The 124718-nt window shown below is 36.5% G+C and overlaps 5 protein-coding genes across 8 annotated transcripts; 3 read left to right on the forward strand and 2 right to left on the reverse strand.

Moving 5' to 3' along the window:
* Positions 1–15156: 15156 nt before the first annotated feature.
* Positions 15157–18687, forward strand: LOC113108882 (tubulin alpha chain-like). The gene is made up of 4 exons (XM_026272286.1): positions 15157–15365; positions 16909–17131; positions 17351–17499; positions 17594–18687. Exons 1-4 carry the CDS (start codon positions 15363–15365, stop codon positions 18569–18571), a joined length of 1353 nt encoding a protein of 450 aa, XP_026128071.1. The 5' UTR covers positions 15157–15362; the 3' UTR covers positions 18572–18687.
* A 3409-nt stretch (positions 18688–22096) lies between these two features.
* On the forward strand, positions 22097–32098 carry LOC113108884 (dnaJ homolog subfamily B member 6-like). 2 transcript variants are annotated; one of them, XM_026272292.1, is made up of 11 exons: positions 22099–22390; positions 23005–23091; positions 23883–23992; positions 24083–24136; positions 24207–24323; positions 25147–25239; positions 25526–25643; positions 27469–27539; positions 28401–28661; positions 31566–31627; positions 31910–32098. In XM_026272292.1, the coding sequence occupies exons 2-10, from the start codon at positions 23027–23029 to the stop codon at positions 31592–31594; spliced, it is 918 nt and encodes a 305-aa protein (XP_026128077.1). In that variant the 5' UTR covers positions 22099–22390; positions 23005–23026; the 3' UTR covers positions 31595–31627; positions 31910–32098. The 2 variants fall into 2 exon arrangements, with proteins under 2 accessions (XP_026128076.1, XP_026128077.1); XM_026272291.1 differs by lacking the exons at positions 31566–31627; positions 31910–32098 and having other exon boundaries at positions 22097–22390; positions 28401–31248.
* On the reverse strand, positions 26350–59821 carry ptprna (protein tyrosine phosphatase receptor type Na). Of its 3 annotated transcripts, XM_026272289.1 has the most exons (25): positions 59392–59467; positions 56463–56513; positions 53886–53996; positions 52743–52836; positions 51740–51893; positions 51349–51658; positions 50762–50887; positions 50504–50535; positions 49984–50228; positions 49169–49255; positions 48998–49077; positions 48827–48891; positions 42003–42212; positions 40784–40996; positions 40272–40419; positions 39592–39665; positions 39354–39431; positions 39041–39160; positions 38785–38951; positions 37316–37369; positions 37142–37206; positions 36990–37063; positions 36799–36907; positions 31240–31244; positions 26350–26362 (listed from the first exon to the last, which is right to left on the reverse strand). In XM_026272289.1, the coding sequence occupies exons 1-23, from the start codon at positions 59465–59467 to the stop codon at positions 36836–36838; spliced, it is 2706 nt and encodes a 901-aa protein (XP_026128074.1). In that variant the 3' UTR covers positions 26350–26362; positions 31240–31244; positions 36799–36835. The 3 variants fall into 3 exon arrangements, with proteins under 3 accessions (XP_026128074.1, XP_026128072.1, XP_026128075.1); XM_026272287.1 differs by lacking the exons at positions 26350–26362; positions 31240–31244 and having other exon boundaries at positions 36167–36907; XM_026272290.1 differs by lacking the exons at positions 26350–26362; positions 31240–31244; positions 56463–56513 and having other exon boundaries at positions 36836–36907; positions 59392–59821.
* A 3731-nt stretch (positions 59822–63552) lies between these two features.
* LOC113108885 (desmin-like) lies at positions 63553–69489 on the forward strand. The gene is made up of 9 exons (XM_026272293.1): positions 63553–64106; positions 65695–65755; positions 65872–65967; positions 66778–66939; positions 67043–67168; positions 67507–67727; positions 67834–67877; positions 68375–68475; positions 69111–69489. The coding sequence occupies exons 1-9, from the start codon at positions 63553–63555 to the stop codon at positions 69150–69152; spliced, it is 1407 nt and encodes a 468-aa protein (XP_026128078.1). The 3' UTR covers positions 69153–69489.
* A 5450-nt stretch (positions 69490–74939) lies between these two features.
* On the reverse strand, positions 74940–120988 carry LOC113108886 (transmembrane protein 198-B-like). Its single transcript, XM_026272294.1, has 5 exons — positions 120672–120988; positions 107112–107397; positions 105088–105663; positions 76886–77133; positions 74940–76783 (listed from the first exon to the last, which is right to left on the reverse strand). Exons 2-5 carry the CDS (start codon positions 107278–107280, stop codon positions 76631–76633), a joined length of 1146 nt encoding a protein of 381 aa, XP_026128079.1. The 5' UTR covers positions 107281–107397; positions 120672–120988; the 3' UTR covers positions 74940–76630.
* Positions 120989–124718: the final 3730 nt, after the last annotated feature.

Consider the following 124718-nt stretch of genomic DNA (forward strand, 5'->3'; position numbering starts at 1 on the left):
GTTCTGTATCAATCTGTGTTGTTGTTTTTTTATTTTCATTTTTTTATTTTTCATAGGAAGATAACTGACCCTTTACTCTCCTTTTTAATAAATGTGGCTTATAAACCAAGAACAAGCTATTTATAAGCTGTATTTATAAGCTGCTTACTACCTGACTATTAATATTGGACAAGGCTTTATAAAGCATGAACTGACTATTTACTAATGAGTGCAGTTATTATAAAGTGTTACCCAATGCATTTACTAATGTTAACAAATTAGACATTATTTTACAGTGCTATAAAATCCTTTAATGACTTAACAAGCATTTGTGAAAGTTCTGCTTGCATTACAGCTTAGTCTTCATCTGTGAGCTGAACAGTTTTACTGTTACATCCATGAGATTATGTAAATTAAGATAAATGTCATGTCACAGGATGGAATAGGTCAGTATCAAATGAGATTTAAATTATTATTTGCAGCACAAATAAGTATTTTTAGAATTTTGTTTTTAATTCCTGAAACTGTCAGAAAAGGATAAGGCCTAAGAGATTTCTTAAGCTGTAATGAAAACAGCAATGTTAGCAAAAGCAACAAAAAATAACAATTTTAAATACATTTTTTTTTTCTGGTGATTAAAGAGATGATTAAGTCTCTCTCTCTCTCTCTCTTTCTCTCTCTCATTGTGTCTGCCACTCAGCTCATGCCCATCCCCCAATCACAGACACACACACACACACACACACTCAGTCAGCACACATACATTCCTCAAACAGAGGGACAGAGTGAGTTGAGATGTCTGACAGTTTTTTAATTTTCTTTTAATCATACAGTGTTGTAAAGTCATGAAACTATGCATATGTCCTCAGAATGATTTGATCTCTGTATGATTTTTTTTTTTAAGTGTTTGGAAGCTGCAATTTAAAAATACAAGACAATTAATGATTCCCTTTTTACTGTCATTTCAAAAAATCACCACGACAAAACCGTTCAAGCTAACCAAAATCCGTTCGCAATTTAAGTTCCTCAATGTTTTTTCAACATGTAGACAAAGTTTGGTGAGTATAGTGAACATTTCCTGTGAGGAGTATGCATTAAATCAGAGCTCAATTTAAATATTCAAATCAAAATAGCCGACTTCCTGTTGGTCGTAGCTGATGACTGTGAATTAGAAAGTTGTCCGTCTTGAAAAGAACAATTTATGTACCAAGTTTGGTGTCTGTAGCTAAAACTAACCCCCCCCCACTTTTGACAAAAGGTGGCGCTATAGAGTGCCTCCTTCACGCCCTTTTAAAAGCTTTTGCCATTGTCTAGCTATCACTAATACTGATATGTGTTTTGAGTTTCATGTAAATCTGAGCTTGTTGTCTGCCTCAAACTCACCATAACAGAACATTCAAGTTTGACACGTTGCCATGGCAACACTATATCAGATATCAATATCCCCACAACAGATTTACATCGGCCGTGTTTTGTCATTATTCTGATGAAGTTTTAAGTAAATGAGTAATAATAAGATGCTGAATTCAAAGCATTTGGAAAATGACACACTTCCTGCTGCCAGTTGGTGGCGCTATAACTGTTGACTCTTAATAGTCACATATATGCGATCGGTATCATACAACGAACAATCTGATGAAGTTTGATCAAACTCAGGAAATGTATGTGGATGGTATTAGACATTTCCTGTTTCTCATTTCTCGCCATAATTTCAACGCCTCGCCACGGGCAAACCGTTCGAGATATCAAAAATCCCCTCGCAATTTTCCATCCCCAATGTCTTGAGATCATGTTGACCGAGTTTGGTGGCAATCAAGTAAAACCTATGACAAGTATATCAAATTCCAGAGCATGCTTTTTATAAACAGCCCTGAATAGCTGACTTCCTGTTGGGCGGAGCCTATGACATAGAGTGCGAAAGTTGTTCGGCTCAATGAGATCTATAAGTGTACTGAGTTTCATATAAATACATGAAAGTGTGTGTGAGCTATGGTTCAAGATTTCTGACTGTGTTCCAGGGGGCGCTGTAGAGCCCCTGTGCCACGCCCGGGTCCCAGTCTCTGTGGCGTCCTGATGGCCGCAGATTCCAATGTGTGTGCCAATTTTCAAGAGTTTTTGAGCATGTTAAGGCCCCAAAAAACCCCGGAAGGTTTAATAAAAAATAAAAAAAATAATAATAAGAAGAATAATCCTTAGAAGAACAATAGGGCTCTTCGCCCCTTCGGGCTTGAGCCCTAATAATAATAACAAATAATCCCAAGGGAAACAATAGGGCTCTCGCCCTCCAGGCTTGAGCCCTAAATATAGCTGCAAGCAGCGATGGCGGGCTCAAGCCACCAATGCCATAACCCCCCCGTGGCATCAGGTAAACTGTGCCCAGAGGGCACATGCATTCACAATATCCCTCTGGCAGTGAGGTTTTAAAGGATACGGCAGTTAAAGGGTTAATCCGAATCATCTAGACTTTAAAATCACATTCACAGAACAATATATATATATATATATATATATATATATATATATATATATATATATATATATGTATATGTATATGTATATGTAAATATATGTATATATATATATATATATATATATATATATATATATATATATATATATATATATATAACTTTAGTAACACTGTACAATAAGATTTTATTTATAAACATTATGTTAACATGAACAATATTTATATAGCATTCATTCATGTCAGTTAATATTCCAAACTTAAACATGAAAACATTGTTTTATTGTGATTTTTTTCCAAGTACATTTTACCAATTCCAAACCATATCAATCTTAATAACTACCATTATTTTTTATTTAATCATTTATGAGTGCTATACAATAGTCCAGGAAAGCTGGAAGAGAAAAACTCCTTGGGCCCTATCTTGCACCCAGCGCAATTGACTTTGTACACCGACGCATGTGTCATTCCTATTTTGCACCTGCGCAAAGCGCGCTTTTCCCTCCACAGAAGAACGTCGCTAAACTAGTGAATGAACTTGCGCTCCCTGGGCGGTTCAGCGCAAAAAAGGAGGCTTGTTCCGGCGCAAACAATCCCTGGTGCTATTTTGCTGTTCCATTAAACAATTGCGCCACTGACCAGAAAAAACCTAGTCTAAAGTCAAACGCGTTGTTCATTATGCTGTTTTAAGGGCGCATGCTTGACCATAATGTATAGCGTGCACAACGCGCATACACTTTGCTCATGTAATCTACACAGATGCAACAGTTATTTTTGCAAATCATAAATTGTTACACTAAAAAAATATTAACACATGAGATGACGGAAATCATGACGCTATTTTGGGTGGGTTTCTCCCATCCTCATACAACACAACTTCTCTGTCTTTCACTGCTCTTACAAGAACATCAGTCTCCTCGGCTGTGAACCGCTCCTGGCGTGCGCCTGGTAAATACGCCATAATAGCAATCCATAATGGAACTTGCGCACCTGCTTTTAAAGGGAATGTTGGATGACGCTCTGATTGGTTTATTTCACGTTACGCCCAAACCACACCTATGAATAATGAAGCTACTTCAGACCAACCCATTTTAGATTTGCGCCGGGCGCAAGAGCCATTTATCCCGCTGGGAAAATAGCAACAGCGCTGAGACCCGCCCACAAAGTTACTTGCGCTTCGCGCTTTGACACTTGCGTTTCAGATCGTTTAAATAGGGCCCTTATATTCATGTGTGCAGAATTATTAGGCATGTTTTCTTTTACAGATGAAATGCGCTAAAATAGAGTTTTAACTCAAACTGTAAGGTCGAAAATTATGAAATACCCATGAGAAATATCAAACACAAATGCAATACAGAAATTGATAAGTTAAGACTTGACCATTGTACAAAAAATGCTGACTGGGTCATGAGGTCAGAAAAGAAGAAGAAAAAAGCAGGTCAAGAAGAACTGACAACACACACACACACACACACACACACACACACACATTACCCACAGTGACAGTGGGACTGAGTGACATCAGATGTATGATAGTTTTTTAATTTTCTATCATCCATATAGTGTTGTATAGTCATGAAACTATGCATATTTCCTCAGAATGACTTGTCTTCTATGTGTACATTTTTTTTGAAGTGTTTAGAAGCTGCACTTTAAAAAAATAAAAAGACATTTACTGGTTCCTTTTTTACTATTATTTCAAAAAATCACCACGACAAAACCATTCAAGCTATCCAAAATTCATTCACACCTGTTGTGTAAGATTAATTCTTTAAACAGTGGTAAAAGAGGATGTGGTGCTGAACCTTCAAGAGTCACTCAAAACGTATCTGTCCATAAAGCCTATAAAGAATTATTCTTAATATACAGTTCACAATACTTCAGCTTGTTATTCTAATTAAGTGAGGGTCACTTTATCAGTAAAATACATACAATTCATATTATTTTTTTGAAAGATTTCTATAAATGATTTAAATTATACTCGTTTCTACAATAATTATTTAAAAGTAATCCTATAGTTCCCTCTGGTGGCCATTATTGGTACTAAGAATTGCAAGCTTGATTTATAAGTTATGATAGTTTTAATTTTATGCTGGCTCTTGAAAATGATAAAGCTATGAAACTTACTGTGCTTCCTTCAAATGATGACTTCTACTTATATAAAAAATTATGAAGAGTTAGAATGAAACATTTTAAAGATATAGTAAAATAACTATTGTATTTTTTATGTTACTTTAATAAATCTCTATGGCAACACCATTTAAGCTATCCTAAACCCATTCACAATTTCAGTATATTGGCATCATGTTGAAAAAGGAGTATGGAGTAGTATGAGGAGGAGTATGAATTCATTTACAGGCTGATTTTTTCATAAATCCACAATAAAATTTCTGATTTCTGTATCAATCTGTGTTGTTGTTTGTTTATTTTTATCTTTTATTTTTCATAGGAAGATAACTGACCCTTTACTCTCCTTTTTAATAAATGTGCTTATAAACCAAGAACAAGCTATTTATAGCTGTATTTATAAACTGCTTACTACTGACTATTAATATTGGGACAAGGCTTTATAAAGCATGAACTGACTATTTACTAATGAGTGCAGTTATTATAAAGTGTTATCAATGCATTTGCTAATGTTAACAAATTAGACATTATTTTACAGTTATCAAATCCTTAAATGACTCATAAGCATTTGTGAAAGTTCTGCTTGCATTACAGCTTAGTATTGATCTGTGAGCTGAACAGATTTACTGTTACATCCATGAGATTTTGTAAATTCAAATAAATATAATGTTACAGGATGTCATAGGTCAGTATCAAATGAGTTTGAAATTATTATTTGCAGCACAAATAAGGTTTTTTTTAGGATTTTTAAAAATCCCTAAAACTGTCAGAAAAAGGATAAGGCCTAAGCTATTTCTATGTGAGTGGCTAAATTTATTTTTGTTTTTATAATTGTTATACACAAACTATGAAATTATACAAAATGTATAAAAAGGTAAATAAATAAATACGTACACACATTAAAAAAGCAGCCACGATGAATGAATTTCATTTTTTATATAGATTAAAATTGAAGACAGAAGCAAGTGGTAAATGTGGTCACTTTAATATTCAAATCCAGTAGATCCACTTCAGATTTATTTCTCAACAGTTTATGTTCACGTGGCTGTTTTCGTTTATATTCCTCAAGCTATTATGTGTTTTGAAATAATCTTGTCCGTGATGTGTTCGTTCGTACGACGAAAGGCAGAAACCTGCAGCTCGAGAGAAATGTTATTCTGCCAGTCACGCTTTCAAATAGTCTTGCACACTTAAACGGGTCACAAACACCTGCATTTAGCTCTTGTTGTGTTATAATCGGTGTATTGTGTGCATTGGTGGCAATATTTTATTTAAAAAAGCTCTTATACAAGAATAAATTCGTTTGTTTTCAGCTCGTAACACTATGCGCTGATCGGAGCGGTGATTTCAGATAGGCAGCCGCAAATATTTAATTTTCACACAAACAGTTCAAAAACATCTAAATTTCTAAAAAAACATCTGAATTTAGCTCTTGGTGTGTTTTAATTGGTGAATTGTGTAATATCGCTGCAATATTTTATTTGTAAAAGCTATAAAACAAGAATAAACTAGTTTTTTCTGAGCTCGTCATTCCACACGCTCATGCTCAGAGCGGTGATTCATCTCTCCTGTTTCTCACGTATCACTGACCACACATCAATTATTAATGAGCCCTGACCCGGTAATAATCAGATATGTTGGTTTAGCTTGTCAGTGTGAATTAAATCTAAGTATTTATTTGTATTTTAACCAATTTAAAAGTGAAAGTAAAAGTCCGGGAATTGAACCTGTAGGGGCGCAATTTCTCTCAGACAATGGAAGTCTAAGCACACACACTCAAACAGAGGGACAGAGTGAGATGAGATGTCTGACAGTTTTTTAATTTTCTGTTATCCATACAGTGTTGTAAAGTTGTGAAACTATCCATATTTACTCAGAATAACTTTTTTTCTGTATGAAAAAAGGTTTTGAAGTGTTTGGAATTTAAAAATGCAGGACAATTAATAATTCCATTTTTACTGTCATTTAAAAAAATCACCACGACAAAACCGTTCAAGCTATCCAAAATCCATTGGCAATTTAAGTTGTTTAAAATGTTTTGGCATCATGTAGACAAAGTTTGGTGTGTATAGTGTTGCTCTCCTCTGAGCAGTATGAATTAATTCACAGCTAAATATAAAAAAAAAATCCACATTCAAATCAAAATAGCTGACTTCCTGTTGATCGTAGCTGATGACTGTGAATTAGAAAGTTGTCCGTCTTGATAAGAACAATTTATGCACCAAGTTTGGTGTCTGTAGCTAAAACTAACCCCCCCCCCACTTTTGACAAAAGGTGGCGCTATAGAGTGCCTCATTCACGCCCTTTTAAAAGCTTTTGCCATTGTCTAGCTATCACTAATACTGATATGTGTTTTGAGTTTCATGTAAATCTGAGGTTGTTATCTGCCTCAAACTCACCATAACAGAACATTCAAGTTTGACACGTTGCCATGGCAACAATATATAAGATATCAATATCCCCACAACAGATTTACATCGGCCGTGTTTTGTCATTATTCTGATGAAGTTTGAAGTAAATCGAGTAAAAATAAGATGCTGAATTCAAAGCATTTGGAAAATGACACAGTTCCTGCTGCCAGTTGGTGGCGCTATAACGTTGACTCTTAATAGTCACATATATACGATCGGTATCATACATCGAACAAACCGATGAAGTTTGATCAAACTCAGGCAATGTATGTGGATGTTATTAGGCATTTCCTGTTTCTCACCTGTCACTCAAAACGTGTCTGTCCATAAAGCCTATAAAGAATTATTCTTAATATACAGTTCACAATACTTCAGCTTGTTATTCTAATTAAGTGAGGGTCATTTTATCAGTAAAATACATAAAATTCATATTATTTTTCTTTGAAAGATTTCTATAAATGATTTAAATCATACTTGTTTCTACAATAATAATGTAAAAGTAATCCTATAGCTCCATCTGGTGGCCATTATTGGTACTAAGAATTGCAAGCTTCATTTATAAGTTATGATAGTTTTAATTTTATGCTGGCTCTTGAAAATGATAAAGCTATGAAACTTACTGTGCTTCCTTCAAATGATGACTTCTACGTATATAAAAAATTATGAAGAGTTTGGAATGAAAAAATTTAAAGATATAGTAAAATAACTATTGTATTTTTTATGTTACTTTAATACATCGCTATGGCCTCACCATTTAAGCTATCCTAAACCCATTCACAATTTAACATCTCAGTATATTGGCTTCATGTTAAAAAAGGTTTGGTGTGAAATACTTGTGTCTTCTTGGAGGAGTATGAAATCATTTACATGCTGATTTTATCATAAATCCACAATAGAATTTCTGAGTTCTGTATCAATCTGTGTTGTTGTTTGTTTATTTTTATTTTTTTATTTTTCATAGGAAGATAACTGATCCTTTACTCTCCTTCTTAATAAATGTGCTTATAAACCAAAAACAAGCTATTTATAGCTGTATTTATAAACTGCTTACTACTGACTATTAATATTGGGACAAGGCTTTATAAAGCATGAACTGACTATTTACTTTTTGAGTTTGAAATTATTATTTGCAGCACAAATAAGGTTTTTTAGGATTTTTAAAAATCCCTAAAACTGTCAGAAAAGGATAAGGCCTATTTCTATGTGAGTGGCTACATTTATTTGTTTTTATAACTATAATGCATAAACTATGAAATTATACAAAATGTATAAAAAAGTACAACAGCAATTGTTTTCCAATGTTTTTTATTAATTAATTATTATAATTTTTATTTGGGATTTACATTTAAAAAAATTAGCCTACTGCAATCATTCTAAACAGCTTGAATAAAACCTGTTAATATTTATTATAGACCACTGTAACTGTGTATAATCTAACAAACAAGTTTATTATGAAAATAAAAGTGTGTACAGAAGATAAATTGGACGATAAAGAAATTGCTAACAATAGTATAATAGAGCATGTTTTATGTTTTTAGGCGTTTAGATGCAGAAATGGACAAATAAAATGTAAAATAAAATGTAATTGATTTAATTAAATATAGATTAATTCTTGTTAGAGCAAAATAATAAATAAATACGTACACACATTAAAAAAAGCAGCCAAGATGAATGAATTTCATTTTTTATATAGATTAAAATTGAAGACAGAAGCAGCTGGTATATGCGGTCACTTAATATTAAAATCCAGTAGATCCACTTCAGATATATTTCTCAACAGTTTATGTTCACGTGGCTGTTTTCGTTTATAGTCGCCAAGCTATTATGTGTTTTGAAATAATCTTGTCCGTGATGTGTTCGTTCGTACGACGAAAGGCAGAAACCTGCAGCTCAAGAGAAATGTTATTCTGCCAGTCACGCTTTCAAATAGTCTTGCACACTTAAACGGGTCACAAACACCTGCATTTAGCTCTTGTAGTGTTACAATGGGTTTATTGTGTGCATTTGTGGTAATATGTTATTTAAAAAAAGCTCTTAAACAAGAATAAATTCGTTTGTTTTGAGCTCGACACTGTACGCGCTGATCGGAGGCGTGATTTCAGATAGGCAGCCACAAATATTTCATTTTCACACAAACAGTTCAAAAACATCTAAATGTAGATCTTGGTGAGTTCTAATTGGTTGATTGTGTGATATCGCTGTCATAATTTATTTTTAAAAGCTTTAAAACAGGAATAAATTCGTTTTTTCTGAGCTCTTTACTCCAGACGCTCATGGTCACAGCGGTGATTCATCTCTCCTATTTCTCACGTATCTCTGGCCATAAATTATTTATCCATGAGCCCTGAACCGGTAATAATCAGATATGTTGGTTTAGCTTGTCAGTGTGAATTAAATCTAAGTATTTGTTTGTATTTTTAACCAATTTAAAAGTGAAAGTAAAAGTCCGGTAATTGCACCTGTAGGGGCGCAATTTCTCTCAGACAATGGAAGTCTAAGCACACACACTCAAACAGAGGGACAGAGTGAGATGAGATGTCTGACAGTTTTTTAATTTTCTGTTATCCATACAGTGTTGTAAAGTCGTGAAACTATCCATATTTACTCAGAATGACTTTTTTTCTGTATGAAAAAAGGTTTTGAAGTGTTTGGAATTTAAAAATGCAGGACAATTAATAATTTCATTTTTACTGTCATTTAAAAAAATCACCACGACAAAACCGTTCAAGCTATCCAAAATCCATTGGCAATTTAAGTTGTTTAAAATGTTTTGGCATCATGTAGACAAAGTTTGGTGTGTATAGTGTTACTCTCCTCTGAGCAGTATGCATTAATTCACAGCTAAATGTAAAAAAAAATCCACATTCAAATCAAAATAGCTGACTTCCTGTTGATCGTAGCTGATGACTGTGAATTAGAAAGTTGTCCGTGTTGATAAGAACAATTTATGTACCAAGTTTGGTGTCTGTAGCTAAAACTAACCCCCCCACTTTTGACAAAAGGTGGCGCTATAGAGTGCCTCATTCACGCCCTTTTAAAAGCTTTTGCCATTGTCTAGCTATCACTAATACTGATATGCGTTTTGAGTTTCATGTAAATCTGAGGTTGTTATCTGCCTCAAACTCACCATAACAGAACATTCAAGTTTGACACGTTGCCATGGCAACACTATATCAGATATCAATATCCCCACAACAGATTTACATCGGCCGTGTTTTGTCATTATTCTGATGAAGTTTTAAGTAAATCGAGTAAAAATAAGATGCTGAATTCAAAGCATTTGGAAAATGACACACTTCCTGCTGCCAGTTGGTGGCGCTATAACGTTGACTCTTGATAGTCACATATATACAATCAGTATCATACAACGAACAAACCCATGAAGTTTGATCAAATTCAGGAAATGTATGTGGATGTTATTAGACATTTCCTGTTCCTCATTTCTCGCCATAAGTTCCACGCCTCGCCATGGGCAAACCGTTCGAGATATCAAAAATCCCCTCGCAATTTTTCATCCACAATGTCTTGAGATCATGTTCACCGAGTTTCGTGGCGAACGGGTTGAAAACCTCAGAGGAGTATTTCAAATTCCAGAGCATGCTTTTTTTAAACAGCCATGAATAGCTGACTTCCTGTTGGGCGGGGCCTATGACATAAAGCGCGAAAGTTGTTCAGCTCAATGAGATATACAAGTGTACTGAGTTTCATATAAATATATGCAAGTGTGTGTGAGCTATGGTTCAAGATTTCTGACTGTGTTCCAGGGGGCGCTGTAGAGCCCCTGTGCCACGCCCGGGTCCCAGCCTCTGCGGCATCCTGATGGCCGCAGATTCCAATGTGTGTGCCAATTTTCAAGAGTTTTTGAGCATGTTAAGGCCCCCAAAAACCCCCGGAAGGTTTAATAAAAAATAAAAAAAATAATAATAAGAATAATCCTTAGAAGAACAATAGGGCTCTTCGCCCCTTCGGGCTTGAGCCCTAATAATAATAACAAGAATAATCCTTAGAAGAACAATAGGGCTCTTCGCCCCTTCGGGCTTGAGCCCTAATAACAAGAATAATCCTTAGAAGAACAATAGGGCTCTTCGCCCCTTCGGGCTTGAGCCCTAATAATAATAACAAATAATCCTAAGGAAAACAATAGGGCTCTCGCCCTCCAGGCTTGAGCCCTAATAATAAGAAGAATAATCCTTAGGGGAACAATAGGGCCCTGCGCCCATTGGCTCGGGCCCTAAATATAGAGTTAATGCTCATAGGTGTGCAGAAAATGTAATGTATCTTTTCAGAAATAACTGAAAGCATTTCAAGTTTCCTTTTTGAAAACTAAAGGCTACTAAAAAATAGTAGTAAATGAAAACAAGAAAGATGATCAAATGCACTGTAAGCATGAGACCCAGGGTCGTTGGTGAGGATGTAACTGTGGCAAACCTTAATCAAAGTGTAATTCATTCATCTGTGTGTGTATGAGCTACAGGGTTAAGGTCACTCTAGTGATTAATTAGGACAAGGAAAGAGGTACGACGTCACTTTGAGCTTGCTGACCTTGATGGCTGTAAATCTGTTGCCCAACATATTTCTTTGTGATGGTCTGAGACCTGTTGGCCCCTGCTTAGTGGATTCTTTGCCTAATTTCAGCAGCAGCATATAAATATTAAATGCATATATTCTAGCAGATTGTGAACCTGGAAACAGGATTATTATGTGTTTGCATTTACTATATTATGTGTTTGCATACACTATACATATACTGTATTGAAGAAGCTTGGAATTGAAAATATGAGAGAAGTATGCACTATTTTTCAAAGGATAACATTACAAAAATAAAAAAGCTTTGAACTGACACACCAGGTGATTGAGTTTGAGTCCTGGTTAGTCCCCCTTTGTCTTCCGCAATGCTTCCTGTCCACTCTCTTGTACTATACAAACTTTTTTCCTTAAAAAAAGGTTGTTATGAATTTGTCATTGACTAATTCTTAATGTTTTCCAGTATTTAATATTGGTTTAGCTTTTTCCCATCAGCACTTTTTGATGGAATGTGTTGTATACAGTGCATATTGCTATATTTATTCATTCATCAACCCCAAATAAACTTATTTTAATATTCAGTCTTAAGATTAATGCAGATTTTTAACACAGTAAATTTAGGTCTGCATGCAGTCACACATTTTCACTTTCAATTGATTTCTTAAAAAACAAACAAACGCAATATTTCATATAAATTAGTTGTCTTTCACATATACTATGATGAAAATTCTCCTTAATCAGCGTGACTATACTGCCCCCTTGTGGTGTTTTTGCCACAATGCACGATAGATGAGTTTTCGTCAGAAACATGCATATGGATTTTGGTGAAGGTGAACTTTAACACTTTCCTAAGCTAGTTGCTATAGTTGGCCTTTCAATGTATGATGAGGATGTTTATGTAATTATTTCAGGAAAACTAACAATTAAATATTTTGTTGCATTTGCAAATTCTATAACAAATAACCACGAAATAAAAACTAACTACTGGTTTAAAAATCTGCTTGAAGAGAAAAATCTATAACCTTTCTGCCAAAAGTTTATTTTTTTTAATGCCATGTTTATCGTACCTTTTACAACCACTAGGGGTCGGTATAAAAACTTATCACATCTCAAGAGTTCACGTAAAGTTAACATTAAAATTGAATGAGTTTAGACAGTAGACATATGGAGTCAGTATTTATCTGTCAGAAGAAGAAATAGATTACCAAACATTATAGAAACCAACAGTATATAAATGTGAAAAACACTATTTTCTGAGATCCAGACTAGTCCATAAAACAATTAGCTAAATGTTGTTTTTTTGTTGTTGTTGTTGTTTTTCTGGAAGTTGTTTAATTGTAATTATAATACATGCTGGAGGAAGGCTGGAAGCAGAGTATGAAAGTGAAATTCAATCTTTTACACACATTAAGAGTAAAAGTCTTACTTCTGAAGTAAGGTAATCCCCGTACGGTCATGTTTAAGTATATATTGCCTTAAAATGCACTTTGGTAAACTGATACATAGTCACATAGACATAAAATTGATAAATGAAGAACTATAAAATCATCTTATTCTGCTCACATTCAAACAGGCTTTGCCTAAGCAGAAGATACTCAGGCCAAGATTACAAGAAAAAGAATGAGATGCAATTATCAGGAAGCCACGTAAAAGAAAATTGAAGGTACATAGTTCTCAGTGTCTACGAGTCAATCTGAGCAACTATTGGATTACTATTTTGTACTTTCTTGCAGCAAACCTCATTTTGAGCACACAAAGGATATAACATTACTCTCTGTAATGAGAGGAGCCATTATTAATTCATGAAAGTGTTTCCTCTGCACGAGTAACTATACAGATTCTTTCTTATATGCTTCTTTGTGTTGAGAATACATCAACCAAGATTTTGCACAAGTAAAGCCATACAGTTTGCTCAGCTGTGCTTTGGTCAAAATGCTCCCCAGAGGATTGAAAAGGCTTTCTGACATATTTTTCACCAGCCTATTCAAATTCCTAGCTTAAACTAACAGTAAACTATTCCTATGAGTGTAGGAGGTGCTAACCTCATTTTTCTTTTTGTCTTCTTCTTTTTTCCTCCTGAAGATAGTATCAACATCAGTGGCTTCTCCGATAACAAAGTTCACTTTTACTGCATGATGCTCCAGGTATAAGTATGTTCTGTGTCAGGCTTTGACACATTTAGAGCTTCGTTCCGAACCCTGAGCATCGGCTAGAAGACAAAATACAACCTATATCAGCTTTTCGTCTATTGCACATTACTTCAGTATTGGTATATTTAATCTGTGTGATTAAAATAATTAATAATGTGAAAATAAATAATTCTCAATCTGCAGCGTGAGTGCATTTCCGTCCATGTTGGTCAAGCTGGGGCCCAAATGGGAAATGCATGCTGGGAGCTTTACTGTCTGGAGCACGGCATCCAGCCGGATGGACAGATGTCCAGTTATAAGACAAGGAGGAGATGATTCCTTCAACACCTTCTTCAGTGAGACTGGAGCAGGGAAACATGTTCCACGTGTGATTGGTATGTGAACATTTTTGGTTTAAAAATGGTTTAAAATAGCTTGTACCTGAGAATACCACAATAATGGTCTTTTAGTGAATTAAGGGGGGAGAAATCTGATTAAAATAGCCTTCTTTGAATGTAGATGAAGTACGGACACTTTAAGATATCACTTTATAAAGAGATTATAAGTTAATACAGTAGCTGACATAAAATATTTATGAATACTTATTATATATTAAACTTATATATTAAAGAATACTTTTAAAGCATTTATTAGTCTTTGGGAATTTCTACATATACTAATATATTTAAACATCTGAAGTTGTTCAAATGAATACGTGTTAGTGAACTGTTTACATGCATATGATCACCTAGATGAATAATTGGTTTATAAACTTACAAGGTTAGTTCATTATATCTGATGTTAATGCATTAACTTAATGTTCCTAATTATTTTTCTGCTTTTTGTGTTTTATCATAAAGTTATATCCCTCTCTAAAAGTAAAAATGAATTGTAAAAATGGAATAAAATAAAGAAATAAAAAGTCTGGTGCCAAGCTCTGTCTAAAAATGTGTTGTTATTTACACTCCTTTCGTGATATACAGTTGGACATGTTATCTGTTTCATATCTGTATATATTTGCTCATGCAAAAGTGATAAAGGCCTAATGCAATACATCACGACACCCTTCCCCCCAAGGGTATCTATGCTGCAGCACAAAAATGACCACCTGCTAGCTGTTATTCATGATTCAGCTGTCTGTACATGTCAATGGACATCACTATGAGAGGCTGGATAATATCTGTGCTTTCATTATCACTGTAGCAAGAAATTAAAGTCTGATGACAACTGGGTCAGTGTCTCTTTCTCTATAGCAAAAACCATCAATATAAAATTTTAGTCAATAGTACTTTAAACTTGCTTTTCTTTATGTATGAATCGCAAAGAATACAGAATCCTGCTGTAAGCATTATATTACAAATAGATATCAATTTTCCTGCAGTTGTTACGCAATGTTAACACGTGACCGTGGAGAACTTTGACATATAGCCTTTAAATTTCCATCCTGGCTTTTAGCATTATCGAATGCCCAAAAAGCTGGTAAAGGGGCCAGATGGTTTTCACAGACCCAAATGTCCCAAGAGGGAGCTATTAGACTATACTCGTGCAGGAAGGACGGCCCTTCTGAATGACTATCCTCACTCCAACAGGCGATCCCACTTCCTGTTAACCCCCTCTCTTCCTCCTCCCTCTTCCCTCTCTATAAAAACCCCACCTCTCCTTTCTTCTCCACATCTTCCTTCTCTTTCCGAACCCTCAAGTCGGCCTGAAGGGAAATCTGACAAGATGGTAAGTTCATAGTGCTTGAGCGATTCTTAATTCTAATCTTTTTATACATCACTCCACTAAAATGTACATTATTTCACATTTTGTGCACTTAAGGCATGTTAAGAGATTTCAGTAAACCCAATAATATTAAATAAGCAAATTTAGATGAATGTATTCTTTTTGTGTGAAAGACGAAATTGGCGGCACTGTAGTTAAACTATTGAAACAGTTTATATATATATATATATACATTATATACATTTTAAGTCAGAAGTGAAGCGTTGAGCCAAGCTGAGTTTCAGTTATAAATCTGGCCTTTCATTATACAGAGGATGTGGCTACGGCCTTCAAAGCCTGATCCCAGACTGTGACACACATGTCAGCAGGAAACTGCAGTACTTTGCCTTTTCTGGATATAACATTTATCTATGTTTGGTAGGTCTGCTGAGCCAAAATAGCTCACTGAACCTCTGTCAACTAAAAAGGAGAAAAAAGGGAACTACAGCATGAGACATGCAGTTGTTACTCAGAGAATGAATACATTCATGCCTTTATGACATACAGCGAGGCATTGGTAGTAGATGAGATAATGAGTGACAAAATCTGCAGCATAGCAGAATAATAGATATAACTGTTCTAGCGACAAGCCCGAGTGAGATATCTCTGTGCTACACAAAGGAGAGTGTACAGCTGGGACAGGGAGGGGGTGGACTGAGGCCTCTAAGGAACGCACTCAGTCTCTTCTTCTGTACTCTAGAGATCCTATGACCCAGTCTAGAGGAGAGGGTAAACAGTGCATGTTAATGTAATTGAAAAAAAAAAAAAAAAACTGAGTTCTGCACTGAACAATAGGTCCAAAAGTAAATTGCATAAAGTTGTTACAGTATTGAGCTTTGGGTAAATCAGCATGCCAATGACTAACATAACAGACCTAACTATATACATTTCTCATTCAAAACAATAAAAGAACAAATTTAGTTCAGGGGTTCTCAGGCTTTTTGACTTCAAGGCCCCACATTTTCAAAATTAGTTTTAATCTATGGGCTAGTTTCTGTATATATACAGTATATATATATTTTAAAAAAATGTAATAATTATCATTAAAATAATTAAATATATGAAAATCCGGGTTGTTTTCGGTGTAACTAGGCAATATTTATATTCATTATAAAAATGTCATAGCATTTTAAGATTTTATAAATTTAAATGACTCTTCCAACCTTTGTTGACTTTTTCACAGGTCTTACAAGACTTTGGGAACCCTGATTCTTCAAAGTAAATAAACAGTTATTTAGGGAGTAAATTAAAATAAGGAATATCTTGATTTCTGTTTTTTAATGCATGTTTTGTTTTATTTAAAATCATTTTAAGTCACCTTGTGGTCCCCTTGTAAGTTTACTGAGGACTCCCCCCATCCTTAAATATCACATAGTTAAAGGAATTTTAAATAATAGGATCTAATATGTTTCCGTGTCTTATTAGCTCAGAGTATTTAGCTAAAATATATACAGCTGCCACTTACATTCATATATATAATTTATTTTTACCCTCCTTCTCCCTTTAGCGTGAGTGTATCTCTATGCATGTTGGCCAAGCTGGGGCCCAAATGGGAAATGCATGCTGGGAGCTTTACTGTCTGGAGCACGGTATCCAGCCGGATGGACAGATGCCCAGTGACAAGACAATAGGAGGAGGAGATGATTCCTTCAACACCTTCTTCAGTGAGACTGGAGCAGGGAAACATGTTCCACGTGCCATCTTTGTTGATCTAGAACCCACTGTGATTGGTAAGCTGAGCCTGAGGAACATTATAAATAATTGTGAAAAACATTTTACAAAATACTGGAAAAGCAAGTTTTATAAAATATATATCCGGATAAGAAGTAATTACCTTGGATTTATTGTGTAATTTCTTCTTCGTTTTCTTCCTATTTGCTACTGTGAATAAATAATGTAAAAAACACAGGAACTTAGATAATTAGGTTTTTCCATTTTTTCCTCTTCAGACGAGGTGCGCACAGGCACATATCGCCAGCTGTTCCATCCTGAGCAACTAATTACTGGCAAAGAAGATGCTGCCAATAACTATGCCCGTGGTCATTACACCATTGGTAAAGAGATTATTGACCTAGTGCTGGACAGGACTCGCAAACTGGTGAGGTTCAAGTCTTTTGAATACAAACTGAATTTGACTTTGACATTAATAATTATAAAGATGTTCTTTCTAATGAGCTGATTTACTCCAACAGGCTGATCAGTGCACTGGCCTTCAAGGGTTTCTCATCTTCCACAGCTTTGGTGGAGGCACTGGCTCTGGCTTCACCTCTCTGCTGATGGAGCGTCTCTCTGTCGACTACGGCAAGAAGTCCAAGCTGGAGTTTGCCATCTATCCTGCTCCTCAAGTGTCCACAGCGGTGGTGGAGCCCTACAACTCCATCCTGACCACCCACACCACCCTGGAGCACTCTGACTGTGCCTTCATGGTGGACAATGAAGCCATCTATGACATCTGCCGTAAAAACCTGGACATCGAGCGTCCGACCTATACCAACCTCAACAGGCTCATCGGGCAGATCGTGTCCTCCATCACAGCCTCGCTGAGATTTGACGGAGCTCTGAATGTGGATCTCACCGAGTTCCAAACCAACTTGGTGCCCTACCCACGCATTCATTTCCCTCTGGCTACATACGCTCCTGTGATCTCTGCTGAAAAGGCGTATCATGAGCAGCTCTCTGTGGCTGACATCACCAACGCCTGCTTTGAGCCGTCTAATCAGATGGTGAAGTGTGATCCTCGTCATGGGAAATACATGGCCTGCTGTCTTCTGTATCGTGGAGACGTGGTGCCCAAAGACGTCAACTCTGCCATCGCTGCCATTAAGACCAAGCGCACCATTCAGTTTGTTGACTGGTGTCCCACTGGATTCAAAGTAGGTATCAACTATCAGCCTCCAACTGTGGTTCCCGGTGGAGATCTGGCAAAAGTACAGAGAGCCGTGTGCATGCTGAGCAACACTACAGCTATTGCTGAGGCCTGGGCTCGTCTAGATCACAAGTTTGACCTGATGTATGCCAAGAGAGCCTTTGTGCACTGGTATGTGGGTGAAGGAATGGAGGAAGGAGAGTTCTCAGAGGCCAGAGAAGATATGGCAGCTCTGGAGAAGGATTATGAAGAAGTCGGCACTGACAGCATCGGAGAGGAAGATGAAGAGGGAGAAGAATATTAAAGAAGCAGAATTACAGCCTGGAAAAATAAAATCTGACCATTAAGACCATTTTTGTAAATTCAGTTCACAATTGAATTGGTTTTATATTAATAAAATTTGAATAAGAAAAGAAAGAATCTGTTCTTTTTTGTGTGTTTTCTCTCTGGTCTCAGACAAAATATGAAAAATATTTTAAAATTAAGCAAGTTCATATTTTAGCACCTTTTGTTAGTTTTTATGCCTTCTCTGATTTCTTTCCCTTACCTAGACTAAAGGTGGCCAAGATGAAGCAATCCATTTAAGACATCTTCTTCCAGTGTTTTCAAAGCATATAAAATGGCATTGGAAATATATTTTAATTTTGAAATATTAAATGACTCACATGGCAGAAATAAATTATCAAAAAGCATTAAGGAAGTCTATTTCTGGAGAGATATCTAATGAATATCAATCTGGAATTAAGAATTTAGAGTTGCACTAAATTCTGGATTTTTTTTCTTTTTTCTTTTTTTCTTTTCATTTCATCAGTGTGAACTCTTCAGTAAATATTTGAACCTAAAATTGATGTATTCTGAATACAGATACTTTGGGATAGCCATTAACAGAGATACTGTACCATGGGATCAAGGTAATGCTGTTCAGAATGGGCAGTTGGCTGCTGGTAGAAGTTTTAACTAAATTCTTCAGGCAAAAATTGAAAAGGTTATAGTCATTTTCTGCCAGGATGTTATCCATTAAGTTGTAACCCTGTATAACCTTAAAATGCAATATTGAATTTAATACACAGGTAAAACACCTGTGAAAAATAAATACGTATTGTTCCTTTAAACAAACAGTACATGTTAGCTTGGTTGGCAAAAGTTAGCTATACTTGTTTCTATAGACAAACTGAATTTTGCCAATCAAAACTTAAAAAATGAAAGCCTGTAGACTCATTTTTGTACAAAGGACTGAGAGCGGTTTTACTGGGAAAATCCAAGGGAAGCTATCATTCATAACAGTGTGATTAAATGAACCTCATCTGTTGACATGATGTCGGTGAATTCCCCTGGCCATTGCTCGCTCACATTAGGTCTAATGTGGAGTGTGTGCAAGAGCATGAGCAATGAGTTACTGACCACAGCCACCGGTGTCACTAATAACAAGGGTTTCTCAATTCTACATAGAGCCCTTTAACAGCTACTGTTGACAGTAAAATAGCTTATGCCATTATCTCGAGTAGGATTAGGTGATATGATAGTACAGTTAAAAATTTTTGACATGCTTATAAAGGAGCAATAAACAAACCTGAAAAGAAAAAAAAAAGTACAGAGATGCTTGATGTTACTTAAGTAAACATATATTAGAATGGATCAATATATTGGATATTGTCTAGTATTGTCTCCTATAGGATTAAAGAGTATGTTGTATATAAATATGTTGTTTGTAAGTTGTTCAAGGAGGGGAAATCCCTTATCTTTCTCTTAATGGCACTGTCTCTTACACTTGATTTCAATTAAAAATTGTTTGTATTTCTGTATTTTCAAATGATAAATTACTTGTATTTTAATTAAATACATTTCTCACACCAGTATTTTGTATTTTTAAATTAAATAAATTTGATGAGCAAGTATTTTTAATTTGTAATTAAATAGTTTTTTATGTAGGCTAATTGTGCCCATCTCTGCTGACAACAAGTGTGTGGAGCGCATATATAGTACATATATATGTATCCACATTGTAGATACATTCACTATGTGTTTTAAAAGCTGCGGAATACTATTAAAATATAGAAAATAAAATGGTTCTGTCACATAGGTGATTCCGTAGTTTGTAGCGACTCCTTGTGGATACATTCATTAATGCATCTAGATCTTAGTGCCTGGGTACATTTATTTATTTATTTTCAATTTGGACATATATTTTGGTGAATTTGTTTAGTTATTTTATTGTTTATTTATTGCGCTGATAACAATAGATGTTACCTGAAAGTGATAAGTCCAATTATAAAAGCTGAAGCAGTGCACAGGATTCTGATGTTGATGCTCATGCCGGAATCAGCTGGAATTAGTGGTGCATGTAACAGCATGATCGATGCCCTGTGTCTTCCACCAGGCCTGCTGTTCATTGTATGGTACAACTAGGCTTTGTAGGTCCACTCTATGATCTTAGAACAGGTGGTTTCTGTTTTTAGCTGAAGTGAACCAGCAGATACACAGAATCTCCAGTAAGGGTGTAAGTGTTTACTCCTTTTTGTATGAAAAATATATTTTACTTGAGCAAGCTCAAAGGGTCATTTCACAGCAGGTCCAAATGGGCTGTCGGCCGTTAAAAAGTGATTTGACATAAAAAGGCTGCTCAAGCACTTTCAGTGGCTTCACCACATTCTGGGCAATTCTAGAAAACTAACATTGAATCTAATTACAAAAAAATAAAAATAAAATGTCATACACTATCGGAGGATTAAACTGAAATATACTATACTAATATGCAGATATAAATAATCAAGCGTACAGTAGTATAAATATACTGCACAATATAAAAAAGTCACATGGGAAAAACCTTTTAAGAAGAACTCAAACTTACTAGTTTTATATAATTTGAAACTGCTGTGTCAGCATATGGTTAATTTTGAGTCAGACATGAGCAATTCAGAAAGATATTAACAGGAGACTCTGAATGGATATTTGGATCAGTGAGTTGCTGACTCGAAAAAATAAGAAGGAAAAAAAGTAACAAAACATGATTTGTTTAGTGTGATTTGTGAAACTACTCAGCTGGTTCATTAAAAAGATTCTGCCAACTCCAAGTGTCTTATAGTGAAAACTTAAAATGGTGTAAAAAGAAGGGAATCATACTAGGCTTTGGAATGTGAGAAATAGTTTTAAATAAGCTTGCTGGAAGAGAATAGCACTGGAATCGTAAGGACATTAAGACAATTAAGAAAATATTGGGTAAAGAGTTTACTAAAGCAAAGCTTAGCATTTAAAAAAAAAAATGCATTCTTTATTTCAGCATTTTTAAAATTCATACCCACAACAGGATCAGCTGTCAATTTACAGACTGATGTGAAATCTACTCAACATAAATGTGTAGGCTTATCTTTTATCTTATATGGGTTTTAAAAGACATAAAGGTTGAGTGAATAATGACTATATATATATATATATATATATATATATATATATATATATATATATATATATATATATATATATATATATATATATATATATATATATATATATATAAATTGGGGTTAAAAAAGAGCCTTTATTCATTCAACAGATTAAAAAGAGGCTTTATTCATTCGGTTAATTCAAATATTTTTTCAAAGTCAGTTTTAGCGTAGTCCCTGTTTTTATGAAATTTTTTTAAACTAGTAGCTATACAATCCGTTCAGTATTCAGAGTCTGAAGGGCTATGTTCTTTACACATTTAATGTAGTTTAACTAAATGAACACACGATAGCTGCATTAGTTCAATGTGTCTAGCAGTTTGAGCAGTTCTGCACATGGCTCCCTCAGGCTGAAGTAGGCGGGGCTAGTGACGTAAACAAACACTGGCAAGTTCTAGACGGGGCTGTGTTTTTGGGTCGTGACGCACCGCGTTAGAGGGCGAGGGACAGACTCATATAGAAGTTGGGTGTCGGTTTCACGCTGAAGTAATGAATCCCGGCGTGCCAGCGGCAAACGGGCGATTCTGACTGAATTCTGTACTAAAGCAGACGTTAAAAGAGCGTCAGTTCCTGTGATCCGCGTCCTGGGAGTCGGGACCGACTGACGTTAGCGCCTCTCCGAGATACCCTAGCCCTGTTTACAGAAGCACGGCTCCTCCTGGCTGGATACAGTTCTAAAAAAGGTAAAAGTTGTTATAATAGAGCGGCCACAGGCACTGCTGGATCTCTAAAATGGTGTGTTATTAGGGAGTTGTGTGTGTCTCTGTGAAGATTACGCGTGTTTCAGCAGCACCAGCTGTCAGTGGACATATGGCCCACACAAATCGCTTTTCAACTTTGGGCTTGAAATAACATCACATTGTGTCCGGTTTCCAGAGAGTTCCAGACATGGGCAGGCCAGACTCCAGGGGAATACCAGTCTATATTCAGTCAATTAATCCAAGTCCAGCACTTTGTGATAAACTGTCAATAGAAGCAACAGTTCATTGAGTCGCTGTCTTCCTTAGCATTGCGTTTGAGCATGAACAAAGTCCAATGGGAAACTGGTCTTTCTGCCATTAAAGAGCGTAGAAGACTAAAGTTGTTCAAATAAATGCTTAATAATTACCTGAAAAACACAAGAACTTGTTATGTTTGATCATGTCATGGGGTTTGATTTGAATGATCACAGATGTGTAATTGTGTGAACATGACTGTAACTGACATGTTACAACAGTTCTGGAAATCGTATGAAGGGTTTCAGAAACACTTCTTGACACATTTTGATGATTTATGATTTTTCACATGTGTGTAACAGGTGGACTAAGCTGAAGGCCGCGATGGTGGATTACTATGATGTTCTGGGAGTGTCACGAAATGCTTCTCCAGATGACATCAAGAAAGCGTAAGTTAAAACTGAAGGCACTTATCAGTAGCCTCCAGTATGGAGGGGCCAATGACATTGTAATTGAATGCAACTAAATTTGTCTCTGAGTAAATTATTAACTGTAAGCGAAGACTTAAGTATTTTGACACATACTGTTTACCTTTATAAAGTATTCATTAGTAGTGAAATACACTACCATTCAGAAACAGTTGCTTAGCAAGTTTGCATTAATTATTTTTAAATAAAGTGAAAACAGTAACTAATTCTGAGTTTAATTCTATAATTTTAATATATCTTAAAATGTAAAAAATTACTATGCCTAAGAAACATTTATTATTCTTATTATTATTATGTTGAAAACAGCTTAAATATTTTAAAAATGAAGTTCATAAACAACGTCATGAAATGTATTTTCTGCTCGTATTCTGTGGTCTCTTACCTTGAGACATGCTAATATCTTTAATAAAGTCACAAAAACTTTTTTTAACGGATTTTATAGTTTTGCTGGTCATTTTTATTTTATGCTTTTCCTTCAAACTAAGTAGAACAATCAAGCTGATATGCCTGAATTGGAAAAAGTGACCACTCACACATTTTAACTTGACTTGGCTCTCCAAAATTTGGAATTCAAATGGCGCAAGATGCTAAAAAAACAGTCTAACATGTCAGCCTAATGTTTATATAGAAGAAGATGGATGCAAGAATGTGTCATATGTGAATGACCCCCTGATCCTATATGTCACTTCATCACAATCTTGAGATGCCAGTCAAGCTAAGTTTACTTATGTTTATTTATGCTGTGTATACAGTTACAGGAAACTGGCTCTACGGTGGCACCCTGACAAAAACCCAGACAACAAGGAAGAGGCAGAGAAAAAATTTAAGGAGATAGCAGAGGCCTATGAAGTTCTTTCAGACAGTAGGACGCTGGAAATTTGATTTCTACAGCAATTTTATTAATAGTTAAATTACGTGCATTTCACTGTTGTTGTTTTTTCTCATTTTTAAGAAAGCAAACGAGATGCTTACGACAGATACGGTAGATCAGACATGCCAAGCTCGGGTGAGGAGAACTTCACACTGCTTAATACCATCTTAGTGTTACATGTGCTTACATGAAGTCTGTTTTATAGGCTCTAGTGGTTCTTCATTTCCTGATGACTTCCCAGGATTCAGCTTCACATTCCGCAGCCCAGACGAGGTGTTTCGAGAGTTCTTCGGAGGGCAGGACCCATTCGCAGACTTCTTTGGTGGGTTCCCAGGGAGTTTGAATCTTGCTAATATACCGCTGTGAGTGTTTCTATCACACCAGTGGCTCTCAATCAGGAGCCCGGGGTCCACTAGGGGGTCTCTGCAAACTTCCATGAGTACATCATAGCATTATTTAAATGTAGTTATATTATGATGATTTCAATTAAAATGATAAAAACTAAAAGTAAAAATGTACAACATTAAATTGACATTGTATTTTTGAATTGATTTGTTTTGATTACAACAGACGTACCAGAGATACATAATCAGTTTAGATATTAAGGCCACAGATAAAATTGGTTGAGAACCACTGACTTACACTTTAGTGGGCACACTCTGCACAAAGTCGTCAGATTGCTGTTCTTCTCACACTACATGACTGTCTACAAACTAAGTTTTAAAACCAAACAACCAGAACCAGAAGTGATCCAGAAAATAACAGAAGATCACACATGAGACAGGAGTTCTCACACAAGACTGGATTTCTTCCTGGTAAAAATTGTAGCTACTTGTAATACAAGTTGTCTGTACGCTGATTTGGAATGGAAAAAAGGAAAAGAAGAGAATGGTTGCTTGCTGATGTTCTGTTGCAGGTTTATGACTCCTCCTCCTGAATTTTTTCTTGCCATTTATCTTGCACTCATATTGGTTATGGGTCTTCGCTGATTTAATTTCTAGTCAAAACACATTTTCTCATAGGTATCAGAGACTCATTGACACTTCTGTTAGATCACAAAAAGCTGATCTAAAATTGTGCAGTGTGTACCCAGCAGTAATACTCTTTAACTTGCCATTTTCTACACTCTTCCACTTTGCCACTAGATGATTTCTCATTTGGTGGAATGCACAGTGGGTTTCACAGCTCCTCCTCCAGGCTTGGGCCCAGTCGCTTCTTCTCCTTCCCCTCAGCAAATGGTTGGTTTTTCATGTTTTTTATTTTTAATTTTTGTATATAATTAACGCTTATGTGTTCAGTCTCCTCCCAGAATAATACTTAAATGAACACTCCGCTATTTTTGAAAATAGGCAAATTTTCCAACTCCCCCAGAGTTAAACAGTTGAGTTTTAAAAATGATTGTTGCTTTAATTTAGGTGAACTTTACTGAATACATCAATTTGGTGAAAAACTCCAAGGCACGATGTTGATATGAAAAGAATTGTATTTTTTACTTATTAAGAGCTGCATTTTTTGGATCAACAGCTGATTTCACCTCCTTCTCTTCTTCGATGGATGGGATGGGCAGCCTGGGAGGAGCAAACTTCAAGTCTGTTTCTACTTCCACCCGCATTGTCAATGGAAAACGTATTACCACTAAAAAGTCAGTTTGCTTCTCATCATACCTACTATTTTTCCTACTGTTACCTTTGTTCCATATGTGGTATGATATGCATTTAACATGTAATATGCATACAGAATCTATAATATGCAAAGTATAGATTCAAGAGATCCAAGATCCAAGATTTTATTTGTCACGTTCATGTTATATGGCATACAACAAGCAGTGAAATGTAGGTCTGGCATACTCGTTTTTTATTTATTTTATTTTTTTAGACTGTGCGGAAAAAAAGAAGAGAAAATTAAATACAAATAATGAAATATATACAATATATTAAACTACTACACAGATGATGTGTAGAGATGCTGCACGGAAACTCCTACACAGATACACAGTGCAGAGATGTAAACAATGTGCAGTGAAGATGAGTTGCATAACTAGGTTATCTCAAAAAAGTGCAATGTGCATAGATTTATTGGGTAACCCTACACTAACAGAATCTCTAAAGTGCAGTGTGTTATATGTCCATGTTTAGTAGTCTGATAGCGTGACGGAAGAAACTCCTCCTGAGCCTCTTCGTTTATGCCTTCAGACTGCGGAAGCGCCTGCCTGACTGTAGCCAGATTAAAAAGAGGGTTTCCAGGGTGGGGTAGTCTTTTGAGGATCTTAACAGTCCTAGATTTACATCTCCTGGTGTGGATGTCTTGCAGAGAGGAGAGAGATGTTCTGGAGATGCACTCAGCTTCTGGAAAAAGGCTGAGCTGTTTCCATAACACGATGAAATGCACACTGAAAGTCAATACACTTTCTATAGCCCCGATATAGAAAAAGTTTTCAGGATTCCAGGGGAAACCTTGAATTTTCTCAGGAGGTTTAGATGGTATGGTCATAATAGCTTTTTTAACTTAAGCTTGAATATGATTAGTCCAAGTCAGGTCCTTGGAAATATGTACAGCAAGGTATTTGAATCTGCTCACTCTCTCCACTGGGGTCCCGTTAATGATGAGTGGGGTGTAGATTCACTGCTGCCTCCTCCTGAAGTGCACAACCAGCTCCTTGGTTTTGCTGACATTCAGAAAGAGACAGTTTATTAGGCACCATGATGTCAGAATTTGTACCTCATCAAGGTAGGCAGCTTCATTGTTGTTGGAGATGAGGCCCATCAACACTGTATCATCCTCAAACTTGATGACAGACGTGGAGGTATGAGTGGACACACAGTCATATGTGTAAAGGGAGTAAAGCAGCAGGCTCACTGACTGCGCAAGGGACTCGTTAAAGATGGACATAAACAATCCAGCCAGCTGATCGGTGCATGATCATCAATACACGACTGGAAATCCTGTGTGGGCCAGCCGCTTTCCTGATGTTCACATGCTTCAGAGCTCAACGAACCTCGTCCTCCGATACAATGATTGCGCTAGCGTCACTGACGCACCTGTTCTTTTCCTCTGTGCATGTCAGCAGACTGTTGATATCGCTAGAACGGTTTGCTTCCAAACATGCATAAAAGGTGCTCAGCTCATTGGTTAGTGAAGAGTCGGCACTTACTGCGACGGAGGGTTTACTTTTAAAAGAAATGATAGTTCTCAGTCCCTGCCACATGCGCCTGGAGTCATTCATTTGGAAATGAGACTCAACTCGTTCTCTGTACTGTTGTTTAGCAGTTCTCACAGCGCGTCGGAGAGCGTAACAAGCAGTGCATCCTGCACATCAAACAAGAAATTTGATTTTGATTAAATAAGCAATTTAAACGCAGTTGATGAAAATGAGTAAAAAATGTTGAAGGCCTGGCTTCCAGAAAATCTGAGTTCGAGTTTGTTTATGATTGATAAACTATTGATAAACATTTCATTTCTTCCCTCAGGGTCAGAGAAAATGGCCAGGAGAGAACAGAGGTTGAGGAGGATGGGGTTTTGAAAACAGTCCTCATCAATGGTAATTCATTTTTTTGCTATCATTTAATAATGATATAGGACCAGAAGGCATCTCTATAGGTAATGCACATATTCTGGGGTGTAATAAAAAGTTATCGTTTATCATCTCAGGATGAATCTTCCTGGGAAAGTAGATGCATTTGGAATACTAATACACATAACCTACCCTTCAAACATCTGGGGTCAGCTAAATTTTGTGAAAGAATGCAACAAATGCATTAAATTAATAAATAAAAATAATATAGTAAAAGTATTTTGTTATAATGCAACAAAATGTTTATTACAAATAAATGTTTATTTTATTTTATTTTTTACTTTCTATTCATTAACAAATCCTGAAAAAAAATCAGCACAGCTTCCACTAAACATAAAGCCACACAACTGTTTTCAACATGATAATAAATGTTTTTTGTATCATTTATACTGTATTATAACATATTATAAAATATATTTTTGGAGATTAACTCAAGACCCTTGCACTCTGGTGTGTCTTTAACCTTTATCTTTGCTTGTTGTCTAATGTCTAAACTTCTTGCGTTATCTTTATCTTGCTTTAAAGATTTAAGGATTTTTCCTTTTTTAATTACAGTGAAAACAAAGTAATTTTTCTCTAATTCATCCACTTGTCACTGTACATTACAAGTTAAACTATTTATGTTTAAATCCAAATTTCCTGTTTTTTTTTAATGGTAAGAACTTCTCAAGTAACTCTAAACCACTTATTTAGTTATCTTCTTATGAGGCTTGCAGGTAGATTAAGCTAACTCATTACATTTCACACTATAGCTTCTTGATTTGATATATGCAGATTGCAAATTTCCTGTAGAACTGATATGACATTCATCTGTGTTTGTGTGTCCAGGTGTGGAGGATGAGATGGCCTTAGCTCTGGAACTGAGTCGTAGAGAGCAGTCCATTCAGCCTCCCAGACAATCCCAGCATCCACTGCTCCACCCCTCAAACACCAGCTCTTCAAACCCCGCCCTTCGCTCCTACAGCGCCGCCCCGTTCTACCACTGTCCCGATGCCGGTGAAGATGAGGAGGATGAAGACCTGCAGATGGCGCTGGCCTACAGCTTGTCGGAGATGGAGGCCCAGCAGCGGGCAGAGGACGTGATCTCAGGTGCTGGGGGAGGGAGGGGGAAGCAACCAGGTGGTGGGATGGGTACCGTTCAAAAAAACCCAGATCAGAAAGAAGTACCAGATAATTCAACACAAAGCACCCCCTCGTCTCCTGAGGATAGACTGACAGAACAGGGCCGGGCTAGAGGTTCAGAAAGTGTTGTTGTACAGGACAAGGAGAATGACAAAATGGCAGCCAATGGGCCTAATGTAGTAAAAAAGAGGAGGAAGTGTCAGTGCGTGGTCTGTTAGTAAGAATATGGAGAATAATCATGCTTGTGTGAAATGAGCAGAGTTTTAACCTTATGTTTTCATCTTATGGTTGATTTTTTTGTTAATCCTTCCTGAAGTTTTTGACTGTGCTTTGACTTACAGCTCTGTTTTTTATGGCATTGCACAAATGACTGTTGAAATTTTATTTTCTTGCATTGTGGTACGAGTATTAGGTGCCAATATCAAAGGCAGGAAATTTTACAGGAGATTTTGAAGGAACTGTTTGCAATATTTCAGAACCCCATGCACAAAATGCCCTTCTTTCTGACAGATATCACTGAAATGGGTGTCTTGGGATATTATTTGCCAGCATTTATTCTGTAAACGGTGAAAATTGTCACTAGTCACTATTTTAGACAATCAGAAAAACTGTCTGCCTGTGAGTTGTCTGGCATTGCTGGCATCAGGTTGACAGACATGTTTTTACAGGGTGCGATTTGGGGATTTTGGAGAGCAGGTATATTGTTAGCAAAATGGTAAAAGTTAAAGGGTTAGTTCACTCAAAAAAAAAAAAAAATTGCCAGTGTTTTACTCACCCTCGAGGCATCCGAGGTGTGTATGACTTTCCTCTTTCGGACAAATCCAATCAAAAGTTATATAAAAAAAATAAATAAATTGTCCTGGCTCTACCAAGCTTCATCATTGACACCAAATAAAGTGCGCGCATCTATAATAAAAGACACGACTTCGGGCGTGAATAAAGGCTTCTTGTAGTGAATCCATGCATATGCATTGAAATATCCATATTTCAAACGTAATAAATACTTCTCTCTCACACATCTGACTGTCGTATGCAGAAGCCGTTCCAGCGGACGTATGTGCAGCGTACGCACCTCTGAGATATGCTAGTCTCGCGGGTTTGTTTACAGGAGCAAAGGAAGCAACGTTTCCTTACTTTAGCAAAGGAAAACCAGTCTCCTCTTGGCTTATATTGAAATCCTCCAACATTTTCCTCGGTTTATACTTCTCAATCTTGACCATTTTTTTTTTTTTTTTTTTGTTCTCTCTCTGAATCATGCAACGCCAACATCTTCAGTCATCCACTGGAACAGCTTCTGCATATTACAGTCAGATGAAGTGAGAGAGAAGTTTTTATTACGTTTGATTTATGGATGCACATTTTATTATGGATGCACAAGTTTTATGTGACATCTTGTGGACTATTGAAAAAATAAAACCTCTAGGATGAGTAAAACATAGTCTTATTTTCATTTTTGGATGAACATTATGGCTGAAATCTCGCAGTCTTGGAAAACCTGGATATATGAGGTTACCCTAATTTAATTGTGATTTAGTGTGATTTCTAAGATTGGAAAAGTAATCTTAATTTTAAAAAATCATATAACTCCATGGGATAAAAAAAAAAAAAAAACTTTATCCAGTAAATTCTGAAAAACTGTAAAAGTCATGAGACTTTTTAATATTGTTTAGAACAATGGGTGGTTCTGGATTCAGAAAGGTTTAGTACCACTGCTCTAAACAGTTTTTATGGCTTGAAAAGCATTTAAATGGATATCTTTTATCTGATTAGTTGACGTCACATCCCATTCCCAATGAACCTTCCATTTATTTTTTCAGCATGAAACTCCGTTTCATTTCCATCCATATTCATTAGTATTGTTCATTCTAGAAGGGAGATTCTCTGTTTCGGGTCTCAGTGAGTTATATTTATTTATTGGGCATTTGTTATTCCTTCAAAGGTACCTGTTGAATGTGAAGGTGATGTTGTTTTTTTGTGGGGGGCGTGGATAATCAGCCTCCGAGGACTCATGTGATTAGCAATAAGTCAGTGACTAACGGCTAGTCACTAAAATAATGTAGAATCCAGAATGATCTTAGTTATGAGGAAGTGCCAAATAACTGACCGTAGAACTTGCATCATTAGTTTTATATGTATCAGAATTACTCAGTATTGATATTTAGTTTGTGCCTTTTTTTTTGTTAGAATAGGAATGCTAGGCTATTGCTGCCAATGATACAGTATATATAGTATTTCACTTGCCAGTTTGTGTTTAAGTTAGCCAAAGAAGCACTTTTTTTTACTTGTTTGTGCATTTTGTTCCATAATAACTATCAGCTTTGTGATATAAAATATACAATCAAAACATCAATACATGAACATTTGTTTTGATTTTAATAAAAATAAATAAATAAGCACAGGAAGATTGAATGTAATGCTTTGTGAATATTAAAAAAAAAGTAATATGCTCAGTGCTCAAAGTGCCATTTAAATGACTAACTTGTTAATAAATGCTGTTTCAACATGATGTTGTAAGGAATGGAGAAAAGGTGAGGAAAAAATAAACTGTAATATACATTCTGTTCACTACATTCAATTCATTTTCAATTTTAAGGATACGTATTTTTGATGGACTGCTAACGGTTATCAATTTACTACCAGTTCACCTGATTAAAACAGCAGATTTTATTTTATAAACTACTAAGCCTTTAAATAAATAAAAAAATAAGCAGCGGAGATGCTTTGCATTATTGAAATCCCTTTCCACTAGCTTTCACAAGCCACCATTCACTATTCAGCATGTAATTCTCAGATTTGATCATTCCCACTCCTCATATGCATTCATTATGTTTATAATTTTTTCTTCCTGACTCATTCTCCCTGCCGTTACAGAGTCCGACTTCCAGGCCTTCACAGGCTGACCCGTGGCTGTGACCCCCTCTAACCCCCCCGAGGTAAAACGAAGTGTAGATGTCTCTGCAGCTCTTCAGCATAGTTATCAACTCTTCTCCCCATTCATAGTTCATTAACATTTGTGTAATTATCTGATAGTTTGCTGCAGCATTCCAGGAAAATATTGAACTCTACATTATTCCTTTGTGTAGGAAAATACTTAGTAGAGTCAAAATAACGAACAATCCTCAATTTTATTACTTGTGTAGTTTTAATTCAGCAAACACAACACAAGAAACTGTGAGGCAACACTAATACTGGATTCATCCGTCTGCTCCTAACAGGTGAAGCATTTCCCGGTGCTCTGCTCTCTCTTTCTGCTTCTCTGTCTCTCTCTGCCTGGCACACCTGCTGCTCAGAGCCTTTTCAAAGTTTTATTTGGAAAAAAAAAACCCAGGCAACACTACATAAAGGTCAAACTTGTACGTGCTACGCATGTATGTGTGTTTGTGTATGAATGTGTTCTCAGTCTTGAAGAAGGAATACTGGATTGCTTTTATATATATAAATTCAATTTATGGCCTGCACTGATCAAATATATGAGCTAATGTTAAAGATCAAGTGTCTTAAAGACAAAATTCTTCATTAACATTTTAATAATGAATGATTCAAACCTGTGATAAATGTATAGTTGCACTTGACATGCAGTATTTGAGAATTTAAAGCCTTCATAACTTATGATAAAGGTTTATTATTTATTCAGAAGGGTTTCTTGTGTTTTAATTGCAACCTCTGCTTCTTCATGTCTCGTTATTTTTTCATTTTTTTTTTTCAATTCACTACTGTCCAGAAGTCTGGGTCTGTGTGTTTTTAAAATAATCTTAATCTCGCCAAAATTTTATGTATTTGATCAAAAACACAGTGAAAATAGTAGTATTGTCAAACATTATTACAATTTAAAATGTGTTTTCAGTGTGAATATATTTGTATTCCTGTGATGCAAAGCTGAATTTTTAGCATCATTACTCCAGTTTTCAGTGTCATATGATCCTTCAGAAATGATTTTAATATGCAGATTTTAAGCTCAAGAAACATTTGTAATAATTTATCATTATCACTGTTGAAAACAGGTGTGCTGCTTGATGTTTTGTGGTAACCAAAAATGTTTTTATTCAAGATTTTAGAAAGTTTAATAGAACAGCATTTGTTTGAAATAGAAATCCTTTGTAACAACATAAATGTTTACTGACTCTAAACTTCTAAATGTTAGTGTAGATTAGACATTAACGGGTTAAGCCCCGTTCACCAGAACGATAACTATAAAGATAACGAAATTATCGTCCACACCAGCGAACGATATCATCTGTTTATTCTGAGCGCACGTGAATCTGTCGCTTTAAAGGTCCCGTTATTCGCGCTTTTTTGAAGCTTTGATTGTGTTTACAGTGTACAATATAACATGTGTTCATGTTTCAGTATTTTTCACACAATTCACCTATCTGTATACCGCTGTTTTCACTGTCATAAAAATGAGCTGATGTCTTCCTTGTTCTATGAAGTCCCTCCTTCAGAAATATGCAGGCGGCAAGGAAGTCGACCGGAAGTTGAAGTCGGCCGCGAGCTGCCATCTTGTAGCAGAACTTCACTTGCGTTGGCATCCCATTGACTTTGCATTCATTTCATTTTGGCGTCACTTTGACACCGAATAACTTTACATCTGAGGCGTTTAAAGACTCCATTTGTCCATTATTTATTTCTAAAGATACACGACAATGTATAAAAAGCTCCTTTACCTTCTATGTTACATTATGGCCCCGTAGAAACAGTTTTTGTAAAAAATAGGCTAACGATTGCATCATAACCACTCGACTCTCTGTCGCATTACCGTACAGACAGGAGGAGAAGCTCGCAGGCAATTAACTTAATATGGCGTACTGGCATTACATTTTAAAATACTATACAAAATAATTAATCAGAATACTTACTCCTGCTCACTCACGACAAAGAACTCCCCGCTCAAGCTCGCCGTCTCTGCAAGATTAACGATGGCAGTTTGAACGCACAGCTACTAGAAGATTTACATCTGTCAGACAGGTTGCTGACGTCGTCAAGCTTCATTTGAGTCTGCGCGTCAGAAACGGAAGTGCTAAAAATAGCTAAAAATGGGCTTCACTTGTCTCAATTGAGTTCCAATGGGGTCGCTGTGTCCATTTCTTTTACTGTCTATGGAAATACGTAACGAGTTTGATTGTGCCAGCGGTTCCTGTGTTGTGATTCGGCAGCAGCTGAGTGCGCGCTGCCCTCCTGGTAATGTGATTGGGCTAGAAGGGACGTGCTGGAGATGTATTTATAATTACAGGAGCGTTTTTACTTACGAGATGAGCATGAAAACCGCAGTCGTTTTTTTTGCACAGTCCTAACATCTAGTTAACAAAGCTAAACAGTGTTGCCTTTTGTGTAATAAGTTACAGAAACTGTTAAATGCACCAACTTCAATAATAAAATACACTTACTGGTTGTGGTCCATAAACAACGCCTTCTCCAGACAAAGAGGGAACTGCTCCATCTTTCAAGAATAATCGAATCCGGAATTAAACTGATTGAGATTGAGGAAGTTGTCCTCAGCAAGTTGTCCTCAGCAAAATGTGCTGCACATAGTTTTACATGTGCATTATAATTTTCGGGAACCGAGTTAAACATAAATTGTAACCATTAATCTCCAAGTACAGCGTCCCTGGGAAACCCAAACAAAGGTGATTGGACTCCGAGATGAAAATAACAGCGTTTCAATGACATGGCAAACACAAACACAGCTCTTCCTTCTTCTCCGTCGGAGAACAACAAGAACACGCCCCCCTTTTTGTGAATTCATGTGGGAGGAGGTTAGTCAAAAAACTGTTTTAGTGACGTCATTACTGCAGGAACTAGAGGGATGTAGTCCAAACGGGTCGTTTTTTGTAGGCGAATTCTGTTAAATAAAATATCTCGCTTGGCATTGAACTTTGAGCTTTAGAATTTTACAGATATTATTTATACTCTAACAAGAACATTACACACTAACTAAAGTTTAAAAAAGGGCCGGCCCGCAGCATAGGCGGTATAGGCAAATGCTAAGGGCGCCACTCATCCATAGGGGCGCCAGAATGAGTGAACGAGTGAATTTTTTTTTTTTTTTTTACATATATATATTTTTTTATAATAGGCTACTATTTAAAAACCATTAATTCGAAATACTACCAAATAAAGCAAAAAAAAAAAAAGAGTCCGGCTCTTCAATCTTCCCCCGCCCATCGAGTGCTTGAAGTGCGTCAGAAACAGAGCGCGCGCACGATCAGTTGTTGGTAATTTGTTGTGTAGCGTGCCCGACGCCGCATCCAATGTAGACAGCACTGCTTTTGTTAACACACAGCTCGTAGAAACGGGCCTGGCAGCTCGCGCCAGCTCTAGACACGGTGAAAGTTTCCTGATTGTGACGGAAGGCCGAATTTACATGACACATTATAAATGAGCATAGTCTGCGATAGATACAGTGCCAAAAAGAAGAGAAAAGGATAAAGACAGAGGTAAAGAGATGTAGTGAAAGAACAATTTATTGCATAGGAGTAAGATACTATAATTTCATGGCAGTTATTTTTACCTTAAACTTAATGTTAGCAGTTGTTCTGAGTTCTGAGTCCCCAGACTGTGATTTTGTACAATCATGTCAGTTTTAAGACGCATTTTTTATTATCACTTTTTTTTATTAATGTTTTACTCTACAGTTGTGCAGTTTTGGGGGGATACAGTACAGGCCAAAAGTTTGGAAACATTACTATTTTTAATGTTTTTGAAAGAAGTTTCTTCTGCTCATCAAGCCTGCATTTATTTGATCAAAAATACAGAAAAAAATGTAATATTGTGATATATTATTACAATTTAAAATAATTTGTTTTCAATTTATTATACTTTAAATTATCATTTATTTCTGTGATGCAAAGCTGAATTTTCAGCATCATTACTCCATTCTTCAGTGTCACATGTGACATCCAGTCTATCACATGATCCTTTAGAAATCATTCTAATAGATGATTTATAAGTGTTGGAAACAGTTCTGCTGTAATGTGTGTGTGTGTGTGTGTGTGTATATATATATATATATATATATATATATATATATATGCTAAATCATGAACACAATGACAGGGTGAAATGGGCTGTGATGCATGGGGCGCCAGGTAAAATCTTGCCTAGGGCAGCAAATTGGTCAGGGCCAGCCCTGGTTTAAAACATGTGATCACGAAGAAGGGGACCTTTAAATTTTAGAGCTCATTATAGCAGGATGGATTCTGATTGGATGTCAATGTTTGTATCATTCATCAGCTGGAAAAAAATTGTTTTGAAAATGATTCCAACGATACCGTTTCTCTATGCCTTTATCGTTATAGTTGTAGTGTAGACTCTGCTATTCTTTAATATTGAGAACGATTTCTAGAACTATATCTTTATAGTTATCTTTATAGTTATCGTGCTTGGTGTGGAAGGGCCTTAACAAGGTTTTTTTTTGGGGGGGGGGGGGGGGGGTTGCATGGTCATAATGAAAGAGAGAAGCCAAACACAACAAGCAGTGCTGCTACACAGATACACATTTAATTCCGAAACATTTAAAAATTATAGTCATATACTTCTCTCTTTTTTTTAATAATTTTCTACACATTTGCTACAGGAGTAAACAGAGCTCTCAGTGAATTATTAACAGTGATCACATGACGTAAAGGCGGCACTAGACATTACAGATGTGTAAGCACTGTATGTTTGTTAAAGTTTGGACAGGACCCTTAAGATATTACAGGTGCCTTTCAGGTACATTCCAACGAATTCTGAGTTCAGACATGACTGTGCATATATGGTCTCATGTTTGACTGCATGAGACATGGTCGCTTCTTTTGTCATTTCCACATTTGATACATGAATTGCATTTTTGGCCATGATAAAGAAAGCATTTTAAGAACAAAATCTGCATTTTTCAACATCAAACATTATATGTATGTATATTTATAAAAAAGACAACCTGATACTGTCAATTTACAGAATTAGGACACTTTAAATGTGATGCTTAAAACCACCATTTCCCCCTGAAACTCAATTAGGACTGAAGCATTTGGCCCCTGCAAAGTGTTTCCAGCATTGGAAAGCTTTCATAGTCTTTCAAAAAGTGACAATATTAATTTCTGATTAGTGAAAGGGAGTGAGGTGCGTGAAAAAGATGTAAAAGTGACACAGTGGGATGTGGCTCACTGAGGAAGGGCTTTCAGAATGGCATTCACCTCTTCTGCCACAGCTGTCAGGGCAAACTCAAACTGGTCCTGAAGAAACAATCAAGCTTAGTGTGTAAATGAATTCACTCAACATCCACAATCATATGCTGGGAAAGCACTTAGTACATACCTTAGTGCGTACCATACTTGGTCTCTGGTCACGAATGTGCTCCAGTGTTGCAGCAATGTCAATCTCCTTCACGCCTAAAACACACAAATAACCTGTGAGCATGCGGCGCGTGCATGAAATTAAACGGCTAGATAGAGAAGCGAGGTGCTTACCTTTCGCCATGCGGTTAAGTACCATGTCAATAAGAATATAGGTGCCGGTTCTGCCAGTTCCTTCACTGTGTGAAACAGGAAACCAATTTAAATCATTCATTTTCAATGATAACAGTAATAAAATAAAATAAAAACGCTCATATTGTGAACCTGAGACTCATTGTAGCCGTTTACCTGCAGTGCACAATGATTGGGCACGAGCGTCCTCTGTAGCACTTGTTCACTTTTCTAAAAAAAGAAAAAGAAAAGGAGGATAGAGGAGAGAAAGAAAATTGAAAACTAAGTATGTAATAAGGAGCATTATGGTCAATTTGTCCAAATTTGTCAACAAAGAGGAACTGAGCAACGTGTGAGGTTGGGGAAGGATGGGGGAGAGAGGAGATGGAGCATCCGTTAAGCCTCGCTCCTGCTGCACTCACACCTACCAATGATCATTTTTGTGACTATGCAACTGGACCCAGACTACTAGCTGCAAATCACAAAAATGACACTGGGAGGTGTGCTACGTCCAGGGACCTACCGATCTCCATCAGAGACAGAGAGTGTGACGGTGGGAGGAGGAGGAGAGGAGGACATGGTGTCGAGCACAAACGGGGAAGGTCCAAAGTGCAAATGCATTCAAGGGAGAGGAACGCTGGAAGGACTGGACTTTAAGGTAAAGAAAACATCCACAGATATTCAGGGAATCCCAAGTGTGAAGCAGATCCTCATATTCGGGTGAGACAAGCAGTATTTGCAAAAAGATGTGGATAAGACACTGTGTGTGTCTAAACTGATTTTTTATGTTTATTTGATCATTGAAATAAAGATCATTTTAAACATTTGTCAAAGCCATGTGGAACACCTTTTACCTTACAGTCATCAGCAAGAAATTTTAATTTTAAGGTGTCCTTGTTACACTGTTACATGTACTATACTTATAAATAAATCTAATAAATGACACATAATTAAATTCAAGTAACCCTAAGCCAAACCCAAACCACATAGTAAGCACATGCAGTTCATATCACTCAGCACTTAAATGCATAATGAGACCGTAACAAGGACACCTTAAAATAAAGTGTCATTTTTGAATTTTTGGATATTGTTAAATATGCTTTTAAATATAATGTTTACTCATTACTTTTAAACCCTTTTTTTACACTATCATCAAGAAACTTTTTATATGTTTTTAACAACAACATCAAATATACTATCATCCAGTTAAATGTAACCTTTACTCACTGTTTATGCAGTTTTTGAATAATTTATCATACAGTATCAAGCACATTTAATTGTTTCAAGCTGTTTTTTTTGTTAAATCAGCAAATCTTCAATACAGATATTGCGCCTTTAATTTAACCGAGTGCTCACAAAAAAATTGTTTCAATCACAGTCCATTTTGCATTCAATATCAATTCTGTGGAAATGTTCTTTATTCTTTAATTATCCATCATTTCCCACCGGTTTTACCAATTTTCTGCAATTTTCTCCTGTGGTGCTGCTATTGGACAGTATTACCTTTTAGTACATTTGTTTTGCTATTACTGTGTTGTGAATTATTTTCGCACCTGAAACTTTTGAGGAGCTACCACTACCTGCAGTGTGTGTGATCTGTTTGTAGTTGTATGAGAATGCGAGTCGGTGTTGGGTTGTGTCAGTACCTGCGGAAGTCCAGCAGGGGGCGTGTGGAGGAAGGGATGCCTTGTGCAGGCCAGCTCAGCAGATGAAACTGGGTCAGAGTGCGAGTCTCCTGAGTCTGAACGTTCTTCAGGTAGAAACTACGAACCAGGAAGTCTTTACACCAGATGTGTTCAGACACAAGGTTCACCTGAGACATACAAGAACAAACAGGTAGTAAAGAGTAAAAACTAAAAGCATCAATGGCCTTCGAGGGCAATGAAACTGAATGTTTCTCACCTCATAGATGTTGTATAAAGATGATCCTTCATCAGGCCAGTAACGTTCACATTGTTTCTCTCCATCCTCCACTAGAGCGGTCATCATCACTATTACTGTACACCCGTTCTCCCATACCATCTAACACATGCACCAAAACACAATGTCAGTACACAGAGAATCACTTACCATATATAGGAGATGCATATTAACAATCTAAAGCATTTTAGTGTTGTTCTTTTATTCCATTTATAACCAGTTAGAATTTCACATTTTAAATCTAAAAATTCTAAATCTTAAAATTGCATCACTACTCTCAACGTGTGCACCTCACCTGCCAGAAATCCGCAACAGTGTGTGCTAAAGGTCCTTGAGTTGCAATATAAGCAGGTAAACGTGGATCATGGTCAATCTAGGGGTAAAGATAGTAAAATGAAGATTCTTTCCTGTGACATGATCACATTAACATTTGTTTATAGAGAAACAAACATCCATTTACTTATCCAGCATGCATATTAGTGCTAGAAGCAAAAACCTTGTTCTATAGTGGAATAAAGATGGTCACTTCTTACTATAGTGCTGGCATTTATGTAGTCCTCTTTGGAAGGATTGACCTCTGCCTTTAGTTTCACTCTCGAATGGTCATCTAAAACAGAATGTTTAAATTAAACATACCGAAAACTGAAATGTATATGTTTAACTCATTTTAGTTTGCCAATATTTGCATTTTTCAGTTATATGTTGTCTTTCTTGCCAGTGTAATCTACTTTTTTTTAAAGTCTCTAATTTAAGATCACCAAGGCTCCATTGGTTTGATCAAAAATACGTTAAAACTTTAATATTGTGAAATATTATTACAATTAAAAATAACTGTTTTGTATTTAAATAGCTTTGATATCACAGCAATAAATGACATTTTAAAACATGTCACGTGTCACGTGATCCTCCAGAAATCATTTTGATATGCTGATTTCAGGAAATATTCATCACTGTCAAGGATAGAAACTAAAATGGTTGTTCTGCTTAACATTTCTATGGGAACTGTGATAAAATATTTTTTAATTCATCTTTGATGAATAGAAAGTTCAATAGAACAGAAATTATCTGAAATATAAATCTTTAGGCATTATAAATGTCTCTACTTTCACTTTTATTCAATTTAACGTGTCCTTGCTGAATAAAAGTGTTTCCTGTAATGTAAATGGATGAGATCAACGAAGTAAATGTTTTTTTTAAGACACACTGCTCTTACAGGGCACAAAGTCAGGATAGCGGTTCTTCTCCATGTTGCTTTCAGACTGGGAGACAGAGACCGAGCTCGGCTCGGCCTGGTACGAACACAGAGCCTCCCACTCTTTCTGTAAGCGGTCCTTATTCTTCAGATGGTCCTCCATATATGCCTGAACAACAGAAATGGATTTGAGGCATTCCACTGGCTGCTCATTAAATGGCTATTTTCCTTCTATGCAATTAATACACAACTTGACATGATTCCACAGCACACAGTCAAGAAGACACGAAACTCCAATAGTTCTTCTTTCCTTAAATTTGCTGAAGGTTTTTTCTTCTATACAAGTTTAAATATAAATTTGGTTTGTGCAAGCAGGTACTGCAACCTATTTACTGATATGTGCTGAACAGTCAGAAATTGTAATGCAATAATTCCTGTTAATTAGAGTATGATTCTCACTTTTGTTAGCACACAGAAAGATGCAGCATATTGCTAGCAAAGTGAAGTCTGAATTATAATTTGTGTGTGTGTACCAGTATCATGTGTCCGGTGGAGATGTCCATGTTGGACTGTGCAGGCTCTTCGCTCCAGGACGGTGTGCTGCTGTGAGAGCTGGGACTATGCTGCGGTCCATCGCTGAACTGAGACGACACACTGCTGACTCGAGATGTGTCAGTCCCCCGTCGACCTCCCGGCTCCGGACGGGCGAACGATGACTTGGCTGCCATGTGCTGGCGACACAGCTCCTGAGAGATGCAGAGAAACCTGCTCATCACTGACTGAGCATTAATGTTTCAAATGACATTTTCAGATCCATAATCATCACTGTTAATAAACAGCAATACTTAATGTCAACTGAATTGAAATGCAATCGCTGTGCTGATTACATGCCAGTTACACCTGATTAAACTGATCAAAACATTTATGTTACTAAAGATTTCAGTCACGCTTTATTTTGAGGTTCAATTCTCACTGTTAACAAACCATAAACTATGATTTTGCCTCAATAGACTCCTATTTTGCTGCTTATTAATATTAAGGTAGTTGTTAAATTTAGGTATTGGGTAGGATTAGAGATGTAGAATATGGTCATGCAGAATATTGCTTTATAAGCACTTATAAACAGGCAGTATGTTAATGCTAATGAATGCATTAATGCATGCTAATGAACAAATAGTTAATAATGAGAATTGGTCCCTATATATGTAACCAAGATTTCATAAATGCTGTTCTTTTGAAAATGTTTCTGTTTTCATAAAAAAAAAAAAAATGAATAAAATCTTAAATGCAGCACAACTGTTTCAAACATCAATGATAATTAATGTTTCTTAAGCATCAAACCAGTATATTAGAATGATTTCTAAAGGATCATTTGACACTAAAGACTGGAGTATGTCTGAAAATTCAGTGTGCCATCACAGGAATAACTTAAATATATTTCAATAAAAACAGCTGTTTTAAATTGTAATAATATTTCACAGTTTTTACTGTTCAAAAGACCCCAAAGGCATTTCAGGCTCCTAAAGACATGGTGATATGATTTTATTCATCATGCAATATTTCAGGCACTATATGACGATATTACATGTGCCATTTTATTTCTGTGAAATGTATTTTCCATATTTCTTTTATTTTTATATACCTTTTAGTTCCTCTGACTACATTTTCCTTTTTGGGCGATACAGTAAACATCTTTCAATCATTCTGTATCTTTCTCTCTCTCTCTGTATTTGTGTGTGTTTAACATTGTACCTGGTAATCAAAGTGGGTTTCCGCACCGGCCTCTGGTCCCAGACCCAGTTTTCCAGAGGCTAACTGCCGGGTGTGGTGTCGGAGACAGGCGACCGCGAGGGCGACCAACAACACCGTGCCCACACAAGCCATGGCCACCATTGTGAGGACGACCCCACGTGAACCCTCCCCGACCCGTGTGGCCTGGGGCAAACCACGCCCCTCGCTCCTCTAAAACGAGAGAAAAAGAGAATTACAGCAAATCATACAAAGAATCATTTGAGAGATGGCTTTCATCGCGGGGCGTTTGTATGGTCTCTCTTTCTTCCCTACACTCTCTCATCCCTCTTTTGTCTCTCTCTCTGTTTGTGTAAACACGTCGGATGTCATCATCGACTACTAATTACCCTGGCAACCCAGACGCACACGCACAGCCACGTGTCACCCTGCAATAATTAGAGGAAGTCAGTGACCCACCCGCTCCGCTGAATAATTAAGGAATTAAGGAAGCCCCCCAACACAATGCAGGGTCAATCACTCGGAGGGGATCTTTCGGACACTCTCATTTCGTTTTATTCCATCCTTACTCTTCTGCACTTACAGCGCATCGAGAGAATGATACAACGCACGGACGCAACTGCTGATGTCATGCGGCCGCTGTCCCGTGTCTCCAACCCCTGCCTGCTGGTGTTGCCATGGTGTCTGGGAGCCTCAGCAGGGGGGAACAGGCCGTAGCGCTACCATGGCAACAACGGAATGCTCAATGTAATCCATGGCCATCACGGTGAGCGAAGGAAATGAGAGGAGAGCAGAGGAAACATGCCACTGTCAATACGCCTGCATTATTACTCCGAATAATACGTGCTGTTATCTGCAGAAACCACCTTAGGACCTAAAACTGACAGCCACTGGCATCTGTTTTATCCACCTGCATTCTAATCTAGTCTTTCTAATCTTTGGGTGTTAAAGGATAATGTTTTAATGAATATTTTAATTCCTATTATTCTCCTATTATAGAAAAGAACATCCTCTTTACTAACATAAATGTGACTCTGTAATACATAAACACACACACACACACACACACACACACACACACACACACACACATATATGTATACTTATCTTGAAGTCCTACAGAAACTGTAGTTTATTATAATATAAAATAAACTACAGCTTCTGTAGCACTGCGAGATAATTAAAAATACTTAAATCAATAATCAATACAATACAACATCATGCAATAATAATCAAAATAAATAATGTATATTTAGGTGCCGTTGTCTGATTACCTAGTTATCCTTTATTTTATATTTATGTCAATTTTTTTATTATTAATAACCAGAGTTAATATTACTTTCGTCCAGAATATCAATTTATATTTGGCATGAAAAAACAAATTTGAAAAAAAAAAAAAAAAAAAAAGTATAGGTAATTATGACAAAAACAGCAGAACTTTTTTATTTCAAATAAATTATTTTAACTCCTGCATTCAGTTACATTGAATGCCTCTGATATCTACAAAATCAAAGAATTGTTTTAATTAGTTTAGTGCAAAATGCTCAATATTTAATAATATTTCGATGATTTAAGTTAAACTATATTGCTCTCATATCAACCAAACCTAATTAAAGAATTATTTAATTTGGTGTACAATCCTCAATATTTATTATTATTTTAATGATATTAATGAAATTATTTTGCCACCGCAAATTGACTGAATATATCTGAACACAATCTTTAGAAAATTAAATAATGGAACTTTTCATACATTGATATTTACTTTTTCACCAGCATATACAAAAGACTAATTGTTAAAGTTGTAAACTAAAAATAAATCTCACCAAGTGAAATAAAACAGCAATGAATGCAACAAGTTTTAACAACCTATTCTAACACTGCCTATAATTTTCGCTCGGGCACCCGCTCTTTTTTTCTGAAAGTGGAACAGACCTTTAGGCTGACACCTCAGCACCACTCTGCAGCTCACAGGCAGCTGTTAGAGCTGAGCTAGCAGAAGAAAAAGACTGAGTGAAAGAGCTCTTAAGTCTGACCACAAAGAGGTCAGGACGCTTTCCCTTCTTTTCGGTCCTTTCTCGAAATTCATCAACCATTTTCCCCCTCGCTCCCTGTCCTCCTCACACCCACTCTCCCTCTCTTTCTCCTTCTTCATCCCTCACACGTTTCATTCTGTCCCTCTTGTTCCCACTCAAATTTGGCCTTTTCTCCCGAAAAGCTAGAAGAATGTTCCGCAGGAGAGATTGAAGGAGGTAGAAGGAGGGAGGGAGAAGGCGGCGGCGTTGAAGCAAGGGTGCACGACTGGACGGAAGGACAATGGGGGAGGAGAGATAAAGGGTGCGGGGCGCCTCACCTGCTACTCCAGAGAGGCCCCGAAAGGAAGACTGACAGGCTTTTAGAATGGAGCACGGGAGCAGGCAGAAAAAATGAGCTGGTTTAGGACAAGAGGACAAAGGCCCCCCAAGGTCTGAGAGGGGCAGGCGGAGAAATGAGGACGCAGAGAGAAAGCGGGAGAGAAGGCAACCGATCGCAAGAAGAGAAAGCATGGTTACAGGGAACGAGAGTAAAACTCTGCACAGGAGGGATAAAAAAAAAACGGGTGATACGTGAGGAATAACCTCACGACATAACGCTCAGTTCAGCACATGCTCAACATGTCGCTACGAATACTAATGTGCATTTGAATCACAATAAGCTGTTGGCCGAGGAAGCATAATTCAAACATCTGTTCCTCAAGAAGCGGGAAAATCAGATTCAGGGTCCCAGGACCCCTCTGCCGTTCCCCATGACCCCCGAGCCCTTTGACCTCAGCCACAAAAAAAGGAGATATACGCACACACAAACACACACGTATGGCTGTGTGTGCACTTGTTTGTTTTGGAAGATCCCAAGGGCAGAGATCACCAAGAGCTTCGCACTCAATAGATGATTACAATAGATGATTCAGACACAGCCGAACACGTCCGAGTCAGACATAAAGCACCGACCATCTCCGAGGGTCTCAGTGATCTAAGATTTCATCAGGCTGTCTGTCCCATTATGTATCTTCTGCTCAATTCGCTCGCTGTGAATTGATTTCTCAATTCAGCAGGGCTCTGCTGTTATCTGATAGAGGCGTTCAGACTATGACTCGTCAGAATTCACAGCACCGCCGTCGTCTCGCTGCCTTTATATTGCACAGCAGAAGGTGTGCGGTTTTCATTAAGTTTCCTCTAAGAAAAAAAAAAAAAACCTTCAGAGAGTTGTTTATAATGGATGATTTTTCTTCCTCTTGCATCTTTCAGTACATTCCCACCGGCTGTTTTTTTTTTTATGAATAATATTTGAAATAACCGTTCAATCTAAATGGAAACTCGAAAATGATTAAAAGAAAATTATCTAACTCTGTTAAATGAATGCAATGAAATGCAATTCAAGGTAACATGGAAAATTAACATCCACTCAATTCCAGTCACTTTAATGAATGGTTTAAGACAATATAACTTTTTTACGACCTACTCAATATATCTTATTAGTACACAAAACCAAGAGAAATAGAATGAACTTAGGTGCACCTGCAATGACTACAAACGGATTACATCATCTCACTCATCCAGTCTGCTCTGCCCTGTTACCACAGCAACCGGTCCACCTGACATCACTATTCAAGATAGCACACAATTCTTAAAAACAGCGGTTAACCAAAATATTTCATTAAGCGCACATATGCCTTACACATGCAGCACATGGCACTGCGCATGCACCACACACGCATTTATGTGTATGCCAAGCTGAAGATATGAACTGAGATCAAATGCATGTGGGTAAATGGTATTTTAGTTGTAATTTGTAGTCAAATATTCAATTAAATATTACCAAAGACACATTTAAAGATTATCTATATATTAGTTGTGTTATTAAGGTAAGATATGTTAACATGATACAGATGCAAAAGAAAAATAATAACATACAAATATCTTAGGTTTTTGAATAAATATTTGCATCAAAAAGTTTAGAGTTAGCTTACACATGAAGACAATTCAGTTGATAATAATCATAATGTATTTAGACCATTTATTTTGAAACTGGTGAGAGAGAAATATTTTTTATTCTAGTGATTTATAGTAGTTTAGTGTTCTGTAGTATCTATAATGTAGAAGTTTGAATTGTTATGGTATATTTGTTTCAGAACATATTTATAGAACTGATAAAGCCTACAATATATATTTCAGATTTCCATATAAAATACAGCTTTATCCACAACTGTCACAGTTGTTAACTGAAATTACAATTCAAGTGTATGAGTGTGCAAAAAAAAAAAAAAAAAAAAAAAAAAACATTTTTTTTTGGAGCTGTGATCATTTTTGAATGCAATAGTTTCTATGTTCTTTAACAACTTCTACATGTGAATAGGAATATATTTTGAAAAAAAATTTTTTTTATATATATATATATATATATATATATACACACACACACGCACACACCCACACACACACACGTTCACTAAATTAAATCTGAACAAACAGGATGCATGATTAATTGCATCAGTATGTTGGTAGACTATTAAAGCAATGAGTAGCTTATGTCTATTCCATTATTCATAAGGAAAACATATCATGATGTCAAGCACAACCATCAGAAAAACACCTAAATAAATAAATCCATCCTACATAAAGGCCTACAGAATCAGTAGATCTAGTACGAAACAGAACTCACCGGCACACATCCTGTGTGCTCTCCGGACGCTCAGACCTCTTTACCTCACACGCGCCACAACATCATGAGCAGGACCGTCTTCAATCTCACATTTTCAAGCCTCCAAACAGTCCAAGCATCTCCGGTCAGACAACTTAAGAAAAGCATCAAACAAGCGCTTCAAAGTAGCCCTTAACGTTTCAGAGCAGAGAAACCAAAACGGTGGGATAGAGTGGCATACGTGTAGTGCCGGAGCGAAAAGGTAAATGAATGAAAATAAATGGGAAGGACAAGAAAAGGGAGGGGAAAGAGAGAATGTGCCTCCCCGAGAGCTGTGTCCGACTCGTATGAAGGCCTCGCTGCCTCTCAGCCCCATTCAACCAATTCTGCCACTTGTCACATCAAACGTTGTTGCCTTAGAGACAGCTCCACATGTTTCTGATGGTGAAATGGTAGGGTAGGGGGTGGTATTGATGCCCTGGATAGGTCGTCCGTGTGAGAGAGAGAGAGAGAGAGAGAGGAGGGGAAAAATGGGCCAAAAGCAACAGGAGCAGGAGGGGGTACAACGAATGGGGTGTAAGAAAAGTGCCATGGGCCCAAAAAGGGGTTTGTAAGTAATATGGTTTGGCAGGGACACAAACACTGAGCCTTCACATCTGGAATAACCGTACAACAGAAGATATATGAGATCGCACAAGTTGGGGACAATACGGGTAATGGTCCCTGCCCAAGATTTATAGAATAACAAGTGTTTAAATTGACATGTCTGATAAAAATGCTTTAAACTGGATATATTATATTTTAAGCTGAAAAGGATTTTCAGGATGTGTCATCCAATAAATATATAAACCCTAGGGTACATTAAAGTAATAGTTCATGCCAAAATGAAAATTCAGTCATCATTTCCTCAAAACTGTATACATTTCTTTCTTCTGTTGAACACAAAAGAAAACAGCTGCTGGTCCCCACTGACTTCCATTGTATGGAAAAAATACTATGGAAGCCAATGGGGACCAGCAACCATTTGGTCACCAACATTCTTCAAAATATCTTAGGGTGAGTAAACCAAATTTAAATTTTGGGGTGAATTACTCCTTTAATAAGATTTCAGTGCAATCTCGGCGGGAATTCTGAAAGGGCATTGCTATGTATGTCACTGTGGGCCGTAAAAACCTTAATTCATTAAAGAAGTAAAGAAAGAGACTCACAGAGAGAGAAAGAAGCACAGAGAGACAAAACAGCCAAAGCAGAAAAGCATTTATCCCCATAAAAGGCGGACAAAAAACAGTCAGGTGCAGGCAGGTCTCATTACTGAGGCAGAGAGAGAAAATTATAAGATAAAGGACAGGGAGAGCGCACGCACACTCGCTCGCTCGCTCATACGCTGTGCACTTCACAGCAAAGAAAGTGTCACAGCCCACAATAGAACAAGAAAGAATAATTAAAAATATGAGCAGCCGGATGCAACAAAAGACATTATTCTGCATTCAAGGGCCTGCAACAGCTGTACAAAGTGAAAGGGGAGCGAGCGAGGGAGAGCAGAACGCCTCAATATGCGCCGAGCACAAAAGCCACCCAAGAAAGTGGGGGAGCGAGGGAGAAAGGGATGGGGAGGGGTCACAGGCAGAGGTAACAAAAAGAGAACGGCCAGAAGAATGGCAGAGGGGAGAATGGCATGGGACAAGAAGAGAAAGAATGAGTGAGGGAGAGAAATGAGGCACAGCGGGAAAAAAACGCAGGAGGATTGGAGACGGGGGATTGGTACAGTGGGGACAGTTCGAGATGAGATGAACGGTGACGATTTCTAAAACAGTTTGTTTCAAATGCCCTCCTTGTTCAGTTCAGTATTAAACCCCAGAGTGATTCATGAAAACCCAGAGTTATATCTCAGTACGTGATCTGTACATAATAGATGGACAAAACTGTAGAATCTATGAATTTCAATGAGAACGTTCCCTGTTTGGTTGATGAGGGTGGTTACGCAGAGAATAGTGACCTGTGTGGCCAATTCTGTTGCTGACTGACAAGAGAGAGTGGCTCATTATACCAACCGGTTCCCATAATCACTAATCTATAGACCTGCTGATCACAGTGAGCGTGTGGGTTTCACGGTTTGCGGTTGGAAGACATAAAAAAAGGGATAGGCGTACCTCTCCTACCCCAGTCTGGATGATTTTCAGTCCTGTCTCTCCCTCGAGGAAATTCTTCTCAACTACTGCAATACAAAGACAATAAATGTTGGTGAATGTGTGAGTGAATCAATAAGTGCCCGCGCATTTTTTTTTTACATTCCAGTCCAAACGAGAAGGCTTGTCACTCACCGGCTTTACTGGCCACATCCTCCGCGCTGAGATTAAGAGAGTTCTGTCGTACCCTGAACGTCAGGGCCGAGCCCACCACGCTGCAGAGACAAACGGCCGATAGATCGTTTTTTCTTTTATTCTCACCCTGCATTCACTAATCTAACTGTTTCACACACGCACACACTTTACCTAATGTTGATGAAACTGCTCGTGGAGAGATGGATTCTCTCGGCCAGGGTCTCTAAGAGTTTCACCCCATCATAAAGACTTAAAGGACTGGAGGGAAAACACAAGAAGAAATCCATTTGTTTTATTATGAGCATTCAGCACAAATTAATTAAATTCATTTCGAGGAACATCCGGCTATATTAACACAAATGCATCAGGAAATTATCAGAAAACCCTTTTAAATTCTGGGGTTGAAAAAAGGGTTGCATAAATTGGAGCAACTATTTAAAAAGATACGGAAAAATTTACCTGGTATGTAGATTAGATCTCATCTAGTCGCATTTAATATTTCTCTGATAAACCTTGTCATACATTTTTATTCATACTGTTCAAGACTTTTTCTTGAAGTTTCCAGTATTTTAACTGAAATGAATAATTTTATAGCAATTTGCTGATGAAATATTTTCTAAATATGCATAAAACAAGAAAATGTTTATTAACTACAAAGTTTTTTATGACTTTTTAATGACACTTCCAAGCTATTTTCATGTCTTCCATAACAATGGGAATACAGTGCAATACAAATACTCATAATTTTTCCCCATTACATTCATTAATTTTTAAAGCAGAAAATTAAATCTGTCTATTTACTTAAAAAAAAAAATAAAAAAAAAAAATAAGAAATACTACGAAAATTGTGTTTTTTGTAAAAACTTGAGCATGGATGACTGTGTCTAAAATGATCAGGCATCTGCCATCTATAACTTCAACATAGTAAATTTCAGGTGAATGAACTGTACAACATTAAAACCTTAAAAAGTTTTAGGAGCTCCTACCTCTGGTTAGTGACAATGTAGCCATATTCCTCTCTGGTGTTTGTCCCAGTTTTCAAGATGTTGGAGGTTTTCTCTTTTAAATCTGGGTCTTTGGCTGGCAGGGTGGGCCCCACAGTGGCAGGAGCTGGTGTGGATGGGGGCTGAGTAGGGGCCCGATGGTGTATTGGGGTGGAGGTCAGAGCTGAAACAGGTAATGGGGGTTTCGCACCTTTTTCTTTCACTTTATCACTACCTTCTACAATTGTCTGTTGAGGAAAACACAAAGCGTTGTGTGTAAAGAAAAAAAAAACATAATGCAAATAATTTTTTTTTACCTGAAAATGCATTATAAAGCTAATTCATTAATTATTTTTACTTCTTTTTATGCTTTCTGATAAGTACCAGTTTTTTTTTATAATCAGATGACTCACTCAGCAATGCATTAAAAGCAATGTTTAAAAAGCAAAAATCCTGGTGAAAGTTATACCTTTTCTTTTTTTTAGCATTTAGGTGAATTATTGGACTACAAATCTGCATTTACCTCTTTTACCGTGACTGTCCCTGGGGATTGATCTGATAAGAAAAAAATAAGAAAAAAATCACACAGTGCTTTTGTCCTACAAACAATCTTAATGACATGAATGCATAAGACCTAAGCCTATTGATAAAAATTATAATGCCCATGACAATAAGACTAGGTGCAGTGACTTCATCCTATATGATTCAAGCAGTGTGACAATGCGTATGTCTGAATGCATGACATAAATACATTTGTGTGTGTTCTGATGTCACTCTATACCTGCGTTCTCCATGTTTTGTAGCAGCTGTAACACTAAAGTAAGTCTTTTTATCTGCTGAGGGCTCAGGTCTCGTGGGTCCACCCCAAAACTCTTTAACAGGGTGGCCAGCTGTGCCAGTGTATCATCTATAACACAAATATTAACATGCTGGATGAAATGGAAACATCAGCATGCACCATAAGTACCAACTGGAAAAAAATTCATATTCACACTTCATAAAATGCTACATATACATTTATATATCCAAAGCAACTTACATTAGATTCATTTGACAAGTTTAAACTTTTTCTGAGATTTAAAACATGACTTTGGTGTTGCTTGCACCCAAAGTTAAACTGTTTTAGGAACAGAAATCCTAGTTTTGCACCAAAAAAATGCATCTTATTATACCTGCTCTCTAAATATGAGAACAAACAAGTTTAAAACACATCTGTTTAAGCAAGATACAATAAACAGCTCTATAATATCATTTGAATCCATTCAAAACTAAAGCAAATTGGAAAACATGCAGACTTTAATAGTGAATTGTATACTATGACATCCCCTGGGGCATAACATTTGAAGCATCCCAAAAAGGGATACTCACCATCAAGTCCAGAAAGAGAGCTATAGTCTTGAGGGACTTTCTTGTTGTTGCGCTGGGCTGAGCTGGGCTGTTCCTGTAGGGTGTAGTCCTCTCCATATTCCAAAGGGAAATCTAGATCTTCATAATATGGGGCGGCAGGGAGGGCTGCTGCCCCCCTGTGGCGGAAAGAGGGTTGTGAGGAGGAGAGGTAGAGAGAGACTGCTTCTTGCAGGAGCTGACGGTCTCTGTCTCTTTGCTGGGCTCCAGCTCGAGAGGGGGGTCTCTGGTATCCCATGCTGGTGTGAGGATGGAGAGAATGGGTCATGTCCTCCTGTCAGGGAACAAATTAAAAATATAAGATAAATCTGTGTTTGGTTTTCTATGCTACTTTAAAAAAAAATAATAATCTTACTTGTAGGTATGAGTATGGGTCCACTGGTAGGGCTTGCATCCGGAGCGAGGAGGACTGGTGGGGGTCTAGGATCATGTAATCCATGTAGCTCTGAGCTGGACCAGGTTCAGAGTTAGAGCTGGAATAGACCTTCTTAGCTGCAGGCTGTGGCGGCCTAAGAAAAATTCAGTCAGATACATTACATCTAATACAAGAGATCAAACATCTGAGGTCTGAGAGACCTCTGAAATCAAGTTTTCCAGCAGTAATAATACCACACTCGAAGGAATGATTGAAAAATAAAAAATTACTTTTTCATCCTCATGTTCCTGTCAGACCTGTTTGACTTTCATTTTTCTTGTGTAGCACAAAAGGATAAATACTGAAGAACGCTTTTTTCATTCGTGTTAATAGACCGTTCAAGCACCATGAAAGTATTATAGTCTTTTACATAAGTAGAACATCATCTAAGAAGTCTTCTAAAGCCATGAAGTAGCTTTGTGTGAGAAACACAAGAAGCTTCATTAGTAAGTCAGTGTGCAATGAATATCTTAATATTTCCGATGGAGCTGACATATTTGAGTTTGAGTCCTAGTTTGTGGTACTTTCTGACTCTCTATCACTTCACTTTCTGTCAAGCGACTATTTTCCTATTCAAATGGGCAAAAAAATCTGTCTTTCTGGTAAGCCATGCTAACCCTACTTTGAAATTTCATGAGGGAAGTGGTGATTTAATTATTTTCCAAATAAACTGATCAAAGTATCTGATCAGGTCCTCAGGTTCAACTTGACTCAATAATCCATTACAATTCACAAAACTATTATTTAAATTCAACAAACTTTAAATATAGTGCACTTTTCAGCTCCATAATCCATTAACTGTAAATGCACAGAGAAAATGAGCCAGGAGAAAAATGTATTCCACTAAGGAAATGAAGTCATACAGGTGCAACAACATCAGGGTGATTACTATACTATATACTATTCCTTTAAACTAACATCATTGTTTGTTCCTGGTACTCACTGTGCAGTCTGGACCTTTTGTGTGCGTGTGTGAGGAATACGGCTCAGCTCCTTTGCAATGATGTGCTGGGTGATTTCATCCTGCCAAGAGAATCCTGTTCACAGGCACACAAATACACAAATCAGCACAAACAATGTGAGCAGGTATGTAAAGCAGTACTTAATATGTACAATAGTACTTACACTGTACACAGCACATGCCTCGCCAGAGTCTTTTTTGCTATGAAACCTGATATACTCAATCCTATCTGCAGAGCTTTGTTTGTTTGCCTTTAGTCTCTCCTAATCCTAATGGATAATCTATTTCTTCATTACTTCATTTGGTATTATACTATATTATACTTCTGATACACCTTGCACACTCCATTAGATACAGCAGCAGATGAAAGTACTTCTATTCCAAAAACTGGTATAATGATTCAGAAAATAAATGAAGTGTTAAATATTAAAAACGTGGGACGTTTTGTTGTCAGTACCAACATAAAATGAGTGTAATGTAATGCAATATATCCCAATAGACAAAAAAAGCTTTTCTTTTTCATTATACCATTTTTGTTTTATTCACTTTATTTTATATCAGTAAAATGTAATAAATTAACAAACAAAATGTATGTTGTTAGCAAATAGTTTAAATACATTTTTGCACATTTACGTTTGAATGTTTGCTCTAGCCAGTGCATACGAGTAACAGGAAGTTAAAAGGCATGGAGTAACAAAGCTGTCAGCTATTCACTGTCGCAGGATGTCAGCTGTGAAAGTAAATGTCATTCATGCTTGGCTTTAGAGCTCTAGGAAAACACTGGCTATGGTTGGTGCTTGTGTTTAACTAATATTATTCATTGATTTGTAATCATATTTGCATTTTCATATTTTCAAAAAATAAAAAACACAAAAATAATAGCATTACCACTGTAAATGTGTGTGAGCCTAAAAATTCGAAATCATAAACATTATGTGGCAGAAAGGAAAACAGCTTATAAAAACATAATAAATAATGTCTTAATAAAGCTGTGTTTATGTTTAAGGTAGGGGCTAAAAAATATTATTAGCCCAGTACAAAAACAACAGAAGGCAATTTTTGAAGTCGCCACCATGACACCGTGTGTGTGTGTTTGTGTGTGTGTGTGTGTGTGTGTGTGTTTACCCTGAAGCATCAACTCTTTGAGCACTTCCTGCAGTCTCTGAAGAACAGGAACAGAGACCTGGTACTGAACCTGGTCATGTCTGGAGCTCCGGCACTGTCCAAAGAGCTTGTCTGTAACACATACAAACACACGGAGGAGAAAATCTATAAAGGAAACCTGTTTTCATAATAATATTCTGTGTAAATGATGCAAAAAATAAATAAATAGAAAAGTCTTTTGAACATTATGTACTAATGTCAGTATAAACAACTTCAAAATAATTAAATATGAAACAACATCTTAAACACTCATACATAAATACAGCATGACTATGAGCACATTCAAATGTCACAGACAAAATAACCCAGAAGTGAAAAATGAGCCAGTTTTCTTGACTAATAAGCACCCATAACATATTCAACCCACCCCACACATACACTCTCATCCCACACATATACCACTGACTCATCCCTGACTAAACCTCCAGTTGTGTGGTTTAAAAAAAGCCCTTGATCCCTAGAACCCGGCCATTTTCTATATCTCAGAGCAGGTCTGTCCATGAACATGACTCACAGCTATTTATAGTACAGATGGAGATGTGAGAGCACAATGGGGGAGATGGATCAGTTTCCCTTGGGCATGTAAATACACAGTACATCATTACATCGCAATAGAAGTGACCCAGGAGAAACTGATGTCACACCATCACTTCAGCAAAAGAAAGACGTACATACACACGACACAAAATTATATTCTGCCTCTCATAATACATACATGAATATTCGTAAAATAACTTTTTCAGTGGTTAATGCATTTTATTTTGTTTTATGGCTGACTATACATTGGCTAAGGATAGACAGACATCTAAATACATATAAGCTACATGCATAAAAAAAATAATAATTGTTTGTTAGAATCTATTTTAGGAAGAACGAGGGATAAAGTCAAGGCTTTTGGAATCTCATTTATTTAAACACTTGACTTGTCTAACTGAGGTTTATTATGTCTTATTGAAGCTTGTTTGCCCCATGGGATAAAAATAAAATAAAAAGGTAATTGTGACATTTTATCTCATAATTCAATATTGTAAGAATTGCGATAATTTAAGTCAGAATTCGGTGGAAAAAAAAGTCTGAATTGTGATGTATAAATTCAGAATGATAAACATGAAAAACAGCTTATTTATACACCTTTGTTCCATCATTTTATGACATTGGGAAACGGAAGCCTTAACTATGTACAGCAACCCAAGACCCTGAAAAGCATTTCAAAGAGCGCCTCATATTTGTGTGACCTCTTTTGAATTCGCAGGTCTCCGTGTGGGTATATATGTGCGTATGAGTGTGTTTGGATGCACGGCAAAGACGTGAGTCTGTGCGTAAGCACCGGGTAGTGAGTCATCAGTGATTGTGGGGGCGTACACCCAGCTTCCACGGGCTTGATGATGTCACCGTTACCATGGGGACATGGAGCAGAGGTGGGAGGGACTTGACGGTGAGAGAGAAGAGCAGGTGACAGAATACTAGTGGTTCATGGCTGTGGTAATAAGTACACAGGTAAATCCTTGAGATGAATACAAAATAGCAGATGGAATGTGAATGATTCCACTTTAGAATTTTCAGGAAACCGCACTGAAACACAAAGCAGTATGGGGCCATACCGATACAGTGAGGAAAAAATACACAAGCATATAAATATATAGACAATACTGATAACTGATGTCTTCTAATTGTTACAGTTGGGTTCAAAAATGTCTGAGACCACATGGTTTATTTTAATATTTAATAGTGGAAATTAACAGAAAGATTTAGGATTAACAATAAAGAAATATTCTGAAGTAAGAAATATTCTGAGTATTCTCAAGTGATAATTCAAATAACGCCAATTCTGACAGTGTGCTTCCAGGAAGCACAAGATGCTCTTTGGATCTTTCTCAAATCTTACTGGTTTTACATTAAGTTTTACACAAACTTGGGGAGCTTGTGCAACTGAAATTTGTTTAGTTCATTTTTTATTTAACAGGTCTGTGAAATAATATTAACAAATACACCTTTCAAATTTATAATGCATTAGTAGATGCTGAGATTAACATTATCTAGGATTAATTAATTCTTAATATTTATTTTTCATTGTTAATTCATGTAAACTAATTTCAATAAATGAAACCTTATTGTAAATTGTCACTGAAATATATATATATATATATATATATATATATATATATATATATATATATATATATTTCAGAAAATAATGCAAAATATAAGGATTTTATAGGTTTTTGGATCCTATTGTATCTTCATGTGGACATCTATGTAAAATACTGACACAAATAACACAAACACCCACCCTCCAATATATACCAAAACAATTTTCATTACTGCCGACAAATATGAAATGAGAAATGAAGTGAAAGTTCCTGCAGTGTAAATTATTTAGCCGTGTGCATGTGTCTCCTGTTGCGTCGTTGTTCTAGCAGGATGTAGCAGAGCAGCAGTGTCAAGCGATGATCCGGAAATCACAATTAGATCATCGCGAGCAAGAAATAAAGAGACAGGACACAGAAGACAGAACCACGTCCCTATTGTGATACTCACCATCAGAGCAGAACTGCTCTCTAGAGCACAGCCTCTTCTCAAACAAACAGCCTGTATGCAAGGGACAGAAAGAGAGATGAAGAGGAAAAGGCAAGTGAGCAGTTGAAAACATAATAAAACATTTCAAATGACAACTACTGAAAACCTCATAGCATTTTTTTTTCCATTTTGTCCATATATATTATATAGATTGTTTTCAAGAGATGTCTAAGTGACCTTTCCTTCACCGACATATTCATCTAATCTATGTGTCAAATCTGTCTTTCCAACTTTCTGACTCTGGGACAAGAGTTATAGCTTAAAAACTCAAACTCAAAAACAATACTAAATCAAGATGAATCAATGACAATCATCATTCATCCATGATGGCCTATCATTTCAGTGGCTTGTTTCCCCTAAGATGCAGAACTGCTGTGTGGGCGGACAGAATGAGGAGGAAAGCTCTGGGCATGTGCCGAACACAGCTGATCAAATAAAAAGGAAACGTAACTGCCAGCGAGCATGACCTGCCTATGCTCGAGTGTGTATGTGGGTGTGTGTATGTCTGTTTGTGTGTCTGTGTGGGAAACGCTAGGCTGGCCAACAGCACTGCTTTCAGGGGAACCGAGCAGGACAAACAAAGATAAAGAGTCAAGCTGATAAAGCTGGAGAGAATAAAGTGGCCTAAAAACAGATTTAGACAGTTAAAAAAAGGATTGGGCTTTTGGTGAAATAATTCTAAATGAAATTATATACCAGATTAGGGCTTTTCACACTGCGCTTAATCCCAGATTATCCTGCATTCAGCATTTGAGGGGGGAAATGTCAAATGGGGACTGAAAACCATTTAGATAAAGAGTCAGTTTTATTTTTACCATTGACGCACTGACGCAAATCGCAAATGTTCAAACAGGAACATGCGAAACATCAATTAATGAGCAACACCCAGGCCGGGATTACAGTAGCTAGAGTAGACTATATGCATGCATATATATGGTCCTGATTTATATACCATGAAAGGACCATAAAATGTCTACTTGCCTGTCAACCTATGTATTTTCATACCTCTGGCACAGCCAATAGCAAGAGTTTTGGCCATGGCTAATGTAGCAGGCTGAGCCAGAGGGAGTTTAAGAAAACTGGTGTCGAAAAAGAAATTCAGATTCCATTGAAATAAAAATTCAAGGACTTACCAAACTATACAAAGGACAAAGAATGTTTGCAAAAAGTAAAGTTACAAGTATTCATAATATGTTTTACCTTTTATTGAAAGCATCCAATTTAAGCTGATTAGACGAGCTTTTACTTTTATAGCTAGATGGGCTATAAAATGTGATTCCGTTTACCTGGGATTCTGAATGATCCATGTTGATCTATTTCAAGTGTGAAAAGCTGTACCATTTGTTAAAATAATGAATAAATAAAATAAAAGAAAAGAATACAAAATATTGAATGACTATGAATTATATTGAAGAGTGAAGGTTACTAAACACAGGTCTGACAAACAGCTATTTTTGAAACACACTCCAGTTTACGTTGACAAAAATGGGAAGTGTAAAGCCTGTTCATTATTCACAGTTATTCTGTACTAGGAACTTGTGAACTGCTGATTTAGAAATGGAACAGAATGTGGTGTTAACCTCTCATTTCCACTTTCCACTGATGACTTATCACATCAGTGAAAATCACCATGGCAGAGTTTGACTCATGCTGGATTAATGATTAAAAGCACACTGGATTCTTGTAAACACCAGCCATTGCCAGAGTTTAGTCTCAGACAAACAGGTGCACATCTAAACTCAAACTGAAATACTTATTATTTAATATGTTAAGATAATAAGCAATATGTTTGCACAAAATAATCCAATCAAGTTGTCAGTGTAAATTTGTATCAGGCTAAAGCAGCAATAACTTTTACTCTAACAAAGACCCTGTTTGTCAATAACTAAATCAACATTCGCCCTCAGATGGAATGAGAATAAATATTACAATGAATGAGACAAAACTCTAGCAAAAAGTCCAGAAATATTACAAATGTAAATTATTAAGATGTAAACAAATAACTAGATGTATAGATGCTTTCATGGCGCTGCTTTTTATTTACACAAAACTAAAATCAGCATCTGAGCCGGTTTAGAGCAGCCTTAACCAGGCTGTCCAGAAAAAAAAAAAAAAAAAAAAAAAATCCCAACATCCCAACGTTTTTTCAACATCTCACTGAAACCGTCGTCCATTAAATAAACTGAGAGTGCAATCAAGAGACTATTGAACATTTAAATTAATGTGTAAGACGTAGGAGAAATATTTACAAATGGGCCACTCCTCCAATGTCGCCGGCGTGTCGCCAAGGATACAGAGAAGAGTGATTTCTATTGGTCAGAGCAGGGATGGAGCGTAAAGAGTATTTCTGTTAACCTTTTAATGCTTGCATAGAGGAGGATAGTGTATATTGAATGATATACAACAAAACATAAAGTGGATAGTTGCTTTCAAAATAAACAAATATGAAAATTGACCCTCTCCATGGTGCTGAAATGATGCTCTTTACCGGACGACTCTTCGTTTCCATACTGTCCTTTCCCACCAGTTGCATGATAAAACTGGAAGCACTTAAATTACGTATACAATACTTGTGATGCATGTTTACGGTGCGATGTGTTCACAGTGTCAATAAGAAACAAACACTAATATTCTCAAAAAGTGGTTTTAAAATAATGGCACGTATATCTGTAACATGATCCCACATGTCACAAAATACACCAAACTGCCCACGAGTAGAATTATTTGTTGTAAAGTATATAAATAAATGTGGCCACATTGTAATTGTCATAGGCCTAAACAACCACACCAATGCACGTCAGTGCACTGCACAACGAAAACTGACATTCTTTCAAATCGATTTTCATTATATTTCTCAAATACTTTATTTTCTAGCGATGCTAAAACCTACCGTATTTGCCTGCCATCCCAAGCTGGCAGAATACGGACATCAAAAGCAGGGCTCTCCATACTCGTGGATGCATCATATTAACTATCCACGGGATTGAATCGGCACGCGTTGTTTTATCGCCCTCCGTCTAGATTAAATCCACATTTTGTCTGTCGGTGCCGCAGGCTTGTGCTTAACGCTCGTAGCACTGGTGATTGACGCGTCAGGTAAGAGAAATTAACTGTGGGCTTTCGTTTTAAGCAAGAATAAACATACAGAGACATTAACGAATGCACTGAATTTCTGGTGCGGATCTGGAGCCGGAATCACGATCTTCCTTCATCGATGTGGCGGGGACCCGCAATTACGTCATAGAGAGACCAGGAGGTTTGTGAAGAGTCTTGCGTGCAAAATGAAGGAAGGGAGCTAGAGCCCTATACATCGGAGTCCTGGTTCACATATGAAATGAAAGAGTGGGCAGGATGTGTGACTGTCTGTTAGTTATAACACTGACTGCAGAAGATGCGGTTATAGTTTTCCGACCCCTACGAAGAGACTGAGGTGAAACATAACATTTCACTGAGGAAAGAACTGATATCAAGTGAATCCCAGGCAAATTCATGTTCAATGACAAATGCTGATTGTTAGCCACACATCTTAAGGAAACGTGTTTTTGTGTTCATATGCAATAAACCCCTTATGAAATTAACCTTTTTTTTTTTCTTCTTCTTTTTTTACAAAACCATTGTTAAATTTCGTAAGGGCTGGTCTCAAATAGCAATAATTTTATGCAGGTGTAGAGCAAGTAGACCGAGTGGATATTTTACAATGAAAACAAACTAATATCACAATTGATGTAAAGCCAATTTGGCACCGTTTCTGTTGCTTGCATTTGTGGTATAAGAAACCAATGTAATGTACATCATGTTTACATCACCATTATCTAGCACCAATTGAGATAGTAAAGTAACAACAAAACACGTCATTCTGACATGGAGATGCACCGGTTAAGCTGAGCTGTGGTGCCACCAACTGTCCGGATATTGTCAGTGCAGTATTTTTCTCATATACACTACATTGCTTTGCCATTAGACTGTTTCAATACACTTTCAAAATAGTGGCCATATGATGTACTATATATATATATATATATATATATATATATATATATATATATATATATATATATATATATGTTTTATATAATTTATTTATTATTATAATTATTTTGCACAATATTTAGCTCCACAACAAAATGTTCAAAAAATGTACTTGTGAAGGCCTAATGAAATTTGGCCTCAAGCATATAGCTATATATATGTCAGCAATTTCTGTAAATGTTTTATAGTGGAACCCTTGCATATTTAACCTTTAAAACTCTGTCCCAAAATCTCGCCATGTTCCCCTTTACTCCCTCGGCGTGGCATTTCACCTTGTTGGAATCTGTGTATGTCTGTTTGGGGGGTTGCTAAGGCAGCCAGAGGGAGTTTTTGAAAGACAACCTACTGGGCAGCTCCCACCACTTCCCATAAACCCTACCCACATGTGGTTTCACATGTCCCGCCATTTGGACACCACATTAGCAGACATGTTTTAGTCAAATGTCTTATTCAGCAACTCACTAAAACAAAGCAATTACCTCAGTTTCTTTAGATTCTGTTAGTAATTAATTTTTTATGGCACTATTATCTAAAATACAACAAACAAACATTTCTCATTTTCTATATTTAATATTCAGTTTATTAAATGTATTAAAAACAGCTATGCATGCATATTAACTGATAGACATTATGACATTTATCTTACTTGAATAAATAGATTTGACAGCTGTTATTGAAGCACTGCTGAATTTCTGTTGTGGTTACCTGGCAACATAAACTCCATGTGTTTTGACCCCGTCAGAATCATCTTCCCACCTGACACATGCCTGTCCCGGAATTGCTCTGTAACCTAGGAATTTTTAGAGGCTGCTCTCATAGTGTGCCGAAAATAGATTCGATTATAAGGTTAATGGTGAAGCATTGCGATGATGAAACACATTTGTCAGGTTAAATTGAGATCTTAAATGGTAATGTTGCTGTTTTTGATAAAAAAAATCTGACATTTGAATGACTACCCTAACAGGAAGTAACTATACACTAAAAATGTTGGGTTGTTTCAACCCAACACACACACACACACACACACACTTTTTGTATACATTGCTTTTGTGCATTCAATTAAATAAATTTTTTTTTTATTAATTAATTCTCACCGGTGCTGGCCTGGGTTTGCTGAAAATAATGAACTAACGGAAAGATGGTGTTTAATTGCAAGGGTTCAATTTGCATTGTTTGAGTTCCTTGAGGCACTTTTAGACACCAGAGACAAAGATCACAATACATTCCATTCACACAGATACATTCAGAGATATACAGTATGTAAAAGATTTAACTCATGTTCCAATAACATTTACACATTTGTAAACAAGGCTAAAAAAAGTATTTTGAGATCGTTGAGTCTCTGCCCCATCAAGTCTACTCTTTTTCCAAGAGGCCCTTAGGAAAGCAGCCTGGTGACAGTGTTCAGCCTGGAAGTCTATTAATAACTATGACAGCAGCTGTGGAGTAACATCGGCCTTTCGCGCACTATGGTTAGCTTGGGGAACAGCCAGAACTACGGGAGCTGGAGTGACAGAGATTGCATTTGGTATATTTGATGACACAGATACACAGTTACATTACTCTGATTTCCCAGATGCAATGTAGGAGTTTATGACACACACGAAAAACAAAAAACTAATTAAGAACATTCCATCATTGAAATGTGGTACAGTATATCTAAAATACTAAGCCATCCTCTTATGACTGCAGACTATTTAATATACCTGAAGGCATTTAATTGCAAAAAAATACATTAGAATATTAGATGAACTGACAGTTTAAGGCCAGAGAAATACATTTCACACAATTCAAAAAAAGCAACATACAAAAGCTTCAATTAAATCCATACTAATCTGGACATCATTTAGCATTATGATAGTAAAAACAAGTATAGCACATATTTAATCAACACAAATGTATAAAAACATATATTATTTACTTATAACTCAAAATGTCACAAAATGAATCATGATTGGGTTGTAATTTGTGTTTAAAAAAGCAAAACCTAAATAGCGACAGTTCACACAAAAATGAAACATCTATTAACATTTACTCACCCTCATGTCAACCCCAACCGGTAGTATTGCAGTTAAGAAATATAACAACACCGTCCCATTGATCTTCACTGCATGGACAAAAAAAACACAGAACTATTTTTCAAACTACATAATTTTATGTTCCCTGAAGAAAAAAAGTCATACACGTTCCATACAACATGAAGGTGGAATAAATGATAACAAAATTGATTTGAGCATCTGTTTTTTAGAGGAAAATGTTGCATAAGCTCAGATCAATATGACAAGATGTACGATCAATCAGTTCCAAATGAAATACAAAGCCTGTGCAGGAACACAACAAGGATAACAATGTGGGAAAAAGTCCAAAAAAAGCATAAAATGATCTATAATATTTTACTTGTTATACCCTATGTGATAAAAGTCAATACTTTTTAGTTAAATACAATACAATTAACGTCTTTTGAAAATAAGAAAATGACTGGAGTACACCGTGAGGGTTAAATCTTATTTCAGATTCAAATAATATTTTAACTAGAAGACTGGCTTAAAAGAGACGCAAACTTTAGTTATTTGTGCAGAAGTGAAAGACAAAGTTAGAAATTATTGTTGAAAAGAAAACTAACTTAATCATAAAAATGGCAACCCTTTCAAATTGAACATTTTAAATGTAAAATTCTCAAAGAAGTATTAGTTTTACGGTGGTAAAATAGATCTTTCTGGTAAGCATCCTCTTGTGTGAAAAAAAAATGACAGCATATACGTGACGTGATCTGTGCCACCTCATGCTCCACCCAGCTGCTGGAAACCAGACCTTCACGACAGCTGAGGAAGCAAGGTTTAGAAAAGAGAAAGCCAAGTGGCCACCGTGTCTGGTGATAACAGTGACAGAAAAATGTGGGTGGGGGCAGACGGGGTGCTAGCTACACTATATATAGTTCAGCTTCACTGCTTGACCCTCATTCTACCACACAGCCTTCAGCGAACTGGCATTTGCACACCATTCAAACCTTAGACCCCCAGTCATGAGCAAGTCATATTCAGCTTCAGCCGAGACGGCTTCCTCTTACCGCCGTACCTTCGGCTCCGGCCTGGGCTCCTCCATATTCTCTGGCCATGGAGGTTCTTCTGGATCCTCTCGTATGTCCTCCAAAGTGTATGAAGTCAAGTCCTCCTCTTCTCCCATTTTTTCCAGCCAGCGCGCATCCAGGGCTTCATTTGGTGGTGGATCAATGGTCCGTTCCTATGCAGGCCTTGGTGAGAAGCTGGACTTCAATCTGGCCGACGCCGTGAACCAAGACTTCCTCAATACACGCACTAGTGAGAAGGCAGAGCTGCAACATCTCAACGACCGTTTCGCCAGCTACATCGAGAAGGTGCGCTTCCTAGAGCAGCAGAACCAAGCCTTGTCTGTGGAGATCGAACGTCTGCGGGGCCGCGAGCCCACGCGCATCGCAGAGATGTACGAGGAGGAGATGAGAGAGCTGCGCAGACAGGTGGATGCACTGACCAATCAGAGGTCCCGCATTGAGATAGAGAGGGACAACCTGGCCGATGACCTGCAGAAACTAAAACAGAGGTGAGACCTTCAAGAATTATTTACGTCTATGCATTCTAAATCACTAAATGTAGACCGAATTGTGTTCATCATCACTAAAGTTTGAGGTAACTGGATGTTGCCATAATTGTTGACCAGACAAAAGCGCTGATCTTCAATATCCAGACAGTATCTCTTACTGGTATTGTGTTGAAGTGATATGGTCTATTTAATTTATGGAGCATCCATGGAACTTTTCCATTCCACAAAAGGTTCTATAGATTATGTTCTTCACACTAAGAAAGAAAAGAACGATTCTTTTAAGAACGGTTCAGTGAGAGGTTCTTTGGGGAACCAAAAATGGTTCTTCTATTGCATTGCCACAAAAAAAACTAAAAACATTTAGCATCTTTATTTTTAGTTGTGAATGTAGGTCCTAGAAGAAGTCAGATAGTCATGATGGTGCTCGTAACGTATGTCATTAATTGGGGAAAGACATGAAAAAGTGCATTAGACATCTGCAATTCTTAACTGCTAAACTTCTCCCCAACATTCTACAACAATATAATTAGAATGCATTCATGTTCTCCAACAATGAAATCATGGCCAGATTTCTAGAACTCAAGCACTTGACATGAAACAGAGACCACAGGAAAGACAGAGGTCAGGACCACCTCAGAGGTAAAGACAACATTAATGCAAGAATGCTTATGACAGGGTATACAGTAACAAGTAGTAACCACTGGTGTAACTCATGTCTGTGTATGATGTTGGAAAGACTAAGAGTGTTATTCCTGTTTGCAAAAGAACCCAGAGTCACATTACACATTGCTCAGATTAGACTGCTATTATTAGCCTCTTCAATATACCCCCCAGCACTGCAGAGAATGTATGTTCTTAAAAATAACCCTTATCTCACTTAGTGTGTGTGTGTGTGTGTGTGTGTGTGAGTGAGTACATTGCACTCAAGGGACCCGCAACCACCCCACGTTAAAAGCTTACCAACAGCAAGTTTTATTCAAATATATTGTTCAAAGTGAACCTGATGGTTCAAATTATATAACACAACACATTTTATGACTTGCAGCTATAGCTATAAGTTATTGCTACCCAGCACTGTATGAAAAAAAAAACTAAAATACTTTATTAGTATTTTAGCTCTCCATTTCATTTTGGAGCCCACAGGGCTTAAAAAATCTGTATGATTTATACCACAACTACTTTCATCTCTATGATGAAAATCTCAGATGCCATCCGACGGCCAACAATTGCATTCATGAAACCTGATATGTGCCACATTAACAACATGCCACTTTCAAAAGACTCAGGGATGTTTATATTAAACCTGAGCCTTGTGTGGCTCCAAGCAGTATGTGAGAATATAAAGTTCTGTCTTGATGTCTGTGCATGAAGGAACGACAACTTCTCTCAGTATATCTCAAATATGGAGAACACCCAGGACAACTTGGCCAATAGAACAGGCTCTATTTCTGCCCATGTAGAAATTTTAATATAACAAAGACCATCTTGTTTAGACCGTAAAGTCTTAATAGAGCACTTTAATAAGTATGTTAAGTCAAATGATTACTTCAAAATTATTTGAAGACTCTAATATCTCTTTCTTCCACAGACTTCAAGAGGAGATCCACCAGAAAGAGGAAGCTGAGAACAACCTCTCTGCTTTTAGAGCTGTATGTTCTTGACATCACCTTTAGTGTTTGGCTAATATTTAAGAAGGTTTCTTGGGGTGAAACATATAACACAAGACCAAAACTTAAGCTTCCTGTTGTACTCCTGCTTTATGTAGGATGTAGATGCTGCCACTCTGGCCAGGCTGGACCTGGAAAGACGTATTGAGGGTCTTCATGAAGAGATTGCATTCCTCAAAAAGATCCATGAGGAGGTTTGTATACATCTACAATTACATTTCTCAACATCTTCCAAAACTATACGTGACTAACTGTTCATCTCTTTCACTGTCTCTGTCTGCAACCTCCCCCACTCTCGTACCCAGCATACAACACGTACACTGACCTTTTACTCACGAGGCTTTGAAGTCAAGTTCTTTAAATGCCCTCTCTGCTTTTTATTTGACAAGCATGGATAAAATGGTCACATGTGTGTCTGTTTGCGTGTCAGCTGCACACTGACAGTGAGGGGGCAGTGTGAAGCTGTGGAACAGATGCATCCCTATAATTAAACAGAGACAGATTTTCTGAGACGCAGCTGTGAGAAGGGCGGTGGATAAAGAAAAAGGTCTTACAAGGCCACAGAGTCCTACAATTACACATAGCTAGCAAAGATTACAGCTAAACTCTTAAAAATAAATGCTCCAAAGGGTGTTTTCACAGCAATGCAGTTGTTGAACCATTTTGGGAACCTTTCAGCCATGAGTTCTTAAAAGAACCAACATTTTAATAATCTAAAGAACACTTTTACACTATACCTTTTGTGAAGTTGAAAGGTTCCATTGATGTTAAAGGTTCTTCATGGAACCATCAATGCCAATGCTTTATTTTTAAAAGTATGAGTTTTATACACTTAACATTCAACATCTGAGATTCCCTTGGAAAAGTTACATTAATTTTCCCCTTTAGTCTCAACAATGACATTGACTTGTTTCATACACCCATCAAGCCTCAACTTGTCAAGTGAAATGACAATACATAAGCATGCTCTGAAGCCATGTCTCTCTCTCTACCTTTTCTTTTAGGAGATCCGGGAGCTGCAAAACCAGATGCAGGAGAGTCAGGTGCAGATCCAAATGGACATGTCCAAACCAGACCTGACTGCCGCCCTCAGGGACATCCGCATGCAGTACGAGGCTATCGCTGCCAAGAATATCGGAGAAGCTGAGGAATGGTACAAGTCTAAGGTCTGTATCAGAGGACAAGCACACAAAGGCTATACTGAGATCTGTGTATCTAGACTGAAAGTCGCCAGGTGTTTGAGATTAAACATTTTGTTTTCACCAACAGGTGTCAGATCTGAACCAGGCGGTAAATAAGAATAATGATGCTCTCAGACAGGCCAAGCTGGAGACCATGGAGTTCCGTCACCAGCTCCAGTCCTACACTTGTGAGATCGACTCTCTCAAGGGCACCGTAAGTCCTTAAAGATTCTGTGCATGCAGGGCTCTAAGCCGAGTTATTATTTCCCAGCCAAAACAAGTATTAGCTGAGCCTCAGCACACCTGAATCCATCTTATTACCAATTATGAAGTCTTTAGTATGTTTCCCCAGGTGCTCAATGAACAAATTTGATTCAGCAAAGCGCTAGTAATAACACACAGTAGCTCAAGAAATATCTCCTGGAACTCATCCGCAGTTTTTATTAATACTCCACTAAAGAATGAATAAATTCTTCCCTCTGTACATCAGTTTCACCCTACGTCTTTTATTTACTTCTCGCTTTCTCCATCTTTTTGTCATTCCTTCTGCAGAATGAGTCTTTGATGAGGCAAATGAGGGAGATGGAGGAGAGGACGGGTCGTGAGGCCGGTGGTTTTCAGGACACCATTGCCCGCCTTGAGGCTGACATCGCAAAAATGAAGGATGAGATGGCTCGCCATCTCCGAGAGTACCAGGATCTGCTGAATGTTAAGATGGCACTTGATGTGGAGATTGCCACCTACAGGAAGCTTCTGGAAGGAGAGGAGAGCAGGTAAGAGATAGAAAGTATTTACACACACTTAAATTGCTAATTGCTCCCTTAACTGATGTCACAAAGCTTTATTTAATGTGATTTTTATTGTTTTTCGTATTTTTAGGATCACGATGCCTGTGCAGTCCTTCTCTACCTTGAGTTTCAGAGGTGGGTTCTTCACAAGAAAAACTACATTTACACTTCTTAAAGGGACAGTTCACCTACAAAAATTACAGTTTCGTCTATAGTTCTAAATATATGACACATATATGATTTATTTTGTGCAATAGTTTTTGTCCATACAATGAAAGTCATTGGGGTTTTGAAACAATGTTGCAAACCACTGACTCATCTTAATAACAGTAGAAAGTAGAAAGGTTTGAACCAACATGAAGGTTAAAAAAAAATGAAACAATTATAGCCTGAATGCACTGTTGGTCACTTTTGATAAAAGTGTCTGCTAAATGCATAAATGTTAAATGGTTGAATAGAGATTTTTGACCAAGGCTTCACAAGGGGGGATATTTTTTTAATATCCTGACCTCTCTTCCTGCTTTGTTGTGTTTGAGCACCTCAGCTTATTTTGATATCAATAATGCAGTATGTATGTGTTTACAATGTGCGGGTGAGTTTAATGATGCCGTGGTTGTGAATTGTTGCCATAGAGACAAGCCCAGAGCAGCACCACCAGCAACAACAGCGTGCATCTGAAGTCCACTCCAAGAAAACAGTTCTGATCAAGACTATTGAGACCCGAGATGGAGAGGTAACAAACACACAAACAAACACTCGCTAACAGGCCAGTAATTGCTTGATATTGTAATTTATGGATTTTACAGGCTGTCTAACCTCATATTCGTGTTATACACAAACACACACACACGTAGGCTATAGTATATGCGTGCATTTAATAATTATCATTAAAATAATTTTTTTGTTTTACTCTAGACTAGGACAAGCGAGGGCATGAGTGCCCTCAGTGCTCAGTGTGTAAGTTTAGCCATGACTCAACTCTCTTTTTCCAAAAAAAGTCATGTTCCCTATTAACCGGCACTGGATTTCACTCCAGAATCCTCCAGTTTATAAGTGTATCACTTTTAATATCAGTTTTCTGCTCTGCTGAATGTCATTGTTTCTGCACAGCACATATGAAGTTCATTAATCAAAGAATGTGTTCTTGCTCTAGCCCAGTATTGATTTAGAGCAGGAAATGAACCGTTTTAATTTATAGAAACGCCTCTTCCAACTGTCTCTGTTCCTTATTACTGAGTATCAACCATTCACTTTAAAGCGCTTTTCTGTTTTCCCAACATGTTTATGCGGCCATCTGTGCATGTGAATCATCTGTATCCTGTTCAGACACCGTCGCTCTAGTCATTTCCCTTTTCTCTCCCTCTTTAGGTCGTCAGTGAGTCCACACAGCACCAGCAGGACATCATGTAAAGCCTATGAAACAGATTGAGTTTCATAAAATCCCTTATCCTAACTTAAATGTTCACTGATGGCCTCAGGCTTTTTATGTACTCGCCCAGTATTGCCATGACCCATTACTGCATATGTGGAGGACACAGACAAAAGGGAAAAGTGAGCTGAAGAACAAGAGGGAGAACGAGCAAAATGGCATAATATGCATACTGCCTGTGGCCAGTTGATCTCAGAGTTTTTGTTGACATGAATGTATGTGTGGTAGGGTCATATCTGAGAAGCTGTGTTCCACTGCTACAAAATGACAACATAAACTGCACGGTATTTTCTTGCAATAAAATTGAAGGCCTCTGTACTTTTGGATTAATCTCATACATAGTAGTAACATGTTTTAAGTCAATTTACTACAAAAGACAAATCATATGCACCATGTTTTCCTTCTATAAAATTTACGGCTTTTGTAATTTTGGATTAATCTCACATTAAAATAAATAATAATAATTAATTTTAAGTATTTGCTACAAAAAAGACAACAATACACTCCACTGTGTTTTACTTCAATAAAATTGCAGTCTCCTGTGATTTTGGGTTCTCATGCTAAATATAGGTTATAGTAATATAATGTATAGCATTTTTCAATAGAAATCTATTTCTATTTTATTAGACAACAACACTGCCTTAAAATCTTGGCTATAAAAAAAAGATATTGAACAGCAATATAAACTGTTGATGCAAAACATTAACACATACTGACCTTTTGTAAATACAGAGTATATTAAATGTATTATTAAATAGCCTTCTGTGCAAAATAAATATAGTAAAATAATTATTAAATGACAAAACATGTCATTACAGTAAACTGAAAATTGTAATTAATAAATTTCATAAAATTACCATTTTCATTTATGAAAACACCCGTATAGAGTATAGTCTAAACTTGACAAAAAAATGCTTGAACTAGGTCTAGTATGCACCTGCTAGAGATCCAAACAAATCACAACAGGGAATAAACTGACAGGCTGAGTAAACCATGCTGAGATTTCACAGTAAAATACCACCTTCTGTCCTAACTCAGCCTCCAGCTCTTTGTTCCTGAGGCGAAGGCAGTCACGTGCAGACTCACCACACTGTAACCTTCACTCTATCACCTTACAGTCCCCTCACTTTATACTGACAGGTTATGACGTATCATCATAACCTTAATGAGACTCTTTTATTAGCGTTAACTCTGACCTTTAGAAAGCCTCCTGGGCTGAGTTGTGTTTTATGCTTGCATGTCTGTCTCTGTGTCGGTGTAAGTTAGGTTTAAAAATAAAATGAAAACAGAGTAATGCTGCTGCTAGCTGGAGAAATCAAAACCTTTAAACTTGGATTCATCTTTGAATTAAACTTCCCTGCAATGTTGAGACAACTGATTAAAATGAATCCAATTTGAATATAATTAATTTTAATCTAATTATATTGATATAATTTGCCACAAAGTACCCCAAAGATACAGACATGAACCAGCATGCAGTCTTTTATCACCAGATTAAAAAAAAAAACACAAAAAAGGAACTACTGTCACTGGGGCGGTATCTGGACTTCAGGGCATTCGCTGCCATTAACCCCGGGTTATCATCATTCTAAACCCTGCTTCCAGTCCTTGATTCTGATTGGTTGAGCTGTGTTCAAAGCTGTTTTCTTTGTTTCTGTGTTGCACGGCAACCACTTTGTTGCAGCCATACAGTCATGGAGACTGTCCTCGCTGCAGCCTGTAGCACTTGCAGTCATGGCCAAAAGTTTGCTGCTTAAGCTGTTCTGGTGTTCATTCACATTATTTCTAGATTATTGTGCAGAGTGATAAGATGCATTTTAAATAATTACTAAAAGCTTCATAGGCCAAAAAAATTACTTTTCACAAAATAAACCAATAAATAAATAAAATTGTTTGTATATAATTTCAGTTTTTTTGATCCTGTCACAAAATGACCTGCTAACATTAATTGACTAATCATATCAGCAGCACACGTGAAAGTGTGAATGAGTTCTACTAATTAGAAAAAAGTGTAAGTGCAGATTGATGGAGTGAAGAAATGCTTCCATTCATTGTGTTCTTGTTAGTAATGGTTACCTACAAAGAAATGCATGCAGCCATCATCGCTTTGCATAAAAATGGCCTTGCATGCAAGGAAATTGCTACAAATAATATTTCACCTGAAAGAACCATTTACCGGCTCTACAAGAACTTGAAGGTGAGAGGTTCGACTGCAGTGAAGTCTTCAGGACATCCAGAGTGTCCAGCAAGCACCAGGACCATCTCCTCCTGAGGAGTCTGGTACAGAATCGTGTCTCCAGCAGTGCAGAGCTTGCTCAGGAACGGCAGCAGGTTGGTGTGAGAGCATCTACATGCACAGTGAGGACAACAGCCTTGTATCAACAAGGACAACAAAGAAGCCACTTCTCTCCAAGAAACACATCAAGGAGAGATTGAAATTCTGCAGGAAGTACAAGGATTGGACAACAGAAGACTGGTGTAAAGTTATTTTCTCAGATGAAGCTCCCTTCCGACTGTTTGGGACATCTGGAAAATCAAATGTTTGGAGAAGAAAAGGTGAATGTTGCCATGAGTTCTGTGACAGTGAAGCATCCTCAGACCATCCATGTGAGTGACTTCTTCCAACGATCCATAAGTGGTTTGGTGATGATCCATGCATTTTCCAGCATGATGGAGCTTAATGTCACAAAGCAAGAGTGATAAAGAAGTGTCTTGAAGATCATTACATTGAAATTTTGGACCTGGTGCCAGGCAACTTCCCAAGATCTCAATCCCATAGAGAACCTGTGGTCAGTCCTCAAAAGGCGAGTGGGCAAGCAGAAGCCCACAAATTGTGATCAAAACAGAGAACTAATAAGACAAGAATGGATCGCCATTAGTCGGTTTTGGCCCAGAAGCTAATATCCAGCATGCCAGAGCAAATTGCAGAGGTTATGAAGAAGTGTCAACACTATATAGACCCTTTATTTATTTTACCAATAAAAGTCTTTAAACGTATATGATTATCATTATTTTTCAGTATACCACAGAAACGATGAAAAATCATCTACAAATACTGAAGCAGCAAACTTTGCGAACACAAAATGCAGATATGTATATGTATTTCTGAGGAAATATATCATTGCATTTTATTTGCTTTGTGTTATTTTGTGAAACCTTGCTATGTGTATTGAATAACTGTTTTATAAAAGCAATAAGCCCTTTAAAGCCATTGTTTACAGTGAATTTATAGCAGCTAAAATAAGGGGGTTTTAGGCACTCCACTCCGCGTCATATCTAACAACATATATATACCTGTATAGACATATACAGTCTTGTTCAAAATAATAGCAGTACAATGTGACTAACCAGAATAATCAAGGTTTTTAGTATATTTTTTATTGCTACGTGGCAAACAAGTTACCAGTAGGTTCAGTAGATTGTCAGAAAACAAACAAGACCCAGCATTCATGATATGCACGCTCTTAAGGCTGTGCAATTGGGCAATTAGTTGAAAGGGGTGTGTTCAAAAAAATAGCAGTGTCTACCTTTGACTGTACAAACTCAAAACTATTTTGTACAAACATTTTTTTTTCTGGGATTTAGCAATCCTGTGAATCACTAAACTAATATTTAGTTGTATGACCACAGTTTTTTAAAACTGCTTGACATCTGTGTGGCATGGAGTCAACCAACTTGTGGCACCTCTCAGCTGTTATTCCACTCCATGATTCTTTAACAACATTCCACAATTCATTCACATTTCTTGGTTTTGCTTCAGAAACAGCATTTTTGATATCACCCCACAAGTTCTCAATTGGATTAAGGTCTGGAGATTGGGCTGGCCACTCCATAACATTAATTTTGTTGGTTTGGAACCTAGTGTGTTTTGGGTAATTGTCTTGTTGAAACAACCATTTCAAGGGCATGTCCTCTTCAGCATAGGGCAACATGACCTCTTCAAGTATTTTAACATATGCAAACTGATCCATGATCCCTGGTATGCGATAAATAGGCCCAACACCATAGTAGGAGAAACATGCCCATATCATGATGCTTGCACCTCCATGCTTCACTGTCTTCACTGTGTACTGTGGCTTGAATTCAGAGTTTGGGGGTCGTCTCACAAACTGCCTGTGACCCTTGGACCCAAAAAGAACAATTTTACTCTCATCAGTCCACAAAATGTTCCTCCATTTCTCTTTAGGCCAGTTGATGTGTTCTTTGGCAAATTGTAACCTCTTCTGTACATGCCTTTTTTTTAACAGAGGGACTTTGCGGGGGATTCTTGAAAATAGATTAGCTTCACACAGACGTCTTCTAACTGTCACAGTACTTACAGGTAACTCCAGACTGTCTTTGATCATCCTGGAGGTGATCATTGGCTGAGTCTTTGCCATTCTGGTTATTCTTCTATCCATTTTGATGGTTGTCTTCCGTTTTCTTCCACGTCTCTCTGGTTTTGCTCTCCATTTAAAGGCATTGGAGATCATTTTAGCTGAACAGCCTATCATTTTTTGCACCTCTTTATAGGTTTTCCCCTCTCTAATCAACTTTTTAATCAAAGTACGCTGTTCTTCTGAACAATGTCTTGAACGACCCATTTTCCTCAGCTTTCAAATGCATGTTCAACAAGTGTTGGCTTTATCCTTAAATAGGGGCCACCTGATTCACACCTGTTTCTTCACACAATTGATGACCTCAGTGATTGAATGCCACACTGCTATTTTTTTGAACACACCCCTTTCAACTAATTCAACTAATTGCCCAATTGCACAGCCTTAAGAGCGTGCATATCATGAATGCTGGGTCTCATTTGTTTTCTGAGAATCTACTGAACCTACTGGTAACTTGTTTGCCACGTAGCAATAAAAAAAATACGAAAAACCTTGATTATTCTGGTTAGTCACATTGTACTGCTATTATTTTGAACAAGACTGTATATGCCTAACAACACCCCTTAGCTTGTATATACTTACTGTAATCCATGGCTTATTGCTTTATTTTAAAACAGCTGAAGGAACCTTTCTCACCTCACCTGTAAATTGGAGGTGGGGTTAGCGCCACTTTTTACCTAGCATAATGATACAGGGAAGGAGTGCTAAATTTGTTCAGTGTAAAGCAACATGATGCGGTGCTACAATTTTATGGCTTGATGCTTAGCAACAGCCTTTTCGCATGTTTTTACAGTCACGGAAACACTGCTCATTTTAAGAAGGGGTTGGGGGGGGGGGGTAGGGTGTTGAATTGCTCACCTTTGGAATCCACTGTAAAAAAAAAAAAAAAAAAATCAATTTCAGGATAGATGTTGCCTGTACATTCCTCACTCCGCAGTAATACAAAGACCACCTGCTGTGTTCATCCAATCACTGACTCCGCAAATATGCAAATAATAATGTTAAAGGGATAGTTCACTCAAAAATGAAATGTCATTAATTGTCACACAGAGATTGTGTAGCTAATAATTAAAAGTGTCTTCTAATCAAGAGAATCTAGTCCACCACAGAAGCATTATATACTGAGCTCATGAATGAAAGAGAAGCATTACCAGTTCATCTCCTCGGTCTGAGACTCAGTATATACTCATACTATCAAAAATTATGCTGTGCATCACAAAGCTACTTGAGCACGTTTTGTCTTTATTGTTGGCACATTCTTCCCACCAGTAGCTAGTTCACGCAATTAAATGCGTCTCACCCAGTGCCTCACAGGCATCTACCACCACGTTCTTTGCCATCTATCTTTTTTAAACAGCAGTGTTAAGAGGAAAATGGACACATACTCATATGTACTTGACTTCAGGAGCACAACATTTATGGTTATCAGTACTGTACAAATACATGCTCAAGAATAATAATAATAATAATGGTCAACATCAATTTAATTACAGAGTATGTAACTCCACTTGAAGTCTTAATCTAATAAATTAGAAATAAATTATAATTACAAATCACTATCAATGGGACAGTTTAAAAGACAGTTCTTCAACACACAGATGTAACCACTGATTAGAAGAAAAATATCAAATTAATCAAAGCACTAGTAATAATACAGAATCGCATGTAAGCATATTTACATTTAGACAATGTACAAAAATTTACAAGAGAGCCAATCTGTAACTTTAAAAGAAACAGTAAACAGAGGAATTTAAGCCTTTGAGCCCTTTCACTACTTCAGAGTGAGGAAAAGATTATACTTTGACTCTTCATTGCTCCGACAGCCCTGATAAACACAGACGGGAAACTGGGTGTGAAATCACCCCACATCCGAACATGAAGGTAAATCAGAAATTAAGACTCAACCCACAGTATGACAAATACTTTCACACATCCACACACACTCGAAACACAAAATACACATACAGACAGTCTCTCTCTCTCTCTCTCTCTCTCTCTATCTCTCTCTCCTTTTCATGCTTTCTACAGACACAGAACTACACTAAATCTTTTTTCTATGAGAAGTCCACCATTGTAAATCTCTTCCACCCTTCTGCGGCATCTTTCTTTAATCCTTTACAAAACTCTTCTCTTGTAGGCAAGGTCAAGGACACTTAAATCACTCACAGAATACCCCTTAAGTGTTCACAGTTACATCGTTAGGGCTCTTCTCGATGCCACAGCCCCTGAGATTTAACTGGGAGCCACCCAAACAGTCTCTAGATACTAAGCCATAAACAGAAAAACAACCAAAAACAGATTAAAGTGTACATCTACAGCACAAAAGCAATGGTGGCACTTCCCCCACATGCATTGGCTAACGATAAATGCACATTTCAGTATATGCTTGTGCAATAGGCTCAGACTGAACAGAGGTTGTGTTCACCATACATGGTTTGGGAGATTTTGTGTAGGCCCTGGCACAGAGCAGATAAAGCCATTTGAAACATTATGTAATGTCACACACCTCCTGGCCCGTGCTGTAAACACAATGTCATCTGAAACGTCTTTAAAAGGTCAGGAGGATTGAAGTTTGAATCTGTAAACTGGATGTACAAATAGTCTGTCTAGCAGAAACCATGCATGCTTTATGACAGTTTAGTCGCATAAAAGCCAAGGCCGTATTTGGTCCCGAGTTCAGATTGAACATAATGGATCTTCTTTAAAACTTCTGCTGTGGTAATGAGACCGTTCTTCTCGGACGGAGTGAAACAGCAGCCTAATTACGGGAAGATGAGCCTCGGAGGAGCAGACACACATACCACAACCATCTTCAGCAATATATAATGGAGTTAAATGCAAGAGAACAGAGCCGTACTGTGGTTAAGCATTGTTTCATAGGCATATGATCCATTTGCTGCAACTTCTCTGGCATTAAATAAAAAAATCATGGGAATACAGCAAATGGATTTAGGTATGAAAGTCCCGTCAGCCATTGTGACGGCTGAGGTAATTGCATGCTGTAAGATCTGATCCGGCTACAAAGTTTTCGGTTCCCGGAATGGTTTGCGCAGTGCAATTCCTGTTCATTAAAGGGTACAGGGTCATCCTCTCACTGCAGGGCCTGTATGGGCTGTTAGGGGCACTTGGGAGCCGTAGTCATAGTCCAAATCTACAACATGTGAGCCGCCGATCAGCCTGTCATGAGAGTAGCCCCTCCTCTCTGTACGTCTGTCACGGAAGTTCTGGATGTAACTCTAAAAGAGAAAGTAAACATGCAATCAATCTCTGAGCGATTGAAAAGATAAGCATAGGGATTCGTTTGTCAGGTTTTAGTGAGACCGATGTCTGATACTTACTGGAGAAAGTACGTCTCCATCGAAGCGGCGAATGGTGTTGGGCTTGCGGCGGTGGGTGGGCTCCGGAGGCTGGAGTTTGGGAGGAGGGTTTGGGGGATGAGGGTTGGTCTGAAGGGGGTGGTGGTACTTCTGTTGCTGTGGCGGCTGTTTCTGTGGCTTTTTCTTCTTTTTCTTTTGGCATTCCCTTATTTCTTCCTTTTGACGAATTCGCATTAACTGTACTCGTCTCTGCTGGTGATTGATGAAGACTTTAAGAAAAACAGAATTAAGAAAGATAGATATTAATGGAAGATATTTTCATACATCAGGTCATCATAACTGCAAAACAGAGGCATTTTTCTACTCTTTAAAGACACGATGCAGTGTGTATTGGCAGGGTCTCTCAAACAGTGGTCCAAAGCCAAGCTGATAAACAAACCGTTGAGTGTTTTGAAACATTCTGCCCCGCGCAGAGCTAAATCGACATTCTGTTCTCTGTCATTATTAAAAACAGACGGATTAATTCTGCCCATTCAGTCGCTCTGTTGTGCCTCAACAGCTTCGTGGACCATCTGTCAGGGAATTCATGTAATGATCTTTCTCTCCCGCTTTCCGCCTCGGAAACACTCCTCCCACCCTCACCTCTATTCTTCTGTCCCATCCTCATCACGGCCCCTTCCCCCATTCCCGCCAAACAAGGGCCCAGCTTGTAGTCATGGCAACCACCCCCAGCGCAGTTCACGCCGCCTGTTCTCCCAGTGCGCACATTAATTCTGAACACTAGTGTTTTGTTTAGCCTTGCACTTGACAACGAAAAGTAGAGTATGTAAGTGTACTTTTAAAAGAGAACTGCTCAAGGTGCTTCCTTTGTTTTTAACTTCCCACGATTCTTTTCTTATTGTGAGAGAAGTATTCTTGTTCTTAGTTATCAGACATAGACCTTGGTCAAAGTAGCACCATATTTAATTTCTGACAGTAGTGAAAACTACTAGGCTGTAAGGGATACAAGAAAATATGATCATATTACCCCAATTTTACAGTCTCTGCACTGGCTACATATTAAGTTCCGTATTAGTTACAAATTATTATTACTTACCTATAAGGCCCTCAATGTTTTAGCTCTTGCATACCTAACTTGCCTTATACCATGCTACAATCCATCATTCTCTCTACGGTCACAAAACACTGGACTTTAGCCAAGTACACTAAAGGAGGTAGAGTTTTTTCGCATTCAGCTCCCAAGCTCTGGAATAGCCTTCCTGATAATGTTCAGGGTTCAGACACACTCTCTCCGTTTAAATCTAGATTAAAAACACATCTCTTTCGCCAAGCATTTGAATAATGCATCTCATAATTTGTGACTGCAGTGCTATCTGATCAAACGTGCATTATTATTCTTTAGCTTGGGTTAAACTAATTAATTTTACTTTGTTGGAACAGCAGCTATGCTCATGATGTCTCTATTTGTTTCTCTGTTTTGCCACACAAGCTCCAGTCTGGATCCAGAACACCTGAGAAGAGATGATGCCAACCCCTCAGAGGACCTCAGATGATGCTAACCCTAAAACAACATACACAACTAACAAATATTGCTACTTACTATGCAATCACATTATAATTGCTGTTAATAGTGTTCATCGTCTGGTTGACTATGTCTTGTATTCATTTTTCAGAAAATTCCTGTCATATGCACATAAACTGACGGTCACCACTTATAAGCTACTACTAAATATTGTAGAAACTTGCTTTGCTATGATTTGTATCATAAAAAGCGCTATACAAATAAACTTGAATTGAAAAAGTACAGTGAGTTAAGTGGATTGTACTGTTGTTTAGCAACATGTTTACTGTTCAACTGACTAAACGTCTTTCTGAGAAAAAAAAAAGAGAAAACTTTACACACTTAATTTAGGTCTATAGAGGTCTACAGAGAGTGTGACTTCTACCCTTGGAAATTTCATGGCCGTGGCTACTTTCTACAAGACAGCGATGAAGCAATTTAAAAATCCCCATTCATGGATTTCAGGTCCAGGCCTTCTCAATGATCACTCTGGGACTATGGGAGCTTGTAGGCAGGGCTCAGCTGAGTCAGTCTGATCTCCACAAGATCTACCACAGGAATTAACTAGGACACCCATAAATATAAATAAATAAGCGCCAAAAACCGTATCACCTCAAAACACCCAGAATACCCAGGGGGAAGTTTCAGAAAGACAACTTGTTGTCATGAATTCCACAGAGGAATTCCTCTTTAGGGTTGTGCCGAACCCGATAGACGATAGTATCGTGTATCAATGATAGAGATATCGACGTAAGCAGATGTCTATGTCGATAGTCAAAACGATATTAGGCTCCTTCTCCCATTAATGTATTAAATAATAATAATAATAATAATAATAATTATTAAGTTGGCTTGAGAGAGCCAACTTACTGATATTCTATTTAAACTTATTATTATTAAGTTGGCTTGAGAGAGCCAACTTACTGATATTCTATTTAAACTTATTATTATTATTATTCTTCTGAGACAAAATTATCAACTCTAACTCCTCCTAGAGCTTTAACTCTACAGACTCCAAACTCAGCCCAGCTCTTCAGACTGATGTCGCCGGGTGTGCTATATCTTTTCTAACTGATCGGACTTATACTTTTCATAAAACTGAAGATTAAAAATCATAAAAATCCCATAGACTTGCATTGAAAAGCCTCTGCTCATCTGAACATTCCGTGAACTCCAACTGTCAAAAATTCAAATCTAAACACACTGAAGCCCATTAGACTCAATCAGACTAACCTATGTACTATTACTAACCCATTCAAACTCATTCAAACTCATCTATCTATCTATATTCAAACTCTATCTATCTATCTATCTATCTATCTATCTATCTATCTATCTATCTATCAAACTCATCTATCTATATTAAAACTAATCTATCTATCTATCTATAATCAAACTCATCTATCTATAATCAAACTCATCTATCTATCTATCTATCTATCTATCTATCTATCTATCTATCTATCTATCTATCTATCTATATTCAAAACTCATCTATCTATCTATATTAAAACTAATCTATCTATCTATCTATCTATCTATCTATCTATCTATCTATCTATCTATCTATCTATCAAACTTATCTATCTATATTAAAACTAATCTATCTATCTATCTATCTATCTATCTATCTATCATCAAACTCATCTATCTATCTATCTATCTATCTATCTATCTATCTATCTATCTATCTATCTATCTATCTATCTATCTATCTATATTCAAACTCATCTATCTATCTATCTATATTCAAACTCATCTATCTATCTATCTATATTCAAACTCATCTATCTATCTATCTATCTATCTATCTATCTATCTATCTATCTATCCTAACAACATGCTAGTCATGCTAAAAATCATGCTAGCAACATGCTAGTCGCATGCTAATCATGCTAAAATCATGCTAGCAACATGCTAATCATGCTAAAATCATGCTAGCAACATGTTAATCATGCTAAAATCATGCTAGTCGCATGCTAATCATGCTAAAATCATGCTAAAATCATGCTAACAACATGCTAATCATGCTAAAATCATGCTAACAACATGCTAGTCGCCTGCTAATCATGCTAAAATCATGCTAGCAACATGCTAATCATGCTAAAATCATGCTAGCAACATGCTAGTCGCATGCTAATCATGCTAAAATCATGCTAGCAACATGCTAATCATGCTAAAATCATGCTAGCAACATGCTAATCATGCTAAAATCATGCTAGCAATATGCTAGTCGCATGCTAATCATGCTAAAATCATGCTAGCAACGTGCTAATCATGCTAAAATCATGCTAGCAACATGCTAGTCGCATGCTAATCATGCTAAAATCATGCTAGCAACATGCTAATCATGCTAAAATCATGCTAGCAACATGCTAATCATGCTAAAATCATGCTAGCAACATGCTAGTCGCATGCTAATCATGCTAAAATCATGCTAGCAACATGCTAATCATGCTAAAATCATGCTAGCAACATGCTAGTCGCATGCTAATCATGATAAAATCATGCTAGCAACATGCTAATCATGCTAAAATCATGCTAGCAACATGCTAATCATGCTAAAATCATGCTAGCAACATGCTAGTCGCATGCTAATCATGCTAAAATCATGCTAGCAACATGCTAATCATGCTAAAATAATGCTAGCAACATGTCAGTCGCATGCTAATCATGCTAAAATCATGCTAGCAACATGCTAGTCGCATGCTAATCATGCTAAAATCATGCTAGCAACATGTTAATCGTGCTAAAATCATGCTAGCAACATGCTAGCAACATGCTAATCATGCTAAAATCATGCTAGCAACATGCTAATCATGCTAAAATCATTCTAGCAACATGCTAGTCGCATGCTAATCATGCTAAAATCATGCTAGCAACATGTTAGTCGCATGCTAATCATGCTAAAATCATGCTAGCAACATGCTAGTCGCTAGTCGCATGCTAATCATGCTAAAATCATGCTAGCAACATGCTAGTCACTAGTCGCATGCTAATCATGCTAAAATCATGCTAGCAACATGGTAATGTTAGATGTTTATCTCTCTATCCATCTATATTAAAACTAATCTATCTATCTATCTATCTATCTATCTATCTATCTATCTATCTATCTATCTATGTTCAAACACTATCTTCAAACTCTATCTATCTACCTATCTATCTTCAAACTTTATCTATCTATCTATCTATATTCAAACTCTATCTATCTATCTATCTATCTTCAAACTCTATCTATCTATCTATCTCAGACTGAAAACCGTCAAACTTAAAACTTTTTAAACTTCTTAAACTTTTCAAACTTTTCAAACTTTTCAGACTTTCTGGTCAGGCTTTCTCAAGCCAACTTAAAGTTTGTCTTGACGAACTTTTTTATCTAGTTATTAAGTTGGCTTGAGAAAGCCAACTTACTGATATTCTATTTAAACTTATTATTATTATTCTTCTGAGACAAAATTATCAACTCTAACTCCTCCTAGAGCTTTAACTCTACAGACTCCAAACTCGGACCAGCTCTTCAGACTGATCTCGCCGGGTGTGCTATATCTTTTCTAACTGATCGGACTTACGGTTTTCATAAAAATAACGATTAAATATCATAAAAATCCCATAGACTTACATTGAAAAGCCTCTGCTCAACTGAACATTCCGTCAAACTCCAACTGTCAAAAATTCAAATCTAAACACACTGAAGCCCATTAGACTCAATCAGACTAACCTATGTACTATTACTAACCCATTCAAACTCATTCAAACTTATCTATCTATCTATCTATCTATCTATCTATCTATATTCAAACTCATCTATCTATCTATCTATCTATAATCATCAAACTCTATCTTTCTTCTGACTATCTATCTATCTATCTATCTATCTATCTATATTCAAACTCATCTATCTATCTATCTATCTATCTATCTATCTACTAACTGTTTCTATCTATCTATCTATCTATCATCAAACTCATCTATCTATCTATAATCAAACTCATCTATCTATCTATCTATCTATCTATCTATCTATCTATCTATCTATCTATCTATCTATCTATCTATCTATAATAAAACTCATCTATCTATCTATCTATAATCAAACTCATCTATCTATCTATATATCTTTCTATCTATCTATCTATCTTCAAACTCATCTATCTATCTATCTATAATCAAACTCATCTATATATCTATCTATCTATCTATAATCAAACTCATCTATCTATCTATCTATAATCAAACTCATCTATCTATCTATCTATAATCAAACTCATCTATCTATCTATCTATCTATCTATCTATCTATCTATCTATAATCAAACTCATCTATCTATCTATCTATCTATAATCAAACTCATCTATCTATCTATCTATCTATAATCAAACTCATCTATCTATCTATATATCTTTCTATCTATCTATCTTCTGACTCCTATCTATCTATCTATCTATCTATCTATCTATCTATCTATCTATCTTCTGACTGTTTCTATCTATCTTCTGACTGTTTCTATCTATCTATCTATCTATCTATCTATCTATCCTAACAACATGTTAATCATGCTAAAATCATGCTAGCAACATGCTAATCATGCTAAAATCATGCTAGCAACATGCTAGTCGCATGCTAATCATGCTAAAATCATGCTAGCAACATGGTAATAATGCTAAAATCATGCTAGCAACATGCTAGTCGCATGCTAATCATGCTAAAATCATGCTAGCAACATGGTAATCATGCTAAAATCATGCTAGCAACATGCTAGTCGCATGCTAGTCATGCTAGAGACATGCTAGCAACATGCTAATCATGCTAAAATCATGCTAGCAACATGCTAGTCGCATGCTAATCATGCTAAAATCATGCTAGCAACATGCTAGTCGCATGCTAATCATGCTAAAATCATGCTAGCAACATGCTAATCATGCTAAAATCATGCTAGCAACATGCTAGTCGCATGCTAATCATGCTAAAATCATGCTAGCAACATGCTAATCATGCTAAAATCATGATAGCAACATGCTAGTCGCATGCTAGTCATGCTAGAGACATGCTAGTCGCCTGCTAATCATGCTAAAATCATGCTAGCAACATGCTAGTCGCCTGCTAATCATGCTAAAATCATGCTAGCAACATGCTAATCATGCTAAAATCATGCTAGCAACATGCTAATCATGCTAAAATCATGCTAGCAACATGCTAGTCGCCTGCTAATCATGCTAAAATCATGCTAGCAACATGCTAATCATGCTAAAATCATGCTAGCAACATGCTAATCATGCTAAAATCATGCTAGCAACATGCTAATCATGCTAAAATCATGCTAGCAACTTGCTAGTCGCATGCTAATCATGCTAGAGACATGCTAGCAACATGATAATCATGCTAAAAATCATGCTAACAACATGCTAATCATGCTAAAATCATGCTAGCAACATGCTAGTCGCATGCTAATCATGCTAAAATCATGCTAGTCGCATGCTAATCATGCTAAAATCATGCTAGCAACATGTTAATCATGCTAAAATCATGCTAGCAACATGCTAGTCGCATGCTAGTCATGCTAGAGACATGCTAGCAACATGCTAATCATGCTAAAATCATGCTAGCAAAATGCTAGTCGCATGCTAATCATGCTAGAATCATGCTAGCAACATGCTAATCATGTTAAAATCATGCTAGCAACATGCTAGTCGCATGCTAATCATGCTAAAATCATGCTAGCAACATGCTAGTCGCATGCTAATCATGCTAAAATCATGCTAACAACATGCTAATCATGCTAAAATCATGCTAGCAACATGCTAGTCGCATGCTAATCATGCTAAAATCATGCTAGCAACATGCTAATCATGCTAAAATCATGCTAGCAACATGTTAGTCGCATGCTAATCATGCTAAAATCATGCTAGCAACATGCTAGTCGCATGCTAATCATGCTAAAATCATGCTAGCAACATGCTAATCATGCTAAAATCATGCTAGCAACATGCTAGCAACATGCTAATCATGCTAAAATCATGCTAGCAACATGCTAATCATGCTAAAATCATGCTAGCAACATGCTAGTCGCATGCTAATCATGCTAAAATCATGCTAGCAACATGTTAGTCGCATGCTAATCATGCTAAAATCATGCTAGCAACATGCTAGTCGCATGCTAATCATGCTAAAATCATGCTAGCAACATGCTAGTCGCTAGTCGCATGCTAATCATGCTAAAATCATGCTAGCAACATGGTAATGTTAGATGTTTATCTCTCTATCCATCTATATTAAAACTAATCTATCTATCTATCTATCTATCTATCTTCAAACACTATCTTCAAACTCTATCTATCTACCTATCTATCTTCAAACTTTATCTATCTATCTATATTCAAACTCTATCTATCTATCTATCTATCTATCTTCAAACTCTATCTATCTATCTATCTCAGACTGAAAACCGTCAAACTTAAAACTTTTTAAACTTCTTAAACTTTTCAAACTTTTCAAACTTTTCAGACTTTCTGGTCAGGCTTTCTCAAGCCAACTTAAAGTTTGTCTTGACGAACTTTTTTATCTAGTTATTATTATTCTTCTTAGACTAAATTATCAACTCTAACTCCTCCTAGAGCTTTAACTCTACAGACTCCAAACTCGGACCAGCTCTTCAAACTAATCTCGCCGGGTGTGCTATATCTTTTCTAACTGATCGGACTTATACTTTTCATAAAACTGAAGATTAAAAATCATAAAAATCCCATAGACTTGCATTGAAAAGCCTCTGCTCATCTGAACATTCCGTGAACTCCAACTGTCAAAAATTCAAATCTAAACACACTGAAGCCCATTAGACTCAATCAGACTAACCTATGTACTATTACTAACCCATTCAAACTCATTCAAACTCATCTATCTATCTATATTCAAACTCTATCTATCTATCTATCTATCTATCTATCTATCTATCTATCTATCTATCTATCAAACTCATCTATCTATATTAAAACTAATCTATCTATCTATCTTCTATCTATCTATCTATCTATCTATCTATCTATCTATCTATCTATCTATCTATCTATCAAACTCATCTATCTATATTAAAACTAATCTATCTATCTATCTATAATCAAACTCATCTATCTATCTATCTATCTATATTCAAACTCATCTATCTATCTATATTAAAACTAATCTATCTATCTATCTATCTATCTATCTATCTATCTATCTATCTATCTATCTATCTATCTATCTATCAAACTTATCTATCTATATTAAAACTAATCTATCTATCTATCTATCATCAAACTCATCTATCTATATTAAAACTAATCTATCTATTTATCTATCTATCTATCATCATCTAACTCTATCTTTCTTCTGACTCTATCTATCTATCTATCTATCTATCTATCTATCTATCTATCTATCTATCTATCTATCTATCTATCAAACTCATCTATCTATCTATCTATCTATCTATCTATCTATCTATCTATCTATCTATCTATCTATCTATCTATCTATCTATCTATCTATATTCAAACTCATCTATCTATCTATCTATATTCAAACTCATCTATCTATCTATCTATATTCAAACTCATCTATCTATCTATCTATCTATCTATCTATCTATCATGCTAGCAACATGCTAGTCGCATGCTAATCATGCTAAAATCATGCTAGCAACATGCTAATCATGCTAAAATCATGCTAGCAACATGCTAATCATGCTAAAATCATGCTAGCAACATGCTAGCAACATGCTAATCATGCTAAAATCATGCTAGCAACATGCTAATCATGCTAAAATCATGCTAGCAACATGCTAGTCGCCTGCTAATCATGCTAAAATCATGCTAGCAACATGCTAATCATGCTAAAATCATGCTAGCAACATGCTAATCATGCTAAAATCATGCTAGCAACATGCTAGTCGCCTGCTAATCATGCTAAAATCATGCTAGCAACATGCTAATCATGCTAAAATCATGCTAGCAACATGCTAATCATGCTAAAATCATGCTAGGAACATGCTAGTCGCATGCTAATCATGCTAAAATCATGCTAGCAACATGCTAATCATGCTAAAATCATGCTAGCAACATGCTAGTCGCATGCTAATCATGATAGAGACATGCTAGCAACATGCTAATCATGCTAAAAATCATGCTAACAACATGCTAGTCGCATGCTAATCATGCTAAAATCATGCTAGCAACATGCTAGTCGCCTGCTAATCATGCTAAAATCATGCTAGCAACATGCTAATCATGCTAAAATCATGCTAGCAACATGCTAATCATGCTAAAATCATGCTAGCAACATGCTAGTCGCATGCTAATCATGCTAAAATCATGCTAGCAACATGCTAATCATGCTAAAATCATGCTAGCAACATGCTAATCATGCTAAAATCATGCTAGCAAAATGCTAGCAACATGCTAATCATGCTAAAATCATGCTAGCAACATGCTAATCATGCTAAAATAATGCTAGCAACATGCTAGTCGCCTGCTAATCATGCTAAAATCATGCTAGCAAAATGCTAGCAACATGCTAATCATGCTAAAATCATGCTAGCAACATGCTAATCATGCTAAAATCATGCTAGCAACATGCTAATCATGCTAAAATCATGCTAGCAACATGCTAGCAACATGCTAATCATGCTAAAATCATGCTAGCAACATGCTAATCATGCTAAAATCATGCTAGGAACATGCTAGTCGCATGCTAATGATGCTAAAATCATGCTAGCAACATGCTAATCATGCTAAAATCATGCTAGCAACATGCTAATCATGCTAAAATCATGCTAGCAACATGCTAGTCGCATGCTAATCATGCTAAAATCATGCTAGCAACATGCTAATAATGCTAAAATAATGCTAGCAACATGCTAGTCGGATGCTAATCATGTTAAAATCATGTTAGCAACATGCTAGTCGCATGCTAGAAACATGCTAATCATGTTAACATCATGCTAGCGACATGCTAGTAACTTGCTAATCATGCTAGCGACATGCTAGTAACTTGCTAATCATGCTAACAACATGGCTAGTCACTTGCTAATTATGCTAGCGACATGCTAGATACCTTGCTAATCATGCTAAGTACATGCTTGTCACATGATAGTCACTTGCTTGTAATGCTAACAATATGTTATTTCACTGTCATTTTTATACTTCTTAAACTTAAATCTTTTTAAACTTTTTAAACTTTTCACATTTTCAAACTATCTATCTATCTATATATCTAACTATCTATCTATCTTCTGACTGTCTATCTATCTATCTATCTATCTATCTATCTATCTATCTATCTATCTGTCTATCTATCTATCTATCTCAGACTGAAAACCATCAAACTTAAAACTTTTTAAACTTAAACTTTTCAATCTTTTCAAACTTTTCAAACTTTTCAAACTTTTTCAGACTTTCTGGTCAGGCTTTCTCAAGCCAACTTAAAGTTTGTCTTGACGAACTTTTTTATCTAGTTATTATTATTAAGTTGGCTTGAGAGAGCCAACTTACTGATATTCTATTTAAACTTATTATTATTAAGTTGGCTTGAGAGAGCCAACTTACTGATATTCTATTTAAACTTATTATTATTATTATTATTCTTCTGAGACTAAAATTTTCAACTGCTACTCCTCCTAGAGCTTTAACTCTACAGACTCCAAACTCAGCCCAGATCTTCAAACTGATCTGAAGTTAGTTGCTATATCTTTTTAGACTGATCGGACTTATACTTTTCATAAAACTGAAGATTAAAAATCATAAAAACTCCCATAGACTTGCATTGAAAAGCCTCTGCTCAACTGAACATTCCGTCAAACTCCAACTGTCAAAAATTCAAATCTAAACACACTGAAGCCCATTAAACTCATAGTCTATGTACTATGTACATATTCTATGTACTATTACTAACCCATTCAAACTCATTCAAACTCATTCAAACTCATCTATCATATCTATCTATCTATCTATCTATCTATCTATCTATCTATCTATCTATCTATCTATCTATAATCTGTCTGTTTCTAATCTATCTATCTATCTATAATCTGTCTGTTTCTAAACTATCTATCTATCGATAATCTGTCTGTTTCTAATCTATCTATCTATCTATCTATAATCTGTCTGTTTCTAATCTATCTATCTATCTATCTATAATCTGTCTGTTTCTAATCTATCTATCTATCTATAATCTGTCTGTTTCTAAACTATCTATCTATCTATCTATCTATAATCTGTCTGTTTCTAATCTATCTATCTATCTATCTATCTATCTATCTATCTATCTATCTATCTATCTATCTATCTATCTATCTATCTATCTATCTATCTATAATCTGACTGTTTCTAATCTATCTATCTATCTATCTATCTATAATCTGTCTGTTTCTAATCTATTTATCTATCTATCTATAATCTGTCTGTTTCTAATCTATCTATCTATCTATCTATCTATCTATCTATCTATCTATCTATCTATAATCTGTCTGTTTCTAATCTATCTATCTATCTATCTATAATCTGACTGTTTCTAATCTATCTATCTATCTATCTATCTATAATCTGTCTGTTTCTAATCTATCTATCTATCTATAATCTGTCTGTTTCTAATCTATCTATCTATCTATCTATCTATCTATCTATCTATCTATCTATCTATCTATCTATAATCTGTCTGTTTCTAATCTATCTATCTATCTATAATCTGTATGTTTCTAAACTATCTATCTATCTATCTATCTATCTATCTATCTATAATCTGTCTGTTCTAATCTATCTATCTATCTATAATCTGTCTGTTTCTAAACTATATATCTATCGATCTATCTATCTATCTATAATCTGTCTGTTTCTAATCTATCTATCTATCTATAATCTGACTGTTTCTAATCTATCTATCTATCTATCTATCTATAATCTGTCTGTTTCTAATCTATCTATCTATCTATAATCTGACTGTTTCTAATCTATCTATCTATCTATCTATCTATCTATCTATCTATAATCTGTCTGTTTCTAATCTATCTATCTATCTATCTATCTATCTATCTATAATCTGTCTGTTTCTAATCTATCTATCTATCTATCTATCTTCATAGCAACACTCTAGCAACTATCCAAACCAACCTAGAAACCACCCCGGGTACCCTAGCAACCACATAGTAACACCTTAGCAACCACTCAGGGTACCCTAGCAACCGCATAGCAACACCCTAGCAACCATCCCAGATACCCTAGCAACCGCATAGGAACACCTTAGCAACCACTCAGGGTACCCTAGCAACCGCATAGCAACACCCTAGCAACCATCCCAGATACCCTAGCAACCGCATAGCAACACCTTAGCAACCACTCAGGGTACCCTAGCAACCGCATAGCAACACCCTAGCAACCATCCCAGATACCCTAGCAACCGCATAGGAACACCTTAGCAAACACTCAGGGTACCCTAGCAACCGCATAGCAACACCCTAGCAACCATCCCAGATACCCTAGCAACCGCATAGGAACACCTTAGCAACCACTCAGGGTACCCTAGCAACCGCATAGCAACACCCTAGCAACCATCCCAGATACCCTAGCAACCGCATAGCAACACCTTAGCAACCACTCAGGGTACCCTAGCAACCGCATAGCAACACCCTAGCAACCATCCCAGGTAACCTAGCAACCGCATAGCAACACCTTAGCAACCACTCAGGGTACCCTAGCAACCGCATAGCAACACCCTAGCAACCATCCCAGGTACCCTAGCAACCGCATAGCAACACCCTAGCAACCACTTTGGGTACCCTAGCAACCACATAGCAACACCTTAGCAACCACTCCGGGTACCCTAGCAACTGCATAGCAATTATCAAACTTTTTAACTTAACTTAAAATTTAATTTTAAACTCTTTAAACTGGCCAGGCTTTCTCAAGCCAACTTAAAGTTTGTCTTGACGAACTTTTTTATCTAGTTATTATTATTATTCTTCTTAGACTAAATTATCAACTCTAACTCCTCCTAGAGCTTTAACTCTACAGACTCCAAACTCGGACCAGCTCTTCAGACTAATCTCGCCGGGTGTGCTATATCTTTTCTAACTGATCGGACTTATACTTTTCATAAAACTGAAGATTAAAAATCATAAAAATCCCATAGACTTGCATTGAAAAGCCTCTGCTCATCTGAACATTCCGTGAACTCCAACTGTCAAAAATTCAAATCTAAACACACTGAAGCCCATTAGACTCAATCAGACTAACCTATGTACTATTACTAACCCATTCAAACTCATTCAAACTCATCTATCTATCTATATTCAAACTCTATCTATCTATCTATCTATCTATCTATCTATCTATCTATCTATCTATCAAACTCATCTATCTATATTAAAACTAATCTATCTATCTATCTATAATCAAACTCATCTATCTATAATCAAACTCATCTATCTATCTATCTATCTATATTCAAACTCATCTATCTATCTATATTAAAACTAATCTATCTATCTATCTATCTATCTATCTATCTATCTATCTATCTATCTATCTATCTATCTATCTATCAAACTTATCTATCTATATTAAAACTAATCTATCTATCTATCTATCTATCTATCTATCTATCTATCTATCTATCTATCATCAAACTCATCTATCTATCTATCTATCTATCTATCTATCTATCTATCTATCTATCTATCTATCTATCTATCTATCTATCTATCTATATTCAAACTCATCTATCTATCTATCTATCTATATTCAAACTCATCTATCTATCTATCTATATTCAAACTCATCTATCTATCTATCTATCTATCTATTCAAACTTATCTATCTATCTATCTATCTATCTATCTATCTATCTATCTATCTATCTATCTATCCTAACAACATGCTAGTCATGCTAAAAATCATGCTAGCAACATGCTAGTCGCATGCTAATCATGCTAAAATCATGCTAGCAACATGCTAATCATGCTAAAATCATGCTAGCAACATGATAATCATGCTAAAATCATGCTAGTCGCATGCTAATCATGCCATGCTAATCATGCTAAAATCATGCTAGCAACATGCTAATCATGCTAAAATCATGCTAGCAACGTGCTAATCATGCTAAAATCATGCTAGCAATATGCTAGCAACATGCTAATCATGCTAAAATCATGCTAGCAACATGCTAGTCGCATGCTAATCATGCTAAAATCATGCTAGCAACATGCTAATCATGCTAAAATCATGCTAGCAACATGCTAGTCGCATGCTAATCATGCTAAAATCATGCTAGCAACATGCTAATCATGCTAAAATCATGCTAGCAACATGCTAATCATGCTAAAATCATGCTAGCAACATGCTAGTCGCATGCTAATCATGCTAAAATCATGCTAAAATCATGCTAGCAACATGCTAGTCATGCTAAAAATCATGCTAGCAACATGCTAGTCGCATGCTAATCATGCTAAAATCATGCTAGCAACATGCTAATAATGCTAAAATCATGCTAGCAACATGCTAGTCGCATGCTAATCATGCTAAAATCATGCTAGCAACATGCTAATCATGCTAAAATCATGCTAGCAATATGCTAGTCGCAGGCTAATCATGCTAAAATCATGCTAGCAACGTGCTAGTCATGCTAAAAATCATGCTAGCAACATGCTAGTCGCATGCTAATCATGCTAAAATCATGCTAGCAACATGCTAATCATGCTAAAATCATGCTAGCAACATGCTAATCATGCTAAAATCATGCTAGCAACATGCTAGTCGCATGCTAATCATGCTAAAATCATGCTAGCAACATGCTAGTCATGCTAAAAATCATGCTAGCAACATGCTAGTCGCATGCTAATCATGCTAAAATCATGCTAGCAACATGCTAATCATGCTAAAATCATGCTAGCAACATGCTAATCATGCTAAAATCATGCTAGCAACATGCTAGTCGCATGCTTATCATGCTAAAATCATGCTAGCAACATGCTAGTCATGCTAAAAATCATGCTAGCAACATGCTAGTCGCATGCTAATCATGCTAAAATCATGCTAGCAACATGCTAATCATGCTAAAATCATGCTAGCAACATGCTAATCATGCTAAAATCATGCTAGCAACATGCTAGTCGCATGCTAATCATGCTAAAATCATGCTAGCAACATGCTAATCATGCTAAAATCATGCTAGCAAAATGCTAGTCGCCTGCTAATCATGCTAGCAACATGCTAATCATGCTAAAATCATGCTAGCAACATGCTAGTCGCATGCTAATCATGCTAAAATCATGCTAGCAACATGCTAATCATGCTAAAATAATGCTAGCAACATGCTAATCATGCTAAAATCATGCTAGCAACATGCTAGTCGCATGCTAATCATGCTAAAATCATGCTAGCAACATGCTAATCATGCTAAAATAATGCTAGCAACATGCTAGTCGCATGCTAATCATGTTAAAATCATGTTAGCAACATGCTAGTCGCATGCTAGAAACATGCTAATCATGTTAACATCATGCTAGCGACATGCTAGTAACTTGCTAATCATGCTAGCGACATGCTAGTAACTTGCTAATCATGCTAACGACATGGCTAGTCACTTGCAAATTATGCTAGCGACATGCTAGATACCTTGCTAATCATGCTAAGTACATGCTTGTCACATGATAGTCACTTGCTTGTAATGCTAACAATATGTTAATCACTGTCATTTTTTATACTTCTTAAACTTAAATCTTTTTAAACTTTTTAAACTTTTCACATTTTCAAACTATCTATCTACCTATATATCTATCTAACTATCTATCTATCTTCTGACTGTCTATCTATCTATCTATCTATCTATCTATCTATCTCTCTGTCTATCTATCTATCTATCTATCTATCTATCTATCTATCTATCTATCTATCTATCTCAGACTGAAAACCATCAAACTTAAACTTTTTAAACTTAAACTTTTCAATCTTTTCAAACTTTTCAAACTTTTCAAACTTTTTCAGACTTTCTGGTCAGGCTTTCTCAAGCCAACTTAAAGTTTGTCTTGACGAACTTTTTTATCTAGTTAAGTTGGCTTGAGAGAGCCAACTTACTGATATTCTATTTAAACTTATTATTATTATTATTATTATTCTTCTTAGACTAAATTATCAACTCTAACTCCTCCTAGAGCTTTAACTCTACAGACTCCAAACTCGGACCAGCTCTTCAGACTAATCTCGCCGGGTGTGCTATATCTTTTCTAACTGATCGGACTTATACTTTTCATAAAACTGAAGATTAAAAATCATAAAAATCCCATAGACTTGCATTGAAAAGCCTCTGCTCATCTGAACATTCCGTGAACTCCAACTGTCAAAAATTCAAATCTAAACACACTGAAGCCCATTAGACTCAATCAGACTAACCTATGTACTATTACTAACCCATTCAAACTCATTCAAACTCATCTATCTATCTATATTCAAACTCTATCTATCTATCTATCTATCTATCTATCTATCTATCTATCTATCTATCTATCTATCAAACTCATCTATCTATATTAAAACTAATCTATCTATCTATCTATAATCAAACTCATCTATCTATAATCAAACTCATCTATCTATCTATCTATCTATATTCAAACTCATCTATCTATCTATATTAAAACTAATCTATCTATCTATCTATCTATCTATCTATCTATCTATCTATCTATCTATCTATCAAACTTATCTATCTATATTAAAACTAATCTATCTATCTATCTATCTATCTATCTATCTATCTATCTATCTATCTATCTATCTATCATCAAACTCATCTATCTATCTATCTATCTATCTATCTATCTATCTATCTATCTATCTATCTATCTATATTCAAACTCATCTATCTATCTATCTATCTATATTCAAACTCATCTATCTATCTATCTATATTCAAACTCATCTATCTATCTATCTATCTATCTATTCAAACTTATCTATCTATCTATCTATCTATCTATCTATCTATCTATCTATCTATCCTAACAACATGCTAGTCATGCTAAAAATCATGCTAGCAACATGCTAGTCGCATGCTAATCATGCTAAAATCATGCTAGCAACATGCTAATCATGCTAAAATCATGCTAGCAACATGATAATCATGCTAAAATCATGCTAGTCGCATGCTAATCATGCCATGCTAATCATGCTAAAATCATGCTAGCAACATGCTAATCATGCTAAAATCATGCTAGCAACGTGCTAATCATGCTAAAATCATGCTAGCAATATGCTAGCAACATGCTAATCATGCTAAAATCATGCTAGCAACATGCTAGTCGCATGCTAATCATGCTAAAATCATGCTAGCAACATGCTAATCATGCTAAAATCATGCTAGCAACATGCTAGTCGCATGCTAATCATGCTAAAATCATGCTAGCAACATGCTAATCATGCTAAAATCATGCTAGCAACATGCTAATCATGCTAAAATCATGCTAGCAACATGCTAGTCGCATGCTAATCATGCTAAAATCATGCTAAAATCATGCTAGCAACATGCTAGTCATGCTAAAAATCATGCTAGCAACATGCTAGTCGCATGCTAATCATGCTAAAATCATGCTAGCAACATGCTAATAATGCTAAAATCATGCTAGCAACATGCTAGTCGCATGCTAATCATGCTAAAATCATGCTAGCAACATGCTAATCATGCTAAAATCATGCTAGCAATATGCTAGTCGCAGGCTAATCATGCTAAAATCATGCTAGCAACGTGCTAGTCATGCTAAAAATCATGCTAGCAACATGCTAGTCGCATGCTAATCATGCTAAAATCATGCTAGCAACATGCTAATCATGCTAAAATCATGCTAGCAACATGCTAATCATGCTAAAATCATGCTAGCAACATGCTAGTCGCATGCTAATCATGCTAAAATCATGCTAGCAACATGCTAGTCATGCTAAAAATCATGCTAGCAACATGCTAGTCGCATGCTAATCATGCTAAAATCATGCTAGCAACATGCTAATCATGCTAAAATCATGCTAGCAACATGCTAATCATGCTAAAATCATGCTAGCAACATGCTAGTCGCATGCTTATCATGCTAAAATCATGCTAGCAACATGCTAGTCATGCTAAAAATCATGCTAGCAACATGCTAGTCGCATGCTAATCATGCTAAAATCATGCTAGCAACATGCTAATCATGCTAAAATCATGCTAGCAACATGCTAATCATGCTAAAATCATGCTAGCAACATGCTAGTCGCATGCTAATCATGCTAAAATCATGCTAGCAACATGCTAATCATGCTAAAATCATGCTAGCAAAATGCTAGTCGCCTGCTAATCATGCTAGCAACATGCTAATCATGCTAAAATCATGCTAGCAACATGCTAGTCGCATGCTAATCATGCTAAAATCATGCTAGCAACATGCTAATCATGCTAAAATAATGCTAGCAACATGCTAATCATGCTAAAATCATGCTAGCAACATGCTAGTCGCATGCTAATCATGCTAAAATCATGCTAGCAACATGCTAATCATGCTAAAATAATGCTAGCAACATGCTAGTCGCATGCTAATCATGTTAAAATCATGTTAGCAACATGCTAGTCGCATGCTAGAAACATGCTAATCATGTTAACATCATGCTAGCGACATGCTAGTAACTTGCTAATCATGCTAGCGACATGCTAGTAACTTGCTAATCATGCTAACGACATGGCTAGTCACTTGCAAATTATGCTAGCGACATGCTAGATACCTTGCTAATCATGCTAAGTACATGCTTGTCACATGATAGTCACTTGCTTGTAATGCTAACAATATGTTAATCACTGTCATTTTTATACTTCTTAAACTTAAATCTTTTTAAACTTTTTAAACTTTTCACATTTTCAAACTATCTATCTACCTATATATCTATCTAACTATCTATCTATCTTCTGACTGTCTATCTATCTATCTATCTATCTATCTATCTATCTCTCTGTCTATCTATCTATCTATCTATCTATCTATCTATCTATCTATCTATCTATCTATCTATCTATCTCAGACTGAAAACCATCAAACTTAAAACTTTTTAAACTTAAACTTTTCAATCTTTTCAAACTTTTCAAACTTTTCAAACTTTTTCAGACTTTCTGGTCAGGCTTTCTCAAGCCAACTTAAAGTTTGTCTTGACGAACTTTTTTATCTAGTTATTATTATTCTTCTTAGACTAAATTATCAACTCTAACTCCTCCTAGAGCTTTAACTCTACAGACTCCAAACTCGGACCAGCTCTTCAGACTAATCTCGCCGGGTGTGCTATATCTTTTCTAACTGATCGGACTTATACTTTTCATAAAACTGAAGATTAAAAATCATAAAAATCCCATAGACTTGCATTGAAAAGCCTCTGCTCATCTGAACATTCCGTGAACTCCAACTGTCAAAAATTCAAATCTAAACACACTGAAGCCCATTAGACTCAATCAGACTAACCTATGTACTATTACTAACCCATTCAAACTCATTCAAACTCATCTATCTATCTATATTCAAACTCTATCTATCTATCTATCTATCTATCTATCTATCTATCTATCTATATATCTATCTATCTATCAAACTCATCTATCTATATTAAAACTAATCTATCTATCTATCTATAATCAAACTCATCTATCTATAATCAAACTCATCTATCTATCTATCTATCTATCTATCTATCTATCTATCTATCTATCTATCTATCTATATTCAAACTCATCTATCTATCTATATTAAAACTAATCTATCTATCTATCTATCTATCTATTTATCTATCTATCTATCTATCAAACTTATCTATCTATATTAAAACTAATCTATCTATCTATCTATCATCAAACTCATCTATCTATCTATCAATCTATCAATCTATCTATCTATCTATCTATCTATCTATCTATCTATCTATATTCAAACTCATCTATCTATCTATCTATATTCAAACTCATCTATCTATCTATCTATATTCAAACTCATCTATCTATCTATCTATCTATCTATCTATCTATCTATCTATCTATCTATCTATCTATCTATTCAAACTTATCTATCTATCTATCCTAACAACATAGTCATGCTAAAAATCATGCTAGCAACATGCTAGTCGCATGCTAATCATGCTAAAATCATGCTAGCAACATGCTAATCATGCTAAAATCATGCTAGCAACATGCTAATCATGCTAAAATCATGCTAGTCGCATGCTAATCATGCTAAAATCATGCTAAAATCATGCTAGCAACATGATAATCATGCTAAAATCATGCTAAAATCATGCTAGCAACATGCTAATCATGCTAAAATCATGCTAACAACATGCTAGTCGCCTGCTAATCATGCTAAAATCATGCTAGCAACATGCTAATCATGCTAAAATCATGCTAGCAACATGCTAGTCGCATGCTAATCATGCTAAAATCATGCTAGCAACGTGCTAATCATGCTAAAATCATGCTAGCAACATGCTAATCATGCTAAAATCATGCTAGCAACATGCTAGTCGCATGCTAATCATGCTAAAATCATGCTAGCAACATGCTAGTCATGCTAAAAATCATGCTAGCAACATGCTAGTCGCATGCTAATCATGCTAGCAACATGCTAATCGCATGCTAATCATGCTAAAATCATGCTAGCAACATGCTAATCATGCTAAAATCATGCTAGCAACATGCTAGCAACATGCTAATCATGCTAAAATCATGCTAGCAACATGCTAGTCATGCTAAAAATCATGCTAGCAACATGCTAGTCGCATGCTAATCATGCTAGCAACATGCTAGTCGCATGCTAATCATGCTAAAATCATGCTGGCAACATGCTAATCATGCTAAAATCATGCTAGCAACATGCTAGTCGCATGCTAATCATGCTAAAATCATGCTAGCAACATGCTAATCATGCTAAAATGATGCTAGCAACATGCTAGTCACATGCTAATCATGCTAAAATCATGCTAGCAACATGCTAGTCGCATGCTAATCATGCTAAAATCATGCTAGCAACATGCTAATCATGCTAAAATCATGCTAGCAAAATGCTAGTCGCCTGCTAATCATGCTAAAATCATGCTAGCAACATGGTAATCATGCTAAAATCATGCTAGCAACATGCTAGTCGCATGCTAGTCATGCTAGAGACATGCTAGCAACATGCTAGTCGCATGCTAGTCATGCTAGAGACATGCTAGCAACATGCTAATCATGCTAAAATCATGCTAGCAACATGCTAGTCGCATGCTAATCATGCTAAAATCATGCTAGCAACATGCTAATCATGCTAAAATCATGCTAGCAACATGCTAATCATGCTAAAATCATGCTAGCAACATGCTAGTCGCATGCTAGTCATGCTAGAGAAATGCTAGCAACATGCTAATCAGGCTAAAATCATGCTAGCAACATGCTAGTCGCATGCTAATCATGCTAGAATCATGCTAGCAACATGCTAATCATGCTAATCATACTAAAATCATGCTAGCAACATGCTAGTCGCATGCTAATCATGCTAAAATCATGCTAGCAACATGCTAGTCGCATGCTAATCATGCTAAAATCATGCTAGCAACATGCTAATCATGTTAAAATCATGCTAGCAACATGCTAGTCGCATGCTAATCATGCTAAAATCATGCTAGCAACATGCTAATCATGCTAAAATCATGCTAGCAACATGTTAGTCGCATGCTAATCATGCTAAAATCATGCTAGCAACATGCTAGTCGCATGCTAATCATGCTAAAATCATGCTAGCAACATGCTAATCATGCTAAAATCATGCTAGCAACATGCTAGCAACATGCTAATCATGCTAAAATCATGCTAGCAACATGCTAATCATGCTAAAATCATGCTAGCAACATGCTAGTCGCATGCTAATCATGCTAAAATCATGCTAGCAACATGTTAGTCGCATGCTAATCATGCTAAAATCATGCTAGCAACATGCTAGTCGCTAGTCGCATGCTAATCATGCTAAAATCATGCTAGCAACATGGTAGTCGCTAGTCGCATGCTAATCATGCTAAAATCATGCTAGCAACATGGTAATGTTAGATGTTTATCTCTCTGTCCATCTATATTAAAACTAATCTATCTATCTATCTATCTATCTTCAAACACTATCTTCAAACTCTATCTATCTACCTATCTATCTTCAAACTTTATCTATCTATCTATCTATATTCAAACTCTATATATCTATCTATCTATCTATCTTCAAACTCTATCTATCTATCTATCTCAGACTGAAAACCGTCAAACTTAAAACTTTTTAAACTTCTTAAACTTTTCAAACTTTTCAAACTTTTCAGACTTTCTGGTCAGGCTTTCTCAAGCCAACTTAAAGTTTGTCTTGACGAACTTTTTTATCTAGTTATTATTATTCTTCTTAGACTAAATTATCAACTCTAACTCCTCCTAGAGCTTTAACTCTACAGACTCCAAACTCGGACCAGCTCTTCAGACTAATCTCGCCGGGTGTGCTATATCTTTTCTAACTGATTGGACTTATACTTTTCATAAAAATGAAGATTAAAAATCATAAAAATCCCATAGACTTGCATTGAAAAGCCTCTGCTCAACTGAACATTCCGTGAACTCCAACTGTCAAAAATTCAAATCTAAACACACTGAAGCCCATTAGACTCAATCAGACTAACCTATGTACTATTACTAACCCATTCAAACTCATTCAAACTCATCTATCTATCTATATTCAAACTCTATCTATCTATCTATCTATCTATCTATCTATCTATCTATCTATCTATCTATCTATCTATCTATCTATCAAACTCATCTATCTATATTAAAACTAATCTATCTATCTATCTATAATCAAACTCATCTATCTATAATCAAACTCATCTATCTATCTATATTCAAACTCATCTATCTATCTATATTAAAACTAATCTATCTATCTATCTATCTATCTATCTATCAAACTTATCTATCTATATTAAAACTAATCTCTCTATCTATCTATCTATCATCAAACTCATCTATCTATATTAAAACTAATCTATCTATCTATCTATCTATCTATCTATCTATCTATCAAACTCATCTATCTATCTATCTATCTATATTCAAACTCATCTATCTATCTATCTATATTCAAACTCATCTATCTATCTATCTATATTCAAACTCATCTATCTATCTATCTATCTATCTATCTATCTATCTATCTATCTATCTATCTATCTATCTATTCAAACTTATCTATCTATCTATCCTAACAACATGCTAGTCATGCTAAAAATCATGCTAGCAACATGCTAGTCGCATGCTAATCATGCTAAAATCATGCTAGCAACATGCTAATCATGCTAAAATCATGCTAGCAACATGCTAGCAACATGCTAATCATGCTAAAATCATGCTAGCAACATGCTAATCATGCTAAAATCATGCTAGCAACATGCTAGTCGCCTGCTAATCATGCTAAAATCATAATAGCAACATGCTAATCATGCTAAAATCATGCTAGCAACATGCTAATCATGCTAAAATCATGCTAGCAACATGCTAGTCGCCTGCTAATCATGCTAAAATCATGCTAGCAACATGCTAATCATGCTAAAATCATGCTAGCAACATGCTAGCAACATGCTAATCATGCTAAAATCATGCTAGCAACATGCTAATCATGCTAAAATCATGCTAGCAACATGCTAATCGCATGCTAATCATGGTAAAATCATGCTAGCAACATGCTAATCATGCTAAAATCATGCTAGCAACATGTTAGTCGCATGCTAATCATGCTAAAATCATGGTAGCAACATGCTAGTCGCATGCTAATCATGCTAAAATCATGCTAGCAACATGGTAATCATGCTAAAATCATGCTAGCAACATGCTAGTCGAATGCTAATCATGCTAAAATCATACTAGCAACATGTTAATCATGCTAAAATCATGCTAGCAAATGCTAGTCACATGTTAGAAACATGCTTATCATGCTAACAACATGCTAGCGACATGCTAGTAACTTGCTAATAATGCTAACGACATGGCTAGTCACTTGCTAACTATGCTAGCGACATGCTAGCAACATGCTAATCATGCTAGAAACATGTTAATCATGCTAAAATCATGCTAGCAACATGGTAATCATGCTAAAATCATGCTAGCAACATGCTAGTCGCATGCTAATCATGCTAAAATCATGCTAGCAACATGCTAATCATGCTAAAATCATGCTAGCAACATGCTAGTCGCATGCTAATCATGATAAAATCATGCTAGCAACATGCTAATCATGCTAAAATCATGCTAGCAACATGCTAATCATGCTAAAATCATGCTAGCAACATGCTAGTCGCATGCTAATCATGCTAAAATCATGCTAGCAACATGCTAATCATGCTAAAATAATGCTAGCAACATGTCAGTCGCATGCTAATCATGCTAAAATCATGCTAGCAACATGCTAGTCGCATGCTAATCATGCTAAAATCATGCTAGCAACATGTTAATCGTGCTAAAATCATGCTAGCAACATGCTAGCAACATGCTAATCATGCTAAAATCATGCTAGCAACATGCTAATCATGCTAAAATCATTCTAGCAACATGCTAGTCGCATGCTAATCATGCTAAAATCATGCTAGCAACATGTTAGTCGCATGCTAATCATGCTAAAATCATGCTAGCAACATGCTAGTCGCTAGTCGCATGCTAATCATGCTAAAATCATGCTAGCAACATGCTAGTCGCTAGTCGCATGCTAATCATGCTAAAATCATGCTAGCAACATGGTAATGTTAGATGTTTATCTCTCTATCCATCTATATTAAAACTAATCTATCTATCTATCTATCTATCTATCTATCTATCTATCTATGTTCAAACACTATCTTCAAACTCTATCTATCTACCTATCTATCTTCAAACTTTATCTATCTATCTATCTATATTCAAACTCTATCTATCTATCTATCTATCTTCAAACTCTATCTATCTATCTATCTCAGACTGAAAACCGTCAAACTTAAAACTTTTTAAACTTCTTAAACTTTTCAAACTTTTCAAACTTTTCAGACTTTCTGGTCAGGCTTTCTCAAGCCAACTTAAAGTTTGTCTTGACGAACTTTTTTATCTAGTTATTATTATTATTTTTATAAGGTGGCCTATTATAATTCGGCTATCAAACTGCCCAGCTATTTCACTTCAGCACCGCATTTCACACAAATGCACGCGCACAATGATGATTAGATCCTGTAGCCGGTGAAGAAGTCTCCATCCACAAATAGGGGTGTGACGGTTCGTATATAACCGTGAGACCGACGGTTATAGTTGAACACCGTCATTAGAACTCTATAACCGCCAAAACCGTGTCATTAAAATATTTTTTACCAACATTTTTTATCAAAAATTATTTTCATTTTTTAGATAGGATCATAAGATGCGCAATATATCGGGAGACATGGTTTTTGCCACTTAATGAAGTTTTGTAAATCGTCCCACATGATATTTACCACTTCATTAAATTTTGCTTTGTAGAAAACCTTTCTTAAAAACGAATTTCGTTTTGTACAAATTTTATCTTAATTTTAATAAATGTTTCATCAACCAATTGCATGTATTTTAATAAATAAAAAGCAAGTAAAGCAGACAATGATAACCGTGACATGGAAGCACCAGCGCGCCGCTTGCACTGCACTGTGACCTAGAGCACATCTCATCGCAAATGAAACTCAGCGTAGGCCTATGCCTCATACTTTAGCATTAAATATCTTTGCTGCATCCTTTCTAGAACAGACAATGGCTTTTTTTTTTGCGGCTCGTATCAGCAAAGCATTGCATCGCCATAGACCGCAAAACAAGCAGTGGATGGCGGGCGGTGCGGCTTTGAAATTTGCTCTATGATTTCCATGAAGCAAAAAACAAGGACGGAATCTCGAAATCCAGTCATGAAAATGAAACTTGCATTTTAATATGGACAGTCATGGAATTTGCCAAAGTTAGCATAAAATAATCAAATCAAATCTCCATATGGACCAGTATCGGTAAATGTTAAGCCGCAAAAGTTGTTTAAAATATAAATCCGTGTTCTGCGCGTCTCTGTGTGAATTAATGAATGGCAGAGAAGTGCAGGTTTGTTTACTACATAGACTGAAGCGCATGACGTTTGCATTACTTTCAGCATCTGAGCTTCAGAGTTCTCTCTCCTTCAAGCGATCTGAACTTTTCAGCTCATCTCAATGGACACACAGCGCACCTGTATTTGACACTCTGTAAACTCTTTGTGAAGGCACACGACTCACCGTCACTTTACTGATAGTGCTGTTTCTCACACATGCAAAGAGAGAGAGAGCGAGAGTCTTACCACGCTTAAACAACACCTTATATGTAAACTATTCTTTGTTGTCTTCTCCTGTCAAAATAATGGATTTAATTTAGAATTATTCATATTCATTTTCGAACAAGCAGAAGACATACCAGTTTCTCCGGTAGTGGGCGGAGCTAATGGGCAAATGGCAATGGCTTTTTTTTGCGGCTCGCATCAGCAAAGCATTGCATCGCCATAGACCCCAAAACAATCAGCGGATGGCGGGCGGGTGCGGCTTTGAAATTTGATCAAAAAACGTTGGCGCGGATGATGAGTTTTGTGACAGATCTCCTTAATAAATGGAGGTCTGAAACCTCTGCCCCTTTACCGATCAGAGCGCGCGCTGACACGGAGTTAACCCGCTATCTCCAAGAACAACCAATTGACTTGGACGCCCCCCCAGTACCCCCCAGTACGCGCGATATTACTGTTGCGTCTGACCTTGAACTGAACTGAAACTGTTTTAAATACAGTATTTTTATATTTAACGTTAGTTTATCAGTATGTTTGAAAGTAAAATGAAATTTACTCACCCTCAAGTTTTCTAACATAATGTCCTAACCAGATGCATCATGACAAGATTCCAGCAAAAAGCAATGTGTCTGTCCAAATCAGATGTGAAACAGCTATGCGACATAACAAAATCAATCAAATATCACAGCCAATCAGAAGCAAGTGTGGGCGGGATCTCTCTGAAAGTGCACTGCACTTGCATAGAAATGAATACATTTATAATAAAATTCATAAACATTAAATCTTTTTAACATTATTAATAGTACATACTTAGTGACTGGTACCATCTTTTTATTGAATAAACTTGTTGAGTACATATTAACTTCCAGATCTATTCTAACTCAAGTTAGACACTTTTAACATTGAATGAAGCCCACGATCAGTTACTGAGATGATCATTGTCATAGTTTGTATGCCACAATGTTGCAGAAATAGAAATCATTTCTAAAACAGAATCCTCTGTTGCTTGTCGCGGCTGAAACAAAACTCAGATTAACATGGAAAAGATGCCTTTTTGTGTGTCGCTGTGTCACACAAAGTCTGGTTAGGACTTGTATGAGTTTCTACCTTCTGTTGAACACAAAATATACCTTTAGTTACCAACTTTCTTCAAAATATCTTCTTTTGTGTTTAACCTAAAGAAACTCATTCAGGTTTGGAACAACTTGAGGCTGAGTAAATGACAGAATTTTAATTTTGGGTGAACTATCCATTTAAGCCACAGCCTTGTCCCTTTCCCAACAATCGCTTGCCAAACTTACCTTCTGTGTGCGAATATCCTTCAGCCGTGACCTTCCACTGAATAAGAACACCCAGCAGCGCCAGCACGGGCCAGACTCCCATGACCACCCATGTGAACCAACACACTGGGCGAGGTGGATCCACCTTCACCCTCTCATAGATATATTGTGTCAAAGCAAAGAGCTCGACAAAATAATCCACAGTCACAGTCACCACAGCTGATCCGAAGACGGCGGTGGACAGGGTGGTGAAACAGCGCTGCCACTGCAGCGTGAGCACAGCAAACAGCATGCCTGAGCCCAGCAGCACACCCAGGGGAAGCCACACTGTCCTCGGGTGATAAAACTCCTCTAGAACCACCAGAGAGGCCAGGGCCACCAGTAAACCCAGGAGAAGTCCAACCATGAAAAGCCCCACGCTGCGGACCAGCATAGTGACCAAACCGCACAGTGTGCCAATGCCCAGGCCGATGCCCACGCTGGCCTCCACACTGAGCTGAGTATCCATGACCCTCTCCTTATAGCAGAGCATGAAGATGATGATGGAACCAAACATTAGACCCGTGAGGAACATTACAGCCTTGAAGCAGCGGTACCCTACAAAAGAAGAAATGTGGAGAGGGAAGGATATAGGAGGAGGAGGAGGAGGAAAGGGTGGAAAAGAAAATGATTTTAGAAGAGATCATTATTTTATTCAATCAAATGACAATCGCAATTACATATATGTAGATAACGATGATAAGCTCTGAATATTTGTATTCAATATGGATAAGTCTAACAGCCTATAACACAGCAGAAATAAATGGAATGGTCACCTTTTCATCTGCATGTCAAAGCTCATGTCAATTTTAAACTACAATTGAACTACACTGTTGTACAGGACCTTATTTGACAAAAAACTAAATGTTCATTGTTATATTTTCATTTAATCACATTTTTTAAGTAATATATTCAAGTAAATTCATTGCATTCTATTCAGATATTTAAGTAAATTAACTTAATTAGATATAATTTTGTTATGATAAATAAAATTTTTATATTAAATCATAAAACACAGAATTCACAAATAAATAAATATATAAAATTCAATGGAAAACACAGAATTTTGGGACACATTGAAACAAATTTTATTGGCCCCAAATTAAAAATGTAATAAAAAAGTTTCCATGTAAATAAATAAGTTACATTAAAATGAATTACCAATATCTTACTTCCATGTGGAATGCATTTCTTACAAATAAATATCATGATGAATACAGAATGAAGTAGAAAAATAAAAATCACCCACCCCTGTGTGTATCTATCTATCTATACAAGAGACAAAAACATTGTTCATTGCTGGGCTTATTTAAAGGTAATTTCTAAACCAGCTCTACTTGAAATTCCAGGGATAAACATTTTGTTTGGAAACACAAATGAGTGGGATCATCAGAAATGCCTTGAGTGAAAGTGTTTATGCCATTAACGCCCATTCTGTTGCTACAGTTACTGTAAAAAAGTAGCTTTTAAACAAACAGGAGCCTTTCATAATGCATTGTGCTTTTCACACAGGTTATCTGCTTTCACCTGATGCAATTTAGAACGGTTAATAATGGCCCAAATTGGCAGCAGAAAGGCAGGAAGAATAAATAGCACGTTTTAACATTTTAACGTAGTCACACTGGGGCCAGAATGTCACAGAGTGAAGCTGCTGTTCGTCATAGCTGAGATAGCCTCGATCCTCCCTCTCTCTCTCTCTCCTAGCAAGTAATGGGCAGTGAAAGCAAATTTCACAGTCAAGTGAAAGTGATAAAGCTTATCTAATAGAGAGGGACACAGATTTGTCACCCTTGTCTGGTTGTCACATTCAGATGGTTATTAGGTGAATTAAATTTGGCCATCACCAACCACAGCTGAAACAATGTTTGTGATAATGAGACAAAAACATAACCCACACATTCAAGTCATAGCAGAATTTGAGCTTGTTCTTATGTAAATCTACATTTCTCCAAACCAGACACACGTCTCATTTTTCTAAACATTATCATTCATGCTTTGTAACCTACCGAAGAAGCAGTAGATGATGCCAAACAGGCAACACATGGAGCAGACGACAGACGGGACCACCTCATAGCGCCGTTCAATGTCCTCATCACAGCTGAACAGACGCTCTGGACTCCCATCCTGAGAGGGTGGGGAGAGCTTAAAGGCCAGAATCTGGCCAGTGGACGACATGCTGTCAGTGTGTGTTAGAGAGTGTTACGAGCCTTCACGGGAGCTGATGAAACAGGGAGAGTAGGGTCATGTGGAAGGTAAAGGGTGCAGAGAAGCTTCCCATCCACTACAATTGACCTGTTCAAAAAGATGAGAAGAAGATGTGCAGATATTAGCTCATGAGCGTCAGAGACGGTTTGACTCTACCTGTCAAAATAAACATGCCAGATCACATTAAAAAAATTCTCTTCGTGACAACATCAGACAGTTTAAAGCCGAGCTGCTGTCAGACTCTATTAAACTCTTAGGTCAAGTCATATTTTCTCTTCATTTAGTCTTCTAATCTTTTCGCTCTTCAAAATATATAGTGGCATGACCTAAAAACTGAAAATGTGTGATGTCAGTAGTAACATAGTGATAAATAGCCTTTAGAGGGTTCGTTCACTCAAAAATGAAAATACCGTCTTTATTAATAACTCTCATGTCACTCTCACACTCATGTCGTTCCAAACCCATAAGACCTTCATTCATCTTCATAACACAAATTAAGATATTTATTATGAAATATGAAAGCTTTCATATACAGGTTCAACTGTAATTTTATGAAACTACGAGAATACTTTTGTGCAAAGAAAACATGAAGAAAGTGTCTCTTCCATGTCAGTCATTAACGCACGTTCACAACATGACCCTTACTACCTTTCTGGACCATGAATGTGTCAGTTGCGTTGCTGCCTATTGAGAGTGTCAGGAAGCTCTTGGCTTTCATCGAAAAATATCTTAATTTGTGTTCTGAAGATGAACAAAAGTCTTATGGGTTTGGAATGATACGAGGGTGAGTAATTAATGGCAGAATTTGTATTTTTGGATGAGCTATCCCTTTAACATCAACAACACATAATAAACATTTATAAGTATTATAATTCTGAATGAAAACCGAACAGTTCTGTTTACGATGTCAGTGATTTGTGCACTGCGTGGTTGTCAGCAGTACTTTAATTGTTTTTAAGTGCACCACACTGAGCATATCTGTCTTATTGAAAAGTCAATATTTGTATGCGTGTACTTCAAAGCAGCATAGTGAGTATTTGTTAATGCACAAAGGACAGAACAGAAAATCAATATTGTTTAGCAAAATATGAATTACAGAATTCCTCCTACATTAAAACATCCCAACACAAAAGACTACATCTCTTTGCTAGTAAGGGGTTTCGCTTGCTTTAGAAAAATGTACCACAACAAAAGCCTCCATCACACCACAAATAGTCCATTGCACAATACGGTTGAAGGGGGAAAATTGCTCCATTAATTTATATGTTGGTTCCCAGACATAAGATATTATTTTATATCAATTTATCTGAAAATATAACCTTTTTTTCATAGGATTCCAGTAGGGTGCCATTTGGGATGGCAATATAATGCCAGACCTCTGAACCGCAAAGGCTGATTATATGTTGGTTCCCTCTACAATTCAGGCAACCTTTGCGATTCAGACATCAGGCATTATATTGCCATTCCAAAATGCACCCAACTATATTGGAAAGATATGAAAAATATATATATATTTTTTAATAAAATGAATAATGTTGACGGAAAAAATACAAATATCCTCTCTGCTACTCTCAGAGGAATGTCTAATCTCTCTCTTTTTGGACTTTGATTAGGCCTGACATGAAATTATCCAACTTAAAAATCTGTTGAAAGCAAGGAGCAAAAAATTAAGCCTCCATTAAACCCCGACATAAAGTAAGCCTATATCCAACTTTGCCTTGGGACTCTGGGGTATTCATTAGTCTAATTCAAACTAAAATATCTCACAAACCTGACATACACTTTAACTTGCCCTTTGGCATTTACTGTGAAACTGACATGAACAAATACGCTTCATCAATGAACAGAGACAAAAATGTTTTCATCAGTGTCTAAAAAGCTGAACTGAAAAACCTGGCAGAGCTTTTAATACATCGATATAAAAGCACCATTTCCATGACGCATGTTTCAGAACAATATAGCTCTTCAGCATTGTGACAGAATGCTAGGGGTAACCTCGATCGACAATAAGGCTAGACATTATTATTAGAAGCCTTTTGTCTTATAAAAGACTCTCCAGTTCAAATTGATGTTTTCTTGCTGCAAGAAATATTATAGAAAATAAAGCCTTTAGCCTATATAACTGTGATAACAATACCTCACTTCCTGTCTGTTGTCATTACAACAGTGTAATTCTGGGATGCTACAAGTTATACACCATTTGGCTGAGACGAGGAGAGTGACCTGCCACCATGGCAACAGCCTGAGAACCAATCAATGTTTTAGCCTGCCTTGCAGTTTTTTTCAGTGCTGGAGAGTTTTCTCTCCCCCTTATGCAAACCCCTCCTCTTCTGCACCCAAGACGTGCAAATAACAACTTGGCACACTCGGGGAAAGCCTGGGAAAGAGAGAAAGATACAAAGAATAATAAATAAATCAAGAAAAAAGTGATCAGGAGAAATAAATAACCCTCTTAAGCTGTTTTGATTTGGAACAGGGTAGCTGTTTTCTACTGGTCCATGCTGGGCACTGCAAGCTAGTTTGGATCTGAAACAAATTGTGGATCTGCATCTGAATTTTGTACATGCTGACTGGTCAACCATCCAATGATCAACTTGGACCAACTTAAGGCGAGGACCAGTTAAAGAAATAGTTCACCAAAAAATGAACATGAGAGTCAAAAACAACCAGTAAAAGACATCACAATAATCCACAGGTTATTAAATTCATGGAACTCTCGTCATTTTTGTTTTATGAAGTGGAAACATGTATGAAACAGAGCCATCGTTAAGGTGTTTTAATGGTGAAGTGTTGCTTCTGTCCAAAACACCAGTCCATCAATATTAATGCTTTCTTCAATAATAATAATAAAAAAAGTTCACCAAAATACACCAACATATTTGTTTACAACTGTTTTGGACTACGTTGCTTTATCTGTGCATATTTCTCTCCTGATTCAGAGGAGACAATTATTGCCTGGAGTAAGCAATAGAACGGAGTGGACAGGAGCTGGAAGCACTTTAAAGTTCAAAGCATCTTGATGGATTTTTTTATTTATTAAAAACATGTATATTTACTTCACAAGATATTAATTGATGGACTGGAGACATTTGGTAACTTGTGGATTATTGTGAAGTTTTTTTTATGATCTGTTTGGACTCTCATTCTGATGGCACCCATTCACTGCAGAGGATCCATTTTCTCTAAATCTGTTCCAAAAACAAAAAACTTGTCTAGATTCAAGTCTATATCTCAAATCACCTGAGGCTGATAATTTTTGGGTTTACTGACCAACTTGGATCACCTGGAAACTAGCAACCATTACAAAGCTACCAGCTTAAACTGGAACCGAGAAAAACATGAGGAGAGAGACAGAGAGATCATTTTATTAAGCCATGTTTTGCCTTCACCCATGCATGAGTAAACTTGTAGCAGTAACAGCTCAAACAGGCTCATGTTACAACAAGAAAAATAAATCGATCTGGACCAACACTCCACAACAACTCTCAGCACTCAAGCGAAAAATTCATCAATTGGATGGAGAGACAGAAAGAGATAACATTACATGAAATTTCAGCAGTGGAAACAACCTTCAGGTTTTACTCCATCTCAATGCAAAGAGCATTATTCAACGGCAGCTGTCTCTAAGGAAAATAAGCCGTCTTCAACCACTAAAAAATCTTTATTGTTCTCTTTCCATCTTCAGATGGTATCTTCGGAACGTCCCAGAGCACTTCAGATCATGAGCAACGGGTCCTTGTCTGCCTCAGGTGTAGATGTCAGTCATGATGTAGAACAAAATGCTCTATTGAGCTTGCGACTTCACATGAATATTTTAGAGACCGCTGATAGGCCCGCAGAGAAAATGTCAGCAGAATGAAGCTTGACCCATGTATGCACGTGTATATATATTATGCACGTGTATATGTATGCATCCTGCGCATTAGAAGGAAAGTGGCAGATCAATGTAAAAGGCTGTCCAGCTGAACAAAAACAGACAATGTGATGGGCTTGAGAACAGCCTCTGGAGACTGTCTGGAGACTGTCTGGAACTAGAAGCCTTGCTTGAGAGCACAAACAATGAAAAACACTGTGAAAAGTAGCCTAGTTGTGTGCTACAAGCAGCCCCATGTGTGTGCATCTGGGTTAACTGCTACAGCAATCACTAGGTACCTGGTGGTCCTGAACATGCATCATGCCCCCTATGTCTGCTATAATGTGGGACACTGGATGTACAATTCACAGATGACAGAATTATGTAAACACCCATCTAGCTGGGTAGAAACCAGCATAATTCCTCTATATATTGTGTATTGCATAAAGAGATCTAGAAAGGAGAAAACATGCGGTACTGTCATGAAAACTGACATGGAAGAGAAGAAATTGTTGAATAAAGTCTTAATTTTTTTTTTCTTTTCACATATTTTCGTGGATTCATTAAATTACGGTTAAATAACAGAAGACTATTTTAACAATGTCCTTACTAACTATCTGGGCCTAAAATGTGTCAGTTGCATTCCTGTTTATGAAGGGTCAGAAAGCTCTCGGATTTAATCAAAAATATTTTTGTGCTATCCCTTTAAGAACAATCCCTATAGTTCACCTACAAATGAAAATTCTGTCATCATTTATTCAACCTTATGTTGTTCCAACCTGTATGACTTTCTTTCTTCTGTAGAACATATGAAGGTATTTTGTGCAATGCATTGGTGTGTTTTTTGTCCACACATTTGAAGTAAACAGTCTAAACATTCCACTAGGTCAGGTTAGGTTACTATCATTCTTAAAAATAGCTTTTGTTCCACTGTCACAAAAATGGCATGAAGGTGCGTAAATGATGACAGAATTTTAATTTGGTGAAATATCCCTCTAAGAAGGGTCTTAACAATTGGAGAAACAATGTTACAAAAATGGCTCTTTATGTCTTGATAAGCTTTGCCACTGAACACTTTACTCCTAAATGAAAATTCTGTCGTTTATTAACCATTCTGTCTTCCCGAATGTTAATGTATTTATTTATTCAGTGCAACACATATTTTTAAGAATGTTTCAGGTGTTTTTGTCCATGCAAAGGTCAACGATACCTAAAACTGCAAAAGCTCCCTCTGAAAAACAGATCACTAGAATTGCAAATTCCAAGTTTTCTAAAATAATTATCTTTTTGTATAAACATTCTGCAACAATAAAAATACCTTGTTTGTGTTCAACAGGAGGAGGAAAATCATATGAGTTTGGATCAACATGAGGGGGAGTAAATTATTATCATTTTAGGGTGAACCTGTACAACCCCAATGGAAAGACCCTATTTTCATGTAAAATGAATTCAATGAATAGCATTTACTTAATGTTGTGGGTCTGCTGTCAGATTCAGTAAAATTGATTCTGTCCCACTCTTGAATAACAGCCACTTGTACAAAACAATAAACTGTGACAAGATTACAAAACATCTTGTGCTGAAATGTGTTGAAGGTGAAATGGACTGAAATCAAGAATCACATTAAAAATAAACTGCAAGGACAATTGTATAGTCAGCTATATACTAACTGGAACAATATTATGTATTTAGAAATGATTGAATCTATTCTACTTCCTCTTAATTACTTTAACATGACAAGAAGCCAAGTTGCTGAATGGCAAGCAGATGCTGTTAATGTGTTAATGAATTCATCAGTAAGCTTTGTTTTGTAGATTTAATAAATGGTATTTTTGGATGTTCTGAAAGTTATGTTTGCATGTACATCTTTCACTTCAAAAGATCAAGGAAAATCGAATTATGCTTCATATGAGCCCTTTGAAGTCATTCTAAGGTCAATTCAAATCATATTTTCTGTGTTGGTTTTAGGAGAAAATCTGCAGAATGGTTTTCAGCGTGCCAAATGAGGGCTGAGAGTGCTCTTAATGGTAGCTGACAACATAATAAAATTAGCCAAAATATTTCATAAATCAAGCAGCGAGGAATGTGTAAGACTTAATGAATGAGTGCCGTTTAAAATCACAGAACTCTCTATTTCAATCCCACTATGAGCTGCATGAACAGATTCGAGAGCTACAGAAGGAAATCCTTCTGCACATACAGTAAACGCTGAATCCTAACACCCCATTCATTAGCTCCCTGCAGAGCATTTGCAGGTGTGGAAGGCAGCATCTGACAGGTAGATGTACTGCTCCTGCTCCCTCGACAACCACTTACTCGTCTGGAACGAGAGCAAGAGAGCAGATTCCACCCAAGGCTTTGGGAAATGGAGATAAAGGAGCATCCTGCTAAATTCTCCATTTCTGAGTTGTCACCATTGTGGAGGTCTCCCTGGCAATGGTTGCCAGGTTAAAGGGACAGACGGAGGTTGTGTAGAGAAATGTGAGCGTCTGAACGGTGGGGTGGGTAAGCCTGCATGGGAATAAAAGAGAGGAAGGGGTGACGGTGTGTGTCAGTGTGAGATAAAGAGAACGGACATGTATAAGGGTATGTGCGTTTGTGTGTTTGAAAGAGAAAGAAAAGAGTGTGTGTGGTTGGACTGAGTGATTTAGCGGACATGGCGATGGCCCTGCTAAACCTCGTTAATCTTGTTGAGAGCTTGTGCTCTAAATTCCATTAACACTGGACTGCTTTCTCCTTCTGCTGACCTGAATGATATTAGCAATGTGATGGGTGTTTGTATGCTATGTGTACATGGTCATATGCAAACCAATGTGTGTGTCTTTCAGTCTGGGATTCTTCAGTTTCATCCACTGGCTGTCGGCTCTAAACAATGACTAACCCTAGTAGGGCCTCACTGTGTGTTTCCATTCTGAGTCAGAGGTGAGAGAGAACGAACCTGGAGATAGCACAGCAGCCAGTCAGCTCTGAAAATATCATGACTATACACACACAAAACACAGAAAGCATAGATTCTTCAATCTATGACATGCAGTATTGCTTAAAATTGGCCCGAAAATGAAGATTCTTTCATCATGCTGTTCTACTTCTGAGGGAGCACAAGTAAAGGGGGTTGGCTCTCATGCTTGTCATGACACACAGCGGCCACAATACTACTGTAGAACAGATATAGGCTTATCTCCCTACTAAAAAAAACCCCAAAACAATAAAACCATCACATAAGATGTTAATGCTTTCCACTAAAAATAATATTATATAACACAACAAACCATCAACTTAACCATTAAAACCATTTTTAAAAAAATGGAACATATTCCATTAAGATTTATTGGTTTTAACAAGCCACCAATAGAAGGCAACCAGTTACCAGAAGAGACCAACAGGTTTCATCACAGTTTATGTTAGATGATCTATAATTTACAATGGGCAAAGTAGCCTAATAGTGTAATCTATTAACTGTGCATAAAAATCCATCTTTTTACTTAAGTACGAGATTTGGTCATACCATAAAATATCTTTAATACAACAGACTTTGTATTTAAGCAACACTATGTTAAAAAACAGAACTGTGCGCATCCCATGGAAGAACATTCTAACCGGCGCTACTTCTACAAGTTTATGTCTATTGCGATTCAAGCAGGTATGCGTTACCCGTGTTACGACCCGAACAGGTTACAATAGTCCAAAAATAATCATTAATTACATTAATTATAAATGTAACACTAAAAAGGCGGTTTGGTAGATTAATTTATGATGTACAAACTCATTATATACATTTTGCTAATTTTGAACAGAAAAAGTTACATAGTGTTGCTTTAATGTGAATTTAATAAAAAGATCGTAAGTTACTAATTAGCCTATAACATTTTCATTGTACAAAATGAGAGCAAAGAAGGTTTATATTATCAAAGAATATTTTCACTTCAGTCCAGCGAGTCCAAGCACTCTCAAAAACTCCCATAATAATGTTTAAAGTGTGAAATTAATATCTTTCTTACATTTGTGCATCTTCACTTTGTTGTGTCTGATGAGAGGATTAGCCAGATAATTCAGTCAGTCAGCACTAGTAGTGACGAAACAGCGTGTTTCAGTGGTGACTCATCTGAATGCCTCTGACTGGTTCTTGCATTCATAAGCTCAGCAGAATTGTGAGTGATTGGTTATGTTCTATCTATGGTCTCTGGCTGAGTGGCTCTGAACGCAGCTAGCTGATGATGATTTTCTTTATATATATATATATATATATATATATATATATATATATATATATATATATATATATATATATATATATATATATATATATATCATTCAGCAATAGACCAACGCACCAATAAAAGCAAGTCTTTTTTAACAAATTAAATTAAGATACATTTTAAATTAAGATGGGTATTTGGCATTAACGAAATTAAGATAAAGGCTCCACCGGATTTGCTTCGCACTAGCAGCTGACATTTAATAAAAGAATAATGCCAACATTAGCGTCTATACTCTGTTGACACTATGCATTTAAGACTCAATGAATATTTAGTTATCTTTTGAAAAACCTTTACTCACAGAGATTAGGCTAAGCCTACATGTTTTTGTGGAGGAAAATTATTGAATCCACTGTAGATGGCTTCAGCACGCTCCTGTATTCACTGATGGTGCGTCGTTATTCACTCATTATTCTCATTATAAACATGGTCAAAACTTTTACACACCTCAGACTTTGTTTTAGTTGTTGTTGCAACCAAAACGTAATCGCCAGAGCCAAGCCTCCGTTTCACCAACTCAGTATCCATTTTCACATCTTTCTCACATTAATCGAAACACATCACATGACCGCTCGTTTACCTCGCAAACTGGAGCGCAAGCCCGAGCCCGGCCTGAGCCCACGTAAGATGATATAAATTAAACCGGAACCCGTCGGGTCCCATTGGGTCCCCTCGGGTTCGGGCAAAGATCTTCTGCTCTATTCATCACTTTCTAAAATTTTCACTCTAGTGAAAACAATAATAGCATGTGGGTTTTGGAACAACATCAGGGAGAGTGAATAATTTTCAAATGTAAAACTATATGTGTGTCTAATTGATTTGAGTTAGTGATTATGAGTGCAATCATCATTAGCAACATAATCAGCACCTCAAGAGCCAATGCAGTTGACTTCAGATTAGAACAGATCCCGTACGGCTCGAAATGCTACAGAGCAGAACACACAGAACGTACATTGCATCAGCATGGGGGCCAGCAGAGCACTCAATGCTCTTGGCACACAGTCAAATTGGGAGGCCCCTGGGTGAATCAATCCAAACTCATTCCACTTTCACAGACAGGACAAAGGAAAGGGAAAAAAAAAGAAAGAGTCTGGGATTTGTGGTAAAAGCTAGTGACTTCAAAGAATACACAGCAAGAAAAGTCTAAGAAAAAAAAAAACAACAAAAGCAGTGGCATTTCATACTTCTGATTTGATAATTCATCATCATCTGCTGCTCATTGTTTTCATTGTTTCATTAGTGGCCCATTTACCTCTGATTGCTCTTGATTGTGCTGTGGGTGGATCAGTAATCAATGGGCCCCAGTCACAATCAGTCATTAGCATGTAAATCTGAGCAAACAAATGAACTGAGTACATAACGTAATTATGTCCAAGCCTTGGCTTCACATTACATGTGTCCCAATGGCATATTCTTATGCACACACACACATGCAAACCAAACGAGCTTACAAAAGGGCTGGGTGACCTCTGTCTCCGACTTTGTGTCCAAATCAAATGCTTTGGTGATTTTCCCAGGCTGCTCTCGGGGATGATACAGAGCATCTATTGAGCTATTCTTGCCCTGGCTAGGAACAGAGTCTCTGACAGTCCACTGGAGCAGAAGTGGATAGAGTAAAGACAGGCCTGAGGGAAGAGGTGGTGCTATCCGGCATGTACAGGAAGAACAAAATTGGGAAAACAAGAATGAAGAGTAAAGAAAGCAGGAACGGGCAGATAAAAAACTATTTACGGAGAAATTTATGGCGGAAATGCATTAAGCACATACTCCCCATATGCCCCCCCCCCCCCACACACACACATAAAACTCAGTACTTAAATATGATGTTACAAAAAATATATATTTAGGTTAATTTTATTCAAGTAGTCTACTATACGTTATAAAAAATTATTTACATTACATTACTATTCGAAATTTCTTTACTTTTTGGCCAAACAAATATCAGCAACTGCACCAAATGGCATATTTTTCTGTATAAACTTAGGGGTTTTCCTTCTCCAATAGGAGCCCTTTATGCTCTTATATCATACTTTATGAGCCATAAAAGCCTGTTGTATCAATATAATACTTAACAACGATCCAATAATAGAATCAGCTGGCAAAATAAAGTCTCACAGTCCATTTTTCTAGAAGCATGATATATGTCACAATAGGGAAGAAAAGACAATCGCAACATCCTTTTCATGTCAACATTAATGATACCACGCGCCAAGAGAAGGAATTAGCCTCTTTTGTCACTATCTTATTCCAGCTTTTAATCACATCCCCCGATTTATCCAGCAACATCTTCGAGATATAAATACCCATTTCACTTCTTTGAACTGATGCCTTGAAGTCCTCTGGTGATTTTCACTGGGGATGAGACTGAGCGATGAAGATCTAAATAGGCTTTTCTCAGATTAAAGTGTCCATCCTCAGCCAAGTCCAACATGACGACTACAAATCAACACTGGAGTCTAAAAGCAAACATTAGCTTAAGCGTCATCTGTTGCTTAAACCATCTTCTGACCCATTAAGAAGCTTTAAATTTGGCTCAAACCGATAAATGAAGTTTTTAGATATACATCCATCATAAATGCAGCTGATGATAAAATGACTCCGGATAAAGCTCACAAAGCTCAAAATTATTTCTTTTTCCACTTGAGAGGACATTGTGAAGCAAAACAAAGAAAGACACTCAGCTGTAACATCCACAGCTAAGAACACAGGGTGGTGTGCTAATTTAAACCATAAATCTCAATGGCATGGCAGGGGATCAGTAGATAGATGTACAATATTCACTGGGGAATATTTTAGAAGGCTCTTATATCATTGCATGACTCACCAAACATCTGCTCTAATGTATCATATTATGGAGTACAAGCTTCGATAGAGACATTCAAAGTCTTTTAAAAGCCAAGGACGAACAAAAGATGAGTGATGTGCCTATGAGACAATAATCTCCAGTATTCATACCCACGCACAAAGATGTGTTGCTTGCAGAAAACTGATCGGAGACAAATGCGAAATAGGGAAATAAAGCAAATTCAAGAGTAGATCGGTGCAAGAACAGATCGAACAAAAGAGACAGCAGATGTAATGTAAAATTGTCACAAAAAGGATTACGCTTCTTGTAGAAAGATTGAATTCTCTGCATTAAAAAGTTACTTCAACGGATTTCTGAAAATATTTTTTCAGCAAATGTAGTAGCCTATGAATTAAACAGCATTTTCTCTGTCTTTAAAGAAAAATATATTTTTATTCAATAATAAATGCATAGTAGAGAGACTGATTAAGACTGCTTTAGAAAATTATTTTAACACTTATGGTCTCATTGTTTAACATGGCATGCTTCAGAAAGTGTTTTAAGAGCAGCAGTGAAATGGATTTATCATTGACTTTCTCCTGCTCTCCCACTCACTTCTCTACGTGTCTCTTTCCGTTCTCCCCGTTCTGGCCTATTATCATGCATTCTTCTCTCTGCAATATCCAAATCCATTCATTCTTTGCATCACATATTCTCATTCTTTCTCACCATCTCTCTTTCAAGCTTCATCTTCCACTCTCCCACAAATCAAGGACAGAATTGTTTGGTGTGCTGCAGCCTCACTCAATTAGACATGGATCTCTGAGGGGCACCGCTGCTTCCTTCATCCAACTGTTATTACATAATAGTCATCACTATGGAAAACAGCACTTGGCTTTCATAAAACTTCACGCTTTTCACATTGTTTCCTCCCCACCCATTATTTTGACATCCCTTCGTGTGTTGGGGCAATGTTGCACAGACAAGGACATTTCTTGCTGTGACAACTTTTTTTGTGAGCAATGTTTTCCTTATATAATCATGCTTTCTTTTTTTTTCTTTTTTATAAATGTTTCATAATGGACAGGTGGTTGGACAATAACCAGCCTTCTAATACACCTATCATCTATAGCACATTGCAAATAATCAATACAAGCTTTTAAAAAATCTCAGATTTTTTTTTTCATCAGAAAAAGCTCCGTTCCTCATCAAAAAATAGATTGTGTTTATATTATATTCAATTGATAATGCAAAGTTCCGCTCTGCTCAAACAGGAAATCTGCCACTAAATAAATAAATAATCTTATAAAGATCCAGAATGTTATATATTTCCATCCAAGTGTCTGAAACATTAAGAAGAAGGTAAACCAAAGTCTTTTAAACATGCCCTTTGAATTTGTATTTCACGAGATCGCCTGCCCATTCAGTCCTGATGGCTGATGATAAACAAACTTAGCTTGTTGGGGGGAAAACAGAAATAGAGGAGGAGATGGGGAGGTGGAGGGATGCTGGAAGAATTGACTACAGGACGATGAAATGAGAACTGCTTATATAGGCTCATAATGATGATTGACGACTGAATGATTAGCCTTCTCTCGAACCTACATTTGGAACTTCATTTAATTTGCATTAATGTGAATTCAGACCTTTTTTCACATGATTTAAATTATTGAAATAATCAGTCAAATCTTCAAATGAACACTTCAGGGGATTCTTTAGGCCATTTTGACACCCTTAAATAATTATACCACACAAAAAATTATAAAAGGAAACAAACCAATATTAACGTTTTATATAATTTTATGTTTGTGACTCGTTAATCCAGAAATATTTGATTGGTAAAGTGTGGGTACAGGATTACCACAGTGACGACATAAAACAATAAGCGAGTTCTGTCGTGAGGAGCACGTGACTCTTCCACAAAACAATCGAGCACGAGAACAATCCCGCTTGTTTTCAAGGCGGATTCCTTAATATAATTGTTGGTGAAAAAACGTTTCTACACAATCAAGCACTATAGTAGTGCATATTGTGATAGCAGCTTGTTGCTGCTCCCAGGACACAGTACTCAGCTGTTATGCACACTATTGGACAAAAACAAACACATACGGCATACAGCGCGAGAAACAAAAGGACCCAAACACAATGGGCTGGACAATGAGTCCGCTGCCAAAAACTGATATCACACAGATATAAATGGCGAAGAAATCTTCGAGACAATACTCCAAAAATATATTTTGTATTGTGATACTAAATCGTAATTCAACCCACCGGCAAACGCTTTGTGGACAAAGGACTGAACAAACCCTCCAACATAACGTTAACCTCCCAATGTTTAGTATCTGTAAAACATCTTTAATTTATTTTTCACGATATATTAAGGTTCGCAAACTTCTTTGGTCACAAAAACAGCGCAAAGAAATCTGAACAACAAAGGATTTATATGGTGAGAAAACGCACAACTTACCGCAGTGACAGCTCGTGATCAGTGGTTTAAATTGCTTACACAAAGCGCTATTAACTCATTTTTAGCATCCTCCGTGGGGAAGGCTTTTTTTCCATTCCGAAGCATTCAGAATCCTCTCTGCAATCTAATAAGACAACTGTCACGATGTTATGCCTGGAGTATATGGAGTGTTTCATATAATTTGTTCGAAGAAATCCAGATGCTTTCAAACTGGCTCGGTATCATCACATGCATGCATTTTTTGGTATCCCTCCGGTTTCCTTCCTTTCTATTGTAGCCTATATCTGATGGCACTCAGTGTTTTCATTTTGATTCACATGCACCGTGTCTTTGGAGTATACCATTCATTTAAGAATGGGGGGTTTGTACATAATGTGGGCCTCAGTGAATGAAGCTGAAGCATTGTGCACCTCACTCAGTATTAGTTTTATCAAATGGTCCACACATATAAGCGTATTCTTCAGATTATCTCTGTGTAAAATGTTAGTGTAAACAATGTGACTGTAAGTGGGCAAAGTAAATCCATTCCCAAAACTTGTAACATAGAGTCATTCTATTTAGGGGTACATTTAATGTTAGCTAAAAAGACAGAAAATCAGTATTCTTTTTTGATAAATAAATTAGGTGGTTGAATAATATATCCCCTTAATGTGCTAAATTAATTGTTTGGCAAGCTTATTAGCTCTAATTACTTTTTATGTTCATGAAAATTACCATTTGATTCATTATTTTGTCAATTGTGTTACAGACAAATGTTGTGTAAAAAAAATCCCACATGTGGAAATACACATTTGTTTGAAGGTTTTGAGTCTATTCACTAGAGTTTTTGAGGCTATCTGTCTAACTGATTTGGCTTCATAAAGGGTTACTGTGGGATGCTATCATGAAGGATGATCACAGTATGCTGAATTTAGTGTTATTCACCATCCTTACCAAAGTCATCCATCTCCAGAGATATCCCCATCTTTTTTTCTTACATATTAGTTTACTTAGTGAGACTTCAAGTTGTAAGGACTTAAAAAATAACATCATAACACTTTTCAGTCAAGACTAAGCAGAAATAGATATATGCCAAATCTATAATATTATATAGGCTTTTGTTAATCATGAGGAATTCTGAATGCTTTTTTAACCCTTGACGAATGTGAATATAATTTTTATATAATATTATGGATACAGAGTTCATAGAAAGTGTGGCCGTTAAGTTTATGCATTGTTTTCCATGGTTTTAGGCAATTCCTATGTAATTTCTGTGTAATGACAAAAGTTGGTAAGTATTTATTTTTATCAACAACACTCAGTGGGAGCATAAATTGACACTGAATTGCCAGCATTGTCAACCGTTGCCAACTGTGTTAAAGCTGATGGGTAACACAGCTGACATTCCAGCCATTTTCGGGCCTTGTGCAAACTGCTGCCTTGGAATAGTTGGTACATGACCATGATTAACTTTTGTTTTTATTCTTTCTCTACATGTTTATAAATATAACATGAGATGCTAGTTCACCAGAAGATGTTGATAACACAGTTGACGGTGAATAATCTAGATAAAATACTGAAGAGGAGACTTTCCACATGGTTTTTTAAATTTCCCTCCAAAAAAGGAAAATACTTCATGCAATGTGGGATGTGGGACTTTGGAACAAACCATTTCTGATTTATAGGGGGTTTTATGGGGAGTAACACAGTTGACACTGATTACTTGGATAAACACAAAATGGATGATTTAATTTGGATGCATGAGCAAAATATTTTTTTAAACACCTTTCTCACGATTTAATGATTCTTTTGGACAAATATATATAAGAAATATAAATACAGAAACATGTATTTTAGAGCTAATCTAAAGAGCAAAACCTCACATTTTCAAATTGGACAGCACAAAAAAGGTAATTCCAGTATAGATTATCCCAATTTTTGCAAGATAAAAGAAGGATATCTGTTGGATTTTTGTATTAAATTAATTAGAAATGTCCTCTGATTTAAAAGTGATCATTGTTTGAAGTGAAAAGATATTGAAAAATGTGTAAATGTGACATGTACCCCTAATTATAGAATGACGCAGTGACAACCGTCTAACAACGTTTTGGCAACAATTTGTTTTATGGTGAACATTGTCACAAAGCTGTCACAATGTTTTTTTGTTTTTTTTTTCTGCTGCAACATTTTTTTTTTCTCCATAAATAAATAAATAGTCCTAAATAATAATCTTGATTTAATCAATTAAAAACATACACAAAAACTAAACTGATTAACTTAAACTTTCTGGCGTTATTATTATAATATATATATATATATATATATTAATTATTTGCAGTTACATATAATTTATATTTATTATTATTATTATTATTATTTGTTAATAAATACCATTAATCGCTTATGCTATCATCATCAGACTTTCATAATTTATATGTAAATTTCTAAAAAAAAGTATATATATACTTATAAATATAAATGTAAGTATGTCTACATTATCAGCATGATCAAAACTTTGCAGTAAATTTGCTGTTGTACGCAATCATGCCCTCTGTCGTCTGATCGTTAATTTATTTTTCTTTGCAAATAAAGGCATATTAATGTTTAAGAATTGTATTTTGTATTTATTTATTTATAAGTATAAGGTATTATAAGTATAAAATATAAATGTACAGGCCTTGAGGGATGTTTATTTGTTCATTTCTCAAATGTGGCATTACATGCTTTGACCCTTCAATAAAAATAAAAAAAAACATTAAAATACAGTGGTTGTGATACGTATTGATACGCTGTTTATGTGCATTGTGTGTTAAGTAGTCTGCTATACAGTTTTAAAGATCTCTTTGATTTACATTACAAGCAGAATATCATACATCTTTTTGGCCATGTAAAATAACTACATCAAATTGCATATTTATTTTTTTATTCGTTGGGGCTTCTAAATATAATTAAGTTTTATTTTTCATTCGAGTGCGACCTATATATTATCGCTATCATATAATCAATCAATTATAATACAAAACAAACAAATATAGACAAAATGTGTTTTATTATAAGAAGAATATAAGATTGATTATTTGTATCACAGGAAAGTTTTGACTAATTCCTGGCGCTGTCTAGTGCTGAAACACGATACGATTCTATTAATAGAAAAGAAGCTTCAAGAACATCGAAGTTAAAGCAGGTTATTAGACTAGAAGACCAATGGACATTAATGACATGTGAGGAAACCTTTGTATAATAACAAAACATACTGTTTCTGCTCATCTGTGCAGGGGAAGGCCGTGACTGGTGCGATTGCACATCGTTCAGGATTTTTAACACCTGTCTTAAACAGGATGAACTTGGTTATTTCAACAGGGTAAGATATAAAGCACTAGCGCCCTCCTGCGTGACAGCTGCATCAATACAATGCAATATAAGATGCAGAGATAAAATCCTTTGAAGCTGCAATAATAATGATAAAAACAATTTAGCTTACATGGGAAAATAGATTTTCTTTAATGCTCTTTTGGATATATTAGCACGTTACCACAGTATTATATTATATTTATGTTAAATAATATACATATCTATATATTTATACAGTAAATCGTCTCTTTGTTAAAGCTGGGCTTGCTTTTTATTATGCTACACGTTACGAAATTTGGACGAAATTGTTTAGTGTGGAAATATCACTTTACACGTCGTTATAGGCTCATGAACATCATACTCATATGCACAAATCAACCTGCACGTGCAAAGAGTCCCCTCTGCTGGTGATACTTTAAAACTGCTACAGGGATTGGTTAAATGAGACAATGCATGTTAGAATACATCTCTTAAATTATATAATGGCATTATGACATGCTTCATTTTGCACAAACGCACTATATTTAGATTAAGGCACATATATTGATATAGTTTATACTGTAAAAGTTTTCTAAAGAGAAGAATTGCCATTAACAAAAGGAAAACATGAATAAATGCATTAATGATTGGGGAAGAAAAAAACACATGAATGATTCAATTAAGGGATGTTAGACAGTCTTTGAAGCTTAGTTCTATACACTACCAGAAAATGTTCAA

This window comes from Carassius auratus, chromosome 9, assembly GCF_003368295.1.
Source record: "Carassius auratus strain Wakin chromosome 9, ASM336829v1, whole genome shotgun sequence".
In the NCBI taxonomy this organism is placed as follows: Eukaryota; Metazoa; Chordata; class Actinopteri; order Cypriniformes; family Cyprinidae; genus Carassius; species Carassius auratus.

What these genes read in the sequence shown, in the direction of transcription:
- LOC113108885 (XM_026272293.1), top strand. Translation starts at nt 63,553, where the DNA reads ATGAGCAAGTCATATTCAGCTTCAGCCGAGACGGCTTCCTCTTACCGC. An exon ending in CTGGAAGGAGAGGAGAGCAG is followed by an intron (nt 67,728 to 67,833) that starts GTAAGAGATAGA and finishes TCGTATTTTTAG; the next exon opens with GATCACGATGCCTGTGCAGT. An exon ending in CTCTACCTTGAGTTTCAGAG is followed by an intron (nt 67,878 to 68,374) that starts GTGGGTTCTTCA and finishes TTGTTGCCATAG; the next exon opens with AGACAAGCCCAGAGCAGCAC.
- ptprna (XM_026272289.1), bottom strand. Translation starts at nt 59,467, where the DNA reads ATGATGCATCCACGAGTATGGAGAGCCCTGCTTTTGATGTCCGTATTC. An exon ending in CTTTATACAACATCTATGAG is followed by an intron (nt 38,952 to 39,040) that starts GTGAGAAACATT and finishes TGTATGTCTCAG; the next exon opens with GTGAACCTTGTGTCTGAACA. An exon ending in CCCCTGCTGGACTTCCGCAG is followed by an intron (nt 37,370 to 38,784) that starts GTACTGACACAA and finishes TTCTTTTTTTAG; the next exon opens with AAAAGTGAACAAGTGCTACA.
- LOC113108882 (XM_026272286.1), top strand. An exon ending in TCTAGAACCCACTGTGATTG is followed by an intron (nt 17,132 to 17,350) that starts GTAAGCTGAGCC and finishes TTTCCTCTTCAG; the next exon opens with ACGAGGTGCGCACAGGCACA. An exon ending in TGGACAGGACTCGCAAACTG is followed by an intron (nt 17,500 to 17,593) that starts GTGAGGTTCAAG and finishes TTACTCCAACAG; the next exon opens with GCTGATCAGTGCACTGGCCT.
- LOC113108884 (XM_026272291.1), top strand. Translation starts at nt 23,027, where the DNA reads ATGGTGGATTACTATGATGTTCTGGGAGTGTCACGAAATGCTTCTCCA. An exon ending in CCAGATGACATCAAGAAAGC is followed by an intron (nt 23,092 to 23,882) that starts GTAAGTTAAAAC and finishes CTGTGTATACAG; the next exon opens with TTACAGGAAACTGGCTCTAC. An exon ending in CTATGAAGTTCTTTCAGACA is followed by an intron (nt 23,993 to 24,082) that starts GTAGGACGCTGG and finishes CTCATTTTTAAG; the next exon opens with AAAGCAAACGAGATGCTTAC.
- LOC113108886 (XM_026272294.1), bottom strand. Translation starts at nt 107,280, where the DNA reads ATGTCGTCCACTGGCCAGATTCTGGCCTTTAAGCTCTCCCCACCCTCT. An exon ending in AGGATATTCGCACACAGAAG is followed by an intron (nt 77,134 to 105,087) that starts GTAAGTTTGGCA and finishes TTTTTCTTAAAG; the next exon opens with TCTTCATCAATCACCAGCAG. An exon ending in ATGGAGACGTACTTTCTCCA is followed by an intron (nt 76,784 to 76,885) that starts GTAAGTATCAGA and finishes TTTCTCTTTTAG; the next exon opens with AGTTACATCCAGAACTTCCG.